At 46.3% G+C, this 103,098-nt stretch overlaps 2 protein-coding genes across 5 annotated transcripts; one reads left to right on the top strand and one right to left on the bottom strand.

The window, feature by feature from the left end:
* Positions 1-3,486: 3,486 nt before the first annotated feature.
* Positions 3,487-28,177, top strand: Myh7b (myosin heavy chain 7B). Of its 3 annotated transcripts, none has more exons than XM_036186343.1 (42): positions 3,487-3,549; positions 5,048-5,208; positions 6,650-6,756; positions 6,937-7,080; positions 7,575-7,731; positions 7,964-7,991; positions 8,925-9,021; positions 11,369-11,392; positions 11,510-11,602; positions 11,727-11,790; positions 12,451-12,549; positions 13,778-13,881; positions 14,062-14,200; positions 14,447-14,565; positions 14,658-14,807; positions 14,942-15,112; positions 16,679-16,858; positions 16,946-17,078; positions 17,164-17,240; positions 17,637-17,724; positions 17,870-17,987; positions 19,354-19,477; positions 19,563-19,699; positions 20,383-20,638; positions 21,452-21,694; positions 22,386-22,562; positions 22,649-22,794; positions 23,046-23,136; positions 23,218-23,607; positions 24,221-24,347; positions 24,424-24,542; positions 24,634-24,830; positions 24,959-25,308; positions 25,426-25,550; positions 25,664-25,779; positions 26,108-26,504; positions 26,590-26,715; positions 26,806-26,976; positions 27,061-27,165; positions 27,248-27,343; positions 27,747-27,884; positions 27,960-28,177. In XM_036186343.1, the coding sequence occupies exons 2-42, from the start codon at positions 5,118-5,120 to the stop codon at positions 27,969-27,971; spliced, it is 5,826 nt and encodes a 1,941-aa protein (XP_036042236.1). In that variant the 5' UTR covers positions 3,487-3,549; positions 5,048-5,117; the 3' UTR covers positions 27,972-28,177. The 3 variants fall into 3 exon arrangements, with proteins under 3 accessions (XP_036042236.1, XP_036042235.1, XP_036042237.1); XM_036186342.1 differs by lacking the exon at positions 3,487-3,549 and adding an exon at positions 4,644-4,692; XM_036186344.1 differs by lacking the exons at positions 3,487-3,549; positions 14,942-15,112 and adding an exon at positions 4,644-4,692.
* Positions 28,143-100,585, bottom strand: LOC118583062 (transient receptor potential cation channel subfamily C member 4 associated protein). 2 transcript variants are annotated; one of them, XM_036186345.1, is made up of 19 exons: positions 100,327-100,585; positions 81,747-81,875; positions 79,450-79,566; positions 73,870-73,927; positions 71,427-71,482; positions 67,686-67,814; positions 61,767-61,974; positions 52,466-52,651; positions 49,042-49,208; positions 43,690-43,821; positions 42,365-42,423; positions 40,459-40,560; positions 39,346-39,429; positions 38,267-38,357; positions 36,991-37,131; positions 36,552-36,660; positions 30,445-30,557; positions 29,160-29,366; positions 28,143-28,995 (listed from the first exon to the last, which is right to left on the bottom strand). In XM_036186345.1, exons 1-19 carry the CDS (start codon positions 100,492-100,494, stop codon positions 28,858-28,860), a joined length of 2,394 nt encoding a protein of 797 aa, XP_036042238.1. In that variant the 5' UTR covers positions 100,495-100,585; the 3' UTR covers positions 28,143-28,857. The 2 variants fall into 2 exon arrangements, with proteins under 2 accessions (XP_036042238.1, XP_036042239.1); XM_036186346.1 differs by having other exon boundaries at positions 49,042-49,184.
* Positions 100,586-103,098: the final 2,513 nt, after the last annotated feature.

Here is a 103,098-nt window from a genome sequence, read left to right as displayed (position 1 = left end):
ATGGGAGCTAGAGACCCTTGGCACCACACAAGTCTTCTGGGATGCCCACACATGCATTTTTTAATTTTTTTTTTCCTTTTTACTGGGATGACCACATTCTGGAGTTCTTTGTAGGGCAGTTTGAAGGATCCCCATGAATGCTATGAGAGGCCCCCTGGGTCTTTAGAAGCTTGAGATTATACTGCTGGGTGATGGCTTCCCAAAGACCAGCATCCCCCTCTCTGTGCCTCAGTTTCCCTGACTTCAGTGAGAGCTCATTTGTAAAGCCATTAAAGTGTCCCTTGGTTCTCTGACACTGGCAGGACATTATTTCTCATATGTCTGCCCTCCCTCCTCCCTCCTCCAGATGAGGCCACAGTCCCTGTACTTAGTCCTTTATGAGGATGGGGGACAGCTGGTTCTCCACTTCCTGCCCCCCCCAGCAACCTTTCAGACATAAATCCATGCTGAGGCATCTCTTCTCTGGATAAACAGCCTTGATGCCTTTTGGCTGCCCTCATCCTATTTTCTGCTTGGAGCATCAGAGCGGGGGCCCACTCAAGCCCTCTGCAGCTGCCCAGGGCCCCAGGAGGAGGACAAACCTGGGACAAGCAGGGGCCAACCACCCCCAGAGTGCCAGGGTGGCGGGCCCCTCCTGAGGCCTCACCACCTTGCCTGTGGACCATTATGGCAGCCTCCTCCTGAATGCGTCTTCCTGCCACCGGTGGGTCTCGCCCCTTCAATCCATCCTCCACACCAGCTGCCACGGGGATCTGATGAACACATAAATCTGACCGCGCTGTCAGATCTCCTTGCTAGGGACTCTTTGATGAAGAAATAAATAAAAACGCCTTTGATGGTGCCCCAACTCATACAGGGGAAAGCTCTAAATCCTAATCTTGCTTTTGAAGTTCTCCACAGTCCTATCCCAATGACCAGGTCCAGCCTTACCCCTCTTTATGCCCTGGGGCCTAGCCTTAGCCATGCAGTTGCTCAGGCCGGATCTTCATTCTCTTCCCCTGGGACTGTGGGCTCCTGACATCTGTCTCGTCTCCTCTTCCCTGCCTTCAGCACCCCAGGCCCATCTGCTTCTTCCTGGGTGACTGCAGCAAACTCAACTGTCCCCTGAGCAGCTCTTTACCTTCCCAGTCTGTGCTCAACATGGTAGCCAGAGAAGCCACTCTTAAACTGTAGGCCACTTATATCCTTGCCCTAAAAGGTTCCTATTGCTCCTGTAGTCAAATCCTATGTCTCAGGTGGTTTAAGATTCCAAACAATCTTGCTTATTTTCTACCCCCTGGTAAAACTCTTCTCCTAAAACATACTTTGTTTTAAACCACACCCAGTGTTGTAGGGCTTACTGGTGGCAGAGATCATTTGAAGCTGGGTTCTAAAATCCTGGAGTCTAGCCTCCTGAAGCTAACCAGACTTCAGCCATTGCCCACTCCAAAGCATCGAGCCCTCTGCAGCTACTGAGGGCTTACTTTCTTCCAAGGCCAGGTCTGTAGTCGCAGGCTGGCTCTGAGCATTTTTTAAAAAATTTTATGTGCATTGGTGTTTTGCTTTTATGTATTTCTGTGTGGGGGTGCCAGGCACCCTAGAACTGGAGTTACAGACAGTTGTGAGCTGTCATGGCATGCTGGGAATTGAACTGAGTCCTCTGGAAGAGCAGACAGTAAGTACTCTTAACCACTGGGCTCTGAGCTTAAGAACCCACCAGTGTACATAACTTAGCTTCCTTGTCATTACCCTGCCCAGAGGTCTACTTTCCCCATCCCAAATGCTGGGGATTAAATCCAGGGCCCCAGACTTTCCAGAGAAATGTTCTACCTTGAAGTCCTGACTCCAAGTCACTGCAGATTCACCTTTGAGGCTGCCCAAGTCCACAGACTCCTGTTGTTCCTGAGGGCATAGATGCATTTGAAATTAGCACCTCAAGCCCTTGCCAAATCGCAGACTTCCTTGGCTCTCAGGACATGGGTTTCCTTAGTGCTTTGCTTTCTTGACCTGGATCCTCACCTTAGCAGGAAGATGTGCCCTGGGTAGAAGAAGTGAACCTAGCAGCACACTTCTAGGCCTGAATTCTGGGTCTGTCTCTAAGCACTTGGATGTACATTGAGCAGGTAACTCTAGAATTTCACCCACATTGTATCTTTGGTAGAGACTAAAGTTATTGGAAGTTCTAATTCTTTAGGTTAATTCTGCTACTCTGTCCTAGAGCAAAGCGCCTTGCATGCTGAGAACCTTTTCAGTGAAGAGTTGTGTCTACTCTCTATATTCTGTGTGTGTGTGTGTGTGTGTGTGTGTGTGTGTGTGCACCCACTGTGCATGTGCAGAGGCCTAAGGAGGACATCAGGTCTCCTGCTCTATCACTTGTGACCTTACTCTTTTGAGGCAGGGTCTCTCACTGAACCTACATCTAGACAGATGGCCAGCAAGCCCCAACCATCCTCCTGCTTCCTCCCCACAGTGCCAGGGTGACATGTGTGTACATGGCCATGCCTAGATTTGTGTGCAGCACAAAGTCACCCCTTAACAGGGGTGCCAGGATCTGAACTCAGATCCTTAGGCTTGTGCAGCAAGCGCTCTTACACACTGAGCTATATCGGTCTGTTCCCTACTCTCCACAGTTCCTACAAATTGCTCAAACTCAGCTCCCAGCCTCTGACCTTGTATAGATATGAAAAGTCTTGTCTACTGAGTTTCTGTTCCTGGACAGGCTTTCTGACAGGTGCTGGGGATGCAGACCGGGGCCCTGCCCTCAGACTTCCTTTCTAGTTGTGGGAGAAACAAGCTACCTCCACAAGGAGTGAAAATGACCTTGTTCTCACAGATATGTCAAGAGGATGAAGGACTAGTGATGTAACATCCCAGACATAAAATTCTGAAAATAGGCTAAGTGGTAGTGTACACCTTTGATCCCAGCACTCAGGAGACAGAGGTAGATGGAGCTCTGAGTTCAAGGCCAGTGTGGTCTACAGAGTGAGTTCTAAGACAGCCAGGGCTTTATAGAGAAACATTATCTTAAAAACCAAAATAAACCCAAACAAAAAATAAACATTCTGAAAACAGGTAAAACTAAGCAGTGATGTTAGAGTCGGGACAGTATTACCTCAGGAGAGGAGAATTTATACTTTTGCCAGTTATCAAATTTGGCAGTCAAGGTTTTATTTTTAAAGTTTTCATGTTTTCTGGGGTTGGTGGGAGCTTTCATGTTGTGTGTGTGTGTGTGTGTGTGTGTGTGTGTGTGTGTGTGTGTGTGTATGAGTGTATTTCATTATACATATGTACACACATTTAAAATGTACAGCTTACTTTGATTCACAAGATAGACACAACTGTGCAACCCCCACTTAGCTCAGTGTCTGGAGCATCTCTTCCATTCTGGAGTCTCTCCTCCAGCCTTCCACTTCTGTCCCTATAGCTTAGTTTTTCCTGCTCTGGAAGCGCATGTGGTGCCAGTGTATACAATTACTTGTGTATATTTTGTTTTGCACAGCTACATATCTGGAACGGACTGCCTATTGGGACCAATTATTATCCCCATGATGTCTGTTTGGAATGCCCCAGGTTTGTATCCAGTGTCCAAGGATTTTGGATTCTTTCAATCTCTGCTTAGTCTGGCATGTGTTTGGAATCCTGGCCCTTGGGCTTTCGAGTTCTTGGATCATTTGAGCCTGTAATTCTAAAATCCTGCACTGTCACCCAGCCCCGAATGAATTGATGGACAGAAGAGTCTAGAAGTTTCCTGACATATTCTAGAGTTGTATCAGATGGACTGAGTTGTGGTACAAAGTTGGCTTTCTATAAGTCAGAAATGTCAGAATATGGAGGTGCTCCTAACTAGTCTACTTTCCTTCCTCCCTTTACTATATAGTTCGAGCTCTGGCTCCTTCTCTTGTCTTCTCTTGTCTTCTCTCTCTCTCTCTCTCTTTCCTTTCTCCCCTCCCTCCCTCCTCCCTCCCTCCCTCTCTCCTTCCTTCCTTTTTTCTAGGGACCACACCTAATATCTCAACCTTGTTAGATAAGCACTCTATCACTCAACTACATCCCCAGCCCCCTCTCTACCTTATTATTTATTTATTTTGAGATGGAGTCTTGCTAAATTACCCAGACTGGCTTTGAGCTTGGCCTCTTCCTGTCTCAGCCTCCTGGGTGTTAGGTCTCAAACTCAGGACCAATGGCTAACTGAGGTGCCTTATCTCAGCTGTTTGTCCCGTGTTTCTTTGAGACCTAACATTGAGTACCAGGAGCTGCAGGTGTTCTCTTCTCCAGACTTCTTTCTTCCTAGTGCAGGAAGAGAATTGAAATAGGTGATTTCTGTGAGCATTCTATGGCTCCCTTCCCTGGTCTCTTTACTCTCTGTTTCTGGAAGTACAGGTCTTTTTTCTTCATGTATGAGACTCTCTGTGACTCAGTTTCCACTCCTGAGTGCCTTACTGCCTTGTCCCCTGTCCCTGTCACTCTCTGAATCCCAGCTTCTGTGACTGAGTGGACTGTCTCTCTCCGCCTTTGTGATCCCCTGACAATGGGAGGTAAAAATAGCCCAGGGGCTGAGCTACAGGAGATAAAAGGGAATTTGCCTTTTGTGTCCTGTGGCCAGGCTGGGGGGGCTGTGACACGTGGAGATTGCTGACGTAGCTCTCCTTTGCTGACCTTGACAGCTGCAATAAAAGGGGTAGCACAGCTCCCTGCCCTCACTGTGGTGCCAAGGTGGGTGATCAGGGCTGGGGTAGGTGATCAGAGCTGGGTTGGGTGGTCAGGGGTGGGGTGGGTGATCAGGGCTGGGGTGGGTGGTCAGGGCTGGGGTGGGTGGTCAGGGCTGGAGTGGGTGGTCAGGGCCGTGGTGGGTGCTCAGGGCTGGGGTGAATAAGTTTGGAGCTGGAGGGAAGGTAGGAAAGAGCCCATTGGTGGGCCCAGGTCCTCAGTATCTCTATCAGAGGATGCTCTTATGTTTGGAATTGTGTGTTTACCGGCAGGGAGACCCACTATCAGACCTTGTAGGTTAGAGGGACATACCCCAGTGTGCAACCCAGTCCCTGAGTTTCCTGCCACTGCCATCTTCCAGTGCCTGCTGCCTAGGACCACCTTGAATCACCAACCAGATTTTCAGGCCGCCTCCTCCACCTCTCACCACCATGATGGATGTGAGCGAACTTGGAGAATCCGCCTGCTATCTCCGCCAGGGCTACCAGGAATTGATGAAGGTGCACACTGTCCCATGGGATGGTAAGTGAAGCCAGAGAGGGGCACAGCCATGGAGAAGCCCAACGAACTCAGACTAGCAGTGAAGAGGGCTGCCATTCTCCTTGATACTGTAGAGGCACTATGGCCTGATACCTGGGACTTTCTCTCAGTTTCTGGGTGCCAGAGGCCAAAAGTCACAGGGACCATGTGAATAATATTGTGTGGCTACAAGCAAGGCTTGGTTTGTCCCTCTGTAAAATGGGATAATGTCACCTTGCTCTTGAAGACTCAGGCTGGACCTGGGCCTCTGAGATGAGACTGATGTGTGCAGGTGGGCTCCATGTCCACAAAACCTGTGCTGAGCTTATTTTTAGTGTTTTCCATGGAGCCAAAGCCTCTGTTTATTAGGGACAGGAATAAAGACTACTATTTATGACTGGATTGGCTCATAGTACAATAATAACATAGGCAGTGTGTGTCTAGGGCTTACTGTGTGCCATGCCCAGAGCTGATGACTTCCTGTGTATCTTCTCAATAATCTGGGCAGGTAGGAACCAAAGTAGAGCCAGACTCCGTGGTACGCAACATCTGGAGCTGTACATAGCCCTATGTTCAAAAGGGATAGCACTTAGTTGGGCGTGGTGGCACACATCTCTACTATCAGCACTCAGGAGGCAGAGGTAGGCAGATCTTGGTGATTTGGAGGCCAGCCAGAGCTACAGAGTGAGAACCTGCGTCAAAGGAAAGGAGAGCTGTCCCATGCTTGAGTTGACATTGTTCTATTGTCATCTTAACTCTTTTCCTTTGTTTAAAGTTTTAGCATGCAGAGTCGAGGATTTCCTTAGGGTATTAAAAAAATTTTTTTTAATGCATTAAAAAACAAAACAAAACGCAGGAGCCTGGGTTAGAGCCTTGTTATATGAATAGTTCTGACCAAGGCACATGGCTAGCAGCTGGGAGGTCAGGGAACAGAACTTGCTGTCTGCATGAATCCACATTTTTAACCATCATAAAAAAATCTGGGCTCTCAGAAGCTCTGGAGTGAGCTGACCAGTCAGGAAAGAGCACAGGACACAGCAGAGCCCCGAGTGTTCAGTGAGATAGGGAAGGTACAAGCCACCTGAAAGTTAGGAGCCCGATACTGAAGGGCTCTCCACCTGGGACTTGAGCAGACCTCATGGCCTTTGCGTTTGAGGAAACAGGCCCAGTGAGAATGAAGGCTTCCCAGGTGGCAGGAAGCTGAGCCCAGGTGTGCAGTGTAGACTGTTATCCCAATCAGCTCATTTGTGCTCTTTAGGGACATTCTCAGCTCCGCCCTGGGTTTGGATGAGTCCTCACTGGAACTCCTATCCCCTGGCAGAAGGGCTCCCAGTGGGGACTGGGAACTGGGGACTGGGGGGGGGGGGCGTGCTTATGTCCACAGTGTAGGAACCACACTGGACACTTAGAACCCCTCTCAAAGTCCGATCTTTTTGCAACCCAGGCAAGAAACGGGTCTGGGTGCCTGATGAACAGGATGCCTATGTTGAGGCCGAGGTCAAGACTGAAGCTGCTGGAGGCAAAGTCACCGTGGAGACCAAAGACCAGAAGGTTGAGCACACCCTCCTTTGAGATTAGCCCGCCTAATCCAGGGTGCATCTCCTGACCAGCTGGATCCTCAGAGTGAATGAAGCGGGTTGGGGCATGGGAGTGTGCGGGTAGGAGAGAGAAAGGTCAGTTGGCGCATCTCTAGCCATACCTTGTCTAGTGTATGACACATCTCCTTGGAAGGTGCTGACAGTGCGTGAAACGGAGATGCAACCCATGAACCCACCCCGCTTCGACTTACTGGAGGACATGGCCATGATGACACACCTCAACGAGGCCGCAGTGCTGCATAACCTGCGCCAGAGATATGCTCGCTGGATGATCTACGTGAGGCCTGGGCAGCTGTGGGCGGGGCCACTGATGGGGTGGGGCCACTAGTGGGGCGGGGCTAAGGGAAGGACCAGGGCTCAGAAGGAATGGGGTCTGGTGAACTGGACTAGAACGGGGCTGGAAGGGGGCTCTGGGGCTGAAGGAGCAGAACTGTGTAAGTGGCAGAGGGGAGGGCTAGAGGGACAACCGTGGGTGAACGAGAGCAGCCTAGCGCAATGACTTGGTGATGTCTAGGGTCTTGGAGTCAGGGCCAAGGCTGTGGGTGGGGCCTGAGATGTAGCTGCCTACTTGGCACCACTGAAGGTTCAGCAAAGGACAATGGGACGTCAGTCATTACATGGGGCTCGAGCTGGAACAGGAGGAAGGGCTGTGCATGGCGTATCAGGAGGATTCTTGAATATAGCAGGGGTTATGATGAGCCGGGGGAATGGAAACTTGGACATCTCCCTTCCCTCCCCCTAAAACTCCGTCTGTGAACTCCTTCTCCTCAGACATACTCGGGCCTCTTCTGTGTCACCATTAACCCGTACAAATGGCTCCCGGTCTACACAGCCTCTGTGGTGGCTGCCTACAAGGGCAAGCGGCGCTCAGAGGCCCCGCCTCATATATATGCGGTGGCAGACAATGCCTACAACGACATGCTCCGCAGTAAGAGCCTCTCCCTCCACCCCTCGAGCTCAGCGTGGCCTCTGGTTAGGACTCCCTTCCCTTCGGCACTCCCTAGCTGTTCTGCCTCTTGAGTCTGGAAGTCCTACTTGGTCTTTCCCACTGGGACTTGGGGTGGTGGCAACTGTCTCTGTGCCATAGATGACCCAAGAGATCCACCTATGGTTAGTCCCTCACCCTGGCTGACACCCACACTCTCTCCCCCTTCCTCTAGACCGAGAGAACCAATCTATGCTGATCACGTGAGTGGGGCTCTGGGCATGGGGTGGCAAGTACTAGCCATTTGGTGGTGGTGGTGAAGGAGGAGAAGCAGGAGGAGGAGGAGGAGGAAGAGGAGGAGGTGGTGGCGGTGGTGGTGGTGAATCAAATCTATTTCTCAGGGTTAGATTCCAAGTTCTTAGGGCAGGCCTTTACCTCCTGGAGCCAATGTCCTCCCCTCTCCATTTATGGGTGGGAGGTAGAAAGCAGGTATCCAAACAGGGGAGTGGCCCCAAGCCCCTTGCTGTCTCTTCCCAGTGCCAGAATCTCCCACCTGGCTTCTCTGGAGGTGCTATCTAGTTCCTCTTTCCAGAATCTTCTCATCTCCTCCTCAGCCCTCACCCTTCCTTTGACTTCATGGGCAAGTGGTCTGTTTCTGATGAATCAGGTTCCTATCCCATCGGGCAAACACACATACACACACATGCACATGAACACACACACATAAAACCTTTAGTCTGCTAGTTACATCACTCTGAAACTAGACAGAGCTGGATTCAGGGACTCACATTTCCATTTCTTGCTGTGTGCCTTTGGGCCCCCGAACCTCACCAGTAAGAACAGAACACTAACCTGCCTCACAAAATTACCAGCAGTGTGTTGGGATGTGAACCTTGCACAGGGCAGAGGCAGCTCCAGAATTTCTGAGGTTCCTTTCCATATCCATAAAATGATCATGGTCCACTCTATGGGGTCTTCTGATGGAGGCGGGGTACCTGGATTGGCACCAGGAGTTAAGTTAGTGCTCAGGAGGCAGTGGTCCATTGACGACACCACCATCTCCCAGAGTGGTCTGTACCTGGGAGTTTGAGTCTGGGAACACTGTGTTGGGAACAGAGATGGGAGAGGAGGGCTGGGGTTTGGGATCTGGGGGGTTAGACCAATGGCGTCAGTGACTCATGTTTGTGTTATCCAAGCGGAGAGTCGGGGGCCGGTAAGACGGTTAACACCAAGCGGGTCATTCAGTACTTTGCCATCGTCGCTGCCCTGGGAGACGGGCCGGGCAAGAAGGCAGTAAGACTTGCCCACTTGGGCACCAATCCCCACTGCTCCTCGCTGGTTTTCTTTTCTTTCTTTCTTTTTTTTTCTTTTTAAAATTGCAACCTCCCAGAACCCCCCGCCCTGCCTGAGCCTCCTACCTTGGTGAGAGACTCTGGCTTGAGCAAGGCTTGACCAGAAAACCTGTGGCCACCTCCTTCACGATGTTAGGCCTGAGCCAGGCCTCGGCTACACAGATGGGAGCCACATCACTGCTCCCAGATGTTTTGTGTGTGTGTGTGACTTTTCCATGTGACCTTCACGATATTGAAGAGTTTACCAGGTAGGCTGCTTTTACCTGGAAGTGATTGTTTTCTTGGACCATATGCATATTGAAGACACTGTCACCTGCTGCCAAGGAGAGAAGCGGGCTTATCCACAGATGCTGACTACCCAGAGCTGTGGGCTCTGGAGGTAGCATGGCCTGTGGTTTTAAGATGTTTTGAAATTTCTTTCTTTCTTTTCTCTCTCTCTCTCTCTCTCTCTCTCTCTCTCTCTCTCTCTCTTTTTGTTTTTTTGTTTTTTTTTGTTTTTTCAAGACAGAGTTTCTCTGTGTAGCAGTCCAGGCTGGCCTCAAACTCACAAAGATCCTCCTGCCTCTGCCTCCCAAGTGCTGGGACTAAAGGTGTGCACCACCACTGCCTGGCTTGAAATTTCTTAAAACAGTGGAGGCATGGGGCTTTTGTTGTTTTTAAGTGAACTATCCTATCTCTGGCATGCAGGCCAGCTGTTGAGAGCTCTGTGGCTTCTACAGACACACCCCCCCCCCACACACACACACACTGACACGGACGTGCACTGTCTTTTCTTTCTGGACCCAGGTTTTCTCTGTACAAGCCCCACTCCCAGTCCTGTTGAGCCTTGCTTTATTCTGGGGCGGCTTTTTTTTTTTTTTTTTTGTTCTTATTTTTTTTTCTTCTTGCTGTATTTTCTTTTTCTTTTTTTTTTCTGTCCCTCCCCCCCCCCCCCCACTTATCCCTTTCCTCATTTAATTGTCTTGGTTTTTGGATTTTGGTTGGTTTTAGGATTTTGGTTGGTTTTTGGATTTTGGTTGGTTTTTGGATTTTGGTTTGGTTTTTGGATTTTGGTTTGGATTTTGGTTGCAGCCATTGTGGTTTTGTTTTTGTTGTTGATTTTTTTGATATTCTTTCTCCCCTTCCTTTCCTGCCATGTTTTTCCAAACCCCCAAAGACCTTTGAGGACTGCAGAGAAGTGGGGTGACCCCCCCATAACAGGCAAAGCTGACAGGAACACAGCTGGAAGGTCTGGGGCAGGGGAGTACCTGCATAGGGAGGGGCTCTGATCCTGGAGTCAGGGCAGAGGACAGCTCAGAGAGAGGACAGAAGCCACCCACGGGGTTTGGTGACTTAAAGCCTGTACTGACGCCTCCCCTTGAGCTCAGATGTAGCTAAACTATGGAGAAAGTCCTGAACAAAAGTGGTGGGTGGGAGCTGGACAGGGAGGGCAGGTGTCTGTCCTCCTTCTTCCCAGCAATGTGTCTGGGGCTCCCTGGAGGTCAATAAGTGAGTGAGTGACCACAAAGTCCCTGGTGACATGTCTACTATCCTAGAACCCGTTCCTCTCTTTCTTCTCGGGCTCTTGGCATTAGGGTAGAAGAAGGGAGGGGACATGAAAATGGAGGAAGAATAGAGTGAGGAGGGATGAGGGAGTGTGGCCTCTGGGTGAGACACAGAAGGGCTCACAGGAGGCAGGATGCTTGAGGTGACCCCCGGGACATAGGCTTACTGTGCGGCCTTGAGCAAATCAGCTCCTTGCTCTGACAGAGCTGATCATTTGCAGCTGCCAGGGCCCCTGTGACTATTAGTCTGTACACAGCACTGAAGACACCCAGACACACACAACATAGTACAGGACACACGTAAAGGGCTGCCAGGGAGGTTGAGGCAGGAAGGTTCGGAGTTGGAAGTTGTCTCTGCTGCCTCAGAGATCAGGGATGTCTTCTCAGAGGAGGAGGGCCTTTGACGGGCCTCTAAGGGAGAGAAGACTCTAGTCAGGCCTTTGTGTGGATATGGACAATGAAGAGATTCCTGAGAATTGAGAGACAGGTTGGACCTTAGTACACAGGAGCCCCAAGCGCCGCCCTGTCTCAAACCCTTAAGACTAAGCGTGTTTCCTTACCTAGCACTTCTCAGTTAACGGCCCCAGGAAAGCTAGGTGTACAGAGCAGGGGAGGGTAGAATGTGACGTTTACCATTACTAAATATCTGGGTGACTAACAACACTAGCCCACTGACGACTGTCCCGATGCCCCACCCCTTCTGGAGAGACCTCGCACCCTCTGACATTGTCCTTCCCCTTCCAGCAATTTCTGGCCACAAAGACTGGGGTAAGTATAGGGCCAGCCGTGGGGCAGATAACATTTATGGGGTCCTGGGGATGCCCACCTCTCCTTACAACCGGAGATTCCCTGGGCGGCCCTGACCCCACCTTCCTCTGCCACCAGGGTACCCTTGAGGATCAAATCATCGAGGCCAACCCTGCCATGGAGGCTTTTGGCAACGCCAAGACCCTGCGAAATGACAACTCTTCCCGCTTTGTGAGTGGGCGCAGGCGCGGGGGCGGGGGGACTGTGTGGCTGGGGGTGGAGAAGGGTCGGTAGCCAGGGGGCCCTGGTGGTGGGAAACAACAGGACTGAGGATGGTCTGGTCCTTCTGCTGTAGGGCAAGTTCATCCGCATCCACTTCGGGCCCTCTGGGAAGCTGGCCTCTGCAGACATTGACAGCTGTGAGTCCCGGAGGGCCCGGCACCGCGGGAGGAGGGGCAGAGGCTGACCGGAACAAATCCTTTGGCTTCCGTCTGCTCTGGCCATTTCTCTCCATCCCCAGCCAGTTCCCACTTGAGTCCTTCTCGTCCATCCTTTTGGCCTCCTGGTCCCTCCTCTTCCGCTCTGTCTGCTAGTCAGGCTGTGGTCCAAAGCGGATGGTATCCTGTCCCTGTTTCAAAACCTTCTCTAGGGAGCTGGAGAAGCCTCAAGAGTTAAGTACTTACTATGCAAGTACAAGGACCAGAGTTCAGATCCCCAGCACCCATGTACATGCTGAGTGGGTGTGGTAGCCACTTGTAATCCCAGCCCTTGGGAGGCAGAGGCAGGGGGAAGTCTTAGAGAAGCTGGAGAGTAAGGGCTTCATTGATGAGCTCTGGGTTCAATTGAGAGACTTCTGCCTCAACATATAAGGTTGATGGAAGGAAACGCCAGAAACTCCCACAGAGGCAGACCCAAGTCCTATACAGTGACACCGACACTGTGTGTTGACCCAGGCACAGACACAGGCACCTCCACACATCCCCTGCCCCTGTGGCTGCTGCCTCCCAGCCCTGTACGGCCCTGGTGTCTTTGCTCTGGGGAGGTAAGGAGCCAGCAGGCCAGCACTCCCTTTTCTGCAGATCTCTTGGAAAAGTCTCGAGTGATCTTCCAGCTGCCCGGTGAGCGTGGTTACCATGTCTACTACCAGATCCTCTCGGGGAAGAAGCCAGAGCTGCAGGGTGAGGGCCAGGACGGGGAATCAAAACCCAAAGAGACTGCCTGGCCCCCATCAGGCCAGGCCCTGGGATGGCTGTTCACCCTCAATGCAGAGGTGTGGGATACCTCCACTCTCCTGGAGACTCACAGCCTGCCTGTACCCTTCCCCACTTATTCCTGCTGCTTCTTATTACCGCTGAGCCCTCTTTGGAAAAGTTACTTTGGTGGTAGTTGTTACTGAGGGGTGGTGGTGGTGGTGGTGGTGGTGGTAGTGTGTGTGGTGGGGGACTGTGGATAAGGGTGTGGGTGTTCCTGCGGTAGGCAACAGGCCTCTTAACGCCATTGTCCTGCCAAGATGGCAGCAGCTGCTCCTGCCATGCTGAGACTAGAACCCCCACCCAGGACCAAGGGAATCCAGCGGTAATCTATATCCACTTTGGCTTTTCCAACCCTTTGAAGGCAAAGCCTGGTCCTCCCTTTGTCCCGGTGCCACCTCAAGAGCTGGGCTAGAGGGCTGACTGTGAACAGAGGTCAAAGGATGAGACTCATGGCCTGGGGTTCATTCTCCAGAGAACCGTAAAGAACACATGCCGGACACGCACATGAATTTTAAAAATGAAAAGGGGCTGGGCTTGGTGATGCCCAGCTTTAATCCCAGCACTCAGGAAGCAGAGGTAGATGAACCTCTTTAAGTTTGAAGCTAGCCTCGTCTGTAGAGTAACTTCTAGTCCAGCCAGGGATATGTAGAGAGACCTTGTCTCAACAAAACAAAATAAATATGTAAATAAATAAAATAAAAATTTAAAAGAGCTGAGTACAACTCAGTGGTAGAAAGCACTTGTCCAGAAGATACAGTCCTACATTCCATCCCCAGTCTCCCCGTACCCCCTACTACACACATACACACACATACAACAAACAAACAACAAAAAAACCCCAACTCTATGAAAAAGAAGCAGCCAGGCCTGTAATTCCTGTACTCAGAAGCTGAGATGGGAGGATCTTAAGTTTATGGACAGCTTGGGCTACATAGAACCTATCTCATAAGACTAAGTAAATAAAAATAAATGATAAAATAATCCAAAAGTCATGTGTGTGGACACTAAGGATCAGCAGCTCAGGTTCCAGAGAAGTCCTAGGAGGGAATCTAGACTTGCTGACAGGGACTCCTCAGGTCTCCAGATGGGATGGAGAGGGAAGGCAGCCTGAGACTACTTGGCCTGACTCACCTTTGGGGCATCTTGTCCACAGACATGCTGCTTCTGTCTATGAACCCCTATGACTACCACTTCTGCAGCCAGGGGGTCACCACCGTGGACAACATGGATGATGGGGAAGAGCTTATCGCCACTGATGTATGCTCAGTGGGGGGTGGGGGGTGGAGGTGGAGCCAAGCTGGGTTCCCATGGTGTGTGTGTGTGTGTGTGAACCTCTGTCCTGGGTAGATACCAGGAGATATGACTGGTGTGGCGGTGCTTGGCCAGACTCTCAAGGACCCATACTTCTCTGAACCCGATTTGTTTGTCCCACCTCAGCACGCGATGGATATCCTGGGTTTCAGTGTGGATGAGAAGTGTGCCTGCTACAAGATCGTGGGTGCCCTCCTGCACTTTGGCAACATGAAGTTCAAACAGAAGCAGAGAGAGGAACAGGCTGAGGCAGACGGCACTGAGAGTGAGGACCTCTAATCCCTGGCCTTTACCCCGGACACCTTGTCCTGTACATGATCGTCAAGCCTTGTCCATAACCTTTGACCTCAGTGTTCTCTGTTCCTGTCTGAACTCTAGACCCTCCTGAGGGTGACGACATGCAGGCCCTGATTCCTCCCAATCTTCCTCTTCTAACCCCACACGTGACAACAGACCCCCACCCCAAAATTGTTGACTTCCCTTCCCTTATCTAAGCCATGTTCCCTGCCAGGTGCTGACAAGGCTGCCTACCTGATGGGGGTCAGCAGTGGAGACCTCCTCAAAGGTCTTCTGCACCCCCGGGTTCGTGTGGGGAATGAGTATGTGACCAAGGGCCAGAGTGTGGAGCAGGTGAGATGCCTATAGACTAAGGCTCACTCAGGGACAGCTGAGGCGGGATCCCTTGCTTGTCAGGTGCCAATCCTACCCTCCTGCATCCACAGGTGGTATTTGCTGTGGGAGCCCTGGCCAAGGCTACCTATGACCGGCTGTTCCGGTGGCTGGTGTCTCGGATCAATCAGACCCTGGACACAAAGCTGCCCCGACAGTTCTTTATTGGGGTCCTGGACATCGCTGGCTTTGAGATCTTCGAGGTGAGAACAGCTCTCAGCCACAGGCATTGCTCTGAGGTAGAGGCTGATGGGTATGGGGGACCGCATCCCTGCTTCCCCATGGGCCCCGTGCCCATCCACAAGGAGCCTGCTGACTGTGGCACCGCCCCTGGTAGTTCAACAGCTTCGAGCAGCTGTGCATCAACTTCACCAACGAGAAGCTGCAGCAGTTTTTCAACCAGCACATGTTCGTGCTGGAGCAGGAGGAGTACAAGCGGGAGGGCATCGACTGGGTCTTCATCGACTTCGGCCTGGACCTGCAGCCTTGCATCGACCTCATCGAGAAGGTCAGGCCTCGGGTGGGGAGCCTGCCCGAGTGCCTGTGTGCATGTCAGCTGTGTATCAGTGTGTGGTTGTGATTGGATTGTGTGTATGTGTGCATGAATGTGCCTAGGGTTACATGGCTGTGCACATAGGTGTAAATAGGAACATGGGGGTATAGGTGAATAGTGTCATAAGTGATGTAGGGATGGTATACATCCATTGTTGTGGGCAGCCCTGCCATCCACCAGTTCCGGTGCAGAACGGACCTGAGCAGAGTCTCCTATGTTTATTGGATTGGAATACATTGTATATGTTTCCCCACTGCTCAAAGAATGGAAAAATGAATTGGCAACATTGGAAACAAAGGGGGAAAATTCCCTTTGAGCCTTCCACAGCCTGTTCCATAGCCTTGAGCGTGTTCACTCCAGACGCTTTGCCCAGGGCATGTGTGGTCCTTTTCCATCATTACATGTATTTCTTTGCTTCTGTTTTTGTGTTGGTAAGCTCCTGCCATGGCGTGTATGTGTGGGAGGGCAGTCAGAGGACCCACCACTCAGGAGTCATTTTTCTCTTTCACCACACGGGTCCTGGGGATCAAACTCAGGTTATCAGGCTTAGTGACATGAGTCTTTACCCACTGAACCATCCTGCCAGCTCAGCTCAGCACGTATGTTCTTTATGGACACGATCCCAGTGTACAGTGTTTTTCCTCTGAACATTCATTTCCACTGCTATGAAGAAACCAGAATAGGCCATGCAGGTGCCTCAGATAGTTTCTGGCTGCCGGTATTTAGGTGGTTGGTCTTTTTTTTTTTTTTTTTTGTCTATTAAATAAGTATTGAAGTGAAATCATTTTCCTATTTGGTTAAGAAATGAAGGTGTGGGCCTTCATTGGTGGCACCTTTAATCCCAGCACTTGGGAGGCAGAGGCAGGCAGATCTCTGTGAGTTCAAGGCCAGCCTGGTCTACAGAGCGAGATCCAGGACAGGCACCAAAGCTGCACAGAGAAACCCTGTGTCAACAAACAAACAAACAAACAGCCCTTGCTTCTCTTGCAGAAGATCTGGTCAGTTCCCACCACCATCCACATAAGGCAACTCATAGCTGCATGTAACTCCAGTCCCAAGAGATCCAGTTCCCTCTGGCCTCCGTGGGCACATAAACATAAACTCATGCAGGCATGCACATATACATACACACAAATAAGCAAGTGCTTATTTTTAAAAACATAGGTTTAGTAAAATGCAAGATCCCTATTTTTATTGAGTGTGAAGACCAAATTGTAGAGTTAGTTGGCCTTAAAAACCAAACCACAAACAAAACCTAGTGTGAGCCATGGATGTCAGTTAATAGAACACAGAGATGCCAGTCTGGTCTGCACACTTAGGTGAAGAAGGGGACTGAAAGTCAAGCCACAAACCCTTCTCTCCTAGAAGGCGGGCTCCTTGGGATGGGGCTCGTCCCTGGCCCTGCTGCAGACGGCTTGGTTATGGATCTGAAACAGCTGCTGGAGGGAGCTAGTCTGGAGCATGAGAGTCTAGGAGCCCAGCCAGCATGGTCTGGCCCTTCATCTTGCTCCTTGTCCCCAGCCTCTGGGCATTCTGTCCATCCTGGAGGAGGAGTGCATGTTCCCCAAGGCTTCAGATGCAAGCTTCAGGGCCAAGCTCTATGACAATCACTCTGGGAAGTCACCTAACTTCCAGCAGCCTCGCCCAGACAAGAAACGCAAGTATCAGGCTCACTTCGAGGTGGTCCACTATGCAGGCGTGGTAGGTGCCCACTGGAACTCTCTACTCAACTACTGTCCTCTCTTCCTTCTTGGGGTCACAACTTTGGGTCAACACTTGTCTCTGTAGGTACCTTATAGCATCGTGGGCTGGCTGGAGAAGAACAAGGACCCCCTCAATGAAACAGTGGTCCCCATCTTCCAGAAGTCACAGAACAGACTCTTGGCCACCCTCTATGAGAACTACGCAGGCTCTTGCTCCAGTGAGTACCAAGGGACACTCTGGTCATTCCTGTGGGTCCACAGAGTGACATTCCCTGGCATGATCGGTTCTCATATCTTTACTAGCTGAGCCCCCCAAGTCTGGGGTGAAAGAGAAGCGTAAGAAGGCAGCATCATTTCAGACGGTGTCTCAGCTTCACAAGGTGAGGTCCAGACAGGGCCCCAGCAGCCCTGACCCTCTGCAGCCTGCAGCGCCCTCTGCTTCCTGCCGCATCCCTGTGTCTTGGGTGGGCAGCTGTTAAGACTTGCAGTGATGTTTAGCTCCTCTCTACGTGAACATCACAGCAAGTCTGTGCTGCTGTCTACCTCCATGCTGCCTGGGCAGGGCTCGGGGGAGGGGCGGCTCTGGGAGTCCGCCCTGGGAGGGGGTGGAGACATTGGTGGCGGATGGGGTGGCATAAGGAGCAAGAGAAAAAGAACAGGCGTGGGTGTATTTGGGCCCCTCTGCACAGTCCCCACTGGTCCCTATCCACTGCAGCATCCAATTCTGGTTCTCTGCCCCTCCCATGCCTTCTCCCTGCTCTCCCCACTTCTCCCAGGAGAACCTCAACAAGCTAATGACCAACCTACGGGCCACACAGCCCCACTTCGTCCGTTGCATCGTCCCCAACGAGAACAAGACTCCAGGTGGTGTTCCTGGGCTGGTCAGGATGTGGGGAACTGGAAACGCTCTCACCTGGCAGGGTCTGCACAGTCTCAGAGGCCTGGGTAGGGACCTAAAGGCCTGGCCTTAGGTTTCTAACCTCCTCCTTTCACTCCCAACGCGATCCAGGAGTCATGGATTCCTTCTTGGTGCTACACCAGCTCCGCTGCAATGGGGTCCTGGAGGGGATCCGGATCTGTCGCCAAGGCTTCCCCAACAGGCTGCTGTATGCAGACTTCAGGCAGCGGTGGGTGCTGGCTGCTTCAGCGCTGACCTCAGCCCCCTTCTCCTGCTTTTAGATTAGGTGGAGCCTGGGGGAGTGGGAAGGGCAAGTTACAGCCCCAGGGACAAAGAGTTCTAGTCTCTGAGGAGGAGGCTCCATCCCAGGAGGCGGGTAAGGAGAGAAGTAACAAACTTGTGGTGCATGTCGGAGGTGGGGCTGCAGGCCTTGCCAGTTACTTGGATACAGAGTAAGAAAGGATAAGCCTATGGTGACTTCCGGGTTTTAGGTCTGAGCTACTGGATAGCAGATTTTCTGAGCAACACAGAGACCCTATCTCAAAGTCTCAAAGGCCTGCATCCATGAGGATAGCTCTGAGGCTGTCATGTGGTCTCCATATGCATGTGTATGTGTACCTGTGCACAAAAGTTTAAAACTAAACCTGGGCTTGAGAGATGGCTCAGTGGTTAAGAGCACTGGCTGCTCTTCCAGAGGTCCTGGGTTCAGTTTCTAGCAACCACACGGCAACTTAAAACCACACAACCAGCTGTGTGTGACTACAGCTCCAGGGGCTCTGGCACCCTGCTCTGGTCTCCATGAGTACACACATGTAAGCAAAGCACTCATACACAGACAATTAAATAACAATCTCAATCCTTCTGCCTCAGCACCCTGATGCTGAGAGTCCAGGCGTGTGTCATCACACCCAGTACATCACTATTTTTTTTTTATTGTCTGGAAAACATACAGTAGTCCAATGACCCACACACCTTATTTAGTGAGTTCCCCCTAGTGAAGGGGTCTGGGCTGTCTCTGGGACTTGTCCTTCACAGAATGGCCACAGCCCACCTGTACACGTGTGTGTGTGTGTGTGTGTGTGTGTGTGTGTGTGTGTGTGTGTGTGTGTATGTCCATGTAAGTGGACATACTAGGAATCCTTCCTCCTTTTAAATAGAATTCTCTCCAATTTTTCTTAAATTTGTGATATGGTATAGCATACCACATCTATGTTTTGTTTTTGTTTTGGCCTTTAAGAAACTATAAAATTGCACATGCCCTTTATAAAAACCACATTCATTTACAAACGCACTAAAATGCCCTTAAGCCATCAAGCTCATTTTTGAGACAGGGTCAGGCCAGGTACCCAGGCTGGCCTCAAGGATCTTCCCACCTCTGCCTCCCAAGTGCTGGGATTTTGGATGTGCGCCACACACCTGGCCCCTGTGCTGAGGTTGGTACAGAATGTGCTGTATCCCGCAGTATGGCAAAACCCTCCCCTCTCTGCCATCTCTGAGAGGTCAGGCAGTCACAATTCTCTTGCTACAGCTCCTTGGCTTCCCATTCATGGCCTGTGTCCTGTTCTATCCATGTCAACTTCTTCCTGATCTCCTAGGTACCGCATCCTGAACCCCAGTGCCATTCCAGATGACACTTTTGTGGACAGCAGGAAGGCCACAGAGAAGCTGCTGGGCTCCCTGGACATTGACCACACTCAGTATCAGTTTGGCCACACCAAGGTTAGGGAGCCCTGGAGTTAGGCTGAACCTGGGTGCACTCGCTCACTTTGGGCAGGGGTCCCACTCAGCTGCACCTTGCCCTTAGGTGTTCTTCAAGGCTGGGCTTCTAGGCATCTTGGAAGAGCTCCGGGACCAGCGCCTGGCTAAGGTGTTGACGCTGTTGCAGGCACGGAGCCGGGGCCGTCTCATGCGCCTGGAGTACCAGCGCATGCTAGGAGGAAGGTAGCCATGGGATGAGGGATGGGAAGGAAGGGTGGGAAGGGACGGGAGTGTAGGTGTGACCACTCTCCCCAGGGCTACAAGCCTCTTCCTTCCTGCCACACTGCCTAGGTTGTCCCGCATGGCTGGTTGGGATGAGGTTCTGCGTCACACCTGTTTTTACACCTTAGTATTGGAATGAGAGCCAGAGAGGTACTCAGTGGGTAAAGGTACCTGCTGCCATGCCTGACAAGTTCAATTCCCAGCATCCACATGGTGGAAAGAGAGAACTGACCTCCATGTGTGTGCTGCAGTACATAAGTACACACACACACACACACAGGCACACTACAAATACCATAGTTTTAGGAATTGGGCTGAGAGTGCATCCAGCGTGTGGCCGGGAGGGTGACAGCATTTAGTACTTCCCAGATTTGAACTGTGCCTTGTTTATCGCTTGCTTGGTTAAGGTAGAGGCAAGCCCTCTCGGGTGGGTACTGCACAACTGAGGAGTCAAACAGTCTGGGAGCTTAGCTGTCTCCAGACACCTGCAGAAGCCACCTGGATATTTGGAGGTTATGGTCCTTGCCTTGGAGGTGGCTCTGTGGCTGCTCCCCAGACTCCCCCGGAGGACCGCTGGGAAGACTACAGAGAGAGGCCAGGGCACCTTGACCGGGTAGAGCTTCACAGGAGCTGTCCTCCCCTAGGGATGCCCTGTTTACCATCCAGTGGAACATCCGGGCCTTCAATGCCGTCAAGAACTGGTCCTGGATGAAGCTCTTCTTCAAGATGAAGCCACTGCTGCGCTCGGCACAGGCAGAGGAGGAGCTGGCGGCACTTCGGGCAGAGCTGCGGGGGCTGCGCGCGGCACTGGCTGCTGCGGAGGCCAAGCGTCAGGAACTGGAGGAGACTCATGTCAGTGTCACTCAGGAGAAGAACGACCTGGCCCTGCAGCTGCAGGCAGTGAGTGAGACAAGGGCAAGAGAATCCAGGTGGTTCTGATGAAAACCTCGAACCAGATGTGGGCAGGGCAGCCCCGGAGGGGTCTGGGTACTCTGACCTTCTGCGTTGTCTTCCTACCCTGGAAGTACCAGGAGATGAAGCCTGGAGGCCTTGACCATCCATGTGTCCTAACGCTAAAGCTGCAGGAGAGCCCCAGCTCCACCATCCCCAACCCCCTGAAATAGACCCTTGCTCCCTTCTCTGGTTCAGGGACACAGGGTTTTCTGAAGCAGATCCTACCTAGAGGGCAGAGGTCAAAGTCTGGAAACTCCCCAGCATAGGTTTTGAACGTCGCTTGGATGCCAGCCCCAGGCTGATGCTGGAGATGGTCCCAGGGAAGACACAGCCATGATGGTTATAAAACTCCCCTTCTAGTAGGGAGGTTATGCAACAGGCAGTGTGGAAACGTGAAAGAACACTGTCTCCTCCTGGGATGGCCTTTGGTGGCATGCCCCTCCATGGTGGGCAGGGCCTGGCCTGCACCCACCCACACTGCCCTCAGAGGGTGGCATCTCCGAACAAGCAAATGCACCTCGTGGGATGCCTGCATTACAGCTAATGTTAATTCTTAATAGCGCCATTTCTGTTCCTGTGTCCAGGGCCCTGGAGAGGCCCCTACAATAGTCTCCAGAGCCCAGCAGTGGGTGCTTCAATTCCTCATCTATCAAACTGAATTGCCAACATTTGCCTCACTGGAGTTGCTTTTGTGAGGACGAATGGCCTTTCTCAGGGTTGGGCTCCCCTTTAATCTGGCTCCGCCACCCCACCCCTCAGGAGCAGGACAACCTAGCGGATGCAGAGGAGCGCTGCCACTTGCTGATCAAGTCCAAGGTGCAGCTCGAGGCGAAGGTGAAGGAGCTGAATGAGCGCCTGGAGGATGAGGAGGAAGTGAATGCTGACCTGGCCGCGCGCAGGCGCAGGCTGGAGGATGAGTGCTCGGAACTCAAGAAGGACATTGACGACCTGGAGCTGACACTGTCCAAGGCTGAGAAGGAGAAACAAGCCACCGAGAATAAGGTGTGGGGTGGGCCTGAGCTGGGGACCAGTTTAGGGTTAGGCCGCTGCAGAGTCCTCTTCTGGCTCTGCTGGGCCCCCGCTGTGTAGCCTGAGGCAGGTCACTGCCTCCTGTGAGCCTCAGTGTTCTCACCTGTCAAGTTGGGGTACCAGCACTTTATCTCATTAGGGTGCCTGAGGATTTGGTGTGTAACTGGCCTTTGCTAGGCATACACTACTGGGCCCGGCACACAGTAGGTGCTTAGTAAATACTAGCAACTATCATGTGTCATGGACTGCAAGCTTGCTGGAGGGGGCAACTTCTCTGAACTGCAAATCCCTCTGTCACAGAGACCTCATGGTGCCTGTGGTTGCCAATGCTGTATCGACTCTGTCAGAAGGGAGAGGAAAGCAAGGCTGTTTGGTTCTCACAGGGGCTTGACGATAAAGCCAAGACCAGAACACAACTCACTGAATACCTGTTGATACTGTAAATGGCTGCCACCCACGAGTCTCTTACTCAGGGCCAGGCACCGTGCTCGGCTATGCACCTTTACATGAATCCTCTGCATAGCCTGAGGAGATCTGAAACCCTGGGGCGGGAATGGTGAGGCTCTGTGTAGCGGCCTGCCTGCATCCTGCAGCTGGAAGGGGTGACTGCTCAGAGCAGCCGGTGGGGAGGAATGGACCCACAGTGAATGGGGCCTCGGCACAGGTGAAGAACCTGACGGAGGAGATGGCAGCACTGGATGAATCCGTGGTCCGACTAACCAAGGAGAAGAAGGCCTTGCAAGAGGCTCACCAGCAGGCGCTGGGTGACCTGCAGGCCGAGGAGGACCGTGTGAGCGCGCTGGCCAAGGCCAAGATCCGGCTGGAGCAGCAAGTAGAGGATGTGAGTTGGAGGACCGTGGGGGACGGTCGGGACGGTCGGGGTGGCGCAGGGACGCCTGCCCCAGGCTGAGCCGCACTGCCCCACAGCTGGAGTGTTCCCTGGAGCAAGAGAAGAAGCTGCGCATGGACACTGAACGTGCCAAGCGCAAACTCGAAGGGGACCTGAAGCTGACGCAGGAGACGGTGACAGACACCACCCAGGACAAGCACCAGCTGGAGGAGAAGCTGAAGAAGTAGGTGTGGGGTGGGCAGGGTCTTTGAACCTGACGGGCTCTCCTTCCCCTCTGAATTCTCTCAGCTCTGTTGTGGTGGGGGAGAATACCAGGGCAGGTGTCATGTCCTGCCCTCTCTGGACCAGGGCTGAGGACAGCAGATGTGGACGCAGATGTGGACGACTGAGGCTCCTTAGGGCTTCAGGGACCGAGGCAGACACGGAGGGTAGCAGTTAGGGGCAGGGCCGGCTCACCCCGCCATGTACTCGCAGGAAGGATTCAGAGCTGAGTCAGCTGAACCTGCGGGTGGAAGATGAGCAGCTTCTGGGGGTCCAGCTGCAGAAGAAGATCAAGGAGCTACAGGTGTGCACGGCGGCAGTGGGCACTGCGCTGGGGAGACTGGGCCCGGGTCAGAGGCTCATGCAGCTGGTACCGTCTACCCAGGCGCGGGCAGAGGAGCTGGAGGAGGAGCTGGAGGCTGAGCGAGCAGCACGGGCCCGTGTGGAAAAGCAGCGAGCCGAGGCAGCCCGAGAGCTGGAGGAGCTCAGTGAGAGGCTGGAGGAGGCTGGCGGAGCCTCGGCTGGGCAGCGGGAGGGCTGCCGCAAGCGGGAGGCTGAGCTGGGCCGGCTGCGGCGGGAGCTGGAGGAGGCGGTCCTGAGACACGAGGCCACCGTGGCTGCCCTGCGCCGGAAGCAGGCAGACGGTGCGGCAGAGCTGAGCGAGCAGGTGGACAGCCTGCAGCGGATCCGGCAGAAACTGGAAAAGGAGAAGAGTGAGCTGCGCATGGAGGTGGACGATCTGGGGGCCAGCGTGGAGACTCTGGCCCGCGGCAAGGTCTGCCTCCTTTGACTGCACAGCTCACCCAACTCTTTGACCCCTGGCCACTGGATGCCAATACTCCACAGCAGCATTGACCTCCTGACCCCTGAAGGCTTGTTTAACCTGACATCTAACCCCCAGCTCACTACCAGTGCTGACCTCTAACCCCGACTGCTCAACTTCCTTCCCTGGCTCAGGTTGTTCCGATTCACATCCAGACCTGAGTCCTCCTACCCAGGAGAAGTGTGACCTCAGCTCTGGACACCTGAATTCAGACTTAACGTCTGCCTTTACACTGTTCTTGTCCTGAACCCCAGCACCCAACTCAAGACGCCCCCACTCCACACACACCCCCCTTGAACCTATCCTAACACCTGTTCAGCAGATTCCAGATCTAGTTCCTAATTCCTGACTCACTGACCTTGGTGTGGGTTCTGAGGCTCGAAGTTTGTGCCCACATTAGGAACTCAGAACCTGAACCTGGAACTCAATCTCCTTTTGATCCCTAGTCTCATACCTAGTGTTCCAGGCCCCAATCCCAGGCCCCCCATCTCTTGACTGGCAGCCCCCGCGGGGATCCTGCCCTTGAATGCACAAACTTGTCTTGATCTCTGACTCCACGCTCCAGGCCAGTGCTGAAAAGCTGTGCAGGACCTATGAGGACCAGCTGAGCGAGGCCAAGATCAAGGTGGAGGAGTTGCAGCAGCAGCTGGCCGAGGCCAGCACCCAGCGGGGGCGGTTACAGACAGAGAACGGTGAGGCCTGGGGTCAGCCGGGCTACGCCAGGTAGGGTTGAGGTGGTCCCCTCAACCGGCTGGCCGTCACCTGCAGGGGAGCTGGGCCGCCTGCTCGAAGAGAAAGAGTCTCTGATCAGCCAGCTGAGCCGAGGGAAGACCTCAGCAGCCCAGAGTCTGGAGGAACTTCGGCGGCAGTTGGAGGAGGAGAGCAAGGTGGGCTGGCCTGGCAAGTGTGGGGCGGACAGGCGGGCCCTGGGGACCGCGAGCCTGGGTCGATGCTGAGAGGTCACTGGTGTCCCTGCAGGCCAAGGGCGCACTGGCTCACGCAGTGCAGGCCCTGCGGCACGACTGTGACCTCCTCCGGGAGCAGCATGAGGAGGAGTCAGAGGCCCAGGCTGAGCTGCAGCGGCTGCTGTCCAAAGCCAATGCTGAGGTGGCCCAGTGGAGGAGCAAGTATGAGGCAGACGCCATCCAGAGGACTGAGGAGCTGGAGGAGGCCAAGTGAGTGGCTGGTGTCTAGACCGTGGCCAGTGAGGGATGCAGGCCTGTATGCTCTGTATGTGGTGGTGGGGACGCTGGGGTCCTTACCCAGGCTCCCTAGTCCCCCCTGCCTGGTGCGTTTGGTCCAGGAAGAAGCTGGCCCTGCGGCTGCAGGAGGCAGAAGAAGGTGTGGAGGCTGCAAATGCCAAATGCTCCTCCCTGGAGAAGGCCAAGCTGCGGCTGCAGACAGAGTCAGAGGATGTGACCTTGGAGCTGGAGCGGGCCACCTCAGCCGCCGCTGCCCTGGATAAGAAGCAGCGGCACTTGGAGCGGGCACTGGAGGAGCGGAGGCGGCAGGAGGAGGAGATGCAGCGGGAACTTGAGGCAGCACAGAGGGAGGCCCGAGGTCTGGGCACCGAGCTGTTTCGGCTGCGGCACAGCCACGAGGAGGCGCTTGAGGCCCTGGAGACACTCAAGCGTGAGAACAAGAATCTGCAGGGTAGGACCTGAGGTCCAGAGCACTTTAGGGTCCCCTTGGAATTGGGGTGAGGAAAGTAACCTGGGGCAGGGCAGATGTGAGGGTGAGTCCCCCCTCTGTGCTCTGTTCACCCTGCAGAGGAGATCAGTGACCTCACAGACCAGGTCAGTCTCAGCGGGAAGAGCATCCAGGAACTGGAGAAAGCCAAGAAGGCGCTGGAAGGGGAGAAGAGCGAGCTGCAAGCTGCACTGGAGGAGGCTGAGGTCAGGGCTGGCCACACGGGTGGGTGGACTCTGGTCCACGGCTCCCTGGCCTCATTGGTCCCCAGATAGCTGCCCAGTCCCCTCACCCAACACTGCCTGATCCACATCCCCAGGGAGCACTGGAGCTGGAAGAAACGAAGACCCTGCGGATCCAGTTGGAGTTGTCCCAGGTCAAGGCGGAAGTGGACCGGAAGCTGGCGGAGAAGGATGAGGAATGCACCAACCTGAGGTCTCTGGAAAGCAGTCTTGCTGTGCCTATGGTGGCACATTGGCAGGAACTGCTAGTCTGCCCCTGCCACAGGAGTAGGGTATCCCCCCTCCACAAGTCTAAATAAAGGATGCTCAGGGCCAGAGTTCAGCCTCTGTGCTCCTGGCCTCTAGTGAATGAACTTACTGTTTTCTTTTTAGAAAGTCACAAGGGGCTTTAAAACAGAAGGAAACAATTCACTTGCTCCCCAATGGGCTTCCATCTCCATGGGTCCTAGGGCATGGGGCCACAGGGAATGCCCGACCTACTCCATGCCTGTATGCCAAGACGCTTCATGCCACCCTACCAGGCGCAACCACCAGCGAGCAGTGGAGTCCCTACAGGCCTCCCTGGATGCAGAGACTAGGGCCCGCAATGAAGCGCTGCGGCTCAAGAAGAAGATGGAGGGGGACCTCAATGACCTGGAGCTGCAGCTGGGCCACGCCACCCGCCAGGCCATGGAGGCTCAGGCCGCCACTAGGCTGCTGCAGGCCCAGCTCAAGGAGGAACAAGCGGGGCGGGATGAGGAGCAGCGGCTAGCCGCTGAGCTCCGTGAACAGGGTCAGGCCCTGGAGCGCAGGGCTGCACTGCTGGCTGCCGAGCTGGAAGAGCTGCGGGCTGCCCTGGAACAGGGTGAGCGCAGCCGGAGGCTGGCTGAGCAGGAGCTGCTGGAGGCCACAGAGCGTCTCAATCTCCTGCATTCACAGGTGGGGACAGGCCAAAGATGTCCTCTAGGATGGGGGTGGGGGTGAGCAGAGCCCTGCTGACTAGCCGAGTCTCTGCTCTCCTTAGAACACAGGCCTCCTGAACCAGAAAAAGAAGCTGGAGGTGGACTTGGCCCAGCTGAGTGGGGAGGTGGAGGAGGCGGCGCAGGAGAGGCGGGAAGCTGAGGAGAAGGCCAAGAAGGCCATCACTGACGTGAGGCTGAGCCAGGGTTGGGATGAGTGGGTACAGAGCCCAAAGGGCTGCCTTTGCCCTTCCCCACCATGCTATTTCCTACCCCCATAGGCAGCTATGATGGCCGAGGAGCTGAAAAAGGAGCAGGACACCAGTGCACATCTGGAACGGATGAAGAAGACACTGGAACAGACAGTGCGGGAGCTGCAGACGCGCCTTGAGGAGGCCGAGCAGGCCGCCCTCCGGGGCGGGAAGAAGCAAGTGCAGAAGCTGGAGGCCAAGGTGTGTGCAGCCCTCCCGGTCCTCCCCAGTAGGGCTGAGGCTCGGGCGGCTCGGCTAACGGTCTACCCTCCCACTGCTCCACAGGTGCGGGAGCTGGAGGCGGAGCTTGATGCGGAGCAGAAGAAGCATGCTGAGGCCCTCAAGGGCGTGCGCAAACATGAACGCCGGGTCAAGGAGCTTGCATACCAGGTGGGGGATAGGGGCCATCCCAGGAGGTGGCCCTGGAGCTAACCTAGCCCAGGCAAACCCTAAGATCCCTTTGCTGGCCCAGACGGAGGAGGACAGGAAGAACCTGGCTCGCATGCAGGACCTGGTGGACAAGCTGCAGAGCAAGGTCAAGAGCTACAAGCGTCAGTTTGAGGAGGCGGTGAGCACACTGGGGGCCAGGCAGCTGGGACCGTTCAGGATGCCAGTGGGGAGCTGCTTTCAACTGCAGGCCTTGCATCCAGAGATACCTGTAGCAGGCTGCAGTAAAGGGTGACTGCCCTGTCCTCTCAACTCAAGGACTTAAGGGCTAGAGCATGGGTCACTTATCTCTTTAGAAGAGACTGAAGTGAACTGTCCCTTCCTCCGTCCAGGCCTGGGGATGGCCTATGGGCAAGCACACACGAGCACCTCTTAAAGGACAGTCTCCACTCTGGGTCTGAGTACTGGGAAGGCTGGTGACGGAAGAGCAGAGGGAGGACCAGGAGAAACCAGCTGCTTTCTGGGCTGGGAGCAGGGTAGCCATTTGTTACCCATGGGAACCAAGGCCCTGTCTATGCCTCTAGGAGCAGCAGGCCAGCAGCAACCTGGCTAAGTACCGCAAGGCCCAGCACGAGCTGGACGATGCTGAGGAGCGCGCAGACATGGCCGAGACCCAGGCTAACAAGCTGCGGGCCAGGACCAGGGATGCCCTGGGCCCCAAGGTGAGGAGGCCTCTGTGCTGGGTGTGCTGAAGTTGGGCAGACACGGTGTAGCTCAGTCTCTTTCTCATCTCTCAGCACAAGGAGTGACACCCCAGGCTCTGAAGAGGTTACCCACTGCCGGTCTGCTGTCGTCTGTCTGTGGCCACTCCCTGTTCCCTGGAGCCCTGACTAAACACCATGTCTTCACAACCACCACCGTCCTTAGTTCATGGGGTCAGGGGAACTGGGAACAACCTCATGGACAAAGTCAGGTCCACATCAGTCTTTAAAATAAAGTTCTTTAATAGTCTCCATTTAATTGGTTTATTTGCTGTTAATAAATTGGCAACACAGGAGAAGCTCTCAGCCAGGCTCCTGTGTCTGGGCTCAGGCAGGCACAGGCACTCCATGCCCCATGGGATGGAGAGAAAAGGCCCCCACTTCTGGGAACCTTTGGGATGAACACAGTGGCCAATGAGCAAAGAACCAGAGGAGTTAAAGGAAGACAAGGGAGGTGGGGGAGGAGGAGAGTGGGCAGACCTGGGGGAAGGAAGGCAGCATTCTCCGGTACCCACCCCTGCCCAGGGCTCAGGAGCCTCTGCCTGGGCCCTGAGGCCAGGGAGGCTTGGCTCACAGGGGTCTGCATCTTCCTCTCCATCAAGGGGCTGATGGGAGAAGCTCAGACAGAGATAGTTTTCCATGTTCCCTTTCTCTGGCAGGCCAGGGCTCCAGGATTGCGAGGGAAGGGTGGGCATGGTGCCATTGTCCTTGCCCTGGGGCAGTGAGGAAACAGGCTCCCCAATGACCCAGGCCCTCAGACCCAGGAGACGAGAGCTTCTAGGGTGTCCTTCCACTGAGCCTGTACCTGAAGACCTGGGGCAGCAGAGCAGTGGGGAGGAAGAGAGGGATGGGGACGGGCAGAGTGCGGGGCATGTGCACTCATGCTCACCCACACTTGCCCTGGCCCAGCAGCTTCTTGAAGCCTGGCTCAAGGTCACTCCTCAGTGAAGTCTCTGTCTATGTCCATGTAGGGCTCCTCAATGTAGCTGACCAGGGCAGAAGGTGACTGGCGGTCTGGGTTCAACAAGATGGACACTGTCTCCTTCCAGTATGAGAAGCTGATGCAGGAGCTCTGGGTGAAGAGAGGGGGGTGGGGAGTGACTTGGGCCAAGTCTGGTGTCACCTAGGAGGGACTTGGCAGGCCAGCAGTGAGCAGCCTGTCCACAGAGGGGCAACCTGAGTGGCCTTGGGTTCCCATCCACTGTCCTCCCACCCACTCAGGGATGGGACACTCACGTTCTCCAGGCAAGTGCTGTCCTTGTCCTTGTGCAGGTAATGCTGCTGCCAAAAGCGCAGCAGGTTGTGGAAGTTGTTGAGCAGGAAGCCAGGGTATTTCTTGCTGTGCTCCATTCGCTGGAGTAGCCGCAGGTACAGGGGCAGCCGCTCTTTCCGCCGGGCCAGCATCAGGATCACCAGGCTGGTGTTGAGGCAGCTGACATTCTCCTGCAAGACCAAAGGCAGCAGGGCTGGGTGCATGTCAGCAACCTCAGGTTGCCACTGGGCAGGGATGAGGGTATCTTAGGCCTACACAGGGGGCTGGCACAATCCAGGGGCACCTTCCTGCTCTATACCCAACTACCACCGTCCACACTAATATTAGCATTGGTCCTTGTCTACATCTCGGTTCAGGTATGACTTCTAGAAGCTTCCATACCCTACCGGGCTGGGTGCATAGGCTAGGTGCACTGATTTCACTTCAGAATTTTTTAATGCTCCACTTGGATGTGAGCTTCAGAAAGAATCAGTTTCAGTTCACCTTGTTCACCAAGCATCCCTAGCCCCAGGCGTAGCCTCAAAATATGTTTGGCAGACAGTAACAAAAGAACCACTGCTCTGACGTCCTAGATGACTCTCATCTTAGAAAAGTGGGTGTGAGGCTGGGGGAAGAGAAGACTGTCAGATAGAGAAGGAGCTGGGGCAACCTCAGGTCCAATTCCACAGCCAGTGTAGCCAGAAGGTAGGGGTAGGGTATATGGGGAAGAACACTGGCTTGGAGTCAGAAGAATGCAATGTCAATATCATTTGTGCCCCAACTGACTCTGTGACCCCAGGAGACTTGAAATCTGGTCTTAGTTCTCCTGTAAACTGGGGCACTGGGCAATGCCCTAGAAGAACTACATTTCTAGGGAGGTGTGGGGCGCTTACCCACCAACCCCACAGCTCCCCAGAGTTTTCTTGAGTGTGAGCAGCAGGAAATATTAGATAGAAGGATTTAGAGTGCGGAGATAAACAGAAAATAAAGGATAGCCTCGAGAGGGCCTGGAACCTTTTCCAATGGGCCCCGACTGTCTCTGCCCCAGGGTATTTATAGAGATGCCAAGGGGTGGAGCAAAAGACCTCCTCCCCCAGCACAGCCAAGTGCAGACCATCTCAGACCCCTGCACTCAGGCCCGTGGCTCTATGCGGACCTGCTGGGTAAAGCCACGAGGAATCCGAAAACGGGCTCCCACGAAGGGGCACGCACAAGAGAGATGCTCTCCAATCTGCCCTCCCTGTCTGCTCATTGGCTGAGCCGTCTCACCTGGGTTAGTGTCTGTACATGGATGATATTGATGAGACGGAAAAGGAAGGACATCTGCGTGGGCACCTGGGATATGTAGGCGAGCAGGCGGCACTCGGATAGGACCTCGGCCACTATGGAGGGAAGCAGAGGTGTAGCAGCAGGTGCATTCAGGTCACCCACGCCACTGGTTAAGCACACTTTGGTTCTGACTCTGAAGCTGGTGGTCTCTCACCATCACAATTATGTCAGGGCTGGAGAGATAGCTTAGCAGCTGAGAGCACTTGCTGCTCTTGCAGAGGACCCGCAGTGGCGGCTCACAACCACCTGGAACTCCAGCTCCAGGGCATCCAACACCTTCTGGCCTCTGCCCACTCCTGCACTTAGACGCATAGACCCACACACAGACACACTCATAGACACATTGAAGAATATGTTTATACTTAAAGATGTGCCTCTGCCTACAGCGCCTTCTGACTGGTTTAATAAAGAGCTAAATGGCCAATAGATGAGCAGGAGAGGATAGGCGGGCCTTCTGGAGAGAGAGGGCTGGGAGGAGGGATCTGGGCAGGTGATTTTTGCCAGCAGACTCAGAGCAAGCCGAATGTGCCGTACAAAGAAGAGGTAACCAAGCCACGAGGCAGGATGTAGATTAAAAAAAATATGGGTTAATTAAGTTGTAAGAAATTAAGTTGGAAAAAAACTAGGCTAAGGCCAAGCTTTCATAATTAATGTCTCCAGGTCATTATTTGCAGGACGGCAGTTCAAAGACAGTCCAACAAGAAAGCTTACTACGTTTGGTGCCCAACTTATAGCATGTAAACCCACATGGGCCTGAGAAAACTGAAGAAAAAAATGTTTCAAGTAGGCTTGGTGCTTGAGGCCTTCAGAAGCCCTGCTACAAGCACTTGAATGGGGTTTATGAGCAGCAGGTGGTGTGGTACTTGGTGGCAGGAGACTAGGTACAAGTGCCTACAGGAGCTGGGGCAGACAGATGGGGCCGTAGGCATGAGCTTTGCCCTCACTGACCTGAAGTCATGTGCTAAGTGAAGCAATGCATCGGAGGGCCTGGCCACAGCTTAGCAGTTTAAAGTTTAGCTAACTAAGTCAGAGAAGGCTGTAGATGAGCAAAAAGTCATGTCTAGACTGAGAATACTTCTGAACAGACACAGTATACTTTAAAATGTGCTTAGGCCAGGTGGTGGTGGTGCACGCCTGTAATCCCAGCACTGAGGCAGGCAGATCGCTGTGAGTTCGAGGCCAGCCTGGGCTACCAAGTGAGTTCCAGGAGAGGCACAAAGCTACACAGGGAAACCCTGTCTCAAAAAACCAAAAACCAAAAAAAAAAAAAAAAAAAAAAAAAAAAGAAAGAAAGAAAAAGTGCTTAGATGCTGAAGAAAAGGGGTACAGACAGACAGACAGAGAAAAATAGTGTAGCAGGCTTTCTTTTGGGTGACCAACCAGATCCCAAATCAAGATAAAGAGACTTCTTATTAGTTGTGAATGTTTGGCCTTATCTTAGCTCTTATTTCTTGCTAGCTCTTATAACTTAAACTATCCTGTTTCTTTTGATCTATGTTTTACCTGGGGGCTTTTGACCTTTCTTTCTGTGTGTCTTATTTTCCTGCTCTTATGTCTGTCTGGCAGCTGCCTAGCTTCTGGCCCTGGGTGTGTTTCTCTCTTTCTCCATTCTTCTCTTCTCCTTCCTCCACCTAGATTTCTCCCACTTATTCTCTTTGCCTGACAGCCCCGCCTCCCCCCTTTCTCTCTCTCTCTCTCTCTCTCTCTCTCTCTCTCTCTCTCTCTCGTTCCTAGCTATTGGCCATTTAGCTTTTTATTAGACAAAATAAGGTATCTTAGGCAGGCAAAGTGAACAAATGCAACACATCTTTGTATAATAAAACAAATGCAGCAAAAACAAATTAACACACCTTTACACAGTTAAATATTCTGCAGCATAAACAAATGTAACACATCTTTACATAGTTAAATATTCTACAACAAAATAGTCTAAAAATAATAGACTGAAAGAGAGAGTAAAGTAATATAAAAGGAAAAAGACACATAAAAATGGAAAATACTCAGGGTGTTTGGAGCCTCTATGGTGTTTTGTTGACTTTAAATTTTTTAAATGCTAATGAACAAAAAACAATAGTTGCCGAGAGACACTAGATTGTGGAAATTGCTAACTTAAACCAACATATATAATTTAAGAATACCTTAACTTCAGAATGAAAGTCAGAAAATATGTTGTGTTGGGAGAGAAGTTTTGCTTGTTTTCATAGGAAACAAAAAGTTATAGATTTCTTCAAAACTGATAAAGACCAGACTTGATCAGGGGAGACCTCCTGAAAATCTTGGCTATAGACATAAAGAAAGAAACCAAGAAAGATTATAGGAAAGGTAATGCATATGCTGATCCCTCTGCTATGGGAACAGCTCTGAGACTGGATGAGACATGATAAATCTTGTTGGCTACAGAGTTCTCATGACTTATTATTACATGCCATTCTTTCATGTGGCATGGACAGAGATTTATATCAGTTTGTTATACAGTCCAAACACACTTATAAAGTTAACAGATGCCTTTTACATGCTTAAATATAGAAAAAACATCTTTAGCTGACTCGTGCATACTGCACACTCCATACTTGTGTTAATACAGTTATATATGTTACCTTGAAGTCTGTGTTTTCTGGGGGGGGGGGGGTTGAGATCGGACACCAATGAAAACAAGTAGCCCAGGTGATCTAGCCTCTCAGAATGCCTGTTGCAGTTTCCTCAAAATTCTGCATCCAAAACTTCAAAGTTCCTAGCTGAGATGGTCTAGCCTCACAGACTACTCCAGCCAAGACTTCAGATAAGCTCTATACTCTCCCATCACACAGAGACTAAATAAATTTAGTTATCTAGCTCTCCCAGGATTTGACCATTGTCCCAATTTTCTCAGGGTCCCCTAGAGATGCAACTGCCCCCAGACAACAGGAAGCAGTCTAGAGAACACATTGCTCACATTCCCAAGAGGTGGGGTGAATGGTTTTTGGTCGTTCAATGGATTAGGGAAGTTTATCATTGTTTAGGGGGGTTGTTGTTGGTCATGGTCAGGGAGAAAGCTGAGCAAAGGAGATTAGATTCAGGGATCTCATTCTGAAAAGGAAAAAGGAAAGATAGGATAAAAGGGTAGATTACTGAATCTACTTTAAACTGAAATACAACTATTAATCTCAAATACTTGACCTGGTATGTATTTTTATATGTTGATACAAATTTAAGGTTATTTTTGTTAGAACATACTCTATGTTTCTATCCTTGTTTAAGATATTTTTTGTATATTGATACAAATTTAAGGTTATTTTTGTTATACTGTATATATGATTTTACTCTTGTTTAAGGTACTGTACTTATGTAAGTATAATTAAGAAATATAGCTTAGTAGTTAGTCATCTATCATAATCAAACTTGTAGTCACGTTAGGTATATTGTCAAGGTTAAACAGACATATATTTTTAGATAGATAGGTGGTCTTCAAATACTTCAGAGACCTACAGAATATAGCATTTATTTAACAACCTAAGGCTTTTCATGACAGTGAGTCACGTCTGATCCTGGCAACACCAATTTACTTCAAAAAAGAATGATGGGCATTAAAGAACCTCTATATGGAATTTGCTTTTATTGTGGCAAAGTTAGCCACTGGGCAAGAAATTGCCCTTGCCTCAAATACTGACAGTATGCTGTCCAAATTGGACAAGCAAGACACAGATGAACTTGGCTGAACTTTGCCAAGACAAGGCGGGACAGTCCCTCAACATTCCTGCTTCACAGAAAAGTCTGTCTGTAGGCCAAAGATGGATGCCCCAATGTTGCAGATGAACCCTGAGTGACTGTCTAGGCAGCCAGATATCTCTGTCATTTCTAGAGTTTTGGAAGTTGCTTGCTCTGCACTTTCTGTTTATTCAGGTAATATTATATACTTCTTGGGTCTTTGATGGAGTTAAAACCTATATAGTTATTGTTACGTTTTCCTTGTTATCAAATTCAGAAAAGACATTCACCTAAGAAATGTAAAGTGCTTAAGGTTGAGAGACATAAAAGCTTAAATTGTTTACCTAAGATGTTTTAAGGTCTAAAAAGGTATTTTTAGGATGATAATACAAGTTATAATAGAAGTGGTTTAGGTATAAAACTTTGGACTCAAAAAGGATAGATAATACAGTACTTTCTCTAAATTTGCCAAATGCAAAAGGACTGGACATTGTGAATGTAATTCTTACCTAATAACTGTTCTTATTGTATATAGTTTTACTATGTTAGGGTTAAAACCTTTCCTTTTAATTAGACAAAAAAGGGGGAATGTTGTGGAGTATTTGTTTACACTGTAAAGATGTGCCTCTGCCTACAGCGCCTTCTGATTGGTTTAATAAAGAGCTAAATGGCCAATAGCTGGGCAGGAGAGGATAGGTGGGACTTCCCGGCAGAGAGGGCTGGGAGGAGGGATCTGGGCAGGTGATTTTTGACAGCAGACTCAGAGCAAGCCGAATGTGCCGTACAAAGAAGAGGTAACTGGGCTATGAGGCAGAACATAGATTTTTTTTAATATGGGTTAATTAAGTTGTAAGAGCTAATTGGGGGAAAAAAAATCTAAGCTAAGGCTAAGCTTTCATAATTAATAGTAAGTCTCAGGTCATTATTTGCAGGATGGTAGTCCAAAGATAGTCTGACAAGAAACATAAACATATAATTAAAAGTAAATCAATACAAAAACCTAACTCTTTATTAAAAGCTGCAACAACAGGATCAGTCTTCAACTGTTTGGTTATCAGGCTAAACCAAATCTCAGAGACTCCATGGTGCTTCAGAACCATGCTCAAAAAGTGTTTCTCCTACAGCTCCCTCCCAGCTTGGCATCAGCTCTAGCTCCTTCGTATGTCCCTCCCCAGGAAGACAGGAGGATAATGATTATTAAGAAACATAGCAAACACTGGGAAGTGGTGGCGCACACCTGTAACTCCAGCACTTAGGAAGCAGAGGCAGAGGCAGGCAGATCTCTATGAGTTCGAGGCCAGCTTAGTGTATAGAGTGAGTTCTAGGACACAGGAAGCCTGGGGAAATGGCCCAATGATAAAGTTGTTTCATAAGCAAGAGGTTCAGAGCTTGGATTCTCAGAACCCATGTAAAGACCCAGTGTGGCAGCATACACCTAAAACCCCAGAGCTGGGGACACAGACACAGGCAGATCTCTGAAGCTCACTGGCTGGTCAGCCTAGCCCAATCCATGAGCTCCAGGTTCAGTGGGAGACTCTGTTCAAAAACAAAAGGAGGAAAAAGAGAACCTCTGGTCTAATGTACACACACATGTGCACATACCCACACATACATAACTCTCTCTCTCTCTCTCTCTCTCTCTCTCTCTCTCTCTCTCTGTCACACACACACACACACACACACACAGAAACAGTAACATTCAAACCACTTTCCTAATGTGACTAACTGGTTTACCACAGCTCTCACATGTCTATGTCCACTGCTGCAGGCCATATGCAAAGAGTGCTGAGCAAAGGACCTTCCATACTATTGGCAAGGTGATCAATACCTGATTACACTAAATTCTATGTGACCAATCTCCTAAAACAGACCCTTCAGAGAAGAAATAGGAGGTAAATGGTCTAATTAACCATGACTAGGATGTTTTTCACTACCAATGACAATGACGAGGGGCACTGTCCTTTTTTGGAAGTGTTTATAAACTTGTGAGAAACTGCTTGGTGCCACAGATCTCCTAGGGCAAACAGCACATGGGAACACATACGTGTAGCTACACACAATTCTAGATGACGCCTGACATCCACCCACCATAGCCAAAGACTATAGTCTTGCACAAGAAAACAGAATGAAGGGACCCTGCACGTTGCAGCAGTCAGTTCAGAAGGTGGCTTTTTCCTTTACTAAGATGTTGTACTTGTTCATTAAAGGAAGCACGATCAGTGGGGAAGTCAATACAGCTGAGCCATGCAGCCAAGAGCACCTCTGGATCCCAGGCACACAGGTAATTTAGCAGCTCCTGGCTGGAGGCCAGACATCTGGCAGGCATCCTGCACCTACTGGCCTTGTTGCCTTGGCTGCCTCACCTTTCATGTCCACCTGGTTTTCAAATCGGTCCAGTGACAGAGTGACACAGCGCACCAGCATGTTGGAGTCCACCAGTGAGCTGTTGATCTGTTTCAGGAACACCTGGAACTGGAGCAGAGATGGCACTCACTGGCGGGGGCTGCTGGCCAGGGCACCACTGATCTACCCAAGCTCCACTACTCTGCTGACAAGACACACTAAGTGGCCTGCTCTTCCTGCTGGGCTGCTAGGATGCTGTAACCCAGCCAAAGTTCTCATCCCAATATGCTTAGGGTCTGGCTCAAAATGTGGCACATGGTATGTGTAGTGAAGGTTTGCTGGTTGCCCTTTGGATCCCAGACTCTTTCAACTGTGTAACCACACCTGAGATTGGCAGGCCAAGTTTCACAGACAGCTGATGCTGCAGCAGATACCACGGAGGCCCTGGATGAGCCTTACCTTTGCATCAGTGTTGACATATTTATTGAATCTCTTGAATGCATCGACGTTGAACTTCATTAGCTCTCCCAGGAGGTCAAAGTAGCTCTGGAGGACGTCCCGTGACTTGCACTCGCTGTCCACAATGCAGTATAAGATGTGCTGCATGAGCAGGGGCGGGGTGAGGGTGTGGGTGGGGCTGCCTCTGCCTGTTTGCCACTCAGGCCTGGCCTGGAGCGCAGACCACTCACTTGCTTCAAGCAAGCATCCAGGTAGATGGGATCTGCAACTTTGTCTAGGTTCTTTGCTGAGGACACTTGTGACTCCAAGAGTGAGCCAGGTGAGTGATCTCAGTAGGGGCACTGGGTGGGCATGTAGGGTTCTCTTTGCCAGGGCTCACAGGTGAAGCCTCTGACCTGCTCTGCAGCCACCTACATGGCCAGAGTTCTCTGTCTCCAGATCTAATCAGGATTGCTGTCCAAGCACTAGGGCCACCTAAGTAAATGAAGGACAGAATTTAAGGGCAGCATACACATCTTGACCCTAAGGGCTGTCTCAGTGTTTATCAATGAAACTGTTAAAAACACATAAAAATCAATAAATATTTACCAAGACTAATAAGCCAATTTAACTCCTGTTTCTACTATTTTGTTTTCTGGTTATTCCCCCTTCCCTTTCTCCCTTCTTTTCTTTTCTTTCTTTCTTTCCTTCCTTCCTTCCTCCCTCCCTCCCTCCCTCCCTCCCTCTCTCTCTCTCTTTCTTTCTTTCTTTTTTTTTTTTTGAGGCACAGGATCTGGCCTTGAACTTGTAAAACTCCTGCATCCACTTATGAAGTGCTGGGCTTTCCACCAAGCTCAACTAATTTTCTCGGACTTATACCAATTGGGCAGTTATTTTCCTTTACAATTCATAGGTCAGTTTCTTCTTCATAGTAATTTTTTTTAAAAACCAGTTACACTCGGCCATTTACTCCCTTTTGAATTTGCTTTTTCTGCAGGCCACTGATCAAAATGGGAATGTTAATTTTTAGTCAATACCAAATTATTCTCTGGGTCAAAGGCCTTGCTGGGTAACTCTATAGTCTACACTCCTGCATGGTTACCTCTGAGTCCTTCAGTCACCCATCAGTACCTACAGGAGCCCACAGCTGGCAGCTCAGGGCAAACACTACAGCATCGTGCACTCGGAACACCCAGACCTGCTCTCTTCCTGACCAAACTACTTAAGGCTCCGGATGAGAAATCGACACAAGGGCTGGGGAGGACGGCCACCTGACACCCCGGTTCCTCAGCCATACCTCCAGAAGGCCTCGCTTCAGCAGGAACATCTGGTCTGCATAGGAGGTGGTCCCTCGGAGGAAACTTTCCACAGCCCGGGCTTGCCAAAACCTGTGACCCAAATGTTGACTCCTGACCTGGGTGGCTATGGCTGCCCTCTCCTGGTTGAGGGTCCATCCCCCAGGGTTGGAGTTGTTCGCAGCCAAGTATCTAACATTTACTGAACATGTTCCAGTACTGGGCCCCATCCCTAGGTCTTGAGGACAGAGCAGTGAGTAAGAGAATGGCTACCCTCCTATCATGAGGCTCACAGCCCAGCAGGGACAGTCTTTCATATTGCTGTACCAGAGTTGTATGGCATAGCAGTTGAGGCATCCAGGCTCAGAGTGGCTGCTAGTTAAGTTCCATGTGCAAACACTCTAGGCTCACTCTCAGAAGACTGGAAAGACATGACTTGGGAGCCAGGGAGGTGTGTGGCCAGCAGCAGGGCATGCGTGGACAAGCCACTGAGCATACACGCACTGAGCTGGCCTACAGAAGACAGAGTAGACACCGAGTAGCCCAGAAGGCTCAGCTGGGATTCCCGAGGGAAGGTCCACATTGGCAAGGCTAAGGTGATAGTGACCCTGTAGGGACAGAGCCTTGCACCCAGGCCTGATGGAATCCCTCCTGTCTGCAGCCTTCACAATGTTCTCCAAGTGGCTAGGAACTCTGCAGCCTCTTCCTTGGTGCCTGGTTACCTAGCAGATGGCTCTTGGGGCAGCTCCTGGCTCTGTTTCTTCCCATGCTGCACTGAGGGTTTCTTTCTTTTCATGCTTATTTCTTACGACCCCAGGTAACGTCACACAGGCAGGGCCTGATCCCATTTTTGCCCCACCTCTCTAGTGCCAGCCTGATGACTGCTCAGTCACCTCCTGACATACCCTGCTGGTATGTGACAGGGGTACATACACTTACCAGCTGAGTCACACAGAGCCAGTGGCAATGAGGCCAACTTCCCCATTGGTGACTACTCTTAAGGAGTAGATGCTAGAGACTAAGCAACTGGGAAAGCCCTGGCTCCTAGGCCCCTAAGAAGTGCCCCTGTCCATAGACTCACCTGAATGAAGACTCTGCTGGCTCCTTCTTCATGACCTGCAGCAGCCGAGTTAGCAAGCCCCTCTTGCCATCACACACCAAACTCCTGAAATCAAAGGGACAGAGCACTGGTGACAGATGTGAGTGGCTGCTGGGGACCACTGAACTAGGTTCCTGTGCCAGTGTAGATGGATGCCGTTGCTCCACCTTGTGCCAGGACCCCAGGGACTGTGCGGCTATCATCAACTCAACAGCCAAGTGCATTTCTATTGCATCTTAAGCCAGTTTTCTCTTCTCACACTGGCTAGCAAGTTGCAGAGGCACATCCAGGGCCAGATGTGGCTCAGAACAGCCAGAGGAAGGGCCATTTATATCACAAGTGAGTTTAATCCAGGCCACAACAGAGTATGCCAGATGGAACAAAGTCTGTGCCAATTGGGCAGGGCCCAGAGTTCATTTTCCTGCCCCAGGGTTAGTTCCAGCTGAGCTGTGGGCGTCCAGGCCTCAGTTCCTTGTCTATGAGGCAAAGGCAGAAGGTAAGAAAAGGACTAGGTCTGTCATGGTGGCAGGTGTCTGGGCCCTTAAACACTCTCTTCACACAGCAGCTCCACTCCATCCCCTGTAGATGTCAGGGCGGTGGGGAGTTATGGCTCTGGTTGCTGGATAAGATCCACACTTTGTAAGTTCCTGTGAGCCTGGCATGTCACTGTGTTGTTCCAAAGATGAGGGAGATATAACCAGCACACAGGACTTGATTCTTGGCAGGGGGGAAGAATCTGCTTACCCTGCTTAGCACAGATGTCACTGGGCAGGGGTGAAGAATCTGCTTACCCTGCTTAGCACAGCTGTCACTGGGCAGGGGAGGAAGATATCAGCAAAGGGGCCATTTGCAGGGACAAGGTGGAGGGACAGAGCACAGCTGACCTTTGGCAGGGGCCGCTTGATACATACAGAGAGGGAGATGAAGATGGCGCTTCCTTCTGAGGGCTGCTGTGATCTTCAGTTAGGAAATGCAGGAGATGTGAAAGCCAGTGGGACATGGTAGCAGCCACACAGGAGAAAGGGCAAGTATGCAGCACACCTGTGTGTGCCCTCCTGCAGGCCTGCACCCACAGTTGTTCCCCACCAGGATCACCTGTCAGTGTTGAGGACAGCTTCCACCTCAGGGATGTTGGCTTTCAGAGAGATGGCACTGAGCTCATTTAGCTCCTGATTGTTGAGCAGCAGGTACTTGTTCCTGAAACAAATGTGTTCAAAGGGTAAAGGGCAGGACCAGGGCTGCAGTGCAGCGGGGCAGCGGGGCAATAAGTTCTGCCTCCCCCACCCCGGAGGAGAGAAGCTGCCAGCACCACCAGCCTCACTTGTCACTCACTGACAAGGCCCGTCCCTGGGCATCTCCAGGTCTGGGTGTTGTGCACTGAACATTTCTATGTGGCTTTTCAAAGTCCCCTGCATCTCAGCATGTCCAATCCCATGTGCCATCTTACTCCAGAGCCTAGCCCTGCTGCAGCCTTCTCAGTGGCCACCTAAGCAGGGGCCTGACCAACTGACAGCCCTGTCCTCTTCATGCAGGCTTGTCATTACGGGTCTGGGCAGCACAGAACCAGCATCCTCATCTGTCTCGCCCAGGAAGGGAACCCTCACCCAGCTCCTTGTGTGATTCTCAGAACAGGGCTTGGACCCTGTCACTATTGAAAACGGCCCCCCCCCCCCAGTTCCTACACTTCAGTTGTGTAACACCTAGGGAGAGAACACGACTCCGAGGCCCTTGGCAGCCACACTACAAATTGAGCAGCTCACAGCCACCACACCATCTGGTTGCTCTGGTTCAGACCACATCATGCCCTCCCTGCAGGGTTTCCCCACATGTGAGCCTCTGCAAGAACACTTCCTCATGTTGTCTCTTCATCCCATTCAGGCCTCTCTGTAGTAAAGAGTCACCGAGTACCGGCCAGCCGGTCACCGAAACCTGCCCACCGTCCCCCACAGAGTTGTGCCCTTCTGTTCTCAAATACCATGCCCACTGTCATCACGCATTCTCTCCTGGTGACCTCTTCTAATGTTATACTTCTTCCCAGATGGACCAAAGTATTTCCATTCCTCACTGCATCCTCTGAGCCAGGCAGACAGAAATGCTGATTTGAGAGTCTGATGAAAGCTAGGAACAGGGACGGACCGACGGACAGACAGACAGACAAATACACACCACTCCCACAAAAACTCAAAGACAGAAAATAAGTAATTCTGTAACCTATGGGTGCCTTCAGCCACAGATGTTCTCACAGGAGAGATAGAGGCCCCTAGGCCACCCTGTCCTTGGGCATGTTGGATTAACTTGTACAGTGTTCCAAAATGTTGACCTACATTGAAAATCAGGTTAACCCCCAGCACTGTGAGAAAACCAAAAGGACAAACTCCTTGCAGGTAACTCCTCCTCTATGCTGTTTATGGATGCTTTAATTCCTGGCTTTCTTTGGGACACTAACTAACTAACTAACTAACTAACTAACTAACTAACCAACCAACTAAGCAAACAAACAAACAAACAAATAAATAAAACCAGAAGTCATGTGCCAGTGTGCCCACTTCTTTGTGCACACACAGCTGTCAGGTCACCAAAGTCCTTACTGCAAAGCTAAGGCCAAGATCACCAGCTTTTCTCCCCTCCCCTGCACTGTTTCCTTTATAGTGGATAATCATTTTCTCACACATTCTCCACTAAAAGCTGAAACGCTAAAAATCAAAGAGCAGAACATCTCAAAAAGTGTGTGTGTTAGGGGCTCAACACATTTCATTGTGGAGGTAGGAGCCCCCTGTTTCTAGTCAAGGGCTTTCTGAGGCTCAGAGGCCAGTCACTGGGGAAATGTGTCACTCTAGGGGCAGTGAGGGACAGTCACTTCTGCCCCTTCACGGGGGCTGTGAAGGTGCAGGAAAAACCCAACACTAGATGAAGGAAGGATAGCCACACCAGGCCCTTCGGAGTCAGGGTCAGTGAGAAGATGAGGGGAGATGCCTGTAGATTACAGGGCACATATACTTACTCATGGTGGTCACTGAAACTCTGGAGAAGCCTCAAAAACTGGATCTTCAAGGTAATGTCCTATAACACACATTAAAACTACATTAGTCATGGTACTTCTACATAAAACAAGGGTGGGCTCTGGTGATGTCCTTGTCTTGCAACACTGCTTCTTTTGAGTCCCTGTCCACAAGCACAGTGGGGATTTTTCTTTAGTTGAAGTCAGACATTCATAGCCGACCAGAGTCAAGGTAAACTAATGTAGACCTTTTCCTAGCATATTAGAAGTAAAAAAATCAACAAGTCCTTTTACATGTGAGGCTAATTTAGAAGTGAGAAAGGGAAACCTACAGGAATCAGAAAGGCCTGGCTCACAGAGCCCAAGCAGAGGTGCGTAGGAGCTGAGGGAGATGTTTGGATGAGAGAGAGGCCTACTCACAACAAGGCTTTGGCTTCAATGTCCTGCAGTGATCAGACAGAGCCAACTTGTGAGCCAGAGAGCTGGGCAAGAAGCCTGGCTCGCTTAGGCTTGGCTGGTGGGAGCTGCCCATGAGAAATAAGCATCCTAACTGAGGGGCAGGGCCAAGAAATTAAACATAAAAACAGACTCCTCCTAAAACACTGGCTCAAGAGTGTCCAGGGTAGAGGCTGCACAAGTCCCCAGGCTGGCCTCCTCCCAAACATCACAAAATGGGGGATGTGCCACTCTGAAGGTGTGAAGACCCAAGCACAAGCTAATGGCACCACAGGAGCATCTCCAAGGGACCAAAGGAAAGTAACTGGCAAACCATTAAAGAGATAAATTGTAAAAGGAAAAACAGAAGATGTAGTGTGTGTTTATACAGCAAACAAAGACCAACTGGTTTCTGACTAAGTCAGACATGTTATCTACACATGTAAACTATACTCCTTTTAAATTATTAACTCAAATGGATGGAAAAGCAATCTGACAGGTCAAAGAGAACAGCAAAGCAGGAGACAGGGCACTGAGGAAATGCAGGTTCAGGAACCCAGGGCACCAGGTTATGCTGATTTACAGAGTTTCAGGTCTTGGAGCACTTTCCTGCCAGTGGTGTGGGAAGGTTGTGCTGAGGCCAATAGGCACATGGTCCTTCTTGTCCAAGAAAACAAGCTCTGAGATTCTGTGACTCAGTCAAGTTCTTCTGAAAAGCTGAGTGGCAAAGGACTTCTGATTCTCAGTTCAGCAATCTATCTGGGTACTGAGAAACAAAAACTTCCTTTCTGCTCCCATCTTCAAGAATGGGACCCTCAGGATCAGCAGTGGCTCTCAAAACAGGTAACTCTTAGTAATTAGTATCCTGCATGTTTCCAGGCTCTCTTGCTTACCGGGCTACAGTCACAGTTCTGGTTGTGACCATGCAGAACAAGGGCAGACGCTGAATGCTTCCTCCAAATCAGTTTGTCAAACAAATTATTGAGTCCTGGGATCAACTTGAACTCAGCAATCATCCTGTGGACCTGTGTGGGGTGGGAAGGGAGAAATAGTGAGCCCACAGTGAGACCAATGTGTGCCCAAGATCAGCAAGGCCTCTTCTCCATACATACAGCCATCCTCAGGATGAAGAAAGCAATTGTTAGAACTGAGTGCTGGCATTAAAGACAGCATCCACACAGCCTCTACCCTGACTGCATAGAAAAACACCCTTAAAAATGTACATGCATGTACATGTGAGTACTGCACATATGTGCTGGTGCCCTCAGAAGCTAGAAAGGGCATCAGGTCCCCTGGAGATGCAGTTATAGGCTGGCCTGCAACTCACTATGAGGAGTGAGCCATGCTATTTGGCTTAGAAAAATTTTCTGTTGTTGCTTTGTTTTGTGTTTTGTTTGTTATTTTTTAAAAGATAGGGTTCTCTGTGTAGCCCTGGCTGTCCTGGAACTTGCTTTGTAGTTCAGGTTGGCCTCAAACTCAGAGATCCACCTGCCTCTGCCTCCTGAATGCTGGGATTAAAGTCATGGGCCACCATGCTCAGCTAAAAAATGTTTTTAAGAGTTGGAGAGATGGCTCAGTGGTTAAAAGCACTAGCTACTCCTCCAGAGGACCTGGCTTTGATTCTCAACATCTCCACGACTGTTTACAACCTTCTGTAATTCCTGTCACTGAGGATCCCTTACCCTCTTCTGGCATTTCAGGGTACTATACACACAGTGTATGGCCACACGGTTAGGCAGAACACCCATACACCTAAAAGAAAAAAAGACAATATGGTCTTTAACTTGTTCTTATTATTGTATGTGTATAGTGTTCTGCCTGCATACATGTCTGTGCATCGTAGTGTGTTCAGTGTCCAGGAAGAGTCTGATGCCCTGGAGCTGAATTGACCGACAGCTGTGAGCTGCCTCGTGGGTGCTGGGAATCAAACGGGGTCCTCTGGAAGAGCAGCCACTCTTAAACACTGAGCCATCCTTCCAGCACCAAGAAAATGTTCTCAATCACAAGAAAAGCTCAATCTCACTATGGAGAAAAATTCATATCTCAAACAACTTGTTTTCAGACAGGCAAAGGAGACCAAGTCTCATCTGCCTTTGGCATCTGTAACTGTGCCAGTTCACAGATGGCAGCACCATTCAGGAGGGCCTCAAACTGAGGAGGAGGGTCTGCAGGAGGAAGCGGATGGCGGGTAGACCCGTCAGAGACTCTTGTCCCTGTCTTTTTCTCTGGTTCCTCATTTCCCAACAGGGACTGTCCTGTCGTACCACCCTTCTCACCACCAGACACCTCTAAAACAGGGAGCCAAGAGAAATCTTCCTCCTGCAGACTGCCTGTCACAGGGACACAAAACCTAATGAAGAAAACACGTACAGCTGAACAGGAGATTCTAACAGGAGCTCAAAACACCAGAACACCATAGAAAAGCAGACCACAGAGACAGACTGCTCACAAAGCTAGGCATGGTGCACACACCTCTGAGCTCAGCATTTTGGGAGGCAGAGGCAGGTGGATCTCTGTGAATTTGAGGCCAGCCTGGGCTACAAAGCGAGTCAGGACAGTCAGGGTTACACAGAGAAACATTGTCTCAAAAAACAAAATAAAACAACAAAAAAATAAGACTGCTCACAAGGTTTTAGTGGGAACAGGATTTAGAGATCATTCCCAGAACATTCTGGCAAATATTTTGCTTATATTTGCCCATATCCTAAAGCTTTGTGGGAGGCAGAGTATAAGGTGATAGAATAATTTGGAGGATGAAATTTTAAAACAGCATAGTGCTGTGAAGTGTCTTTCTGTATGCTGTGAATATGTGTGGCTCCCGTTGGATAATAAATAAAGCTGTTTTGGCTTATGGCAAGAAAGCTTACAGCCAGGCAGGAAATCCAAGCAGATACAGAGAGAAGGGTGGAGTCAGGAGAGATGCAGGCAGCTGTCGAAGGAGCAACAAGATACCAGCAGACCGGTAACACCACAGCCACGTGGCAACATATAGATTAATAGGAATGGGTTGAATTTAGTTGAAAGAGCTAGCTAATATAAGCTGAAGCCATAGGCCATACAGTTTGTAATTAATGTAAGCCTCTGAGTGATTATTTTATAAGCAGTTGTAGGACTGTGGGTAGGAGAGATGTTCTGACACCAGAGAAACTTCCAACTACAGCATAGCACTTGGGCTGTGGCACGGTTACTGATGGCTGATTGTAGCTAATTTTATAGTGAAAACTGGGGGCAAAGAGCAGAGAACTTATAAAGCAAAGTGGGTTATCCAGAAAAAGAAGGAATTGAAAGTTGTGATAAAGAGGATGTGGTTGGGAAAGATTAGGGCCATTAAAAAGAAGCCAAGCACTCTGCACAGGAATAGAAAAGACAGGGAACGTGCCTAATAGGCACCTCCAGGGTTAGAGGGACCCCACCAGCCCCAGGCTCAGGTATAAGATCAGAAGCTCATTCGAAACATTCTTCTGAGAGCAGACAGAGGACAGGTGCTTTGCTCACACAGGACCATCTATAGAAGTACTCTCCCAGGTTCAGCTCCCCAGACACTCAAAGACCACTGTACTTATGGTCCAAGGGAGACCTAGCCATTACCTGAGTTAGTAGCACCCCTTAATATCACTCACAGGGCATTAGATTTTTGCTTTGTTTTTATGACAGTGTCTCACTTTATAGCCCAGACTGGCTCTGAACTTGTGATCCTCATTCCCTCTCCTCCTGAGAGCTGGGATTATAGATTTACAACACTAGGCCCAGCTCACATGATGCTGGTTTTTCAGACATGTAGCATGCAAGAGTTATGGAATCATTGAGGCTTTCATTGAGATTTCAAAGGAAGGCCTAGAGGAGGGTGATGCATGAACTCAGCTGTGATGGAGACCCCAGGATGTATCTACAGCAACTACAGAAGAGAGCTTCAGGCAAGGTTTAGAGCCTGTCCAGGAGGGATGCCATGAAGGCTGCAATGATAAGGTCACAGGGCAAGGCTCCCAAGCCACCGGAGCTCACTCAAGACACTACACTCCCTATTCTAAACACAGGGCTACAGGTTTAATGGTTTCCCCGCTGAGTTTGGTCTCACTTTCATCTAGCCTTTCTTTGTCAGTCACCAGAGGACCTGAGTTTGGTTCCCAGCATCCATGTCAGGTGGCTCACATCTCCAGCTCCAGGGAATCTGGTATCCTCTCCTGGCCTCCCCCCCCCCCCCCGCAAGGCTCATAAAAGTACAGGGCTCTGTGCTCAGTGCTCAGCTGGAGGTTCTACTTTGGGGGGTTTAGAAACTTTAGGAGGTAAGATCCAGTGTCTTCCTGCTTTCCCCTTTGTTTCTGGTTGTCATGAATGAACTGCTCTGCTCTACCATACCCTCATACTACATACAATTAAACAACATGTCTGAAACCACAAGCAAAAACAACCCTTTCCTCCTTTACAACACTTTCTCAGGCGTCTGGTCATCAACGCCAAAGTCAGCACCATTTTGGTGACCTGGACACTGATGACAAGGCATGCTGGTACCACCTGCAAGAGGATGGTTTGGCACAATCCTCCATATTCACAAATCTGTGTTTCCTTGGCCAAAAATTCTCCTTTTATCATTAGAGGACCCTTACTTATGACAAATGACATATTTACAGCATCAGTGGTGGAAGTATTGTCTATAATACCCAACACAGACATAATTTACACTTAGTTAAACAAATAACAACATATCCAAATGATGGGATAAATGGAAAAGAAAGAATCCAAGTCTTTCACATGTAGTGAGCTGAACCATCAAAGAATACACGGAAGGAGATGTGTCTTGTATTCAACTGAATGTACGAAAGTTGTATTTGCTTCTGTAAGTATAAAAGAGCTACAGAAGGCAATTACCAACAATGGATAACTCAGATGTGTTCCAGTACACTGAGGCCCAGAAGGGAGACAGGCTCCACTGATACTAATTTGCATCAACTATGGGGATGATGTGCCTGCTAAATATTTTTACATAACAAATCCTTTGCTATCTCTCGTTAGGAACAGACTATCCCTGTCATATGAATAGCCAGAGAATGAAGGAGACTGGAATCGACCCTATGATCAGAAAAGACTGTTCTAGACAAGGTCAGCAAGGAAATACCACAAATTCAAGCGTCTTATCCCTTGGTTTGCCTCTTTCCAGCTCACCACTGGGCCTAGCTGGAAGAAGTAGGTCACAGGGGAATTCATGGAGGGCATTAGTTAGGCCTTCCTGCTTGCCTTGAAGTAAGCAGTTTTGCTCTGCACACCTTTCAGTCATGATGTATGACCTAGTAACAGGCCAAGACAAACCCAGTCAGGGGAGCGTGGATCGCTGAAACCATGAGTTTCAACAAACCTTTCCTCCCTTTAAACTGTCTCTACCAGATGTCTGCATGGCAATGAGAAGCTGAGTAAAAGAAAATCTTGTTCCTCTCTCCTACTTCAAGACTTGGGGAGTCCCCACCCCCCAGCACTGCCCAACATCTGCTCAGGTTTCCGAAGTGGGCATCATTCTAGGCTCTGCCCCGGCACCCTGGCCTCACCTCGGAGTGGCAGCTTCTCTACTGCACCAACAGGGCCAGACTTTTTTTTTAAGATAATGTTATAAATTTTTGAGGCTATAATTACATCATTTCTCTTTTCCCTTTTCTCCCTCCAGACCTCCCCTGTATCCCTTCTCCCCTGCCCTTTCAATTCATGGCTTCTTCTTCTTCAATTGTTGGTATAGATGTGTGTGTTTCTGAATAAATAAATGCAACCTGCACAGTCTATATAATGTTACTTCTCTGTATGTTTTCAGGGCTGACCATCTGGTATTAGATAACCAATTGGAGTGCTCTTCACAGGGTCAGTCTTTTTTTTTCTCTCTCGAGATAAGGTTTCTCTGTGCAGCCCTGGCTGTCCTCAAACTCAGAGATCTGCTTGCCTCTGTCTCCTTAATACTGGAATTAAAGGCCTATGACACCATGCCCAGCACACACACAGCATGACTTTATAATCTTATATTACTAAATAAAGGCTTGCTCTTGGCCTGCACAGTCGCTATCTAGAAATGCTGCCTGAAGCCTAGAGCAGACACTCCAGGCTCTAGAATCAGTCTGGTTTCCTTACAAGGAGACAAATAATGCACAGACTTTACTGGGCTGGAGAGTGCCATGCTGAGACAGCCTGGTGGAGGTACACCTGGTACCCCATAGGTCATGCAGTATTTGCTTTCATCTCTCCCATTCTGAAGCTGGGGGAACACCCACCTGGTTTCGCTGACGCCCCATCAGCAGCACACAGAGGACATAGAGCACTTCCAGTTTGTACATGATCTCATGCATAATCTTCATTGACTGGGGCAGCTGGGTCCTGGCTGAGTTATGTGGCAGCGCATTCTCCTCTGAAGCGCCTAGAGGAGGGAACACAGTGGAGGCTGGCAGGGCCCCCGTATGATGGGTGAGGCCTGGCTCCTGAGGAAACCTGCTCTACCCACAGGCCTGCTGTGAAGAGACTAGAATTAAAGAGCCATCAGACTGAACTCATGAGACATTTTAAAAGCCAGAAAACTTCCTTACACCTACAAGAGCAGCTCAGAAACCTAGGGAAGGCTCTGCAGTCTGTACTCTCCAACATCAAGTACAGCATTCTAACACAGCCAGTGCAGTTCCTCTCTGGTTCTTCTTGTCACCAATCACACAGTCAGATGTCCAGCAGTGAATTGTGGAGAACACTCTTCAGGTCCCCAGTGACCAAGCGTTTGGTGCTGTCTATACAGTGCTGAGAGCATGAGGGGTTCCTTTATAAGATTTTCCCTTAGGTAATCCTGCTCATTCACTTTGTTACCCACTTAACAAGCATCCAGCACTGGATTCTTAGGAAGAGCTCTGAAAACAGACAGTGATGCACCAAGATAATAAGACATAGCATGGCACAGTGGTTAAGAAAGAGCACAGACGCTGAGCCTGGCCCTGGGCTGTCAGGGAAGCTGGATGATTTCTTTGTGCTGCCTAGTCATCCTCCTTTGTGAGACAGTGCTGATGTCGTAGCAACTACCTGCTACTGTTATAAGGAGGGGAAGAATTAACATGTGGAAGGTGCTTAGAACAATGCCTACACAAGTCAGCAACATACAAGGATGCTGAATAAAGTTTTAAAAAAATTCTTCTGCTAATGCTTGTCTGCTATAATTTAGAAATTAAAAAAGTTAACTAATATATAAAAACAAACTGTCCCTACTAATGGGGCATATTATACTAAGTTTTGATAAGATACACACATGTACATTGCTTACTGAATGACAAGTTAAATGTTATCTTTTCAAACATCCCAAATTCTTTAAGTTTTTTTGAGATATATAATACACTTGTTATCTATAATTACAGGGCAATAACCCACTGGAGCTTTTTTTTTAATTTATTTTTTATTTATTTGGTTTTTTGATACAAGGTTTCTCTGTGTAGCCCTGGTTGCCCTGAAACTCTCTGTAGTCCAGGCTGGCCTCGGACATACAGAGATCCACCTGCCTCTGCCTCCCAAGTGCTGGGATTAGAGGCATGTACCACCACTGCCCAGCGTTTTGTTTTTTTGTTTTGTTTTGTTTTTTTTATTCAATTAATTAATCCATTAATTAATTTGAGGGAAGGTCTCACTTTGTAGGCCGGTCTAGCCTGAACTTGCTATGTGGATCAAGATAGCCTTGCACTCAGACATCCACCTGCCACTGCCTTCCATGTGCTGGGACTAAGGGTGTGTGCCCCACACTCAGCAGACAGATTCCTCATGTCATCCAACTGTGAGTCAGGCCCGTGCTCTCTTCCTGGTAACTGTGAGTCAGGCCCGTGCTCTCTTCCTGGTAACTGTGAGTCAGGCCTGTGCTCTCTTCCTGGTAACTGTGAGTCAGGCCTGTGCTCTCTTCCTGGTAACTGTGAGTCAGGCCTGTGCTCTCTTCCTGGTAACTGTGAGTCAGGCCTGTGCTCTCTTCCTGGTAACTGTGAGTTAGGCCCGTGCTCTCTTCCTAGTAACTGTGGCAGTAGGCCCGTGCTCTCTTCCTGGTAACTGTGAGTCAGGCCCGTGCTCTCTTCCTGGTAACTGTGAGTCAGGCCCGTGCTCTCTTCCTGGTAACTGTGAGTTAGGCCCGTGCTCTCTTCCTGGTAACTGTGAGTTAGTTAGGCCTGTGCTCTCTTCCTGGTAACTGTGAGTCAGGCCCGTGCTCTCTTCCTGGTAACTGTGAGTCAGGCCTGTGCTCTCTTCCTGGTAACTGTGAGTCAGGCCCGTGCTCTCTTCCTGGTAACTGTGAGTTAGGCCTGTGCTCTCTTCCTGGTAACTGTGAGTTAGTTAGGCCTGTGCTCTTTTCCTGGTAACTGTGAGTTAGGCCCCTGCTCTCTTCCTGGTAACTGTGAGTTAGGCCTGTGCTCTCTTCCTGGTAACTGTGAGTTAGGCCCGTGCTCTCTTCCTGGTAACTGTGGCAGTAGGCAAGGCGGGAGGAGAAAATGTACCGTAGGAAAAAATCCAGCCCAGGTGTGCATGTGCATGTATGTGTGTGAGTGTGCGTGCATGCCTTTAATCCCAGCACTCAGGAGGTACAGGCAGGTGGATCTCTGTGAGTTCGAGGCCAGCCTGGTCTACTGAGCGAGATCCAGGACAGGTACCAAAGCTACACAGAGAAACTCTGTCTCGAACAAAAAAAAAAAAAAATCAAACAAAATCTAAGTGAGAACATGGTATCCACTTAGCATATTGTTCTCTACACAGGAGAAAAGCCAGGCACACTCCATCCCCACTGGGACATCTTTACCAGCACCCAGAACATCCCCAAAGTCCAGTGGTCTGAGATGGCAGCAGCACACAGACCCTTGCCTTGGCCACACACTTGAGCCTTGAATGCTGTTTAACCTGGCTCTGCAGAGCTCTGGGGAGGCCGGAAGGAGGACAGGGCTATAGGAGGAAGAGGGTGGAGAGGGTTGCTCATGTAAGCAAACACAGAAAGAAGGGGAGAAAGAGAGTATGAACTGTTTCCTCATAGTTGTGTATATGTATATATATATAATCTGTGAAGCCACTGTGAAATCTAGTCAGGAAGGCTTTCCCTTCCATCTGCTCTGTACTTCCTAGGCTTCCCAAAGGCACCCTGCATACCTGTCTGGAGCCTAACAACTGAGATCAGAGACATGAACATTGTCCCCAGTGTCCCTTAGGGCAACCTATATAAACAGGCCATGTATACTCCCAAGGAGGTACTTAATTGGCTACAGAAGTTTCTTTCGGGGGGGGGGGGGGGAATCTGTACATCTGTATGTGGAAGATTTTAGTCTGTAAGTTCTTTTCTTGTGCTCTCTTTGGTTTTAAGGGTAAAAGTTGTCTCAAAGGACAAGTTGAGAAGTGTTATCTTTACAGAAGAACTTAAATGCTGGTAGGCTTCACCAGTGAAGCCATGTGGTAAGGGCTCTTATTCTGAGCTGCTTCTGCACCCCCAATTCAACCTATTATTTATTAGACAAATTCAGATTTTTTTTATTTCTTTTTTTTATGAAGTAAAGTGGAACTTATTAAAGTTTTAATACAGTCCTGGTGTAGGACCACCTTAAGGAAATTTCTACTGTAAGCAACACTTAATTCTCCACAGAAAGGGGACCAACAATGTCTCCAAGGGGTCCAGAAAAACTCACCCCTCAGGGGACCCCTAGAAAGTACCTTGATTGTGCTCAGACTCCTCACTGGCCACCCGCATCAGGGCATCGAGCACCAAGGCGTTGTCTAGCCACGTGTACCATTCCTCCAGCTCCTGAAGGAAGCTGGCTGTGCCTGTTGACTCTGACACTTTCCTAGTTGCCAGTTTGCAAAGCCGCTCCACGAAGCCAGGGATGCTGAGAAGAGCCGCTGCAAGGAAAGAAAGAGAAGGAGTTCACAGAACAGCTCTACAGCCCTGCCATGGCAGGGCTGATTCCCTTGTCCTTCGGTTGGCGTTTTCTTCTGTAGAGACGGTCTCCAGGGCCCAGGCTGTTCTTCAATCCCCAATCCCAAGTGCTACCATTATAGATATGTGCTACCCTATCCAGCCAGGAAAGGGCCTACTGTGATAGCAGCCAGAGCTGCCCTTTTAAAAACAAAGTACCAAGGAGCTGCAGAGATGGCTCAGAGGCCTAAACAGGCTGCTTTTCCAGGAGACCTGGGTTCAATTCCCAGGACCACATAGTAGCTCTCAACTGTCCGTAACTCCAATTCCAGGGCTATATGGTCTCTTCTGGCCTCCTTGGGCACCAGGTACCCAAGTGGTGTACAGACATACATACAAGCAACACACACACACACACACACACACACACACACTAAAAAAAATAAGTAGCTGGGTGTGGTGGTGCATACCTTTAATCCCAGCACTCGGGAGGCAGAAGCAGGTGGATCTCTGTGAGTCTGAGGCCAGCCTGGTTTACAAAGTGAGTTCCGGTATAGCCAGGAATATTAAAAAAAAGAAAGAAAGAAGGAAAAGAAAGCTAAGCCAAAATAAAATAACAACAAACTTCAGAAACAAGTTTAGATGTTAGATGTGCAGGGAACCTGGCTCTAAGTAGGGATAACTTTATGCTTTTAATGTGTGTATTTGAGTTGAAGGCTCATTTTTGGTAAATTTTTCATTATGAGAATATCTGTATTGACAGGATGGAGAGACAACAGCTCAGTAAGTAAAGCGTCTGCCATACAAGCATGAGGACCTGAGTTCCATCCCTGGCACCATGTAAGAAGTTGCCCCTCAGATCCAGCCTAGCCTAACCAGCAAGCCACAGGTCTATCTTGGTTAGCATTTCTATGATAAAACACTACAACCAAAGCAACTTGAGGGGAGAGGGCTTATTTCTTCTTATTCTTCCAGGTTAACAGTCAGGACAGGAACTCAAGCAGGGCAGGAACCTGGAGGCAGGAAACAAAGCAGAGGCCATGGAGGGTGCTGCTGACTGGCTCACTCAGACCTCTTTCTTATACTACCCAGGATATGGTCCCAGGGGTGGCATCACCCACAGTATTCTGAGCCCTTCTCTGTCAATTAGCAGTCAAGAAAATGCTCCTCTCCCCTCCAAAAGACTTGCCTACAGGCAACCTGAAGGAGATGTTCTCTCAATTGAGGTTCGTCTTTCCATTTGACCCTAGACAAGTGAAGTTTACAAAACACTAAGAGGACAAGGTCCCAGGTGAGAGATCTCACCTCAAAAAGCAAGGTGGACAGTCCCTGAGGAAGAACAGCCACAGATGATGTCTAGCATTTGCATGCACACACACAAAAATCTGTATAGAGATTCAATGATGTTCTTTTTGTAATATAGAAATCACTAAATGTCTATCAACAGCAAACTGATCACCTATAGCTAACTTCATAAAGAATATAACAGACTTTAAAAATGATGACACATATTTTTATATAGTTCTTTAAAAAACTTGTTTTAAGGAGAAAAATAAAAATTATTAAATAATATTGATTTAATCTCTTTTTTCTTCCCCCCCAAAATTTAAGGAACAGAAGCAGTGTTGGGGTGTAGCTCGGTATTGAGCATATCTAGGTAGCATTACGCCCTGTGTTAATTCTTAGCACCAGAAAAAAAGAATGGAGACATATAATCTGAATATTTACAGTGGCTGCTTATGAACTAGACAGGATAGAAACAACATTTCAAAAGATGAGTGTGGTGGTGAGCGTGGTTAAGAATGTTTGCTGGTCTTCCAAAGAACTCAAGTTCAATTCTGTGGTGAAATATTGTGTACCCTAGGCAGAAAGAGTGGTCTTATATATTGAAAGTGCTGAATTTATCCCTGATGAGTCAGAATTAATTTCGTTACTTATTCAGTTACTAGAAATAATCAGGAATAGGAATCATCCCTTATATAACACACATCTGATCCTATACTGGTCTACCAGGCCCTTTAGCACAAGGTAATGACAAGATCGATCAATTATTGATAGGAAATGTGCTGGAGGCCTCAGAATTTCATAGACAACATCATGTCAATAGTAAGGGTTTGAAAAAGGATTTTTCCATAACCTGGCAACAAACCAAGGAAATTATAAGGAAATGCCCTACCTGTTCTTTATACAATCAGACTCTACTACCAGCAGGATGTAACCCAAAAGGTACTCAGAGGAATGAAATCTGGCAGATGGATATGTTTCACTTTGTAGAAATTGGAAAATTGAAATATTTATACCACACCATTGATACCTATTCAGAATTTCATTGGCAACTTCTGAAAAGGCTGATTTTGTAATCATGTATTTGCTAGAAGTTATGGCCATCATAAGTATACCTGTACAAATTAAAACTGACAATGCTCCAGTATATGTCTCTGGTAAAATGAAACAGTTTTTTTTGCTTATTACAATATAAAGCATATTACAGGTATACCACACAATCCTACAGGCCAAGCAGTCATACAAAGATCAAAATCAAACTCTAAAGGATATGCTAAATAAACAGAAAGGGGTAACAAAAACCCCCAGAAGTAGATTACATCATGCTCTGTTAACTTTGAATTTTCTCAGTGCTAATGAGAAAGGAACAACAGCTGCGGAGAGATAATAGAAAAAAACTACAAAATTAAATCAGCCTGTATACTTTAAAGATGTTCTGACCTCAGAATGGAAACCAGGATATGTGTTATGTTGGGGACAAGGTTTTGCTTTTGTTTCCATAGCAGAAGAAAAGCTATGGGTACCATCAAAATTGATAAAGGTTCAATTTGAACAAGAGAGACCTCTTAACTAGAAGAGGTGATAGTTCATCAACCAGCATGACCATTTAAACTAACTTATATGACTAACAAATGCTTTTCATTAGATTAGATATAACTTTTCAAAAGGGAACCTCCTCAAAGTTAGGGTTGGGGAAGGGTTTTGTTTTTGTCTTTCAGGAGAATGAAGGCTAAGGAATCTGAAGAACACTGACAAATGAGACATCTGAAGAAAAAGGACAAATCATCTAGGAAAAATGTCCCAGTAAAAAAATTTTTGGCAGTGAACCATGACCATGCCTAACAGTGAGTGACTTTGAAGTCTCCAAAAAGATGATGGGACCCCACAACAACAATTCCATCAGGACAATGATAACACCATTAAGCTGACAACACCACCCAAAGATCGGCTTTGGACTACAAACTGCTCAGGACAATTTTGAGATGGCTAGCCGAGATGATACCGCCTCACAGACTACTCCAATCAGAACTTGACCATAATCCAAAATTTTCTTTGTGTCACCATACAATTACTAGTACCCCCCAATCAGCAGGAAGTAGCCTAGAAAACTACGTCCACATTCCTCAAAAATGGATTATGGATGTTTGTCTTTGTTTAGTGGTTGGTTAAAAATTGTTATTGGTCATAGTCAAATCTCTTTCTAAAAGAAGAAAATGGGATATGATATAGAAATGTATTATACAGAAATGATAGGATAAAAAGGTAGATTATTGAATCTACTCTGAAAAAAAAAGATACAGAAATGATCGGATGAAAGGGCAGATTATTGAATTTACTCTGAAAAGACAGGAATATAGATATAAGATAAAAAGGTAGATTATTGAATCTACTTTTATTTTTTATTTTTGTTTTTTTGTTTTGTTTTGTTTCCGAGACAGGGTTTCTCTGTGTAGCTTTGTGCCTTTTCCCTGGAACTCACTTGGTAGCCTAGGCTGGTCTCAGAAGTGCTGGGATTAAAGGCGTGCGCCACCACCGCCCAGCGAATCTACTTTTAAAAAGCAACAACTTGTTTTAAATATTTACATTGGATTCAAGTTTTATATACTGTATACAAATTTTGTATAGTGATATAAAGTTAAAATTAATTTTGTTAGAAAATACTGTACATACACTTCTAATCTTGTTCAAGGTACTGTGTCTATACAGTTCATTTAACAATGTAATGCAAATTGCTAGTCCTCAAAAGTTATTATTACCAGCTAATTAGGATATACAGAAATGCAGGTTAGTAGTTAGCCACCTATTACAATAAAACTGGTAGTCAGGTTAGGTATGTTTTCAAGGTCACACAGAGATATATTTTAGATAGACAGGTCATCATCAAACACTTCAGAGACCTACAGAATACAGTATTTAAGATGTCTTAATACCATAGTTTTTTTTTATGACTATGAGGCATGTGTTGTTGGTTGTTTTTACTCTTTTTTAGGGGGCCCGCCACCCAGCTCCCAAATAAATCACACACGGAGGCTTATTCTCAATTATGAATGCCCAGTCTTAGCTTGGCTTAGTTTCTAGTCAGCTTTCCTTAAACTAACCCTTCTATCTTTTGCCTTCGGGCTTTTCCCATTCTCTGACTTCTGTAAATCTCACTCTTACTCCGTGGCTTGCTGAGTAGGTAGGTGGCTGACCCCTAGAGTCCCCCTTCTCTGACTGCTAGATCTAGCTCTCTCCTCCCATTTTTTTCCTTCTACATATACTCTCTGCCTGCCAGCTCTGCCTGTCCTTTCTCCTGCCTTGCTATGGGCCGTTCTGTTCTTTATTAGACCATCAGGTGTTTTACACAAGCACAGTAACCCAGCTTCACAGAGTTAAACAAATTCAACATAAACAAAAGTAACACACCTTAAAATATACTACTACAGACACGTCTGCTCCTGGCAACACCAATCTACTTCAGAGAAGATGATGGGCATTGAAGAAACTCCATATGGCATTTACCTTCTTTGTGGCAAAAGTTAGCCACTGGACAAGAAACTGCCCTTGCCTTGACTGCTAACAGTAGTCCAAATGGGACAAGCAGGACACAGAAGAAAGGACTGCCGAGACAAGGTAGGAAGGCCCTTCAGAAAATGCTGCTTCATAGATAAGTCTGTCGGATATGCTAAGCCTGTAGATGGATGCCCCAATGTTGCAGAGGATCCTTGGGTGACTGTCCAGGTAGCCAGCTGTTTCTGTCATTTCTCACATTTTTTTGGAAGCTGCCTACTTACTGCTTACTTAGGTAATATTATTTCGTTCTTGGGACTCTGAGGGAGTTGAAGACTAGATAGTTATAGTTCGTTTTCCTTGTTAAGAAATTCAGAAAAGAAACACACTAAAGAGGTGTAAAGTGTATAAGTTTGAAAGACGTCAAAAGATAGTATTCGGTTGGTAATACAAGTTAGGATAGAAAGTAATTTAGGTACGACATTTTGGACTCACCAAAATAGGATAGATAATGGAGTATTTTCTCTGAATTTGTCAAATGTTCATGGACTGGACATTGATAATGTAACTGTTGACTTTTAATAAAATTGTTAATTTGATATACTTTTTCTTATATTAATTATAACCTCTTTTTATTATTTTCAACAAAAAAGGGAAATGTGATATGTGGTGTACCCTAATAAATTTGCTTGAAGATCAGAGAACAGAACAAGCCACTATATTAAACACAGAAGCCAGGCAGTGGTGGCACACCCCTTTAATCCTAGCACTCCATCTCTGTGAGATCAAAGCCACTCTGGACTACATGAGATTGACTCCGTCTAGGAGAGAAACAGAGCCAGGCAATGCAGGGGTGACACACTCCCAATACTTGGGAGTCCCACACCTTTAATCCGAGCACTAGGAAGGCTGAGACAGGAAGTGATATGGTGGGCAGAGAGAGGTATATAAGGCTGGAGAAGACAGGAGCTGAAGTCTTTGGATGAGGAAAGCTTTTCAGGCTGAGGAGCCCCAGCACTAAGAGGTGACTTGCTCCTTTGTCTCTCTCATTTTTCAGTATTTACCCCAATTTCTGGCTCTGGTTTTTTTTTTTTTTTTTTTTTTTTTTTATTAAGACCATTTTAGGAATTCATGTTACAAATTCCCAGCACCCGCATTGAGGGACCTGTGACACCAGTTCTAGGGAATCTGATACCCTCTTCTGGCTTCTGGGGAACCCACACATACATGACAATACACATTTAAAAAAATAAAATAAAACCTTTAAAAAAATTAATAAAAATTGGACATTAGACTGTTGTGGGATATTCCTTTACACTGTGTGAATATATATCACTTGGACTGGTCTAGTAAAAACCTATAAGGCCAATACCTAGGAAGGGTTTCCGGGGCAGAGGATGCTGGGAAGAAGGCAGAATCACCAGCCAGATGCAGAGGAAGCAGGAAGTGTAAGAGATGAGTCAACAAGCCATGAGCCATGTGGCAGTACGTAAATTAATAGAAATGGGCTAATTTAAGTTATAAAAGCTAGTTAGAAAGAAGCCTAAACTATTGGCCAAGCTTTCATTATTATTAAGAAGCCTCCAATTGGTTATCTGGGAGCTGGCAGGTGGGGCAGAGAGAGACTCACTATAACTGTGTCCAAAGTGGGGGCACATAAGACCTGAAAAAAGGTTTCAAACACACAAAAACAGAGCCAAACGTGGCTTCCTGGAACAGCAGTTTCTCATGCAGGCAGCGGCACAGAGACCATCCCCCCAGCTGCTGCCTATGGGCTTGAGTCACAGGCACACTAGGAGCTAAGCTGCACGGCAGTTTAAGGTTTTGCTCTTGCAGACAGAAAAGGTTACAGATATACAGTGAAGTAGGTTCAGATGGAAAAAAAAAAACCTTTAAACAAGTTACAGTTTGTTTAATAACGTGCGTAGGCTTAAGGAAAAGAAAAAGTATATAGACAATCATAAAAAAATAATATTTAAAAACTAACAATAAGCCACGTAGAGATGGGAACTATACAGGGAGACTGGATCCTGTATAATGCTATTAACTTTAATTGATTGCTGATGAGCAAACTGCTGTTGAGAGACATTGGAGTCTAAAAACTACTAAATTAAACCTCGAACTCACAGAGATCACCTGCCTCTGCCTCCTGAGTGCTGGGATTACAGGCGTGTGCTACCACACCCGGCTTATTATTATTATATTATTATCATGTTTACTAGTTTGGCCTTCTTAGAGCATCTGACACGGAGACATATGTGGGTTTGGGACAAGGAACAGGAATAATAGCCAGAGTCAGAAACGGTTAGATTCTGCATCAACTCCAGGTAGAGCCTGACGACCTGACTTTCATCCCCAGAACCCACATGATGGAAAGAAAGAACCGACTCCTACAAGTTCTTCTCTGACCTGCACACACCTGCTGTGGTACATGTGCACATGTATGAGCCCCCCACCCCACAAACACACAGTGAGTAAGTAAATGTGATAAAAACCTTCCCCAACCTATGCTGCATAAGTTCACACACTCCAACAGTTAAACTTCATCCTATCAGCTACAGACAGACACTGCACACAGATTATCTAACAGAATAGCCACTCAAGCAGGCAAGTGAACCTAGCTATTTTATATATAAACTTTCTTTTTTCAACACCCCAAATCAAAGAAAAGTGGCCTTGGAGTTATGAATCAATCAAAATCAACTAGCTAGATTATCTTAGTCCCCCAAGATGATGGGTAATGCTATTTTCACTTAAATAAGTTTGCATGCACCCAGCCAAATGGCTAAAAAACAAAGTATTATTTACAGAGCATTGTGAGGATGCTACCTTGCGATGGTAATGGTTTTCTATTCCATTTTTATTATTTTAACAATAAATATTAAATTTGAGCTGTGTCAACAGCTTGAAATCTGATATCTAGCTGTTAACCCTCAACAACTAACTTAAAAGACACGTAAATGATTCAATTAAGTCATCTATACTCTTCCACCCAGCTCTGGGAAGAATACTCCATCAACATAACAGGTATTTTTCTGCTGAAAAGAGAGCCATAAGATAAGGCCAGGTATGGCAGCACAGACCTAAAATCTTAGCTACTGGGGCTGGAGATATGGCTTAGCAGTTAAGAGCACTGGCTACTTTTCCAAAGGACCAGGGTTCAATTCCCAGCATCCTTATGGTAGTTCATAACCAGCTGAAATCCCAGTCCCAAGGGATCTAACACCCGCTTCTGGCCTCTGCAGGCACCAGGTATACACATGGTACATAGACATACATGTAGGTAAAACTCACACACACATAAAATGAAATAAAAATAATTAAAATTAAAAAAAACAAAAAAACAAAAAAACAAAAACCACCTCAGCTACGTAGGTGGCTCAATTGGAGGCCAGCCTAGAGTCATAGTGAGTTCAAGGCTACCATGGGCAAATTTGAAGAGCCCTTATCTGAAAATGGGAGGTATGTCATCCATCTCATGCTTGCTTAGTATATATAAGGCACTGAGTTTAACCCCCAACATCACTAAAGAGAGTGACTGGAGTAGATTAGCATCGTGAGGGTTCTTGTTCTTGTTTGAGTAACTCAAATTCGGGGCTCTAAATCAAGAAGCACACAGTAAGAAGTTCCAGTAATACTGCCACCCACTTGCCAGCAAGTAAGCACTTGCCAATTCTTTGTATCCTTCAGTTTCTGCACAAATACTATACGTAAACAAACTACCGTGTAGTTTTATTCACTGTCCCTGTCTTATGGTAAATCCTTTTTATCCTCTTACTCCCCACCTACCTTGACTGCTAGGGACTGAACCCAGGGCCTGTGCTAAGCAAGCACCGTCTACCACTGAGCTACAGTCCTGGACCTACATTTCCTTTTTTATAATGAATATATTTTGTAGATTTTCTTATACCAGTCTATAGATGTATCATCTCTCTTTTAAAATCTATACTATTTTTCATTATACAAACATTCCATAATGTAAGTAGCCTCTCACTGATGAACATATGGGCTGTCGTCCTGATCTTCTGTTACCACAATATGGCCATGAAAAACATGGTATATACTATGTCTATAAGAAAACTTAAAACATAAGCATTTGTAATTCTAATTAGACAGTGAGTTTTTTTTAACTTCTAGATCCATTAAAAAACCTGATTAAAGCTATTGAACTTGGTCCTGAAACAAACAAACACAAAATAGACACAAAATTTACATCCTCCAAATGGACCCCAGAAACCCTAAAACACAGATTGCAAAGAGATATTAAGAGGCAGGTGACTGAAGAAAGATCTCAGCGACAGCCTGGAAATGTTGAGAACTCTTTACCTTGGTTGATTTCAGCTGCAGAAGGCCCCAAGCTCAAGCTCTTCTTCTGCTGAGCATTTTTGGCAAGAAGCGTGTGTTTGTCATCATTCCCTGTGTCCATCTCTGAAATGGTGACAGCCAGAATCCGGCAGAAGTTAGCAAGCTGCTGCTGATCGAAATTGGATACTAAGGAACTCAGATTAGGAACTTCATCTAGCCGAATCATTTCCTATAGAAGACACAAATAAACAATCCCCATGCTCAATTCCTCGAGAAGCTGTATGTGTGTGTCCTCCTTGCACTCCTCCTCAGGGCTCAGCAATGAGACCACTTGAGTCCAAATCCCAGCTCTGTAGCCCGCCCTCAGCTGTGTGGCCTCAGTCAAGGGCTGGAATCTCTCCTCCTTCCCATTACTCTGACCTAGTGTCTACTGTTAGTAATAGACTAGGACTCCCTATCTCACAGTTAGTATGGAGGTTACACTTACCTGTAACCACAACTGTTCCCACTATCTGCCTTTGCTCTGGCAGCACATTTGGTTTCTTTAAAAAAACCTACTATTCAAATTTTCTAAATTACAAATCACTATTCTCCCTAGAGATTTTTTTTTTTTTTTTTGGATAGGGTCTATGCAGCCCAGGCTAGTTTTAAAATCTATGCAGCGAGGGATGAACTTGAGTTTCTGATTCTCCTGCTTCCACCTCTTGAGTGCTGGAATCAGAGGTGTGCAGCACTATGCACAGTTTATATGGTGCTAGGGATCAAACCCAGGGCTTTACACATGCTAGGCAAACACTCTACTAGTTCCTATTCCTAGATTAGGTTTTGTTCTTTGATTTTTCAAGACAGGGTTTTAGCCTTGGCTGTTCTAGAACTAGCTCTGTAGACTAGGCTGGCCTCAAACTCAGGGATCCGCCTGCCTCTGCCTCCCAAGTACTGGAATTAAAGGCATGTACCATCACTGCCCAGTGCCAAAGGCATCTGTAAAGTCCTAGAGTTACAATCCCCTTTCTCTTTCAGGAGGGAGCCATCATTTTGAACTTGTATTTCCAGTCCTCATAAATACTTCCATTAATCGCCACAGTACTGTTGGGCACGTGATGAACATACTAGACCTTACTTGTGATTCCACACTGAAATTTGTATAGAGCCTCTAACAACTGCTCTAGTTCAATTCTTTTTCACTGATTTATTACATGTTTTGCTCTCCTTTATGCACACTTAGGTGAACTATAACTCCTCACTACAAGTGAATGTTGCAGTGAGCATCCCTACAGGTGGTCCTTGTATACATGAACACAGTAGAGCACCTGGTGGCAAGGAGCTCAGTCACTGTGCACTAAACAGGCAAATGATTCCTAGACATGGTGATGAAGGACAGGGGTTTGTTAAGAAGGAAGCATTTGGGAACAGTTGTCTGTCCTCTCTCCAGTCAGCACACACTGATGTCAGCTACTACTGTTATCACTAGACACTCAGCTCCTCCAATGCCCAGCCCATCTAACTCAGTGTGTGACTCTCAGCTCTGCCATCCCTCTGGCCCTGTCCAACTCAGGGTGTGGGTCCAAAACCAGGTCCACGACCCACACCCACTTCTCACTGCTGTTGGTTATGAGATGGGTTATCCCACGATAACTTAGGCTAGTTTAAAACTCATGCTGTAGCCTAGGCTGGATTTAGACTTCCTTTAATCCCCCTGCTTCAGCCTCCCTAGAATAAAGGCTCCATTACACTCAGCCTCACTACTTTTTAAATGTAACATTTGATACACGTTATAAAGTATAATGGGCTTCTCACTGTGTGAGCTTCCTACCATCCCTGCCTCTGGCGGGTGACCACAGCTGCGAAATTACTTGGCCCTTAAAAAATTTTATGTAGCCAGGTGGAGGTGAGGCCCACCTTTAATCCCAGCCCTCAGGAGGCAGAGCCAGGAGTATCTCTGTGAGTTCGAGGCCAGCCTGATCCAGGACAGGCACCAAAACTACACAGAGGAACCCTGTCTCGAAACAAACACACACACACAGTTTTATGTTTTACTTTATGAAAATGACATGCAGCCTTCAACACTCTGCAGCTGGCTTTTGTCACTCAGTCACTTTCCTCCTCAGCTGTGCTTTTACTCACAGCACCAGTCACGTCTGATGTGTTAGTATATCTATGCCAGTGTGTGAGGAGACCTGGTCACAGCACCAGTCACGTCTGATGTGTTAGTATATCTATGCCAGTGTGTGAGGAGACCTGGTCACAGCACCAGTCACGTCTGATGTGTTAGTATATCCCAGTGTGTGAGGAGACCTGGTCACAGCACCAGTCACGTCTGATGTGTTAGTATATCTATGCCAGTGTGTGAGGAGACCTGGTCACAGGCTTGCTTATCGGCTTCTGCTCTCAGTGTCCCTTAAGTGCTGCTGCTTGAAGCCCATGGAGAAGTCTTCCTAGAGCAGTAGCTACTAAACAATTCTGAACGACCAGTGAGACATGTTTTCCATTGCGACCCAGTACACATGTATGGGGGCGCAGGGGAGCATCTTCAAACAATGTCCTTGCATGACACACTTGGATCTGTTCCCTCTAGCTGACAGACAGACCTTCTGGGTTTACTCTAGTGTTCTCATTTCTTTTTCTGCATGTATGTGTATACATATTCACACATGTGTACAAGTGTGTATGGCACATGTGGTGGCCAGAGGCTGATGTTAGGTGTCTTACTGGATCTTGATCTGCCTTGTTTATTGAATCATGGCGCTTGCCTATTCGCCTTGTCTAGCTAGCCAGCTTACCCAGGATCCCTAGGATTACACATGGGCCACCCTGACCACTTGGTTTTTATGTGGGTGTTGGGGATTCAAACTGCAGTTCTCACAGTCACACAGCAAGTGTTTTGTCCACCAAGCCATTTCCCTAGCCCCTAGTATTTTCACTTCCTTTAAAATGTTTTTCTAATTACATTTTATTTAATTGTGTGTTATATATGTATGTATGTAGGTGGGTGTGCATGTGTGTATATGAATGTGTGTGCATGAGTATTTGTATATGTGTGTATATGTATGGGTGAGTGTGCATGTATGTATATACATGTAGTGTTGTAGTAGGATTTTTCTTTGGGCTACCAGTTCACAAATATTGACACAGAGACTTATTCATTATGAAAGCTTGGCCTCAGTTTAGGCTTGTTTTTAACTAGTTCTTATAACTTAAACTAACCCATTTCTACTAATCTGCGTTCTGTCACATACCCCTTTTCCTGCTTCCTGTGTCTCCTCGCTTTTCTCTCTCTCCCTGTCTTGCATGACTAGATTCTTCCCACTTCCTCTCTCCGCCCAGAAGTCCTGCTTATACCTTCTGCCTAGCTATTGGTCGTTCGGCTCTTTATTACACCAATCACAGCCATACATCTTCACACAAGGTACAAATAGCCCACAACAGTGTGCATGTGCATATATGTGTCATGTGTGTATATATATTGATGGGTGTGTGCCAGCGCACAAAAGGAGGTCAGAGGGCAACTCACAGCCATTGGTTCTCTCCTTCCACTACATGTTCCCAGAGACTGAACTCAGGTTGTCAGGCTTGGTGGCAGGTGCCTATACCTGTTAGGCCATCTCTCTGGCTCCGTGTTTTCATTTCTAAGAATCACTGACCCACAAGCATGCTGAGGCACAAGTCCCATACAGCTCACCCACAGTAATTACTGAGGCCCCAGTCCGTGGGCAGTGCTCCCAGGTGCTAGGCACACAGTATGCACACGTTCAAGTACAAAATAAAAACTGGACAAGTACATTCCATGGAAAAAATTTCCACTCTACATTCATTAGGATCTGCTCTTGCACCTCACACAGTGTAAGAGCTGTATTTCCTGACTTACCAATGAGGCCAAACATCTCCTTATAGCTCATCTGTTTCTCCTTTGTGAAATGTCTGTTCATAATATTGCTCATTTATTAACTAGGCTATTTGTCTTTTTCATGATAATTTGCAGGAATTTTTGATGAATTCTGAATATTAATCCTTTGGGTTTTTTGTTTGTTTGTTTGTTTTGTTTTTTCAAGACAGGGTTTCTCTGTATATTCCTGGGCTGTTCTGGAACTCTGTTTGTAGTCCAGGCTGGCCTCAAACTCACAGAGATCCACCTGCCTCTGCCTCCCGAGTGCTGGGGTTAAATGCATGCACCACCACTGCTAATCCTTTGTTTGTTGCATGAATTGCAGGTATCTTTTCCCAGCCAGTGGCTCAAGCTTCCACTTTAGTTTTGTACATTATATCAAGGCACCTACAAAGTGTAGAAGAAGCTATCATCAATGTGGATAACACAGATAGGAACAAGAAGGCATGAGGAACCAGGTGGGCAAAGCTGGGAAGGAACAATCACTGACTACTCTGAGCCTGCCAGGAGCATGGAATTCCTGCACTGACAGTCATCCTCACACACTGGAGTGAGCACACGGTTCTTGGGAAATAACAAAGGCATTTTATCAAAGAGCACAAAGGGACTGTCTGGGGCCTGTACACACTGACAATGTGTTCCTACAGACAATGAGACACTTGTGATGCTTCTGCCTGGGTAGTAACAGGCAAGGCCCACAGAAAGCAGAAGTGACAGCTAGGGGACAGTGTGGGGGCATCCTCTTTTCTGCAATAGCAATGAGAAGAAATCTGCCAACCAGCAACGGTGAGGCGTGGAGAGGACTGAGGAGGTAAACAGGCCTAACAGGCATTATACCAAAATTCCAGCACAGTGGATATGGGTGTGTTTTTGGAAGTCTATGAGTTTCTGATGAGAAAACTTTAATGTTTTCATCCTTTTGTTGCTGTTAAGACAAAGTCTCACTCTTGCCCAGATAACCTCAACTATGTGATGAGCTATACACAGGGTAATAGTTCAGTGAGAGAATACTTGCCTAGAATGTACAAGACCCTAAGTAAAATTCCTAGTTCCAGTTTAAAAAAAAAAAAAAAAAAGCCAGGCAGTGGTGGCACATGCTTTTAATCCCAACACTTGGGAGGCAGAGGCAGGAAGATCTCTGTGAGTTTGAAACCACTGTAGCCTACAGAGTGAGTTCCAGGACAACCAGGGCTACACAGAGAAACCCTGTCTCAAAAACAACAACAACAACAAAAAAAAAAAAAAAGAGAGAGAGAGAGAGAAACAAAGAAAGGAAGGAAGGAAGGAAGGGGGAGGGAGGGAGGGAGGGAGGGAGGGAGGGAGGGAGGAAGGAAGGAAGGAAGGAAGGAAGGAAGGAAGGAAGGAAGGAAGGAAGAATGAGATGGGTGGTGGTAGCACACGCCTTTAGTCCCAGCACTCAGGAGGCAGAGCCAGGAGGATCTTTGTGAGTTCGAGGACAGCCTGGTCTCCAAAGCGAGTTCCAGGAAAGGCGCAAAGCTACACAGAGAAACCCAGTCTCCAAAAAACAAAAAACAAACAAACAAGAATAAACGAATGGATGCAGGATTTCAGTGCTTATACTGAGATCTCATGTTCAAGGCAATTATCCAACTGAAGCTGACAGGAAAATATAGAGCAAAAGCTACTATTACCACCAGAGGGAACAAAACAGGTGGCTAAAGGCTTCACAGCAGTTCAAACACAGAACACAGCTGCATGAGAAGTCACCTATGTTCACGGCAGAAAAGCATGCTAACAGCTCTACAGTTAGTGAGAAGCAATTGTATCTTAGCCAGAAACACTAAACATTCACCAAATCGATGTGAAGCTTTGTGTTTCACACTCTGCTTGACCTCCATTTATATATGTATTTATGTCTCACAGCCATATAGGCCCATGGGCATGAGGAACCCAACCTCGTTTCATATGTGAATCTATCTAAGAACAAGAAATGAACATGGGTGGAAAGAACTTCTTGGAAGGGAGCCCTGTCTAGCCAGCCGTTCACCAGGCTCCACAATCCAGACCCCCTCCCACAGCGGGAGAAGACAGCTCACCTTTTTAACCCCCAGTATATCTTCGATGAGTGTGGCCGTTTGCAAGAACGTCTTCTTACTTGTCATCAGTGTAAACAGGAAGATCACAAAATCATTCTTCTCCGCCAGACGCTTTGTTACTCCTTCCGTCTGTCACAGGGAGAAGAGGCAGACGGGCTTGTGAGCACACACAAACACGAAGAGCAAGGCACTAGTGTAGACGCAGACAGCAACCCTCCTGAAACACTAGCATGAGCCAATCAGTAGAGGAAGTCGAGAGTACCGCAGGGAACACATGTCAAAAAGGACTCCCGACCTTCAGACTACACGACAGCAAACCCACTTGGAGCTAGGAATGAGAAAAAAGGAGGAGGCAATGAACAGCTTCAGCTAGCTCCTAAGGTGTAAGCCCCTAATGGCTCCCTTTAGAGAGCCAACCAGTACCATCTGACAAAAGCCCACTGACTAACGTGAGCAATTAATCCCACCTAGAAGACAATCAAGCAACACACCTATGCTCGAGGTGATGCTGCTTCATAAGAAGGCTGTGCAAGGTGTCTGCAAGCCAGCCTCCATTAGAACAGTCTCAATCGGAACGATTTGCTGTCTAAAGCATGACTTTCGAGGGTCCAAACTAAATTCTAATTCCATCGAGGTGACCCTGAGCAAATCACTGCTGACCTTTGGATTTCCATTTCTTCACCTGTACACGGTTATCTCAAGAGTGCGGGAGGATTCCAGCGAGAGTGCAGTAAATACTCTTGTTTAGCCACTATCTTGGAGCCAAAGTGATCTTGAAGTAGCCAACAGGCTTAGTTTCCTCTGCTGTCAATGAACTCACTCTTCTGACTGATCCTCAAAGGTCCTTCACACAGTATATGTCAGGGACAGTCCCCAGAGCCTTAACTCAGGTCAGGTCAGGCTGAGTGACGGGCTGTTAACACTGAAGCACACAAGGGGTCTCTACTTGACCACACTGTTCCTCCAAGGGAGGATACACTACCCACCAAAGTCCCTATCTGTCACAACCATTTAACACTGGAACAAGAGGAGTGTCTGCTGGGAGAGAATCTATAAATCAACTATGCTTTGCCTACATTATGGGATATACCATTAGGAAAATAATGTAACTATTCTTTTTTCCTTTTTTTTTTTTTCTCCGAGACAGGGTTTCTCTCTGTAGCTTTGGAGCCTGTCCTGCATCTTGCTCTGTAGACCAGGCTGGCCTCGAACTCACAGAGATCCGCCTGCCTCTGCCTCCTGAGTGCTGGGATTAAAGGCATGCACCGCCGCTGCCCCACCTCTTTTTTTCTTTTGTAGAATTAAAAAAAACTTGCCATGAAATGTGGCTTCTACATAAAGCAGCATACAAAAATCTAAAATTATTTATAGCATATGGCTGGTAGTTGTTTAATCTGCTTAATGGACCACATGGGATTTACACTCTGTATCTTATCTATGGTTGCAATTTTCTTTAGTCAAGAATATGCTTTGGGGCCAGCAAAGTATCTTGATGGGTAAAGGCAATTGCCACCAACTCAACAACCTGAATTTGATCCTTGAACCCACACAGTGGAAGGAAAGAATTACTCCCTACAAGCTGTTCTCTGACTTCTATACACATATACTCACTTAAGTACATACATATTAAATATATATTAAATTATATATATAACATGCTTTTGTTATTCATAAAATATTGCCAAAGATGGGAACAGGCAAGCAAGCCTACCACCTCATCAGGTGATTCCTTCTCTGTGAAATTGTCCCTAACCTACTCTAAACACAGGTGCTCTCCTTCCTCTGAAGTCTTAAAGCACCTGGTTTATACATGTCCACATCCTTCACCAAACGTGGCCCTCCATCCACTGACGGTGATGTAACAGGTACTCTATCTTCACACCTCTGCTATCTATAGCAGACCTAGCTCATGGGAGACATTTAAAGGACAAAATAAAAACAAGGGGTATGAAGAAATAAAAGGACTAGTTGGCAAATCACCTCAAAAGTCCCGTTCAAGAGTTTGGATTTTAAACTGGTGAGTGGGTACTCCAAATTTAGAGAGATTCATAATCAGTAGATAAATTTGTTAATCGAATTTAATCTTCCAAATGAAGAGACTGATAAAAATGTGCCGAGTCTCTCACTGGCCTAGAATTCATCAAGCAATCCAGGCTGGCTGGCCATTGAGGCATGGGCACCATCTGCCTCTACCCTCTCAGCACTGTGATTACAGGCACTCACCACCACGTCCCCTTTGTTACATGGCATCATCAAATTTGGGTCCTTATGCTTGTGTGGGAAGCACTTTACCAGATGAGCCATCTCTGTAGCCTTAAGTTTTTAAAACTGAACTGTTTTCCTAGAATGTCTCTGATTGATATTAGGTCACAATTTAAAAACACCCTAATAGTAAACTTGACAATTATGGAGTCACTCTCTTCCATGTGGTTTTTTGTTTGTTTGTTTGTTTGTTTGTTTTTGTTTTTTAATATTATTGAACTTTAGCTACAAAGATAGTTGAGCATTCTTGACTGTTAGCCTTTTGTCTTATATACCTGACTGTGCTTTGCTGGGCTACTAGCTGTAAAAATGTGGCTATTGAGCTATTGAGCATCTGAAAAGCAGCTCATCCAAGCTGAGACACACTGGATCCTCAAGGACTGGTACAAAAAAGTAAAATATCTTAAAGACTAATTGGAATAATAATACTCTTTTTTTTTTTTTTTTGAGCTGAGGATCGAACCCAGGGCCTTGCGCTTGCTAGGCAAGTGCTCTACCACTGAGCTAAATCCCCAACCCTGGAATAATATTCTTACCAGATGTGTTAAATAAAATATAGTATCAAGACAATTATTTTTCTTGTTTCAAAAAAAGTGGCTCTAAGGAAATGTACAATAACCACACAGCCAGCATTATAATCCAAGGCACGTAGCCATCCCAGATACTGGTGTGCACAGGTGCTGCCTGTGCTGGCCACTCATCTACTTCTCAGTCTGTGCTCTTTGCAGTATTGCCCTGCAATCTTCTTTGGAAGAAGACAAGAAACAGAGTCAAATGTTCCTTTTGCTTCCATGACAGGCTTCACTTCTACAGCAGCACATAGCATGCTCTGCTGTGCACTGTGACAAGGAATTTTACCTTACGTTCCCAAAGTCAGCACTTAGCCTTTAAAAACCAACATTTACACACTGCTTATGGTGTGCATTCACTCCTGTGAGTTCACTTCATTCTCACGATAGTCCTGTAATGCCAGTTCGATGGCAAACACTCTGTGGACCAGGCTCAGGGCCCAAAACCCACTTCCAGCAGTAAGTGCTCAGCTCTGCCTTTTCACCGTCTTCTTGACACAGACTGTCAGAGTCAGTAGACGGCAGGACCCCTGGCTTTTGTATTCCAGTAGGGAAATGAAGGAATGGGCAGAATGGAGTTAAAAGTTATCTTAAAGGACATGGACACTCTGCCAACACTTGTCGCCCTTCAACAGGTAGTGCTCAGTCCCTGCTTGGACACCTGAGGGGAGGGGATGGCTACGGAGTTTGGAGCCTGTTGAGGCAGCTTTAACGCTAATTAAGTGCTACAAAATCCTGCCTCTCCATTATTAATACCTGCTGGTCCTGATTCTTAGGCACACAGAAAATAAGGGCAATTCCCTTCAATATCTGAAGACAGTTCTCATGTCTGCTATGCCACTCAAACATTCTCGCCCCACCAGTGAAGATAAGTAGGATAAATGGGTGCTGTAACAGCAGAGATACTCACGCAGACACAGGTGTTATACAGGATGCTCAAGCAGTCCTTCGACATCTCATCACTTACTGAAAGGGAAGGAGCAGCATTATTTTTCTCACAGAAAACACGGTGTAACATTAGCACACTTCTGGCTGGGTGCGTGTTGTGTGCTAAAGTCCCAGCACTGGGGAGGTGGGTGTGTGCTTAGACTGCACCACTTTAAGTGAACACACAGTGCCTCTCCACACCACAGTGCCACCAGAAAAAAGACTCAAGTTGCATTTTCAAAATCAGAACTAGTATCCAGAGTGTAAGAATCCTGAGCAAACTCTTCCTACATATTCCCATTGAAAATTTTGCTAGCAGAAAATAAGGGCAGATTTGCCTCAGATTTGCCAACTGGGTTTTAGGTTTTCTTGTTACAATTATTTATATTAGGAAAGTGGCTTCTAATGTCTGATATACTGTCAATTCCAATAAAGAAAGAACTCACTACTTATCTATGACCAGAACAAGACAGAAGCACAAAAAGGAACTTAATTTTATGAGGTCCAAACCCAGAGATGACAAAACTGAGTATGAGCCATGGCAGAGTGCTTTATCTGGTGTTGCATTTATTTTTAAAACCAGTTTCCAGGCTAGAGAGATGGCGCAGCGGTTAAGAGCACTGGCTGCTCTTCCAGAGGATCTGGGTTCAATTCCCAGTACCTATATGGCAGCTCACAACCACCTATAACTCCAGGTCCAGGGGACCTGACACCTTCATACCAATGCACATAAAATAAAGTTAAATAAATTATTTAAAAAAGAAAAAGAGTTTCCATTCATTTCCTCACTGTCATAAACTCTAACAGCAAGATCTCCCTCAAGATCCCAATGAGTGGCCCTGTCCGACTAGCCTGGCCAGACAGATGGGCTACTCATCTACTCTGGACTATGGAGGTATGTGGGGCCCTCATGACTACCTCTCAACCTACTTGACATTTTGCCTTGCTTATTTATTTAATGAATTCAGAGTAGAATGAATCAAAATTACTCTAATAGTTCTCAACTTTCCATTTCCAAAGGGAGTTACATTCATGCATTCATTAAGAATTTGGTCACTGCTCATTTTAATGTGGAGTTGCAAGCACAAGAGGAAGAGAAGTCCCCGCTCCTCATGGTACCCACAAGTCTACTGGGAGGGAAGAGACAAAGAGTGACCAACCAGCCACTAAATCAGGGGACCTCAGCCTGTGGGTCACAGCCCGGGGGTGGGTGGGTCAACTGAATCTTTCACACAGGGGTTGCATATCAGAGATCCTGCATATCAGATATTCACATGACTATTCAATTCATAACAGTAGCAAGATTACTGTTATAAAGCAGCAACAAAATGATCTTATGGTTGGGGGTCACCACATGAGGAACTGTATTAAAGGGTCGTAGCATTAGGAAGGTTGAGAACCACTGCATTAAAAGATGCTACTTGTTGTCATAATACAAAACAGAGATACTCAAAATGAGTATGAGAACAGGACAAGGAGACACAAGCCTGCAACACCAGTACTTGGACGGTGGAAGCAGGAGGATCAGGAATTAAAGGTTATCCTCAGCCAGCCTGCCTCACCCCTGCCTCACCCCAAAATGAATATGAACTCTCTAACTACTAATGCATACATAAATGGGGCCCCACATAGTAGTACATCCTATTGATGTAGGTACAAATTTAAAATGTGTATATAGCGTGCGCGTGCGCACACACACACACAGGGATGTTAACTGAAGTAATCTCAAGCTTTTAAAGGCAGAGTGAAGTGTACCTTTAAGGTAAAATTTAAAATAAATAAATAAATACTGACACCTAAAAAGAGCGTCTATCACAGTAAAAGCTGTAAAAGGTAATACAACTAACCTATCACCCAACTTAAAAAAATTACGAATTATGCAAACACCTTTTCCCATTTATGACTCTGGCAATGACTGAACTTTTTTTCTTTTTCATTTATTTATTTATTTAGAGTCAAGTTCTTTCTTTGTGTAGACCAGGCTGGTCTTGAACTCACAGAGATTCACCTGCTTCTGCCTCAGAGGCTGGGAATAGAGGAGTTGTACCACCACATCCAATGTGACCAGACTTTTTACAAGAGCATAAATCTCCTTTGTAACAAAAATCTGATCAGTTGACAGGCTGTTTCAACAAAATGATCTTATCAGGCTATCTCTTGCTTTCTCAGATAACTACACATATAACAAAAAAATTTCCAAAGAAAACAAAAGCTGGATCAAGTGATTATTGGAAAGTACAAAGATGCAACTCTTGAAATCAATGGTTTTCATGGGTTTTTTTCTTTAAAGGTACCAAATCTTCATTTACAATTTATACAATTAATGTAGTGCGTTGTTTAGTTTGGGATGGACAGAGCAAGCTCTAGAGTTGACTGGAAGATATTTCTGGCATATCGGGATGAGGACTGGCACCTAACATACTTACTTTTTAGTTTCTGTCCCCGGATGGAGATTGTAGGCCTCATAAGAATTTCTACAAGAAGCTGAAAACAAAAAAATTAAAAAAAAAATCTTCAAAATTAACTCAAAGCACAACTCACAAAACAATTTTTACTATGAACACTATGGTCCAAGAAGCTGTCATGAACTCTCTTGTTCTAGGAGGCTGTAAGGTTCAAAAGCAGCACTTCAGCTAGAGTTAGTAACTCCTGAAGGCCAGAAGAGGGCGCTGCACCCTCTGGAACTGGAGGTACAGAAGTGATTTGCCATTTGAGTGCTGTGCACAGAATCTGAGTCCTCTGCAAGAGCAGAAACATTCTTACCTGAGTCATCATCTAGCCCCTAAGGATCAGCTCTTATTTTTGTAATAAGGGCTTTAATTTTTTTTTTTAATAAAGTTGCTTCCTATTTCAGTATTTTTGTTGTTTTTGAGACAGTCTAGCTGGGTAGCCTAGGCTAACCTCCAACTCATGATCCTTCTGCCTCAGCCTTCCAAGTACTGGGATTACAGGTGTTCACCTCCAGCCTACTTTCTACTTAAATATTTTAAAATAATCTCTGTGCTAATAAAACAACTAAGTCTGCATATTTAAAGACATTTACCATAAGTGGGTATTTTGTTTTATTTTGTTGTTTAAATCAAATCAGGAACAATTTTGGAACAGAACCAAAATGTTCTAGCCCTTTCCAAGTACTGCCAACATTGGACAGCACAGCTGAGACACTTCAAGCCAAGTGGCAGAAAAAAGATCCCACCGCATTTTTGAAGTCTCTGTTTCTTCTCACTGTTTTAAAGCCCATGGGCAGCCTTTAAGACTAGAGATCAACTGAGGGGTCTAAGAAACCAAATCCTTCCTGGGGACTACGTGTGCTGTGTGACTCCAACATCCAGAACCGAGGGGAGGGGCTTTGACGGGACACAGTAGCTGACAGAAGGAAACCCTCAGCATCTGTACCTATCTGTCACTTCTGGAGACTCACAGGGCTTGGCTTTCTGCACAGTTGCATTTAAAGCTAACTGCACTGGCAAGAGACAAGAAGGAGGTCACAGGACTTGGGCCGACAATGAAAGGCACTCCGAAGGCAGCCTTCTGCTTGTGCAGAGTGCTAGGCTGGGTCACTCTACTACTCAGTCTCCAGCCTTCCTTTCGCACACTAATAAGCTTACTAATTTTAGAGGGTGGGCACACTGGTGCCCCGGCATCTGTAGAGGTCAGAGGACAGCCTGTGGTAATCAGTTCTCTTCCTCCACTTTGTGGTTCCTGGGTATCAGTCAATGCTTTTCAAAAGAGATCACAATCTCCTGAGCTCTCGAGATGGAAGATGCTCAGCTGCACCACATACTTTCATAGAACAAGCTCAGTGGGACTACAATCCTAGGTCAATGAGTAAGAGGTCCTGAATGCCAAGCATGGCTACACCTGACCATCAGACATACTTCATTTGACCCAGACCTGGGATTACAATGCTCCTGCTAAGTGTCCAGGTTTTGTATGGATTCTGGGGACTCAAACTCAGGTCTTCAGGCTTTTAGGGCAAGTGATTTGACCCACTGAGCCATCTCCCATGCCTCTGACACACATTTCTTTGTTTTCTGTTTTCTGCTGTTTCCATGTGTGAGTATTCTGCTGTATGTACACCGCATGCACACGGTGCTCATTGAGGCCAGCAGAGGCACTGGAACCCTGGGACCAGAGTTATAGACGGTTGTGAGCAACCATGTAGGTTCCAGAATCGAACTCGATCATTTCCAAGAGTAGCCAGTGATCACAACCTCTGAACTACTTCTTCAGCTCCTCCTATATACAATTCTTAACGAGCAATTCAGAAGTAGAGGGTCTGAGTAAGTAAAGGCTACAGGGTCACAAAAACTGATTAACAGGGAATGCTGAGCAACAATGAAGGAACAGAGGGCTGGAGCAGTGTTGGTGGTGGAGCTCCTGCCTAGCGTATGCGAGAGTGCGGGTCCATCGGGAAGGAGGGAGAAAGGATCAGAGTGTGAAGGCCAGGCATAGTAGCATAGGTACATAACCATAGCTATTTGGGAGGCAGGAAGATTGAAAATTCAAGGCCAAGTTGAGTTGTACAAGACCTAGTTGAGCAACTTAACAAGATACTGTCTCAGGGATAAAATAAAAAAAAGGAAAAAAAAGAAAATGGCATTTTTTAACAGCAAAGTTTTAAGTTAGAAGAGTCATACATACCTATAACCAGTACTTCTAAATAACCAGTACTTAGAAGGTAGGGACAGGAAGATCAGTGATTCAAGACCATCCTCAGCTATATAGCAAGTTGGAGACTAACTTGGGCAACAGGTCACCTTATCTTAATAACCCAAAAAATGAAGGTTTGGTTCCCAGCATTCACATGGCAGCTTCCAACTGTCTGTAACTGCAGTTCCAAAGGACCTGACACACTATTCTGGACCCCACAGGTACCAGACACCCATATGGTGCACTTACATATATACTGGCATTCACACACACACATAAGCTTTAATGGATTAATAAATGAATGGGCTGATAACCAAATTAAAAAAATAGTTATTAACAGATAACTGAAAGAAAAGGAATTACTTACAAACACATAAAAATATACAATTTCACTCACAGTAATTTTATTACTATTAAATTATTGTTGTTGTTGTTATTATTATTATTATTATTATTATTATTATTTTGGATTTCTCTGGGTAGCAACCCTGGCTGTCCTGGAACTCACTTTGTAGACCAGGATAGCCTTGAACTAACAGAGATCTGCCTGCCTCTGCCTCCAGAGTGTTGGGATTAAAGGCATGTGCCACCACACCTGGCTGCTTCTGCTTCTCCTCCTCCTCCTCCTCCTCCTCCTCCTTATTATTATTATTATTATTTTGGTTTTTTGAGGCAGAGTTTCTTTGTGTAACCTTGGCTGTCCTGGATCTCACTCTGTAGACCAGGCTGGCTCAGACTCACAGAGAGATCTGCCTGCCTCTGCTTCCCAAGTGCTGGGATTAAAGGCGTATACCACCACCAACCAGCTAAAAAAATTTAAAACCATGGAGAAAATACATAAAGAACTTACATCTTAATAAAAAAGAGAAAACCCAATTTGAAAATGGGAATAGGAGATGATAGTCCTTTAAAGAGAAGCAAATGACAAACACATGAGAGACTGTCAACATCACTGGCCATCAGGAAAATGCAAATCCAAGTCATAATGAAGCACTTCACCGTCACTGGAATGGGAGTAACAGACATGACAGATAATAAAAGTACTGGTAAAAACAAAAGAGCGATCAGAACCGGGTGGTGGTGGTACACGCCTTTAATCCCAGCACTTGGGAGGCAGAGCCAGGCGGATCTCTGTGAGTTCGAGGCCAGCCTGGGCTACAGAGCGAGATCCAGGACAGGCTCCAGCTGACAGGAGCATGAAATGGTGCAGCATCTTTGGAGAACAGTCTGCCAGTTCCCTCAGAAAAATTACACCAAGTTATCAGGTGACCCAGACATTTCCTAGTATACACCCAAAGAAAGGAAAGCAGGTGTCTACACAGAAACTTGTTCAGAACTGTTCTAAGCCATAGTCTGCTTTACAGTCAATTGCCTATTAACAGGCATAGATACACAAAATGTGCTATACATCCATACAGTGGAGTATCAATTGGCTATATTAAAAGGAAAATTTATGCATGCTTCAACATGAAGCATGAAAGCATTGTGCTACATCAAAAAAGCCAATCACAAAAGACCATGTATTACATAATTCCACTTACAGGAAATAACTATAGAGCCAAAAGGGAGATCAGTGGTTGCCAAGGGGAGGATGGCAACAGGGGAGTAACAGCTAATACACAGAGTTTCTTTGGGGTATAATGAAAATATTCTAAAACTGACTGTAGTGATGCCTCTAAATATAATCAACTATACACACTGCACTTGACCTTAGCCAAAAAGTGAAGAAACAATGAACTGTATACTTGAAATGGGTTAACTGCTGTGGAATAATGCTTTTGTACACTGGTTTAATGAAACATTGGTTGGCCAGTAGCCAAGCAGGAAGTATAGGTGGGATAAGCAGACAAGGAGAATTCTGGGAACAGGAAGGCTGAGTCAGGAGACACCAGGGAGCAGCATGTAACGGCACACAGTTAAAGCCACGGAACACGTGGCAATACATAGATTAACAGAAATGGTCTGAGTTTAAGTGTAAGAGCTAGTCATTGGAAAGCCTGAGCTAATGGCCAGTTTTAATTAATATAAGCCTCTGTGTGTTTACTTGGGTCTGAGCAGCTGCGGACCATGGGGGCTGGATAGGACCAGGAAAACTTTCAGCTACAGTTAACTGTATGGCATATGAGCCATATTTCAATAAACCCAGTTTTTTAAAAAACAGAGTTATAAAGAAATGTATTTTTCCCCTTTCTTTTCCTTGTATCTGCTTAGTAAAGACTTGAAACATACAGGGGAGGGCTCCTAGGTGCTGGCATGTTCTCTTTCTTTATTTGAGCAGCAGGACAAAGGGGAATTCATTTTCTGGTAATTACCAGTGTGCTCTTCTGTATCAAGACTAGACTTTTATAACAAAGTCCGCAGAAGAATATATACAAGAGGTAGACAGATGGCTAAGTAATTAAGAACACATGATGCTCTTGCAGAAGACCCAGGTTGGATTCTCAGATGTGGCAGCTCACAACCACCTACAACTCCAGTTCTGGGGATCTTCCACTCTCTTCTGGCCTCTGCAAGCAACTGCACATACATGGTACACAGAAATTCATGCAGGCATACACATTAACACTTAATACATATAAATGAAAATAAATATTTAAAAAATACACATAAGGGAGAAATGATATAATTACATTATAACTTCAAAAATAACAAATAATTTTTTAAAATACACACATATATACAGCATGTTTGTAATGCTATGGGTAAAAAGATACTCTTACGTGTTGTTCCTAGGATTTAAATTGATTGGTATAAACTACAGATTAATAAATAAAAGATATACATGCTTTGGCTCCAAAAGTCTGTTAAAAAAACAACAACAACAACAACAACAACAAAAACAACCTTCTGAAATCTTGTTTGTAATAAAATTATTACATGTTCAACTGGGGCCTGAGCAAATAAACCATGGTACAATTTACATCAGGAAATATTAATTAGATATTTAAAGTATAGCAGATTTAGGTGTACAGAAATGAAACTGTACCCACTTAGTAAGTCACAAGGAAAAAGCACCGTAGAAGAGAATATCCTGGATACATAACCTGCCAGTGCATGTGGGAGAAAGAAAACTAAGCTGGAGATAAGGAGCACTTACACACGCACGTGCAAACAGAGCATCTCTGAGGCACGTGAGAACTAGTGATCACAACAGCTCCTGACCAAGGGACACTGGGAAACACCTTTTACTTATATTAACACTCCACGAAAATTCCTCCCAAGCAAACACTATAGTGATTCAATGTAAGAGCACGCACGCAAAATAAATGTTTTTAAAATTAAACGATCTGAAATGTTTTAGATCGTTTAATTTTAAATTCTCAAATGATTAATAGTATTAAATAGCTACTTACATCAACACCTCCAAACAAGTCAAAAATATATGTATTTGGATACGTAGCTTCTTGAGTAAGTTTCCTATCTTCAGTTACAAATGCCATAGCTTCCATGGAGAGAAGAGGGGAAATCTCCTGGTTCAAAAAAAAGTATGGAGAGATTCCATTTTACAATTTAACACAGACTAGAAATATCTAAATATCTAAAATTTATCACTAAAATATATGTTTAGTCACAAACTGAAAGCCCCTGAGCACAAGGCTAGCCCTCAATGAAGTATTCAGGACCCTTGGAGTCCTTTTCCCATGGAATCTGGCTGGTATGACTATTTCCCTTTGCTGGTTTTTTTTTTTTTTTTTTTTGGTTTTTGGAGACAGGGTTTCCCTGTGTAGCTTTGTGCCTTTCCTGGAACTCACTTGGTAACCCAGGCTGGCTTCGAACTCACAGAAATCTGCCTGGCTCTGCCTCCCGAGTGCTGGGATTAAAGGCGTGCAACACCGCCCAGTTGGGTGTGACTATTTCAATAAACAGAATGCAGAGAAGTGACACCGTGCACTTAGACATAAGCCTGATAAACCTGATAAAGGCCTTACAGCAGAGTTGGCGTTTGTTACTGTAGAACCTCGATGTCATGTTGTGAGAGGCTCAGCAGCCCCCTGGGGAAGGCCAGACCATGGAGCCTTAGCTGAATCCCACCAACAACCCACCAGGCACCAGCGAGGCCATTTTGGACATTCTAAACAGCATTAGGTCCTACAGCAAATACGCAGGAAGCAGACAAACTTCTGGTTTACTGAGAACTGCTGAGAGAAGATGGCGGCTGCTACTTGAAGTTACTAGGTTTTGTAAGAAACAACTGGTTCTGCAGCCACAACCAAATCTCTGCTGGACTGTGACCTCCTGAAGGAATCCTCAGTGACTTCTCCAAGTTAAAGGCATTCTGATGATGCCACCCAAAGGACTCTCTAAGTCACTGGTGACATTTAGTACTTCACTTTGCAACTATTTACAAACCCAGGGTTTCCTTTCCTAGGCTAAATCGGTGTTCCTTGAAGACAAACTTGAATAGATTCTTCCTTGTTTCCTTCTTTAAGTCTCAAAGCAGAGGAGGTATTCAGCATGGCAGGTACAGGCAGTGGTTCTCAAACTTTGGGAGGGGCATGGCATCCTTTGTTCATAAAACACAGGTAACAGACAGAAAAGAATCTCACAGAACGCTGCTTTACACAGCAATTTTCAAGTATGTATTCACAGAGTGAATAAAGTCAAGATCCCCTGAGTATTAAATTCCTAAGCCTTCAATTTCACCTCAATTCTGTAACTTAGAGACTTGGCAGGAATTAAATGTAACAAGTTATTTGGAAAGCACCTTTAGTTTTTTTGTTTTGTTTTGAGAGATAGGAACTCACTATGTAGTCTTGACTGTCCTGGAATTGTGTAGTAAAGGAAAGCCTTGTATTCATAGGGATCTATCTACCTGCCTTTGGCCTCCCAAATGTTGGGATTGAGTGTGTCGGCACCACACCCACCTTGCAAGGCACTTTTAAGGCACATAGAGGAGCTATAATTACTTCTCTCAATAAGACTGTGAAAAGATGAAGAACATGTAATATCTCTTCATAAAGGGGAAAACTAGGTTTATTTAAGAAGCATGTTTAGAATACACTGGATAGTCGTCGACACTTTACCTCTGAAGAGCACTGTAGTGTTCAGTTTTTCTGACCACAGGCTGACACAGGTTATAACCGTAGCTCCAGCTACTTCTCTAGATCCTATCTGGACCCAGCCCCCAAATCAGAAACTGAGTGTGGGGGCCAGCACTGAGACAGTATTCAAGACGGTGAACAAGTGTCTAGAACAATGTCTCAACCTAACCAGCAATCTAACTTCAATCTTAAATTAGTGATAATTATTGACAGCCATAAAGCCCCTTCCAAGAGCTTTCAATAATACGGAGCCTTTAAAAATGCTGTTTGAAAGAATGTCATGTAAGGGTAGGGATGGGGGTAGGGCTCAGAGTACAATTCTGACTAGCATGTGCAAGGCCCTGGGCTCATTCACAGCACCACAGGAGGTGGGGGTGAAGGCACAGTGCTGACCCCCCAAACTAAGGAAGCATTGCTTCAACAGCTCCCAGGACACACACCTTGACCGACTCTGGAGATGAAATAACTAACGATTATTTTCTCTTTACAACGCTGCTGAACTTCTCCAACTCTACAGCACACAGGAAAACAGGCTATTTTTAAAAGGCCACCAGTTTTGAGACATCTGGAGATCTGAGCACAGCCTTTCTAAGGCCTCTATGAGTTACCTTAAGGATGTTTTGGCACTCGATGAAGTCACTGTGGAGGTGGCTGGTGGCATACAGCTTAAGGAGCAACTGAGGAATTCCACTCCATTTGGATAATTTGTCCCTCTCAGTCAAAAAGGTCTCAGTGAACTGTGAATAAACAAATAAAACAAACATATTACTGGCAAGGAAGAAGTTTTGGCCCTGAAGACACCTTCAGGTGCTTGCCACAGCTTATAAGCTGAAGTCCGAGCCTCTGCTCCTAAAGCAGCACCGTTCTGAATCCACCCCTACTTGCCAGCTTCCTGCTTTTCCCAGTGCACACTCAAGACTCCAAATGCAGCTCTGTTCCCTGTACACGTTCTTTCTCCCTCTGCCCAGAGGCTCTCTCCCAGTCTTTTCTATCGGAAATGCTTGTTTTCCTTCAAATGCAAGACAATGAGGGCCAGGGAGATGACCCAGTGGGTAAGGCTGCCTGCTACACCAGCTGATAACTTTGATTCCTAGAACCCACATAAAGGTGGAAGGGACTTATTAACACCACATACCATCCCCCAACCCTGACATGCACATCGCAGCACGGGGCACACACATATTTAACTAAAAAAATTAAAAATTTAAAGAAAATTTTATTAAAATTTTAAGTTCCTATTTATTTTATGTACATGGGTGTTGGGCCTGCATGTACGTCTGTACACAACTTTTGGTCCTGGTGCCCATGCATGCCAGAAGAGGGTGCGAGATCCCCTAGAACTAGAGTTACAAACAGCTGTGAGCTGCCATGTTTAAAAATCCTAGGCTACATAGTAAGTCCCAGGTCAGCCTGGGCTGTAGAAACCCTGCCTCAAAACAAAGCAATAAACAAACAAACAAAAAAAGAAATCAAGGCAGGGGCTGGAGAGATGGCTCAGTGATTAAGAGCATTTCTTATTTTTACAGGGGATCCAAGTTCAGTTCTCAGCACCCATGCTGGGCAGCTCCCAGATGTTTGTAACTCCAGTTCCAGTCTCTGCCAGCATCCACACACACGTGGATACATTCACATAGACACAGAAATACATACATATAGTTAAGTTCAGGCAACAGCTAGAAACCTTCCTTGGTTGGCCCTCCTTCCTCTCCTTCCTCAGGCATTGGCCCCTACTTTGGGGTCTCACCCATTGCATTATATTTTAACCTACTGTACCCAGTTCCCAGTTCATTTAATCCTCTCCTCTATGATCACCACTTCAGAGCAGATACCAAACTCTGAAAACACTCACTCACTCTTTCTTTGTCTCTCTTACTTTCATTCAACTTGCACGGAGCAGGAACTGAGTAAATGTCTGAAGGCTCTGGGAGGTGGTGGTGCACACCTTTAGTCCCAGAACTTAGGAGGCAGAGGCAGGCGGATCTCTGAGTTCGAGGCCAGCCTGATCTACAGAGCGAGTTCCAGGGCTACACAGAGAAACAACAACAACAAAGTCTGAAGGTATCAATAAGAGCTACAGCACAATGACAGAAAATGAGCAGATCAGGGACATTTTCACTAACATTACCATTACAAAGACCAGATAGGAAATTTCTGTGATTCAATCAAATCAAAAGATCATGTTATGGTTTGTATGGAGCAAACAGGCCTTCAAAGAACACAAATGCCCTGTCGTGTGTCTTAGATTAGAAGGGTAACAAAGTGTTCAAAAGAATGCTTTGTCTTAGGGTGAAACACAGGGAAACACTCCTCCTTACAACAAAAATGTCTGTGTACTAGCAATTTTATAGTGCTCGACCTCAAAAATCAAAACAAACAAAACAAAAGGTTAAAAACCTCTTTCTTTTCCTGAAGAAGGAAAGCAAGCAGCTTCCACTGCTGTGAGACCCTGCAGAACCATCCTACAGGACATTATGTGAGCACCATGACACTAGAGAGCTCTAACAGTATTAGAAAGGGGAGATCACAAGCCAATAACCTGTCATGAGCAACCACGGGAAATAACCAAGCGTGGCAACAAAAACAAACAACAGGGCAGCAGAAATAAAAGGAATTAAAAGCAGGAAACTATACAAATATCAACAAAATTAAAAGTTTCAAGATTTTCTGAAAAGGTCAATTAATGGACAAACTTTTAACTGCAGCTTCTAATGTCTGGCTAAATTATTAAATTCGGGAACAAATGAGAGAATTACTACTAACTTGATCTGAGCAAAAGAGATTACAGCAGAGCACTGTAAAGGAAATGACTAGGAGAACACAAGCTGTGAAACAGAGTATCAAGCAGACCTGTAACAACAAGCAGAGGCTGAATTAAGGATGATTCACACAGCAACAACCAAGACCTCCAGAGAAAAGTCTAGATCCAGACCAGTGGTTCACATGTTATCAACATTTAAAGGATAATAACACAAATACTCAGATTCCCATAAAATAGGTGAGGCCAGAATTCTGGTAACAAATCTAGACAAATACACCACAAAAAAACTACAAGTCACTCTCTTACCAATATAGATGCAAAAACCTTGCAACACATGTAACAAAAGCAAACAGGATTTATCCTGGGAAGGGAAATAGTTCAACATGTCAACTACTACAATACAGAAACCAACAGACCACAGGACACACTCAGATATGTAAAAAGACAGACGAAAAATGGCAAACCCAAACATGTCTTTATGATGAACACTCGGCACACACTAGAAGCAGAACAGAACTTTCTCAACCAGCTAAAGGTATTTATAAAGAGTCTAAAACTAACATCATGCTTACTAGTAAAGACTAATGTTTTCCTACTAAGATCAAGAAGAAAAAAAGACCCAGAGATGTCTGCTCTTACCACTTCCATTTGACTATGTATTATAAACAGGAATGTGAACAACTAGGCAAGAAACACAAAGAACATTGAATTGAAAATATGGAATACTCTTTTCACAGATAACATGATCCTGATTATCAATTACATTTATAATAGCATCAAAAAATAGGATGTTTAAGAATAAATTTAACAAAAGCAGTGTAAGACTTATACAAGAAAACTAAACACTGTTAAGATATTAAAGGATGCCGGGTGGTGGTGGCACATGCCTGTAATCCCAGCACTTGGGAGGTAGAGGCAGGTGGATCTCTGTGAGTTCGAGGCCAGCCTGGTCTACAGAGCTAGTCCAGGACAGGCTCCAAAGCCACAGAGAAACCCTGTCTTGAAAAAACCAAAAAAAAAAAAAAAAAGATATTAAAGGACACCAAGGCAGGAGAATCTCAAGTTCAAGGCCAGGCTGAGTTATACAGTGAGAATCTCCCCCACCCAAAAACAAACAAACAAACAAACAAACAACAGGAAAGCTATCTCATGTTTAAGGAATGGGGTTTTACTGAATTGGCAATAACTTCCACACTGCTTATTATTACTAAAACAGTATTCCTATGTTGTTGACTCAGTGTGATTCCTATCAAAGCCCAGCTGTCTTCACTGTAGAAATTGATAATTTACTGCTAAATCTCACAAAGGAATGCCAGCGACACAGAACAGTCAAAACAGCCTTAAGTTGGAAGAATCTGAATTCCTGACTTCCTGATTTGTAATTTCATCACATGTCTACATTAATCAAGACTGCACAGACTGGGTGAACATAAAGATACCCTAGACCAGTGGAGAGCAATGAGATTCCCCAATGGTTAAGCAATTTTTGTTCTGTTTGTTTGGGGGTAATTTGTTTGTTTTTGACAGGTTTTTGAGAGAATCTAACTGTGTAGTCCTGACTGGCCTGGAACTCACTATGTAAAAGAGTATGGCCTCAAATTCACAGAGACTGCCCACCTCTGTCTCCTGAGTGCTGGATTTAAAGGCACGTTGCTGCCATGTCCCAAGGTTGATTTTTTGACAAGACTGTCAAAACCAAGGAATAGTTTTCTCAACAAATGTTACTAGTACAGATATTATTACCAAGCAAAAAAATAAGAACTCCTTTATAATATTTTTTAAAAATTGACAAAATGAGTCAAAGGGCTTAGTTGGTAAACATTTCCAAGTATGAGGATACGAGTTCAATGTCCAGAACCTATGTAAAAAAGAAAAGCCAATGTGGTGGGCACACTTGTAATCGCAGGGCTGCGGGAGATGGAGACAAAGATTCCCTGGGGCTAATTGGTTGGCCAGACAAGCCTACTCAGGGAGTTCCAGTCTGTGAGAGACCCTGTCTCCAAAAACAAGGAAGATAGCACCTAAGAAACAACACCTGAGGCTGTCCTCTCATCTACAAACACACATGTATGTGTGCACTGCACCTGAACATATACACAGGCACATGCATGCATGTATAAATACACACACACATGCCAGAAGAGAAAAACTGTTATACTAGGCATATTGTCTGAAGCCACACAGCAAAAACAGGATAAAATATTTAAAGCATGGAAAAAGGGTTAAAAATCACACCCACTGGCAACAATGGATTCAGTGAGGTTATCCTTCAAAAGTAAAGAAAAAAATATGAACCTTCTCAGACAAAACTTGACCTAGCAGAAATATGAGATAAGGAAACTGATATTGGTGAGAGACTCTGGCTTAACTAAGCATCTATGACTACCTGTCTCTTCTAATGTGTCATTTATACACTATACACAAAGAGGGATGGTGATGAAACAGATGAACATAAATTAACTTTTCCAATCTAAAGTAATCCAAATGCAAATGCCAGCAACAATTATTAGGTGACACAGCGACTGGAGAAGTGCACTGAATAGCAGCAATCTTAGAAGGGAGAGGGAACCTCAGTAGTGGGCTGAGGTGAAAGGACAAACATGAGTTTGACACTAGCCTCAGAACAATGAGATTCCCCAAAGGTTAAGCAATTTTTGTTCTGTTTGTTTAGGGGCGATTCATTTGTTTGTTTTAGGTAGGCTTTTGAGAGTCTAACAGTGTCATACTGACTGGCCTGGAACTCACTGTGTAAAAGAGTATGGCCTCAGATTCACAGAGATCTGCCCACCTCTGCCTCCTGAGTGCTGGATTTAAAGACATGTTACTGCCATGTCTTTAAAGGACCCCCTGCCCCCCAAAAATACAAAAAAATAAAAATAAAGAAGAAAAATAAAAAAGGAAAGATTAAATTAAAAAACAGGAAATCAGTAGAGGAAAAATTTCTAATTAAAAATTGGGTCTATAAAGAAAAATAGAATCAATAAACTCTAACCAGGCTAATTAATCAAGAAAAAGGATACAAATTACTAATGTCAGAACTACAAGTAGGGTCGATGATCCCATGGATATTAGCAACTCTATGTTCAAAATTTTATTAGATTAAATGGACCATTCTTTGAATGGTACAACCAATACATATATAAACAGAAAAGGATATGCTGACAAAACCATATACTATAGAAAATTTACAAATAAAAGTGGGCAAGTCTCTACAAAGACATTTTTCTAAAGGTGATAGACAGATGGCCAGTATGCATGGAAAATGATCAGTATCAGTAGTCATCAGGGAACAAGCAATCAAATCCCATGAGCTAGCTATGTGTCACACCAACCAAGACCACATAATCACAAAGACAGAAAATAAGTGTTTGTGAAAGTCTGGAGAAATGGAGCTCTCTTTGACTCTAGGCAGAAAAGAAAAATGCCACAGCCAGTTTGGCAAGGACTGAAGAGTTCAACTCAGCCAGGAAGAGTGGGGTGTGACTCTAATTCCAGCTCTTGGAGGTCGAGACAGGAGGGTCACACAGATCTAAGGGCTACAGGAGTGACTTAGCAAGACCTTGTTTCAAAACCCGAAGCCCGTGGATGTACCTGAGTGGTGCAAGTTGCCAACTTGCCTAGCTGTGTACAAGGCCCTGGGATAGACCCCAGCACCCCCCCCACACACACAGGGATAGACCCTAGCACCACACCAAACACACACACAGTCTCAGTCTCTCTCTCTCTCTCTCTTTCTCTCTCTCTCTCCCCCCATCCCCAGAATTATCGTATGACCCAGCAATTCTCTTCCTAGACCAATGTCCACAAAAGCCTTGCACACAAAGGTGCTGTGGATATCACTGTGTATAAATAAAATGCTGATTGGCCAGTGGCCAGGCAGGAAGTATAGGTGGGACAAGCAGAGAAGAGAATTCTGGGAACAGGAAGGCTGAGTTGGAGAGATGCTGCCAGCCGCTGCCATGAAAAGCGAGCTGTAAGGTACCAGTAAGCCACGAGCCACGTGGCAACTTATAGACTAACAGAAATGGGTTAATTTAAGATATAAGAACTAGATAACAAGAAGCCTGCTGCAGCCATGCAGTTTGTAAGCAATATAAGTCTCTGTGCTTTACTCAAATTGGGTCTGAGCAGCTGCAGGACTGGAGGGTGAGAGAGATTTGTCCTGACCCTGGGCCAGGCAGGACCAGGAAAACTCAGCTACACAAAGGCTCATGATAAACATTAATTTCAGTAAGCAAAAATAGAACCTCAAGTGTCCATCCACTGCTGAACAGACAAAATAAATTATAGGACATTTGTATGATGGAATATTATTTGGCCAGAAATGATACATACAACACAGATAAATCTTGAGGCTCATTATTCTAAATGAAAGAAACCACACACAAAAGACCACATTTTATTTGATACTATTCAATATAAAAAATATACAGAACTGCTGTGAGATGTTTTTCCATATGCTGTGAATATGCACTGCTCTGATTGGTTGATAAATAAAGCTGCATCAGCCTATGGCAGAGCAGGATGGAGGCAGGCAGGAAGATCCAAGGGAGACAGTGAGAGAAGAAAGGAGAGTGGGAGAGACACCAAACTGCTGTCCAAGAAGAAACATGTAATGGGACACAGGTAAAGCCACAGAACATGTGGCAACATAGATGAACAGAAATGGGTTAATTTAAGATGAAAGAGCTAGCTAGCAAGAAGCCTGCCATGGGCCATACAGTTGGTAATTAATATAAGCCTCTGAGTGATTATTTTATAAGCAGCTGCAGGACCACAGGGCCAAGCGGGATGGGAGAAACACGGGACCGTGGGGCTGGGTGAGACCAGAGAAACTTATTTGGCACCCAATGTGGGGCAAGAATCTCTATCCAAAAGCCTGAAAATGCTTTTTTAAAAAGGCTTCTAAAATGGAGCCAAGAGCAGGTTCCTAATTCATGTTGCTCATGGTGGGCCACAGTACAGAGATGTATCCCATGGTCACAGTGGGCTTCAGCAGCAACACAGCAGATTCCTGAGGTTTCTTAACAGGACAGGCTGCAATACGAAGAGACTTCTCCCAGCCACTGCCTGCTAGCTTGGGAGTACAGTCATGGGCTTAAAAACACAGGCATACTATTTAATATTGCTCCCCAGAATTGGAAAGATAAGCATGACTCATTGGTACCTATGTCATGTTAAAAAAACTAATGGGATGGGGCCAACAGCCAGTGCTGCTACTGCTTTGTTACTAGCCACACATTGCAGTTTAAATCAATGGTGAAAAAATGATTACAGATTCACAGTAAGACAGATTCAGATGGAATAAAACTCTAAACGGTTTACAATGTATGTAAAAAGGTATGTAAGCTTGAGAGAGAAAAGAGAAAGCATTTAGTCATAAAAATAAAATATTTAAAAAATAAAACAAGGGGTTGGGGACTTAGCTCAGTGGTAGAGTGCTTGCCTAGCATGCACAAGGCCCTGGGTTTGGTCCTCAGCTCTGGAAAATAAAAATAAAAAAAAATATGTAAAAAATATAATAAGCCATGTAAAGATGGAAATTACACAGAGTCTGGATTATGTTGATTTTTAACTGGTAAGAGACATTTGATTGTAAAGGCTACTGAGTTAAACCAATATATATATATATTTTAAAAGTATCTTGACTTCAAAATTTATCTCTAAGGATATGTTGCTTTGGAAAAGAGGTTCTGTTTTTGTTGCCACAGCAGATGAGAAGCTGTGGGTTCCTTCTGGGTTAATATGGTTCTATCAAGGAAGACCCCCCTGAGAGGTCTCCAGATGATCCAACATCCAGAACAGCTTCAAGGCAACTGACTCACACAATACAGCCTCGAGACTACTCCAGTCAGGACTTGACCATAATCCTAAAATTTTCTTCGTGTCCCCATAAGACTACCAGTGCCCCCAATCAGCAAAAGCTTAGAAAACTATGCCCACATTCCCAAAAAATGGATTATGGATGTCTGTCTTTGTTTAGGGGTTGATTACAAATTGTTATTGGTTATATATATTGGTTATAGTCAATATCTTTCCAGAAGAAAAAAAAAGGATATGATAGGATGAAAGGGTAGATTATTGAAATCTACTTTTAAAGAGCAACAACTTGTTTGAAATGTTTTACATTGCTATGGATTTTGGCTTATTGATTTAAATTTAAAGCTAATTTTGTTATACTGTATATATATGTGTATATATATATATATGTCTATTCTTGTGTAAGAATTATGTTTATGCAGCTCATTTAAAGTTGTAATACATAATTAAAAATACAGAATAATTAGTCATTTATGATAATCAAACTTATAGTCATGTTAGTTAAGTTTTTAGGTATACATAGATATATTTCATTTAAGTAAGTAATCTTCAAACACTTCAAAGACATACAAAATATAGGACTTAAAATGTTCAAAAACTTAAGACTTTTCTAGATGATGAGACACGTTTGCTCCTGGCAGTACCAATTACTTCAAAGAGGATGATAGGCATCAAAGAAACTCCATATGGAAGTTTGCTTTCTTTATGGCAAAAATAGCCATTTTGGCAAGAAAGTGCTCTTGCCTAGACTACTTAATAATATGTTGTATAAACTAGACATACAGTACCCATAGGACAATGACCACTGAATTTTGCCTGAACAAGGCGAAATGGTCCTTCAGGTTCCTGCTTCGCACGGGAGATTGCTAGACATTCTACAGGACACAGGAAAAAGCGACTGAACTTCAAACAGCTCCTACTACACAGAACAAGCCAATCCATAGAGATAGAAAACAAGATTAGCTGCTGCCAAGGGCCAGAGATATCAACTGGGAAGTAACTGCTACAGGTACAGGGTTAGTTTGAGACTTAATTCCATGTAACCCATCGTCACCACAAACTCACTACGTAGCTGAGGATGGCCTTAAACTCTGATCTTCCTGCTTTTACCTATCAAGTACTAGGATTAAGGGACTGCTATGCTACCTTGGTGCTTCAATCAAGTTTTTGTTTGTTTTTGTTTTCTTTCCCAGGAAATGTTCTAAAGTTGGTTGTGGTAACTGTAGCTTTGTATAAACAGCTACTGACTTGCATCCTTAAATGGGATGTGTGTGCAATAAGTCAATCAACACTTCAATAAACCTGTTATGGAAACTAAATAAATAACAGACATAAGTGAACTTTAAGGGACAGGAATGCCCTAAAACTATTTTGGTGATAGTCGCATGATTTTATAAATATATTTTTAATATTTATTTATGTTATTTTTATGTGTATGGGTGTTTTCCTGCATGTATGTACACCACATACGTGCCTGCAGAGGTCTGCAGAGGGTTTCAGATCCCCTGGAACTGGAGTTAGGTACAGATGGTTGGAAACTGCCATGTAGGTATTGGAAACTGAACCCATCTCCTGAACACCCAATGCCCTGAACCACCGAGCCATCTCTCCAGCCCTATAATTCACTTAAAAAAAAAAAAAAATCACTGAAACTTAATTGGTAATTTTGTTTTGTTTTTTGAGACAGTATCTACTGGAGCCCAGGCCAGCCTCAAATTCCTGATCCCCTAATTCCACCCCCCAAGTACTGGGATTACAAGCATGGGTTTGGTTGGTTGTTTTAAGTCTTGATAAAATCGTATTTTAAAAGAAACATCAAGGACTGGGGAGATGCCTCATTCTGTAAAGCTCTTTGCCTCCCAAATGTGAGAATCTGAGATTAGACCCCTAGAACTCACCCAAAAAGCTGGGTGTGGTGGAATACACCTGTAACCCAGCAATGGCAGGTGAGAGAGGTAAGACAGACCCTAAAAGCTCACAGGCCAGCTAGCCTGGCTATGTGGTGAAGGTCAAGCCAATGAGAGGCCATGCCTCAACCAAAACAGGGAGGACGTCTGAGGGCTGACACTCCAGGCTGCCCTCTGACTCACACATACATACAATGCATCCATGCAACTGCACCAACACCACAAACACACATGTGCATGTACACACAAATAAATAATAAGGGGCCCAAAAGGGACACAGAACTGATATGACATTTGAAAAGCAAGTATTGGATTAAATAAATATATTTAAATCCCCAAATGTCAGTTATTATAGTAAAGGTACTAAATACTCCATTTTTTTAAAAAAGATTTATTTATTTATTATGTATACAGTGTTCTGTCTGCGTATATCCCTGCAGGTCAGAAGAGGGAGCCAGATCTCATTACAGATGGTTGTGAGCCACCATGTGGGTGCCGGGAATTGAACTCAGAACCTCTGGAAGAGCAGCCAGTGTTCTGAACCTCTGAGCTATCTTTCCAGCCCCTAAATACTCCATTTAAAACAAAGTTTATTTTGCTGCCTCCCAGAGAAACATTTCAGAAAGGCTGACCTTAACAGACTGGGAAACGATACATGATGTAAAGGCACCCACCAGAAGAAAGGCGGTGTAACTTATCCTCCAGCCAGCCAGGCTGATGACATGTGCTGCCTGCCAATCTCTGCACTCCAAAGGCTGAAGCAGGAGGACTGCCATGAGTTCAAGGCTAGCTAGCATAGGCTACATGGTAACACTTGCCTCAAAGTAAATGAAGAACATGTCCAGAGATAAGAAATGTGCCACTCTCAGTGGGATGCACAGCTAAATGCCAAAGCAAATCCTTACCACTTCAGAAGATTCTCAGAGTCTTCAGCCCTTGAGAACAGGCAGATTCTTAAACAGCAAGAACCACTTAAGTGATAGAACGAACTATAATAAAACTAACATTTATGTTCACCAGATGTTCTTGCTGTTTTGTGAGATACGGTCTATCTGGAACTATGCACACCAGGCTGGCCTTGAGCTCAAAGCTCTTGCTGCCTCTGTCTCCTCTATGCCTGCCTTATCAAAAAGATCTTTACAGATCAAAAAGGAGTTACAGAATAGGAGAAAGTATCTGCAAAACATCACTTTACAAAAGGTGCATATATCCAGCAGGATGTGGTAGCACATGCCTTTAATTCCATTACTCAGGAGACAGAGGCAGGTGGCTCTCTCTGTGAGTTTGAGGCCAGCCTGGTTTACAGATGGAATTCCAGATTAGCCAGTGAGACACTATTTTTTTAAAAAAAGATGATATCAAAGACTTCCAGTTAGGTTACAAAGATGAAAAACAAGGCCCAGAGAGATGACTCAGTGGTTAAGAGCAGTGGTGAGTTTCCAGAGGACCCGGGTTCAATTGCCAGCACCTACATGGTGGCTCACAACCATCTGTAATGCCAGTTCCAAGGGACCTGATGCCCTCTTCTGGTGTCCTCAGGCACCAGGTATGTACATGATACATAGAGATAGATACACATACAAGCAAAAGCCCATATACATAAAAATCATTTCTAAAAGAAAACAAAAATGTACAAAATATTTGAACAGGCAAGTCACAAAAAGGGGTGTCCAAATTGCCAATAAGCTTCTGAAAGGGAGTTTAATTTCATGAACTCACCATAAATTAAACCCACAGTGTTTATACCATTAAACATCCAACGGAAAAAGAAGACCCTAGAGTGAAGATGACGGACACAAAGCTCTAGGGTGGCAAGAACGTGACACTAACAGACACTGCTGAAGAGAGTGGGAACTAGTGCCAGCACCCGAGAAACTCTAGAGGCGGATACTGATGCCAATCTCTGCGTATCTTACACCCCAGCAATTCTCAGCATATACCCTGCAGGTTGTACAAATGCATACCAAAGACATGAACAAGTGCTCATATCAGCATTATTCATAACAGATCCCAAACTGGAAGGATCCCAGTACTTCTCAAAACGAAAATGTCTTAATTGTGGTCCACTGACAGAGTGGCAGGCCAAACAAGGACGGATGGACTACAGCTTCACCACCTTCAAGAGTGAGCCAAAAAACAAAATGTGGTTTAAAAGAATGTACCTGCTCAAAGAATTAGACCTGATATACAAGTAGAAGAGTCAAAGATGTTTTCAAATGTGTAAACATGAAAAAAATTACCTTTCACATACTTTCCTGGGAGTCTACTACAGAATGTGTTCCCAGGAAAGGCAGACAGACACTAAGAAAACAAGGTCTAAAACACAGGAAAGTCAGTAAAAAAATAAAAACAACAACAACAACAACAAAAAAAAAAACAAAAAAAAAAAAACAAGAGTTAAATGCTCTGAATTTGATGAAGGGAAGTTCCAAGAATCCAGGTGTAAAGATACCAATCCAAACTCCACGAGGAAGAGGAGGTTGGAAAACTTAAAAAGCCAAACAAAGAAGTTTTAGAGCTTGATGTCCAAGTATCCAGATGAGGAAAGCAAACGTGATAGGATGCAGCTCTATGCTGGGAAAGCTTCAGAAGGCTCCATGTAGTCTACAACATGTCTTTATGAGGCACTATGAACAGCAATTACATCAGCAGCAGAATGCAACGACTCTACATCAGCCACCGAAACTGTGACACTGGGAGAATAGTAGACAAGTGACATGCAGACTAATCTTTACATGAGGAAGGAAATAGGTATCAAACTGAATGTAAGAAACAGCGTTATAAACAAGTTAGTTAGAAATACTGGCGCTCTGGCTTCCTGGGTCCTTCTCTTGTGAAAGTAATAGTTACATCATGGACAGTGGTTGCCTTGGGAGAATGGCAGGCCAAGGGAAGAGTGGGGCAGGGCATTGCTGTTGTCTAAAATAAACCTCTTGATACCCAGATATCCAGCCACAGTCCAAATACCTCAGAAGGAATTTTACTACTAATACATTGGCTTACAAGACACTTATTTAAAATAACATGTAAAGCCAGGCAGGGTGGTTTATACCTATAATTAATCCTAGCACTTGGAGACTGAGGCAGGAGACATGCCATGAGTTAGAGGCCATCTGGGACAACATAGTAAGATCCAGGCCAGCCTGGGCTACAGAGAGAGATCCTGTCTCAAATATGGTAAATAAAAATAATCATTTCTAGTTTGTTTTCCTTGCACTAGCTGAGCCCTGTGATGAAAGCGCTTCTCTCCAGTCATCTTCACAGCTAAGTTACTGGCAGGGGTCCTACAGGGTTTCTTTTCAAGCACTTGTGGTCTAACAGTGTACAGAAGCGATAATCCCTTACATCCTGTTCCCTACACTGTCAGCCTGTCTAGTCAGTGAGACATTTCCAGGCATTCACAATTTTCACTGATTGTCTTTACTGCCTTCCTTTTAAAATAATGTCTTAATTAATAAAAGCTAATGTCTGTGAAAACAAACATGTATTTTCTTTGTTTGATACTAAACTAAAATAGCTACTATCTCAAAATAGCTAAGTGCAGGCAAACAGACATTTCAAAAGATGATTAATGAAGATTAAATATCTTGCTAGGGTAGTCTGATAAGGATTATTAACCACTGAATATTTGCATCCTTTGCAATGGTGTTTTTGTGGTTTCAACACAATTAGAGTACATCGTAGGGTTTGTGGGTACAAATGCTACTGAGATTAATAGTATTTATATACATTTCTGAGACTTACTTATCCAGGAGGTTTTCTTTCTTCCTCTTTCTCTCTCTCCCCGACCTGTGGAGGAAGGGGTCTAGCTTTTGAGTCAGGATCTCTCTATGTAATCTGGGCTGGCCTAGAACTCATTATGTAGACCAGCTTGGCCTTGGAGCTTGTTAGCAGTCCCGCCTCTGCTTCCCAAGTGCTGGAGTTACCAGCTTACAATACCACTACACCTGGTTTCCACGGTTTTCTCAGTATCACACTGCCCCTAGCAGAAAGAGGGGTTTTTCTTGACGTAAATTCCTAAGTGTCAACTCTAATTAGAAAACGACTAAAACAAACAGGACTAACAGAAGAGAAGAAAACTAAGAGGAGGGCAGTGTGGGAGGCTGTTTGCCGAGCATGTACAGGCCCCAAGTTTGAGTCTTAGTAGCACATAGAAACGGAGAGCGGAAGCCGGGCAGTGTTGGCGCACACCTTTAATCCCAGCACTTGGGAGGCAGAGGCAGGCGGATCTCTGTGAGTTCAAGGACAGCCTGGTCTACAGAGTGAGTTCCAGGAAAGGCTCCAAAGCTACACAGAGAAACCCTGTCTAAAAAAAAAAAAAAAAGAAAGAAACGGAGAGTGGGTGGAAGGGAGGGAGGGAGGGTCTAAGAAAGGTCAAAGTAAAGACAGGTGAAATCTAGAGTGGTCACACAGTAACCGCATTTGGGAAACAGAAGGGACCCCATAACCCAGACTCCCCAACTGCCAAGCTACAGAACATCTGCAGAACAGACTCATCGTTCTAGTGCCCAGTTTATGCAGTCTCTTTCCCCTCAACTCTATTGGCCCTGCAGGATCCTGACCCTCATCATACAGGGAGCAGATTTACTCGGACTGCAATGAGAAGCAGCAGGGGAGCTGCAGACAGAGGATTTTAAGACCCAGTTTTCTTTGAAGATCAAATGTGCAGCTGAGTATGAAGGCGTGAATAAACTGCAAAGTACCTTGGCATATGTATTACCTTGACAGAGGACAGACAAAAGGCTGGGAAGAAAATGAGGCAAAGGAACTGAGTAGAACCAGCCCACTCAAGTCCTGTGACCTACGTCCTCCCCAGCAAAGACAGGGGAAACTGAGGGAGGATGGGGTTTGATGGAAGAGGAACCAAAATTCTGATCTCTATATATTAAATATAGGTTGCCCAATAGTTATCTACATGGAGATTCAGGGCAGGTGATTGGAAATACCTACCCATGTGGAGCTTTAAAAAAAAAAAAGGCCAGGAATGGAAATGCAGACTTAAAAGCCCTCAGAATATAGAGTATTTGTTAAAACAACAACAACAATAATAATAAAAGCTAACGTTTCTGTACACTCGTTATACTTCAGTTACTTTTTTCAATGTTTTCTATGTAAAAACTCATTTTCCTCACCATAATCTTAAGAGGTTTAGGTCCTAGACAGTGGTAGCGCATGCACTCTGAAGGTAAAGGTAGGTAGATCTCTCTGAGTTCAAGGCCAGTCTGGTCTACAGAGTGAGTTGCAGGACAGCCAAGGCTACTTTGAGACCCTATCTCCACAAAACAAAGAAAAAAGAAACAGATCTTAAGTAACTTTCCCAAAGACATAAAGCAAGTATGTACCCATGCCAGGTTTCAAATCACAGGAGACCTGAGTCTGGAACTCTTTGAAGCTATGGGGTTACTGCAGAGTGACTACAGACAGATACAGACTGGGGATACACTATTTCAATTCAGTTTCCTGAATCCTTCTTATCAAGTGCTTGGCATGGTTTCAGGCTCTGCAGATACAAAGAAAATAAGACACTCTCAAGAAGACCAGGCTAATTACTGCTAGCCAAGAGCAACTATTTATCAAATAGCCAGTATGTGGCACACTGGCTAAACTTTCTGGACCTACCTGTTGTTTCACCTGGTTCTCATAACGACCTTGTGGGACAGATGTCATTACTACCATTTTAGAAATAATGAAACAGATCTGAAGAGATTAACTTAGGCTAAGGGCCCTGACTAAAAAAGGTCAGAACTAGGATTCAATTAAGACCCATCTTACTGCAAATCCAGTCTTTTCCAGGGAAATTCTACTCAGACGAACCTTCAGGGCACCTTTCAAACTCCCAGCAAGAGAAAGTAGAAGGTGGTTATGGAAGTTGGGGAGGGCACAAGGAGTTGCTCAGTGGATACAGTTTCAGGTTTGCAAATTGAAAAGTTCTAGAGATTGGGTGTGCATCAGTGTGAGAATAGTGAACACTACTGAACTGCATAGCTTCAAACAGTTGTGATGATCAGCTGTTGTGCATTTTTTATTTTAAAAGGTATTTTTAGGCAGGTGATGCTCATGTTACTGTCCAGCCTGTGGCCCTTGCAGTATACTTAATGAATCTGTTTTCTTCCCCATCCCACCACCCCCTCAAAAACAGTTTTTTAAAAACCTGGTACTTTCCTACTGTGCCATATGCCGTAACCAATATGTGTGTGCTGTACTGAGGAAATATGGGTGAGCAAATAATTTATTCTACATAGCAGGAGAAGGGATAGGGGGAGCACAGCAAGGAAACTGAAGAACTCCATGAAGAAAGGAAACAATGAAATGTAAGGGTCTCCACTCCACTATCACTGCTATTTGGGAAACAGGAATTCTAAGACAACTTCTGAAATAGCTCCTACGCCTGTATAAAACTGTCAAAGAAATACGCAACTACAGGTTAAGAAAGTAACGTGATCGAAACAAACTTTGGGCATCAACAGAGTAATAGTGGAGACCACAATGACCAGAATATTCCAAGAATATTCCAGTAGCCTTCTAACATAGTTTTCTAGTATTCCTAGCCTTTCAGCATCGAAAACAAATTATTTTCCTAAATTGCCTCATTTTAAAGAATTTCTATGGCTCACTGTCTTTAGAACACAGATTATCTGGAAAGGTGTTTAGAATCACACTGTCTGACCTTTCTGAACTTCCATTTCCTCATTTGTGTTAAGAAATGAGTTCAAGCCGGGCGGTGTTGGCACACGCCTTTAATCCCAGCACTCAGAAGGCAAGGCAGGCGGATCTCTATGAGTTCAAGGACAGCCTGGGCTACAGAGTGAGATCCAGGAAAGGCACAAAACTACACAGAGAAACCCTGTCTCGAAAAACAAAACAAAAGAGTTCAACACATGGCTCAAAATATTGAAAACTGCTGGGTGTGGTGGAACACACCTGTAATCCCAGCACTAAGAATGCAGAAGCAGGAGGATCGCCTCAAGTGCAAGGCCAGTCTAGTCCATACAGTCAGTTCTAGGCCAGCCAGATCTATGCAGTGACAGCCTGTCTCCAACACCTTGCACACTGATTGCTCTAATATATGTAATCATTAAAGGTTAGTCCCCTTTCTGCCTGCCCTACACACTCAGCTCAGTCACATATCTTGCTTAATGGACAGAGAAAGTATTTCTCAGACCTTCTTAAGGCAGATGCAGAAAAACGCAATGAAGATGCTCATCTACAGTCTCTGTGGGAAAATATGGCTACCCAAAAGTGCTCCATCATCTGCAACCCTCCACAAATACAGACCATCTCACCTTCACCTTTTTAGTCCTTTGAGTAATATTCAAATGGCTCAAAATTAACTTTAAATATGTAATGGTACACTGAGAAAAATTTTACACCCATTCCCTCATCCATGCACCTAATTCATCCCTCTCCAATTCAACACTTATCGGTTTCTTTGTATTCCCCAAAACTATATGCAAAAGCTATCTTTAAATTAAGCTAATGTGTTCTTGTGTTTTCTTTCTCTCTCTCTCTCTCCCCCCACCCCCACTTCTTGTTTTTCAAAACAGGGTTTCTCTGTGTAACAGCCTTGGGTGTGCTGGAATTTGCTTTGTAGCCCAGGCTGCCCTGGAACTCCCAGAGATCAGCCTGCCTCTGTCCCCGGAGTGCTGGGATTGAAGGTGGGGCCCAGCTTTGCTAATATTCTCAAAGTAAGTTCTGGGATCACCTAGGAGAATGAGGAAAATGTGAGACTGAGGCGAGTCATCTATTCTGCTTTATTCTAAGGTAGTGCCCTACACTAACCCACAAGCATACACACACACACACACACACACACACACACACACACACACACACACACCATGTATTGGACACCAATCGGTGTAATAATAAGCTAGACATTAAATATAACATTAACTGAGTACTCCTCCAGCCCTTATATGCACCTGAAATGCACTAACACTTCACACTACCATCTCCTTTGAATTTAACAATAACCTTAAAATGTGACTTAAATGAAGAAACTAAGTCACCGAAAGGTAACTTGCTCGAGCAAGAAAGAGAGTAGGGCTTTGAACTTGGGCTTGACTAAAGTTCTTCCTCCAAAGCACGTCGCCCTACACTGGCAAAACAGTCTCTGCACTCGTTGGAGCTCAGCCTAATGTGGGAGACAGGCGTGAAAAGGGCAGACAACAAAGAAATACGCAATTACAGGCTAAGAAAATAACGCAACCGAAAACGAACTGGGGGATTTGACAGAATAACAATGGGGACCTACTTTAGAAGAGGAGGAACGTTAAGGCCTCTTTGAGAAGATGACATTTATGATAGGCTTCCGAACCGTTTGGGGGACTGCAGCGAGGAGGACCCCGTCTTGCTCACAAGGGGCAAATCGAGGCCAGTAGAAAATGAAGCCAACTCGCCAAGGTCCCCCAGACATGCAGACGTGGCGCAGGGAAATGAGGATCTAGAAACTCGGCCCAGGGCTCATACATCAATAGCCCAGGCTGCCCGACCCTACTCGGCCCAGACCCGCAGGCCTCCCAAGCGGTCGCTGCCCATCATCCCACCGCGGCTGACAGCGTCCGGGAGGCACACGGGACAGCCCCGAGGCCAGCCAAGGGGGATCTGGCCGGTCCCGCAGCGGCCTGGAAAGGCCTCTTTCCCGGCCCCTGGCCAGCTCCAGCCTGGCCCGCCCCGCCCCGCCCCTCCGGGCCGGCCTCGTACCTGCACCGCCCGGACCAGGCCCCGACCGGTGAGCTGGCCTTGCCGCAGCTGCAACAGGATGTTACCGGGCCGCGGCCGGCCTCCCCAGCCGCCCCACGCCGTCGCCGTAGCTGCCGACTGTCTCCCCCGGCTGGCCCCAGCTCCAGCCGCTGCCGGCGCTGCCGCCATGTCTCCTCGTCCGACAAACAGGAAGCAAGCGGCCCCGGAGCCGCGTAGATTTCTTCGGGGCAGCGAAGGATTCCCCACATCGCCCCCAGTGGACTGACTCGGAGATGCAGGCCGCGTGGCAGGGACTGTGCGCGCCCCGAGGCCTGATGGGAAGTGTAGTCTTTCTCCGGAGGCCGGGCAGATGACAGAGATGCTGTGTTTCCTGGACCACCTGTTTTCCCACATCCCACCTCCTGCATTTCTGTGATGTAACTCCAGAAGGACGACCAGTCGCTGCGTGCGCATGCTCTCACAGTTCTTGTCTATTTAGAAATGATGCAGCCGAGTGGCCAGTGAAAGGCCCTAGGCCAGAATTTAACACTTGACTGATTCCTGTCCCCTTTTCTTCTTCTTCTTCTTCTTCTTCTTCTTCTTCTTCTTCTTCTTCTTCTTCTTTTTCTTCCTCCTCCTCCTCCTCCTCCTCCTCCTCCTCCTCCTCCTCCTCCTCCTCCACCTCCTTCTCCTTCTTCTCCTTTTTGTTTTTGTTGTTTTTTTTTTTTGAGACAGGGTTTCTCTGTGTAGCTTTGCGCCTTTCCTGGATCTTGCTCAGTAGACCAGGCTGGCCTCTAACTCACAAAGATCCGCCGCTGGGATTAAAGGCGTGCGCCACCACCGCTCTGTCCCCTTTTTTCTACGACTGACTTCAGCCAAGTCACTGTGTTCTACCCTTGCGCCTCAGTTAGTCCATTCAATATGTAGTCCCTGGGAGTCGGATCAGTCAACTAATATTTGTATTATAATTAACAAATATATTTTGTGTAAATGATACATAAAGGTCCTTCAATGAGCTATTGCTTACTCGAAGAAAATGTTGGAAGATATTTTATGAATTATAAAATTATGTCGGGGTTAATAATTTTACGGATGTCAATAAATAATTTCTAAGGGAGCCAGATGTACTTGTCACACTGAACAGGTAGAGGAGGTGGACGACCCTGTGAGGGGATTTGGATTACAGGACCACAGCAAATCCACACACAAATAAATGTAACTGGCTAGGTTGTGGTGAAGTTCAATGAAATAATGCAAGGAGTAGGGGTTAGTAAGTTTTATCCTCTGCCAAACAGAGCACCGTGCTGGTTTCCCGGCTCTAGTATGCTCTTTCTCTTCTGAACTCGCCAACTCCCAACAAACCTCTGTAGCAGGGCGGTGCCGACTCTTTCCCCATTTCACTCCTAGGAGGCGATCTTGTAACACAAATAAGGAGAGCTGAAGGTGATGAATTAGGATGTCGAGAAGTTTGCTACTTGTCACTAAGGTGGCTATAACTTGTTCAAACCAAAATCCCTTAAAGTGTGAAATGATGTAATAAATAATTACACTGAAACACAGACATTTATGGGCACTGCCAAGATAAACTGGACTGTGGGTACCATCTTCACACCCACTTAGAAGGTATGGTTTCCACCGATCACTGCTAGATTGTCTGGTTTAAAACAAACAAAATAGGGCTTGAGAGATGAGTCGATGGGTAGAGGCACTGGCTGTCAAGACTAGGGATCTAAGTTGGGTTCCCAGAACCCATATTGATGGAAGAAGAGAAAAGACTCCTCTAAATTGATTGCTTTCCCTCTCTCTCTCTCTCTCTCTCTCTCTCTCTCTCTCTCTCACACACACACACACACACACACACACACACACACACACACACACACACACACACACACACACACACACACACACAAATTAAATGTAATTTTTAAATTTAAGAAAAACCTATATTGAAAGAGAGCAAAGAGGGGTATATGAGAGGGTTTGGAGGGAGGAAAGGGAAGAAACGTGATGTGATTGTATAATAATCTCAAAAAAGTAAGAGATAATTTTTAAAAGAAAAACTTTATTAAAATAAAATAAAAGCATTTTTTCAGTGAAATTGTCCCATCTTGAAATCTGTATAAGCCAAATAAAACCCTGTGTGTTTGTGATTGCTGAAGAAAAACCAGAAACAGGAAGTCTATCCTGTGGTGAAGGAAATTTTCTTCAAGCCAATGGAGAAAAAAAATTAGGTCTGTAACTTGACACTAAAATCTCAAATTCATCTTAGAAACATCAAAGCTAAACATAACAAAATCAACCTGTATTTCTAAAACTGGGTTGTAGGGACAGTATACATTCACACATACACACACACACACAAATCACTGGATTGTATTCCAAATGGGTAGGTTTTGAAATGTAAATTATACCTCCACAAAGCTGTTAAAAGTTAAAAGCATATCATGGTATATGTGCATTCTCATATACACACATGCACACAAACTAGTTAATTAAATAAATATAATTTGGTGGAACAAGTCTTATAAGGTCTTATTAATTAAAACAAACTCAGAGCCAGGTATTGGGGTGAACGATGAAAGATCAGAGAAACAGAACAAGCCACAGCCAACCTCACCTCACCAATTCCTCAGCTGATCTTGTTTCCTCAAACTGAAAGCTTTTAAGTCCTCACCCAAATGGATCTCAGCTGAACTGCTGCTCAAAAGTCTAAAAGATTAAAAAGGCTCTAGTTCCTGGTCCTCACACACAATATATTGGGGGACACAATATCACCACATAATTTTAAAA

This window comes from Onychomys torridus, chromosome 4 (genome assembly GCF_903995425.1).
Source record: "Onychomys torridus chromosome 4, mOncTor1.1, whole genome shotgun sequence".
NCBI classification, from domain to species: domain Eukaryota; kingdom Metazoa; phylum Chordata; class Mammalia; order Rodentia; family Cricetidae; genus Onychomys; species Onychomys torridus.
This window is presented reverse-complemented; position numbering and strand designations above follow the sequence as displayed.

Excerpts from the sequence above, each read along its gene's own strand:
- Myh7b (XM_036186343.1), top strand. The coding sequence starts at position 5,118 with ATGATGGATGTGAGCGAACTTGGAGAATCCGCCTGCTATCTCCGCCAG. Across the intron at positions 11,791-12,450 it reads CTCTGCAGACATTGACAGCT|ATCTCTTGGAAAAGTCTCGA; the intron begins GTGAGTCCCGGA and ends CCTTTTCTGCAG. Across the intron at positions 17,988-19,353 it reads TATGCAGACTTCAGGCAGCG|GTACCGCATCCTGAACCCCA; the intron begins GTGGGTGCTGGC and ends CTGATCTCCTAG.
- LOC118583062 (XM_036186345.1), bottom strand. The coding sequence starts at position 100,494 with ATGGCGGCAGCGCCGGCAGCGGCTGGAGCTGGGGCCAGCCGGGGGAGA. Across the intron at positions 61,975-67,685 it reads ATATACTGGGGGTTAAAAAG|GAAATGATTCGGCTAGATGA; the intron begins GTGAGCTGTCTT and ends TGTCTTCTATAG. Across the intron at positions 36,661-36,990 it reads ATGTCAACACTGATGCAAAG|TTCCAGGTGTTCCTGAAACA; the intron begins GTAAGGCTCATC and ends TCTCTGCTCCAG.